Source organism: Maylandia zebra, unplaced genomic scaffold (genome assembly GCF_041146795.1).
Source record: "Maylandia zebra isolate NMK-2024a unplaced genomic scaffold, Mzebra_GT3a scaffold01, whole genome shotgun sequence".
Taxonomy (NCBI): domain Eukaryota; kingdom Metazoa; phylum Chordata; class Actinopteri; order Cichliformes; family Cichlidae; genus Maylandia; species Maylandia zebra.
The window spans coordinates 2,087,843-2,232,021 of record NW_027490031.1 but is presented as its reverse complement, the minus strand read 5'-3'; the positions used below and the strand labels follow the sequence as shown (position 1 = coordinate 2,232,021).

Sequence of the window (144,179 nt, the reverse complement as noted above, 5' to 3'; positions counted from 1 at the left end):
CCTCACAGTGCTCCCAACAATGTCCAGATAAGAATAAGCCTGGTCCAGCAGGTAGATGATGGCATCCTCCACACCGATAGGAGGTTGATAATCAAACTGCAGGGGGTCCAGCCAGGGCTCCACGAGCAGACGCACATGTTTCAGGATGAGTCTCTCTAGCGTCTTCATGACATGTGAGGTCAGAGCCACTGGCCTGTAGTCACCGAGGGTCGACGGGTTGATCTTTTTAGGGACAGGAACCAGGCAGGACTTCTTCCAGAGTGATGGGACTCTCTGCATTTCCAGACTCATGTTGAAGATGCGTTGTAGAACTCCAGACAGCTAGGAAGCACAGCACCTGAGGGCCCTGTCAATATTGTCCTGATGAGAATCACAAAGAACATCCCAGTCCGTTGACTCAAAGCGTCCCTGCAGAGTCTCTTCCGACTCCCTTGTCCATGTTGTAATGGTTTTTATGGCTGCAGGTTGTCTCTGAATGGCAGGTCTTTAAAGGGGCTGGAGGTAGACTGGGTTGTGATCAGCCCTGCCCAGAGGAGGGAGAGGGCTGGAGGTGTATGCCTCAGTAGCATTGGCATTAAACAAGTCCAGTGTTTTATTGTCTCTTGTTTTGCAGTTCACATACTGCTTGAATGTAGGTAGAACAGTGGAGAGTGTGGTTAAAATCACCCGTTATAGCCATAAACGCAGAGGGACTACGATTTAGTAGGTCCGCTGTCACAGAGCTGATGACATCATATGCCTGCGCCGCATTGGCGTCAGGGGCGATGTAAACAATGACGATAATGAGGGAAAATTCCCCCGGTAAATAATATGGTCGAAGACCGACTGCTAACAGTTTGACGTGTTTGTTACACACAGCCAACCTCACGATAACGTGACTGGGGGAACACCAGCGGTTGTTAACATAAAGAGTGAATCCTCCTCCCCTATTCTTCTCGCTGCTGCCTGGGTCCCTGACTGCTCTCACACAAGTAAATCCGTTTATATCCACCACCTGGTCTGGGATGTTTTTGTGCAGCCATGTCTCCGTGAAACATATAACACTGCATTCTCAGAAAACTTTCTCTGTCCTTGTTAGCGTCTCTTCCATCTTATTAATCAGCAATCTGACTTTGCAGGTCACTACTGATGGGAGAGCAGGACGGAATCTTTTCCTCCTCAGTCTTTGTGTTTTCCCGGCTCTGCAGCCGCGGTTGTTCCTCTTGATCAACGCGGAGTTCTCATGCTGAACACCGGCATGGCTATGCTGTCTTAGTCCCAGCAGCAGGTCCCGGCTATAGACAAAGGGGCAGCGTGGCGTCGTGGTCATCTCAGTAGTTTTACAAAGAGTTTCTAGTCCAAACATGGATAAAAATTTCTCGACAACACAAGAAGTATAAACTAAATAAACTAACTAAGTAGACAAAAAGAAATAAATAAGAGAAAAAGAAAGAAAGGGGAAAGTAATTTTCAACTGTAGGGAGCATGCTAGACAGTCAGGTGTTCTGCATCGAAGAATGTGGGAACAGCATTTAAACTGGAATCTGCCTTTGACGGATTTGTTTGGAGCAAATGTGACACTCAGCAGTATAACTGACAGATAAAACAAAACAATAACTACTCAACACACTAACTATAGCCTCCAAACACGCTAAACGTCACTAATGTCTCACATATGAAAACTCTCTCTCTCTCTCTTTCTTTCGCTCGCCCGCTTTCCGTCGTGAGTGTTGCTCCTAAAACCTTCCCCTTCTCCCTAAACAACCAAATATCACATGTTGCTTTATCATTTTTGTGAATGGCTAACATGGTAAACTCTAACACCAATAGGGAAGGGGTGTTTTTTCTTTTTTCACTCACAAGCGGAGAGTGTTTGCTAGCGCTCTCTGTAGAAAACACCGTTTTTACCATTCTTCCCGCTGTATTGTTCAGAAAAAAAATATCATGTGCATTTCTTATCATAACTCTTGTTTTACGTGGCCCATCGACACAATTCTAAAAGTGGTATGTAGTTTGAAGTCCCCACTTTTAACCCAAGTTGAAATGGAGACAATGACTCAATGCATTTTGTAGCTGTGTCGTCTTAAATCGGTCATGTGATTTTGACGCGCCGGCGCGTCCGGCGACCCCAGAGGGTTAATTCGTGCAATTACTTAAGCGCCCCAGAAAATAAGTGATTTTGTTAAGAAAATGCTTTAGTTCCTCACATTTTTATCTTTTTGTTCAACCCACTGAACACAAGCTGAAAGTCTGAACTTCAACTACATCTCAGTTTTTTTTATTTAAAATTCCCTGTGGTAACCAAAATTTAAAAATGTTGTCTCTGTCCAAATATTTATGGACCTAACTGTAGTTTTAATTTTAATTAAATTCTCAACATGATTTATCAGTTATCATTAATGTTCCTGCAAACACACTCCTTGGAGATAAATATCCATGTACTATCCAGCTAGACTAGTGTGTCTGTCTTGCATGTGTGACTGTTCATGTCTCACCTGCTGGAAACAAACAGGAAGTGAGTGAAGGATACAGGAAATGTTTCCAGTTCTTCCTCCTCTATCAGAAATTCTCTCCATACCTGAGAGTGTCCAGTCTCCAGCCTGGATCCTTCAATCTAGCCGACAGCAGCTTTATTCCTGAAACTTCTGGATGATTGTAGCTCAGGTCCAGCTCTCTCAGATGGGAGGGGTTGGAGCTCAGAGCTGAGGCCAGAGAAGTACAATCTTCCTTTGTGATCATACAGCCTGACAGACTGCAGACACACAAAACAACAATCCATATGTGAACAGCGACTTTCTGTTGGTCATATACAATAACCAATACCATTTCCAGCCATTCAATTTAATTTAACTTGTTTATAAGTGAAAATTGCCAACACACAACAACAGTCATCTCAAATTGTTTAACAGTGTAAGTTAACACTCCACAATATTAGAGAGAGAGCCAACCATCAGACCAGCACTTGCTGATGGTGGAAAGGAAGAACTCCCCCCTGAAATGGCAAAGGCTCTGAAAGAACTGAAAGAACTGAACAAGGAAAGAGTGGCTGCATACCTAGCAGGAAATCAGTGCGACTGCAGGCTGGATCTGAGCCACCAGAGAAACATTTGGCCCTATTGGCTGCTTCATCAGAGTCTGATTGTGAACAGGAGGAAGACTCTGCTGAGAACAGTGTAGTGTATACAGAGCAGAGCCCACCATCAGTACAGAGGCCTGTCCATTAGAGTGCTGCTCCAAACATGTGACACTGCAGTGAAATGGAGCCCTGCTGATGCAGACAGTCTTCTGGTCTCACACTTACCACCTGGTGAAGGCAAGGTGCTATTTTGGCTAACACTAGCATCACTGCATCAAGGCCCACTCTTCCCACAACAAAAAACAACTCTCATGGCTAGACTTTTCATTGATTGTCTCATGTTAACTTGCGAAAATATCAAGTCCCAGCAGTACTAGCTGTTTACTATTCTGTTTAAGCTAAATGTGCTTTTAACCCTTTAACGCCGGTCGGAGTGCTGATCCGATCAGCTGTTTGTAACACTTCCTACGTCCATCAGCGTGAACTATCGCATTTCTGCCATGACCTGCCCGAAACCGGAAGTGACGTCATTTTGCGGAAATGTAGTTTTTCATCATCGGGGCCTTATGAGCCTATACTTGTCTGACAGTGACACTAGTAGAAAACAAGATATTATTTCTTTCAAACTGACCATTAAACCTTAACAACTTGTGTAATACCACAAGACACATCATAACAATTCTGTTTTTGCACATGTCAACTTCTTCATCTTAATAGTTCACCAGCAAGTAGCTGCCTACTCCTCCTTGATTCCTAAAGTACTCAGATCACTGATGTTCTTTATTTTTCCCTCTTTCACTCTGTTTCTCCATCTTTCCTTTTCCTTTATGAGAAACTCTTTCTTCAACTAAGGCTGGCTGTTATTTTTTTCTCCTTTTTTGATACTCCCGGTTCCTTCTCTTTTGTTCGTCTACTGACAGGTTCCCCTTTGCCATTCTAGCCTGAAATGTACCATCTTGTAATTACTATAATTATTCTGAACCATATGCATTTATACAGATTAAGGATGAATATTCACAACACAATTATGTATTAAGCAATAGAAATGCTATCCGGTCTTTAAGTCTGATGTCATTAATCGTTTCCAGGTCCAAACTCCGCTGCAGATCCCACGGTCAAAGGAACTCTGCAGCATCACTGAGAGTTACAAACTGTCTAAATTCTTTCATTTTTAATAAAGTGATCAGTGTAGCTGAGTTAGAAGTTAGCTCGCTGATTTCCACCTACATTCCAACATAAATGAAGACAGAAAACTAAACAGCAGTGACTTTTGTAGGGATACTGAAGTTGGATTAGCTGGTATATAATGATGTGCTAGGTGATCGCTAGCGACACAGCTATGTTAGCATAACATAAACACAGTGAAGCTGGATGATGAACGCTAACTTTTTTCCACTTGATAAAAGTTAATGCAAGGGTTTCTGATGGTTAGGCCAACAGTGATCACTGACTGGGGCTTGTTCATTTTAAACAGAACAAGATAAAAAAAACCATTAAAACATTTTAACAGCACAACAGGCTTAATAAACACAGAGTAGTTTGGGCCCGGAAGCAGGATTCAAAGGAAGGTTGGGCGTTCAAATCCAACGAACAGCGGCTATCCTGGATTTGTAGCTGCCCATTAATAATGTATACATAAACAATGAGATTCAAGATGGGGCAAATTCTATAATATTCGACACACCTGTAAAGCAGAAATATCAGTAAAATACGCAGGAAGTAATATGACTGGAATATTAATAAAAATAACTTAATATACTTGATGAATAGCGAACTTTTTTGGCATTTGTCAACACCATTAGAAAAAGGGTCAACACCGTCAGACAAAAATCCTGATGGTGTTGACATCTGATGGTGCTGACAAAATACCCTACTTTCTCTCATAACACATGTTTTTCTGACAGAAGCCATCTTGTTTTTCATCAGATGCCTATGGCCTCTACAGTCTACCTAAATGAACCTCCTTTTAGCTTACACTCTGGGGACCCTTTTACCAGTTCCTATTTGATACACATGCCATGAGGTCACTGCTGTCATATTTTTTTTGTTTTTATTTCATCTATGGTATACCTTTCTGATAAAACTCTGTGTCACAACCATAGTGCATCAACACCAAAGTTGATGTAAGATTTAATTATTTTTTTGTAAAAGGAGCTTCAAAAAAATAATTTTAATTTTTTTATTTATTTTTTTTTGCCTGTCCCGTTTGGCTCTTTTGCCATCAGAATTATTGTCTAAAAGGCAAAGAAAGATGCCCAACGGATTTACTTTACCAAATTGACCATCCCAGCCTTCCCATAATGGTCCATTTGATTCACCTTTTATTGTTTATTTTATTTTCACTTGCTGAATACGGGACAGACTTGACTGGAGGAAAGAAGGGGAGAAAGAAAGAGGGAAAGAGAAACAGTTGAGAAGAGGGACGGGGGAGAAGGGCAAAAAACAAAAACCAACAGAACGGGCAGAGAAAAAAAAGAAAAAGAAAATGCATCTATCGATCACCTGGATCACCTGTTGAGAAAGAAAGAAGAAAACAAGCAGAAGAAAACAAGAGTAATAGAATAAACAACATCACAATGATATATGGGAATATGACAGTAAATAGTAAATATTAAACATTATTGTGCAGCACATAAGATCAACAGAACACAGTGTGCTTTGAGGTAGGAGCCAAAAAGGGTGTAGTTTGTGTGTGTGAGCACCCGTGTGTACACCTGTGAGCATGGACGCGCTTGTTTTTTTAAAAGGTTCCTTCATGTAATGATCTGCTAGAGGGTGTGGGGGGGCCACAGCCCCATCCCCCAGGGCATGAAGCAGGTATGGAGGAGATCAAAACTCCAGAGACCAAGGAAGACCAACAGAGGGGCAGCTGCGCCACTGTTCTAGTAAGAGCTGAGGAGAGTCCCAGATGAGGGCTCATTCAGCAGCCGCGGAGCAGAAGCCAGGGGGAGTTGCAGTGATGCGCCCGTGGGCTCCGCCGGCAGCCAGCTGTGCCTGAGTGACCGAGCCCCAGGCCGAGAGGCCGGGGGCACCTCACCTCCGAAATGGCCCGAGCGAGCCCCAATAAGCGGCCGCCAAGGAGTGAGCCGGTGTGTACCCGGACGCCCACCCCCAGATACAAAGAACCACCAACGCACCGACACCTGAGGGAGTCCGCCACCGGCAGGAGAAGTGGTGGTGGGTGGAGATAGGCCTCCAAACCTTGGAAGGCCCGAGATGTCCCCAGAGAGGTGGCGTCTGATACCCAACCTGACATATAAATACAAACATACAGGCACACACAGACACAAACATCCATTCCCACCCTCATGCTCTCATATGCACTTACTCCACACTCAACCGACGTGGAGACAGACATAAAGAGACGCTGTACACACGATCACACTCCCCAAGCGTACTCTACAAACCGGGTCTAGGTACCCCTGCCCCTGGAGGGGGGAACTGCACCCAGACCCAGGTGGTGTTACCCTTTTCCCTGCGGTGGGGGGAGGCAGACCGCCCCGACTCCGCAGCAGCAGGGAGGCCCCACACCCCAGACCGCAGCCGGACGGCCAACTCCTCCTAGCCCCCCCGCTCCAGCAGGCCGCAGAGAACGGGGGTGAGAGAAGACTCCAAACCTCCCTCCACCCGCTCATAGTAGTGTTGACGCATGTGTGTTCTAAGGTGCAATTAAAACCCAGGAGGGCATGGAGCTACCTGCCAGAGAGCAGCAGGTAAGCGCATAGTCCCTCCTGCTAGCCCTCAATGTCTACATGTATTTAAAATTGAGAGGTGGGCAACGATGCCAGGGGTGAGGTGTACACCCTGATGGTAACTTGGACTCCGTGTATCGTGCCCACCCCCAAGATCCTATATGTATGTGTAATGAGGGTGTGAGTAATGTGAATGTCTAAGTTGTGGGATAAAATTGAGGCAGAGGCAGCCAGAAGGGGACAGAGGGGGGGGGGGGGGGGGGGTAGCCTCCTCTGCATCCTGGTGACATACCCCTACTCCAAGGCCCTGCATGTGTGGGTGGTTGTGGTGGAGCGGGAGGAGGGAGGCAGCTGGAGATGGGGAGGGAAGGAAGGGAGGGGCAGTGACCCCTCCCTGGGGCCAGCTCCCCCGCTGACCCCAGTAGGCACTCCCACACTCCGCGACCCGCCAGGGAAAAGGGGGCCCAGGCCCATCCAGACCGGGGCCCAGCACAGCAGCGCCTCCCGGCCCCACAGAGCCCGGGACCCCACCACAGAGAAAACTGCACCCACCCCACCATCCACTCATCATCCAGACTACATGAGACAATAGACGCCCAGGCTGAGATCTTCCTCCACCTCTCCTGTATCTCCCCCTCCTGCAGAGAGTTCCTGAGGGGAGGAAAGCTCCTGCAAGGTGTAACAATCTCCCCCACCGGTTGAAGAGCCCCACAGGTGACTCGACACACCGGCGGCACCCTGCGCCAGGGATGGGCTCCCATGCACCCACCCGCCCACAACCCCGGCAACACACAAACCAGGACCCAAGGCCCCGAGGCCCAGCCAGGGCCCCGGCCCAGAGATGGAGCGCCCCCAGACCCTCACGCCCATCCCGGACCCACCCAGGGGCAGACAGGCTACCAGGTCAGTAACCCACGTCCATCATCACAGACCCTCCCCTAGCCCCGCTGCACGCAGCCACGAGGAAATGGTCAGAAAAGAGCCCCCAACCGGACATGACCGCTACCCCGGGTTGAGCCCCCCAAGGAAGATGCCTCCGGGGAACCCCCTGACGCCCTAAGTCTGTCCCTGCCCCCACACCAATCACAACATTGAAGGCGGGACCAAACTATGAGCCCCCACCCCCACTAGGTGATGGAGCCGATCAAAGGAGCCCAGAGCAATTGATCTGATGTGGTGGCCGAGGCTGTATCAAAACAAATGTAATCTAATAGATAATTTCTATATTGGTTAGAATTAAGATTGTTTTTATTTTTCCAGTTCATGAGGACAGTTTTCTTGGCTATGCATAGGGCAGTGAAAACCATATGGGCTATATTCTTTTCTGAAGTGACATTATCTAAGCTGCCCAACAAACACACTAAGGGGGAAGTTGGGATGTTACATTTCAGACACTTTGATAAGTCTTCACATATCTCGCGCCAAAACTTCTGCACTGGTGGACAGAACCAAAGAGCGTGAATGTAATTGTCTGGTGTATTGCCTTGACAGTGTGAGCAGTTGTTGGAAGATGTAAAGCCCATCTTGAACATCCGATGACCTGTATAGTGCACTCTATGTAGTGTTTTGTATTGTATTAATTGCAGACTGGGATTTTTAATCAATTTAAAAGTTTTTAAGCATATCTGAGACCAGAAGTTTTGGTCTAAACTGACTGATAAATCTGCTTCCCACTTTGCAATAGGAAGGGATATTGATTCATCTAATTTAGAAAGTGTTCTGTATATTTTAGATAATAATTTGGGGGATTTAAGAGTAAGAAAATGTGCCGCACTTGGTGGTGTTTGTAATTCAACTTGACTGAGGTTAAATTTCTTTTTTATAATGGATTTAATTTGTTTAGATTCTAAAAAAATTTTCTTGTTGATCCCATATTGTGCAACTAGTCTGTCAAATGGGATCAATTCTGTTCCCTCCAATATATGTTCTAAGTATTTAATTCCTTAACAACTCCATTCTGGGAAGTTAATCATATTATTGTTTTGTAATATGTCAGGGTTATTCCAGATAGGAGTACGTTTGCATGGGATTAGTGAAGACTCCGATATTTTTAGAAACTCCCACCATGCTGTCAGAGAGGAGCTGATGTTGATACTTTAAAAGCATTCATGTCTTTTGATGTTTGAGCTAATAAATGGTAGGTCTGAAATCTCTAGATCCTTGCATAGTGCCTGTTCAACATCTAGCCAGGGCTCATCTAGGAAGGTATGTTTTGACCATTCTGAGATGAACTGAAGCCTGTTGGCTAAGAAGTATTGGTGAAAATTAGGCAGATCTGTCAGCTGGCTCCTTTCGATGTGGAGCAGCAGCTGCTCTACTCTGAGCCCCTCCCGGATGGCCAAACTTCTCACCCTATCTCTAAGGGAGAGGCCAGCCACCATTCGGAGGAAGCTCATTTCTGCCGCTTGTATCCGTGATCTCGTTCTTTCGGTCACTACCCACAGCTCGTGGCCATAGGTGAGGGTAGGGACGTAGATCGACCGGTAAATTGAGAGCTTCGCTTTTACACTCAGCTCCCTCTTCACCACGACGGACCGGTGCAGCGTCCGCATTACTGCAGCTGCAGCCCCAATCCGTCTGTCGATCTCCGGCTCCCTTCTCCCATCACTCGCGAACAAGACCCTGAGATACTTGAACTCGTCCACTTGGGACAGGAACTCATCCCCGACCCGGAGTGGGCACTCCACCCTTTTAAATGCAGTGGTATTGAGTGTAATAGAGTCAGTTAACAGTCTGTGTGGGTATGTGTGGTGAGGGGGAGTGGGAGAGCAGGTAATGAGTTCAAGAGTCTGATGGCTTGTTGGAAAAGCTATCTGCAGTCTGAAGGATTGGGCCCCGATGCTGTGATACCGTCTGCCACATGGAACGAGAGAAAAAAGTCCATGTGAGGAGTCAAGCACGATGCAGGAGGCCTTGCTGATGCAGCACTTGTGGAAGATGTCCTAGAGCAGAGGGTGAGATGTTCCGATGATTTATGCAGCTACTTTAATCCGTTATAACTGGCTGAGATGGCCAACATTGCAGTTTCTGAACCACACACATATATGCAGCTGGTCAGAACGCTCTCTGTGGTGCCCCTGTAGAACGTGATGAGGGCGGCAGGACGGAGGCAACCCTTAACTTGTTGAGTTTGTGTAACAGTGGGAATGTGATTTTGATTTAACAGAGTCCCTTTCCACGACGTGACATCCCCCCACACTGAAAGATTAGCAGTCCCTGCTAAGGCCCAGCTTCCAGTCATGCAGCCTTCTTGGAGTGCGGTTCCTTTTTCTACCCCCAAGCGAAAATATAGCAAAGTGCGCCATACAGTCAAATGCTACAACGAGCAATCCCTTTCACGTACCCATGGACGACCGTGGCTCAAAAGTTGGGAGTTCGCCTTGTAGTCGGAAGGTTGCCGGTTCAAGCCCCGGCTGGGACAGTCTCGGTCGTTGTGTCGTTAAGCAAGTCACTTCACCCACCGCCTACTGGTGTTGGCCAGAAGGGCCAATGGTGCGATATGGCAGCCTCGCTTCTGTCAGTCTGCCCCAGGGCAGCTGTGGCTACAACTGTAGCTGCCTCCACCAGTGAATGTGTGTGTGAATGGGTGGATGACTGGGTGTGTAAAGCGCTTTGGAGTCCCTAGGCGGGACTAGTAAAAAGCGCTATACAAATACAGGCAATTTACCATTTACCATAGCATAGCTACCCAGAAGCCATAAGGTCCTAAGGTGCACCTAGCTGCTACTGTAGGGATACTTCCAGGCCTAACCTGGCTTTGTGCTTAATCCCAAGCACTGCTGCCTAGCAGCAAATCATTACCCCGCAACCCTGCAGCTGACCTCCCACGACAACCTAGGCGGGACATTCCTCATTTCCTCTTCTTGTGGCCAAACACTCATGTCTGCGCACACTGTCAGGGGGCCCTTGGCTAAAGCTACAAACAGTTAATCCTCCATCTTCTTATTTGGCCTATCCCTTTAAACCACAGCAATACTGGGACACTGGAATACACATACATCATCATATTTGCTATTCCCCCAGCTACCACCAACTGCTCTTAACTTCGTATCCTGTCGCACAACGCCAGTTATGTAACGGTGGGAATGTGATTTTGATTTAACACAGGTGTTATTGAAGGAGGGAAACCCTCCTCAAAAACGGACGGAGCAGTGGAGCAGTCAAGGGAATGCACCGAATTAAAATGTGTGACTGAAAATAAAATTTATTATACTTAAACAGTTAAAAATATAAAATGAATTAAAACAACCCTGGCCAGGGGGAAACACCATAAAAATCAATAAAACACAACATTAAACATCCAGTGGCTCCGCCACGGAATAAAAGTCACTAAAAAGTAGAAATCCAGGCAAACAGTGTAGAAGGGGGAAACCCGGCGGCGCCCTCGCCTTCCTGTCCGTGTTCTCCGCTCTGACGCGCTGGAAAAAAAGGGGCAGCGACAGTCACTACTCTTTTAGTGGCTACCGTTCATTAGAGTGGGATCAGTCAGGAGACTTACCCCGGATGGGCAGAGCTCTTAACTCTGCCCGCCGCGTTCCTGTAGCACGCCAATCAGCACCGGCCCGTCTCGCCGTGGCAGTTAGGGCGCTGTCCCTCTGGCCACTGATTTCCCACCGTGATCTGGCCTCCAGTTATCCCAGCAGCAAAACAGCATCGTATGCTCTACAATGTCCTGCACGGCAACCTTCACCAGCCGCCCTGCGTCTCTGAGCACTCTCACCAATGCCAACTCCAGCACTTGCAGCCGTCACCTGCCACTCCTAGTTAACCATCCCTGCTGCCTGTCTCTCAAGCCTGTGGTCTGTGGTCTGCCAGGCCCTCTTATTGGCCTCTGGGACCTCCCAGGTGTGTCAGGGTCATAATCAGGGAGGGGCGGAGTCTTTCCAGGACAAGTCACCAATAAATACTACAAAAACATGCAATAAAACTCATAAAAATACAACACTGTACAATATTAAAATATTAAAAAAAGGTAAAACACAGCAAAACATGCATAATAAAAAACCCTAGGTAACTTGTCCCTTTCCACCCCGTGACATTTGTCAAGCAGCTTTGGGGGGGATAATGGTGTTTAATGCTGAGCTGAAGTCTATGCTTTGATGTGACCTTAAACAGGCTATTCATGCTGAAAAACCCTCTGATGTGTTTGAATTAAAGCAGTTTTTCAAAGAAGAGTGGACCCCATAAAACATACTCTGAAGATGTGGAAAACAAGCATCTGTAGTCATTTATCTGTTTCAAAGGCCGTACCAGTGAGAGGCAATCTAGAATTCCAGCCTTCTGTGTGGGACAGTAGCTTTAAGACATGGGCCAATCCAGGCCTTCATACTATATATCAAGTATTTAATGGAACAAAGCTCGAGTCAGTTAACCAGCTTCAGAAACAGTTCCAACTCCCCTCTAAAGACTTAGATGGATATGTATGCAAAAAGCTTATAAATAAATGCTGCTAAAATAGGGATGTATTAAGGAGAAATGGGAACTAAACTTAAATGTTAAAATTACTGATGATGTATGTGTGGGAAGAGCTCTGTAAAAGCTGTCGCAAAGGAATAAACAGTCAACTGTGGAGAGAATTTGACTGGAAATTTTAATTCAGATTTTAATACAGCTCTTGTTATCTCCTCACATTATAAAGAACCTGATATAGAACTATGTTGGTGAAAATGTGGGAAAACAGGAGATTATTCACATACATTTTGGGATTGTCCATTAATCCAAGGATTCTGGACAAGAATCAAAAAAGAAACAGACAAAATCCTCCAACTTATTTCTCCACTAATTAACTAACTTATTTCTCTCTATACCTAGATAGACCTATAGTCCCGACAGAAACTATTCTAACAATACTCCTATTGATAGCTAAAAAAACAATAGGAGGAGAGTGACAGCAAGTTTGCAACTGAAACTGGACATCTTCCCACAGAGGTGGAGCTTTGTGACTAGATACCTCAGTGACTGAAACAGAATCCTGGAACGCTGTACTATAAGGTTATAAACTCCCCTTATGAAATCTCTCTCTCGTTGGTCTTGGTCTGTTTGGTTTCCATGGTCCTATGTCAGAGAATGTTAACATCCTGGTTGCCTGCTTGTACTTGTTTTTGTTTTGCTAGTGCTTTTTTGTCATGAAAATGACAAAATACAAGGTTATAAAAAAGCAGAAGAAGAAGAAGAAGAGTGGGCCAAAGTTCCTCATTGCTAGTTAACAAAAGAGCTTGATTGCAGTTCTTGTTACCAATCACTTTTTCACATTTGGCTGGTAGGTTTGAAAAACTTTCCCCCAAGAATTCAATGATCATTTAAAAAGTGAATTCCATATTTATTTTGGGTGATCGTTGTCTAATATTAACATTTGTTTGATGATCTGAAACATGTTAAAAACTGTACAAAAATAAGAAAAGAGGAAAGATGTGAATCCTTTGTCACAGCACTATGAACTGCAGTTCTTTCCATTTATTGTGACATATAAAGTGTGTGATGTACGTTTGCTGTAGAGGGGCCACGTGTTTAGTCTACTGGTTCTTGTATGTCATGTTTATTCTTGCTTGTACTTTAAACAGTTATTTGGCTTAAAAAAAAAACACAAACAGATTATCGTTTTTGATGCCGTGTGTACAGGCGGGTGTTACGCTGTACAGGACATGTCGACGTTCCTTTTCTTGGATCTTCATCATCAAAGCACAACATCAACTATTTTTAGTCAGATGTTGAATAGTGGAAACTGTGCATTAACCCAGGGAAGACTGTTATCACCTATAAAGTAACTACTGTACTGAAACACATCGCCACAGAGCTGTCTACTGCAGGGATAGTTCTCTCTTCATTTGACCTTGAACTTTTCTTATTCATCTGTGTGACCAGCCAACAGCTCTGGACAGAGGCTCCAAGCTGATGCAGACTGGTATCTGTAAGAAACCACAGCAGACAGGTAAACAGAACACCTGGATCATCCTCCTGACTGAGGTCACCTGCATGTTATGATCAGCATGTAGAAAGTGACCTGAAACAGAAACTGATCACCTGAGCCAAGACACCAACCGCTCACAGAGGACGAGCTGAAGCACGTTAGTATCTGAGGAAATAAGTCAGCATATGTCAGAAACATACACTGCTCAAAAAAGATAAAGGGAACACAAAAATAAGACATCCCAGATCTGAATGAATGAAATAATCTTAATACTTTGTTCGTACATAGTTGAATGTGCTGACAAAAAAACAACACAAGAATTATCGACAGAAATCAAATGTAGCAACACATGAAGATATGGATTTGAAGACACACTCAAAATTAAAGTTAAAAAAAAACACAGGCTGATCCAACTTTGATGTAATGTCCAATGTCAAGTCAAAATTAGGCTCAGTGTGTGTGGCCTCCATGTGCCTGTATGACCTCCCCACAAAGCATGGGCATGCTCCTGATGAGGTGGCCGATAGTCTCCTGAGTGATGTCCTCCCAGACCTGGACTAAAGCATTCACCAACCCCTCAGCAGTCTGTGGTGCAACGTGTTGTAGGTGGATGGAACAAGACAAGATATCCCAGATGTGCTCAATTGGATTCAGGTCTGGGGAATGGGCGGGCCAGTCCACAGCGGTAATGCCTTGGTCTTTCAGGGCCAACTGTACCAACACACGGTCTCACTGAGGATCTCATCTTGGTACCTAATGGGAATCAGGCTACCTCTGGCAAGCACATGGAGGGCTGTGCGCCCCCCCCCCCCAAAGAAATGCCACCCCACACCATTACTGACCCACTGCCTAACTGGCCATGCTGGAGGATGTTGCAGGCAACAGAACGTTCTCCATGGCATCTCCAGACTGTCACGTCTGTCACATCTACTCAACGTGAACCTACTTTCATCTGTGAAGAGCACAAGGCACCAGTGGCGAAATTGCTAATCTTGTGTCCTGCACATTGTTGGGCTGTAAGCACAGCCCCACCTGTGGATGTCAGGCTCTCATGCCAACCTCATGGAGTCTGTTTCTGACTGTTTGAGAAGACACCTGCTCATTTGTGGCCTGCTGGAGGTCATTGTGCAGGGCTCTGGAAGTGCTCCTCCTGCACAAAGGTGGAGGTGGCGGTCTAGCTGCTGGGTTGTTCCTCGCCTACGGCCCCCTCCATGTCTCCTGATGTCATGAATTGCTATGCGGCAGGCAGGAGTTGGACCCAAAATGCAGGACTCACAGACTCGGGGGGATGAACTCAAAGCACAGCTTTATTTGCTGGTAGAACAAACATACAAACTAAACTAAACTGGGAAACCACAAACTAAGAACTCTCAGAGAGACACAGGGAGATCCACACAGCATGAGGGAGAACGCGACACAGAACTGAGGGAGACGCAGACATAAATACACCGAGGGTAAACGAGGGAAGTGGGAACACAGCTGACATAGATAACCATAACGAGACAGGGCGGGGTGAACATAACATGACGTATACAGGCGCGAGAGGCACAAAGTAAAACAGGAAGTGCATGGGGGTTCAGACCGGAGGAGAGAGAGAGCACAGGGAGAACATAGACATATAACGGGCAGGGGAAACAGGGAATAAACACAAAGAGAGACGAGGGCTCATGAATACACAGAGGGGCACACAGGGGGTAAGAGTCACGAAGGGAAAACACTTAGGGAACAACACAACAGGGCAACTCAGGAAACATGGCCTAAATAAGGAATGAAATACAGAAATACAAGAAACTAAGAATACTGGGCCAACATGGCCCGGGACCATGACACCTGATGTACTGGTCTGTCTCCTGGTAGTGCATCCATGCTCTGGACACTATACAGACAGACACAGCAAACCTTCTTGACACAGCTCACATTGATGTGCCATCCTGGATGAGCTGCACTACCTGAGCCACTTGCCACAGGGCAGGGATAGCTCAGTAGGTAGAGTGGTTGCCCCATGATCGGAAGGTCGGGGGTTCGATTCCCCTTAACAGCTACCCTGAGGTACCCCTGAGCAAGGTACCGTCCCTACACACTGCTCCCCGGGCGCCCAATGGCTGCCCACTGCTTCACTGAGTGAATGGGTTAAATGCAGAGAGCAATTTCCCCACGGGGCTCAATAAAGTACAATAATGTACAATAATAATGTAGACTCCGTCTCATGCCACCACTAGAGTGAAATCACTGATCAAATGTGACCAACACATCAGCCAGAAAGTAAAGGTACTGAGAAGTGATCTGTGGTCACCACCTGCAGAACTTCTCCTTTATTGGGGATGTCTTGCTAATTGCCTATAATTTCCACCTGTTGTCTATTCCATTACACAACATCAGTGTTGCTTCCTAAGTGGACAGTTTGATTTCACAGAGGTGTGTTTGTGTTGGAGTTACATTGTGTTGTTCAAGTGTTCCTCTCTTTGTTTGTAGTGTATGTTTATTTTAATATCAAGAAGAAACCAGCAGGAGCAGGATGACTGACCAGAACATAAGAAGATGTCTGATTCTAATGGCAGGAGTGTTGACTGAGGTCACACAGGGACATGGAGTTGCTTGTGGTTCTGGAAAAGTGATGAATAAAGTAGATCATAACAAACAGCAAGAAACAACAACTTAGCCTCAGCTTATGAAGCAAAGCGTGACTGCCAGCACCAGACATGCTAACACCTGCAGAAACCTGCAGACCTGAGCTTACAAGTACAACCATCACTCACTAACACAGCAAATCCATGACAAATAAGGAAAAGCAGGAACTACGTGTTTCATCTGCACACAGATCCAGTCCTAATGAAAAGGAATAAAGGATCCAGAAACAGTGATTTGTCTCATCATGGCCCTTCCTCTGCTTCAGGCATGTGAAGACTACAGGTGTGATGCACTCTGATCACTAATTGGTCTTCTGCAAAGTGAGGAAGAGCGAGAGAGCTCTGGGGCTTTTCTACAAAGGTTAAACACAACATCTGAGTGTAGTTTTGAGTTAGTGTTTATCTGAGTGTCCAGCCAACAGCTGTGGACAAAAGCTCCAAGCTGATACAGTCTGGTATCTGTAAGAAACCACAGCAGACAGGTAAACACAACACCTGGATCATCCTTCTGACTGAGGTCACCTGCATGTTATGATCAGCATGTAGAAAGTGACCTGAAACAGAAACTGATCACCTGAGCCAAGACACCAACCGCTCACAGAGGACGAGCGTCAGCATGTTAGGATATGAGGAAATATTTCAGAAATATATGTTTATCATAAAATCAAGAGGAATCCAGCAGGAGCAGATACATGTGCAGGCAGAATGAAGAGCTGCTGCTGCGTTCACAGCCCCTCTGTAACACTTTGTCCAGCTTCTCCTGCTTACAGTGCAAGCTGCTGCAGGTGGAGGTTGGATGGAGTTGCTTAGGAGAGCTCCACAGTGACAGATGTGACAGGAAGTGTCTGCAGCCAAAATCAGGGCCAGTGCAATCTCCCAACATGAAGGAAAGGAGCTTCAGTGCTCCCTTTAATGTCTCCTTTAGCTGAGGAGAAACTGGAGCGTTCTTTACACTGTAGCTTGCTATCACCAGTGTGACCAGTATGTGTGAATGGGTGGAAGATTGTGTATAGTGTAAAGCGATTTGGGGTACTTTGGACCAAGTAAAGTGCTATACAAATACAGACCATTTACCATTTATGAAAGGACAGATATTTGAACCAGCAGGGGGAGCTAATCAGTGGAATGTCTGGCCGTGACGCAGGTTAATGAATGAATCCAAGAGAAGAACAACAACAGCAGCTTTTAGTCGTTGAGAGCTGATCTGTCAACTTATCAAAAGTTCAGTCCTGTAGGTTATTTAAGTCATTAAATGTCTAACATAATCAGTAAAGAAATATTCTAACTTAGTACAAACCTAGCCTTTATTTTTCTTCTGTTGATTTGCGCCTGTCAAATTATCATTTGTTGCACCGATGACAGTGGTCTCCTTGACTCCGCGCTCAAACCAGCGTTCGGAACGCTGGTTTACGTTTACGTGAAAAGGGAAAGACCATCTCTGAGTCGAGGAGGGGGCCTAAGGGTTGTTGATCAATGGTCATGAGAATTTGTATAATTAAGATTAAGGAACTGACCTCCCAGCCCATTGTTCCATCAGTGGGCTGGGAGGTCATCATGCAAATGTACTGTTTATAAGATTGTGGAAACCTGCAGTCAGCTGAGACTGAAGACGTCACTTGGATGAGTGACGAAATTTTCTCCCACAAAACGCTACGTCCAGATGAACAGAATCAACTGTTGGAGGTTTGTGCTTTCAGATTTGTTTCTATATGAATGAGTGCAGCCTGAGAAAACCTCTGATTCTATCACACCATTCACAGAGCACACGTCCTGTTTGTCACTCATATAGATTTCAAAGGATTTCCCTTCATAATAAAACACTGAATCACAATAAATTGGAAAAATCTCTTCAGACTTCTGAGAAAACTCCATAAACAATCTTCAAATGTATTTTTAGCTACAGCTCCGGTCTCAGCTGTTCCCAGCTTCCCCTCCGCTCCTCTCCTGTCTCACTAAAAAAGGAAACCGTCATCAGGCCAAACGCCATCAGCTGTGTTCTCACCTGCCTCCCCAGCACCCTCCCGTTGAGCTCGCTGCACCACTCCTCCCCTGCAGCCGAGCCCGGGACCACACCTCCGCCACAGAAGGTTTATTTGGCTACATTAACAAACATGATCAGATTATAGAGCTCATATGGAGTCATGACACAAACATGGTTTTACCTGCTTTTAGTGACAGGCTTTGTAATTCAAGCTGAGGATACAATGGTGCGATACAAAGATTTACAGCACATGAAGCAGAAACATTAAAACCTTCACCTTATCTGAACTAAATACAACAAACATCCTGCTACAGTTTAATAATGAACCAATCCAGCAACAATGAAGGAAGAAACCAAGATGCTCCTGACTCTGGTAAAGGAGAGGACATGAAACACAGACTGCTCTCTGCAAATGTCTAAGCTGCAGGTAACAATCTGTTGGTCATTGTCAAACCCAGAGACTGTAAACACTGAGCACAAACACAGAGTTCACCCCAGAAAATCTACATGTGCAGCTAAGAAGTGACTTTAGGTTTAAACTTTAGTGTTTTATACAAATAAAATTAAATGTCTCATTTCTCCTCTGACTGACCCACTCGTGCTGCCCTCCTGTGGTCATGGCTGCAGACATGCCACAGGCTTCAGTCCTTCCCCCTGAAGCCCACCTCTCATAGCACACTACATAATCAGTGACCCAAAGCCACAAACGTGCAGCACAGCCGTACTGCAGTCCCAGCCACACGAAAGGAGTCGAGGCGTTTTTGGCTCTTTCCTGGACCCATCGCTGCTCCTCAGGGTTGCTGATTGAAACCAGGTCATGATGTGTCTGTCTGCAGTAATTCAAGGCTTCCTCCCAGGTTTTGTTTTCCCTGATTAGAATCAGTTTATCTGCCATAAAATCAGAGAAAACATGAAATCAGTAAAATCTGGACTTGAAGTCTCTGGATGTTTGGTCCAGTTTCACTGGAAGAACAAAAGAAAACATTTCAGTGATTCTTCAGATGAATCAGTCGCTCTACAGAGAAATCTCTGTTCCAACCATCAGCTAAACATCTTCACCTGCAGAAATAAGTGGCTGAAGAAACACACTGACCTAAATCCTCTCAGAGACTCCAGCAGTTCATCTGTTGGACAAACAGCTGAGATAAATCTGTGTAAACTCACCATCATAGCAGAAGAAAGGCTTTCTTTGGTCACATCCAGCAGAGCTCCATCTTCCTGATCTCCCCAACAAAGTCGTAGCACATTTCCTGTTGTTTAGTCCATCATTAAATAAGTCCCAGTATCTGAAAGAGAAGTTACTTCCATCTGACCACCTCCAGCTGTCTCTGAACAGGCCGATCCACGAGGCTGTAGACTTCTGCAGCTTCTTAAACTCTTCACTGTATATCTGATCGAGTCCACTGGCCAGGTCAGTGTGATGCTGTCTGCAGTAGCTCTGAGCCTGAGTCCAGGTCTTCTTCGCCATAATCGCCATAATAATCAAATGAAAGGTTTTGTTGTCTTTCATTGTTGCTGTCAACAGAAAAACAAAAAACCATCATCTTTTTCAACTAATTTGTCTTTTTCTTTCCCAGCAAAAACAAACATTTTCTCGTCTCTATATCTATTCAAACTTTCATATCTTTTAACAGTTTTTAGTCATTATTAGGAAAAGCATAAAAACATAACAACACAGACAAACAAGAAATGAAAAAAACACCCAAAGGAAATTACATACATTAAAGTGATTACATACCTTTACAAATGAAAATAGGGGGGGGGGGGGGGGGGGGGTGAAGAAAAGAAAATTTAAAAAAAAGAAGAGAAAAATAAAAAATATATTTTTCATCCATTTACCCACAGATTTAGAAAAAAGAGTGAACTGTTGTCCTTTACGCTCACTTCCTATTTACCTATTTTCCTATTGAGGACATCTTAAAAGCAAGAGGAGAAGAAAATAGGAGGGGTCCCCTTGGATCTGATTCTTAAAAATATTAGTTAATTCTTGAGATGTGGATCTCGAAAATCTTTTGATGAGTTTGCATTCCCAGAAATAATGAAAAAAAGTTTCTTTCTGACATTGACTACAGAAGGGGGAAATATGAGGTGTGATCTTATGCAAAACATTAGGAGCTATGTATAGGCAGAATAGGATTTTGTATTGGGTTTCTCGCAAGCAGTTGCAAGTAAAAGTGGATCTAACTATGTTAATGGATCCTTTCCACTCCTCTTTGGTATCTTGAATATTAAGATCTCTCTCCCATTTATGAATAGCGCTCAGTGTGCTGCTACTGAGAGTCTATAGAAGAGAATAAAAAGCGGAAATGAAATGGGTTCTGTCTTTTCGCTTAATGAGAAATGTCTCCTTATCATCATATAAAATGAAAATGGTCTCTAGGAATATTAAAATCTGACTGTAATTGCTCAAAGTTCATCAGTGTGTTGTTTTGAAACAAGTCGCCAGTTACCCTTCATCCGTTTTTATGCCACATATGCAAATTCCCTGCTGACTCAGCCTCAGGATGTCCAAAGGCAAGAATAAAGCGCACCCAAAGGGAAGCACATCAGTGGTCATGTGCGCATCACGCAGAGGCAGAGTGAGAGGCAAAAGGCAGCAGAGCATGGCAGGGCGGTCGTGGCTCAAGAGTTGGCAGTTTGTCTTGTAGTCGGAAGGTTGCCGGTTCGAGCCCCAGCTCGGACCGTCTCGGTCGTTGTGTCCTTGGTCAAAACACTTCACCTACTGCCTACTGGTGATGGCCAGAGGGGCCGATGGCGCGATATGGCAGCCTTGCTTCTGTCAGTCTGCCCCGGGGCAGCTGTGGCTACAACTGTAGCCTTCACCAGTGTGTGAGAGTGAGTGAATAGTGGAATTATACAGCGCTTTGAGGGTCTCAAAAAGTGCTATATAAATGCAATCCATTATCATTATTAGTTGTAACGCGTGATTACGTGAGCGTTAATGAACCTGTAAGTGTTATTATGTTTGACAAGTTAACTGGTATGATAATAGCTATAGTTGTTTGTGCCACAGATTGTGCCCGTTAAAGCTATTTAGCCAACTTATGGTTTTACACTGACCCCTTGTGGACATTGTAAAATATTGCTGTGTCGTAGTAGATGATGTGTTATGATTGTTTCTTAGTTATCTTTGGCCCTACTAATTATAGTATTACCTGTTTCTCATATATATACTGCATCTGCTACAACTATAAGTTCACATCTGGCTGCATCACATTTGGTTTAAACATGTTAAGCTCTGATGTAACTTCCTCTATGGAGCTTAATTAAAGTCCTGCACTGCTGCAGTCTTTCAGACCGAAGACTTAGGCCAGACTTGTATACCCAGCACTTCCAGTATATATATTCTACACCATGCATCGAACATACTGCAAGACATTCCTGGAACAAAGTCTTTGTTTCTCAATAAAGGAGTCACGAATGAAGTGCAGTCTTCTCTACCCAACCTTTTACGCATTTCCATCCAAACCCTTATTGTATCATAAATAATTGGGAATACTCTTAATCTCAGTTTGTAATTTGTTTTGTCACAGACAGCTAAGCTCCAAAGGGAAGAAGGTGAAGTAGACCAAGAGTCTAGGTGGGAATGCGAATTTAGATAAGCATGTAGCCACTCCCATAAAACACAGCCATGACATGCCCAATTATAAAAACTTTAATTTGGTAACCCTAAGCCTCCCCTATCAGTAGGCAGTTGTAAAATTCAAATTCTTAATCTAGGTTTCTTGCCATCCCAGATACATTTTAAAAAGACTTCTATATCACAAGAAACCTTCTGGGTTATCCATAGAGGTAACCTTTGTAGGGGATATAATAAACGTGGGACAATATTCATTTTTATTAGGCTCAAACGCCCCATAAGAGAAAGAGGCCATTTTTGCCATCTATCTAAATCTTAATAAATTTTAATTTTTTAAAACTGGTGATAAGTTCAGTTTCCATAAGTCTTTAAGAACTGGTGTAATGTTTAGCCCAAGGTATGTGAAGCCACTGGGGGAACATTGAAAGGGATTAGAAATATCTGGCAAAGAGTTAATCTGATCACCCAGCGGCAAGACTTCTGATTTCCCAAAATTAATTCTGTAACCAGAGAATGAGCTGAACTCATATATAATGGGCATAATGGCTGGTATTGGTAGTTCTGGTTTTGAAAAGAACAACAGAATAACATCAGCAATGCTATCTTATGATTTGTTTCACCCACTGTTGTACTGTGCACATCTTGGTGCTGCCGAATGGCCTCAGCTAGAGGTTCAAGTGCTAATGCAAAGAGGAGATGGGACAGAGGACAACCCTGCCTCGTAGCTCTTTGCAGTGGAAACACTGATGATTGTACATCCTTAGTTATAACACAAGCTTCTGGAAGTTTGTGGATAGCTAATTTGCCTCATTCTTCAAACTGTCTCTTTCAGGAACATATGATACAACACAGATTATAAACTAAATTATAACATTATTAAATATTTTATTATATCACTGTCCACATATCCTCACCGTCATAGCAGATGAACTGAGATGTGTGAGTACATGGGTAATCAGCCCATTTGTCTTCTATTATCACACAGTTCTCAGGGGTGCCACCATAATCATTTGGCTCTCCAGCTGCCCAACAGGTCTTATTTTCAGTGTATTCCTCCCCCGGCAGAGACCAGTGCCACCTCCTGTTGTCTCTTCCTGGCTCGCTGTACAGTCCAATCCAGGCTTGTGTTTGATTCTGTGCAGAGTCTTGAAGTCTTCTCATGTCTGTCAGGTCAAACACTTTGGCCAGGTCTGTGTACTTCTCTCTGCAGTATGCCCGTGCTTCATCCCAGCTCATCTCTTCTTTAATAAAGTGGTACTCATACAGCTGACATGTGATGAAGACACACTGACCTGAAACAGAAGAAATACTGTTGAATATCTGCTGATACAAGCAGGAAACGCATGTTCCCATCAAACTGTCCAGTTTACAGGTCAATCCTTGATTTTCTCAGTAAGAGTTCATTTGTTTAATGAGTCCTGATCAAACTAAAGGATTTCAGGTGGAAACAATCAGGAGCCCTGGTAAAATGATCACTCACCCATCAGAAGAAGCAGAAACAGACTCCACTGCATCGTCGCTCTGTCACATGAAAATGACTTTTCTGTCATTTGGAGGAAACAATGAATCCAGCAGCTCTTCAGTGTTTGATGGACATGCAGCACTTTATATTAAACTCAGATATCTAGTTTGTCACACACTGCTGTAAGAAATATATGATTGTTCTTAATAAATGATCATCTGTTTAAAATTGTCCATGAAGAAAAAAGCAACAGTTCAAATGTGGTCCACACAGCACCTCTGTACACAGACATGAAATGAGCCTGCAGGTTTGAAACTTACATCTGGTTCTTCTCTGGTGTTCATGCAGACAGCTGTGCAGTAAATAACCATCTGTACTAACACACTCTCTCTTTGTACTGAGTATTTCAATATGAACATACAGTTTTTACCCCTGACTCAAAGACACACTGTTAATATGAGTTATATACAGACTCATTTACATATTGCTACGGAAAGGAGAAAGAAGAAACATTGGACTGTCCAACAATCAGAACGAGGAAGTTTCATTCTAATATCTAAATATGACTTCCTTGTTTGTTTGGTGGTGCAGGTGCAGGGGAGGGCTGTGACAGCAGAGGTACACCTGAAAAGGTCACCACTCTGTGACAGAAACATGAATATGAGTCTGTTGATTTTTGAGAATATAAACATAACGCTGCCTGTACTGATCAATATTGCTGGATCGCTCTGACGCTGACATGATCTTATAAACCTATCAAAGACTTTTTGCATGTACTGACGCAGCAGTCAATCCTGTTCAAGCTCGCCCTCCAAATTCACCCATCATCAGGTTGTCGTCCATCGATGAGTTTGTAGAGCTCAATAAATGTCTGTCAGTGCTGATTATTCAAACTGTGTTTAAAACGTGACTCATTCATTGTCAAAAATATTTCCTCTGGATATGCAATTGTTTTTAATACAGTGGCTTGCAAAAGTATTCGGCCCTCTTGAACTTTTCCACATTATTATTATTATTATTATTATTATTATTATTATTATCACAGTATTTCAATATTAAGATACAGACTTCCCCCCCATGACACAAAGACACAGTGTAGATATGGGGTTATGAAAGGACTTGTTTATATACATAGTGAGTGAGAAAGGTGACTGGAAAGGAAAAACTCAATGCATCATGGGAATCCCCCGGCAGCCTACGTCTATTGCAGCATAACTAAGGGAGGATTCAGGGTCACCTGGTCCAGCCCTAACTATAAGCTTTAGCAAAAAGGAAAGTTTTAAGCCTAATCTTAAAAGTAGAGATAGTGTCTGTCTCCCGAATCCAAACTGGAAGCTGGTTCCACAGAAGAGGGGCCTGAAAACTGAAGGCTCTGCCTCCCATTCTACTTTTAAATACTCTAGGAACAACAAGTAGGCTTGCAGAGTGAGAGCGAAGTGCTCTAATAGGGTGATATGGTACTACAAGGTCATTAAGATAAGATGGGGCCTGATTATTTAAGACCTTGTATGTGAGGAGCAGGATTTTGAATTCAATTCTGGACTTAACAGGAAGCCAATGAAGGGAAGCCAAAACAGGAGAAATATGCTCTCTCTTTCTAGTCCCTGTCAGGACTCTTGCTGCAGCATTTTGGATTAGCTGAAGGCTTTTCAGGGAGTTTTTTGGACATCCTGATAATAAAGAATTACAGTAGTCCAGCCTGGAAGTAATAAATGCATGAACTAGTTTTTCAGCGTCACTCTGAGACAGGATATCTCTAATTTTAGAGATGTTGCGCAAATGGAAGAAAGCAGTCTTACATATTTGTTTAATATGTGCGTTGAAGGACATGTCCTGGTCAAAAATGACTCCAAGGTTCCTCACAGCGTTACTGGAGGCCAAGGTAATGCCATCCAGAGTAAGAATCTGTTTAGATACCATATTTCTAAGATTTTCAGGGCCGAGTACAATAACCTCAGTTTTATCTGAATTAAGAAGCAGAAAGTTAGCGGCCATCCAGGTCTTTATGTCTTTAAGACATTCCTGCAGTTTAACTAATTGGTGTGTGTTATCTGGCTTCATGGACAGATAGAGCTGGGTGTCATCTGCATAGCAGTGAAAATGTATGCTATGTCTTCTAATGATACTGCCTAAGGGAAGCATGTATAATGTAAACCGAATTGGTCCTAGCACTGAACCCTGTGGAACTCCATAATTAACCTCAGTGTGTGAAGAGGACTCTCCATTTACATGCACAAACTGGAGTCTATTAGATAGATATGATACAAACCACTGCAGCGCAGTACCTGTAATACAGCATGTTCTAACGCTCTAATAGGATATTATGGTCGACAGTATCGAATGCTGCGCTAAGGTCTAGCAGGACAAGCACAGAGATGAGTCCACTGTCAGAGGCCATAAGAAGATCATTTGTAACCTTCACTAAAGCTGTTTCTGTGCTGTGCTGAGCTCTGAAACCTGACTGAAACTCTTCAAATAAACCATTCCTCTGCAGATGATCTGTTAGCTGTTTGACAACTACTCTTTCAAGGATATGATATGAAAGGAAGGTTGGAGATTGGCCTATAATTAGCTAAGACTGCTGGGTCTAGAGATGCTTTTTGAGTAAAGGTTTAACTACAGCCAGCTTGAAGCCCTGTGGTACATAGCCGATCATTAGAGATAGGTTGATCATATTTAAGATCGAAGAATTAATTAAAGGCAGGACTTCTTTGAGCAGTTTTGTAGGAATGTGGTCTAAAAGACACGTTGATGGTTTGGAGGAAGTAATTATTGAAGTTCACTCAGAAAGATCAATTGGAGAAAAAGAGTCTAACTTAACATCAATGGTACTAAGAGTAGCTGTAGATAATATTACATCTGTGGGATGATTACTGGTAATTTTTTCTCTAATGATAAAAATTTTATTTGTGAAGAAGTTCATGAAGTCATTACTAGTTAACGTTAAAGGGATGGTTGGCTCAAAAGAGCTCTGACTGTTTGTCAGCCTGGCTACAGAGCTGAAGAGAAACCTGGGGTTGTTCTTATTTTCTTCAATCAGTGATGAATAGTAAGATGTTCTGGCTTTGCGGAGGGCTTTCTTATAAAGCAGCAAACTATTTCTCCAGGCTAAATGATGATCCTCTAGATTTGTGACACGCCATTTCCTCTCCAGATTACGAGTCATCTGCTTTAGGGTACGTGTTTGAGAATTATACCACGGAGTCAGGTACTTCTGATTAGAGACCTTAGTTTTCACAGGAGCTACAGTATCCAGAGTCGTACGCAGTGAGGAGGTGAAATTATTAACAAGATAATCGACCTCTGTTGGGGTAGCGTTCAGATAGCTGCTCTGCTCTGTGTTGGTACAGGGCATTGAAGATGATAACAGTGGGTGGATTATATTCTTAAACTTAGTTACAGCACTTTCAGAAAGACATCTACTGTGATAAAGTCTGCTCTCCACCGCTGTGTAATCAATTATTGTAAATGTAAATGTTATCAGGAAATGATCAGACAGGAGAGGGTTTTCAGGAAACACTGTTAAATGTTCAGGTTCTATGCCATATGTTAAAACAAGATCTAGAGTGTGATTAAAGTGGTGGGTGGGTTCTTTTACATTTTGAGAGAAACCAATTGAGTCTAATAACAGACTAAATGCCATGTTGAGGCTGTCATTTTTAGCATCTACATGGATGTTAAAATCACCCACAATAATTATTTTATCTGAGCTCAGAACTAAATTAGATATAAAGTCTGAGAAATCAGACAGAAACTCTGTGTAAGGCCCAGGTGGACGATATATGATAACAAGTAAGACTGGTTTCTGAGTTTCACAGCTGGGGTGGACAATGTTAAGCATCAGGCTTTCAAATGAATTAAAAGTCTGGCTTGGTCTTTCATTAATTAATAGGCTGGTGTGAAAACTTGCTGCCACACCGCCCCCTCGGCCTGTGCTTCGAGATTTCTGGTAGTTAGAATGACTCGGAGGTGTTGATTCATTTAAACTAACATAATCATCCTGCTGCAACCAGGTTTCTGTAAGGCAGAGTAAATCAATTTGTTGATCAATTATTAAGTCATGTACTAACAGAGACTTGGAGGAGAGAGACCTAATATTTAATAATCCACATTTCACTGTTTTACTCTTTGGTTCAGATGTGGATACTGTATTGTTCTTTCTTTGTGATTTTTTATGTTTAAGTTGTTTGTTGCTGGTTTTTAGTTTGTTTTTTGTCTTTTTGGAAGCTGACACAGTCTCTATGGAGATGGGTTTTTGGGGGGGTAGCAGGAGGAGAGAAGCTGCAGAGAGGCGTGTAAGACTGCAACTCTGCTTCCTGGTCCCAACTCTGGATAGTCATATTTTGGGGGGTTTAATAAATTTGTCCATATTTCTAGAAATGAGAGCTGTTCCATCCAAAGTGGGATGGATGCCGTCTCTCCTAACAAGACCAGGTTTCCTCCAGAAGGTTTGCCAATTATCTATGAAGCCCACATCGTTTCTGGGACACCACTCAGACAGCCAGCAATTTAAGGAGAACATGCGGCTAAACATGTCACTCCTGGTCTGATTGGGGAGGGGACCAGAGAAAACTACAGAGTCCGACAAGTTGCACACTGATTCAATATTGATTTTAGTGACCTCCGATTGGCGTAACCGGGTGTCATTACTGCCGACGTGAATTATGATTTTACTGAATTTACGTTTACCCTTAGCCAGCAGTTTTAAATTTCCTTCAATGTCGCCTGCTCTGGCCCCTGGAAGACAATTGACTATGGTTGCCGGTGTCTCTAGCTTCACATGTCTGAGAACAGAATCGCCACTTACCAGAGTTTGACCCTCGGCGGGTGTGTCGCCGAGTGGGGAAAAACGGTTAGACACATGAACGGGTTGGTGGTGTACCTGGGGCTTCTGTTTAGGACTATGCTTCCTCCTCACCGTGACCCAGCCGCCCTCTTTCCCCAGCTGCTTGGGGTCTGCCGGGGAACAGCTAGCGGGGCCTACGCTATCTTCGGCTGCACCAGCTACAGGGGCCTGCCTAGCTACGGGTGAATGAAGGGTGCGAAGCCGAGTCTCCAATTCAGTAATCCTGGCCTCCAGAGCTGCAAATATGTTTTTTTAAATTTGTTACAGGTATCATTACTGCCAAAGGAGGCCGAGGAGTAACTAAACATCTGACACAATGAGCAAGAAAGTGCAGGAGGGACAGGTTAAGTAGCCATGGTGCTAACGAGTCGGCTACGAGCTAAGCTAAGCTAGCGAAACAGTACAGAGACAGTGAGTGAATACTTTGGCTATAAATTAGGTAGTGAGTACACAGAAAGTGTGCTTCGGATGAAGCACGTGAAGATTATACCATGAAAGAAGAATGTATTTAAAAGTTGTTAATTAAATTGCTAAGCAAATAAGCTACTCAGAAACACCACTGTGTTTCAGCAGGAACAGGAAGTGATACTCTACCACAGAGCGACCGAACACCAAGTGACAGCGCCACCAAGTGAGATGTGACAGCAGCCTATGACTCGATTTTACATCTCAGGTTTTAAATACCAGTCCCTACATTTGAAAATTAAGCATGTATGAAAGTACATGTCAATATCACATTTGGTTTTCAGTAAATTCTGAAGAAATAATTAAATTATCAACCTTTCCTTCTAACTTTATATTACATCATTGAAAGAGTCTCCAGTCTTACACCTGTAGGTGTAACTAGACTGCAGAGTCCTGGCACTTAACACTGCATTACTCTGTCTGTGTCTGATGACCCCCTATCCTTGGGGTGGACCAGTTTTTGGCACAGCATGCTTTCGGTTTAAAACCCACTCATACAAATTTAAAGAAGCTTGGAAAGGACCTCTTTGAGTTTCTTGAAGATGTTTCACCTCTCATCAGATGACGTTTCTCCGGACCCTGCAACCTTCCGGGTAAATTTATTTCTGATGGTTCACAGTAAAGCCTTGCAGAAACACAGGTTTTGATTGTCAGGTCCCAGGACCCTGAGACTGGACGTCTGTTATTTACACTAAAATGGATTAATACTCTGGTTTTTACCTTTACTGTTTCTCAAAGGGTTAAAAGTGATGATGATTTAGACTTTAGCTGCAGGATATTTTATTCAAGCCATTTAGGACGAGCAAAGCAAAAGAAAAAGCAAATAAATAAAAGTCACAGTTTAATAAATCACCTGAATTACACTAATCAACTTAATCTACTTTGAGCTGATGTTGATTTTGTTCATTTATGGAGGAGGAAGGCTGAAGAAGATAAAGCACAACAGGATCCAAGGATGTTCTTATCTCTGTGTCGATGATATTTGACTAGTTGATGATAGTCACCCAACAGGAAAGCAAGTGTGATGTAACCCCAAATCCTCCTTAATTAATCGTCTAGGTTTCTTCCTGGTGGACGGACGAGGAGGTAAGTGACGGACGGAAGTGAGGTAAGTGACGGAAGTGATGTTGTAGGTGACGTCAGACGCCGGAGATTTTGGTGGAGAAAAAGCAAATGGTAGCATAGAGTTTAACAAAGGTTTTCCAAGCTTCAGTATTACCAAATATACTAATCAATTGTCATATAACTAACAACATCTGTTTTATCATCTCTAACACCCTGGAGGACAACGGGGAGAGTTTAGACGCTCTCCAAGATTACATCGACCGCTGTTTTCAAGATTTAGTAATGCATAAGGCCCAGAGTGCATCTTCCCCGGCCAAAATCGAGACGCCGTCATCGAAGAGAAGTCGCCAGGCAGACTCCCCCGGTACAACATCGCCTGCCGGCAAAGACATCGCAGAAATCCTGGAGTCAATCGACAAGCGATTGTCCAGTTTCGATGCGAGGCTGTCCCTGGTGGAGATCTTACACCGGGAATTTAAATCTCTGAGAGAATCCCTGGAATTCAGCCAGCGGCAGGTGGAAACGCTTGCCGCTGAAAATGCCACGCTACGGGAGTCGGTTAAATCTCTCACCGATAACGTGACCCAGCTAAACATTGAAAATAAAAAAATAAAAGAGTCCGTTATCGATCTACAAGCCCGTAGCATGAGAGATAATCTTGTGTTTTCTGGTATTCCAGAAACTGCCGGAGAGGACGCAGAGGCAACGGTGAAAAGCTTCATTAAAATCCACCTGAAGCTGCCGGAGGACACCGTAAAGAACATCGACTTCGATAGAGTACATCGCTTGGGGGGCGCGCGGTCGCGGACCGGGAGACCACGGCCTATTGTGGCCAAATTCAGTCAATTCAAACAGAAGGAACAGGTGAAGAGTCACGGCAGAGAGCTGAAAGGAACGGACTTCAGCGTGAACGACCAGTTCCCCAAAGAGATCCTGGAACGACGCAAGGTCCTGTTCCCAGTTCGACGTAGCTTTATCCAGAAAGGCTCCCGTGCTGTCATCGCTGTGGACCGGCTCTACGTGGACGGACAGCTGTACCGCGACCCCGGCACCACACCGTGGTTATACTGACTGCACTCCAGATAAGAACCCGCTACACTCTTTTCTTATTCATTCACACTTTCTCCTTTAAAATGTGTTTAACCTAGTAATATCAGTAGGATGTCATAGCAGATATAACACCGTCACCCTCCGTCATTGCTTTAATTGGAATGTTTCCGTTTCGTTTCCTTTTTTTTTGTTGTCGCTCACAGTTCATGTGGTTTCTTTCTTTCTCTTGTCTTTCACTGCTGTGGTCACCTACTTCCCCACTCACCTACAAACAACACCCTCTATTTCTCCATATTTTCACAACACGATCACGCAAACACATCAGCTCAACGGCAGCACATTCACAACAGCCTCACAGCACGCACAGACTTGCAGGACACATAAGCAAGCCACGCTTGTTCATATTAGTGAATATTCACACACATAGTCAGACTTATGGAGTCTCTCACCACACTTCTTTTTCTCTTTCTATTTACAAACAAGGGATGTTTCCATATTCTCTCCACCTGTCTAAACGAAACACCCAGCATACATCATTAAACATACACGCACAATTAAGGGCATGCTGAGGTTTGTCACATGGAATGTAAATGGAGCTGGCACCAGAGGAAAGAGGTTAAAAATATTTAACCAGCTTAAAAAACTACAGGCAGATGTTGTTTTATTACAAGAAACTCACAAACCTGTCACAGGTTTAAATGAACTTAAAACACCTGAGTTTCCTAACGTGTTTGCAGCCGGTTATAATTCTAGACAACGGGGAGTAGCAATTTTAATACATAAAAATGTTAATTTTACAGTACTCGATACAGTTATAGATCCAGAGGGTAGATTTCTAATTATTAAACTATCAATATTGAACAAAAAACTATGTATTGTTAGTATATATGGTCCAAATGTTGATGAACCCTCATTCTTCCACGGTTTTTTTAGTGCACTCTCTGAACACCTTGATTGCACACTCATTCTTGGCGGTGACCTCAACCTTGGACTAAATGAAGAAATGGATAGGCTCAACACAACAGGAACTCAGCGTAATTGGCAGTCCACAAATATAATCAAACAGTATATGAACGACTTTGGTCTTTGCGATGCATGGCGCTCTCTTCACCCCACCAGTAAGGAATATACTTTTTTCTCGCATGTTCATCACTCTTACTCTCGTCTGGATTATTTTTTGGTCAGCAGCTCACTGCTGTGTGACATTTCAGACACTGAGATTCACCCTATAGCTGTCAGCGATCATGCTCCTGTATCTTTAACACTAATGCACAAGAATAATACTACGCCAAGTAAAAACTGGAGATTTAATATATCACTACTTAAAGATGAAGACTTTATTAAATACTTTAAAAAGGAATGGACTTCATATTTAGACTTTAATGACACTCCCGGAATATCTGCTTCTGTTCTATGGGAAGCAGGGAAAGCTGTGATGAGAGGTAAAATAATTTCTTTCTCATCACACAAAAAGAAAGAAGAAAACAAAAATATTCAGGAATTAGAAAAAAACATCAAATCACTAGAAGAAGCCTACGCGTCCCACCAAGATCAGGAAACATTGAACAAAATATGCAAAACAAAACTAGAATTAAATGAAACTATTAATAAAAAAACACAATTCCTTATACAAAGACTTCGCTTGCAGAATTTTGAACACAGTAACAAATCAGGTCGATTTCTAGCTAACCAGCTAAAAATAAATAAAGAAAAAACAACTATATGTGCTGCTAAAGATTTATCGGGGAACACAATATATGATCCTGGAAGAATAAACAACATTTTTAGGGATTTCTATGAAACTTTATACTCACCACAAATAAACCCATCTAAAAATGAAATTGATCTGTTTCTTGACAACGTAACTCTTCCAAAATTACTAGACAGTCAAGCAATGGAATTGGATTCGCCACTGACGCCAAGTGAACTCCAGGAAGCCCTGATAAGTATGCCCAATAATAAGGCTCCAGGTCCAGACGGCTTCCCTGCAGAATTCTACAAAGAATTCTGGACAATTTTGGCACCAGTATTCCACAGCATGTTGCAGGAAATCGAGGAAAAGGGCAGACTACCACCAAATATGAATTCTGCCAACATTAGTCTCCTGCTAAAACCAGGCAAAGACCCTTTATTTCCCTCAAGCTATCGTCCAATTTCTCTTTTAAATGTAGACCTTAAAATAATCTGCAAAGCTCTCTCAAAGAGATTAGAGAAAATAGCCCCCCTCTTAATTCATCCTGACCAAACTGGTTTCATAAAAGGTCGGCACTCCTCAACAAACACTCGTAGATTACTTAATTTAATAGACTACTCATACGATAAAAACATCGAAGCCATAATATTATCTCTAGATGCAGAAAAAGCATTTGACAGAGTTAATTGGAAATTTTTATTCGCAACTTTACACAAATTTGGTTTTGGAAACTCTTTCATAAACTGGATAAGAATATTATACAATTCCCCAACGGCTCGTATCAGAACAAATGACCAGACATCCTCCAGCTTCTGTCTCCTGAGGGGCACCAGACAGGGATGCCCACTCTCCCCTTCACTTTTTGCAATTTTTATCGAACCTCTAGCAGCAGCATTTAGACAGCCTACAACAATTAAGGGCATAAAATGTAAGAACATAGAACATAAAATCAGTCTCTATGCAGATGATGTGTTGCTTTTTCTGCAAAACACACAAACCAACCTCTCTGAGGTAATTACTTTAATAAACTGGTTTTCAAGAGTTTCAGATTATTCAATTAACTGGCCAAAATCTACAGTTCTCCCCATTAACTGCTCCTTCCATAATTCTTCCTCTGCCCCACTGCAATCCGGAAATATTAAATATTTAGGTATTAATAACTAAACTAAACCACATCCCACTTCTAAAGAAAGTAGAAGGCGATCTGACTAGATGGAAATCTTTACCCATATCACTCATGGGAAGGGTCGCCACTATAAAAATGATGATCTTGCCAAAAATAAATTACTTATTTTTGATGATCCCTAACAAACCATCACAAGATTGGTTCAGATCTCTGGATTCATATATTTCCAAATTCCTTTGGAAAGATAAACCCCCACGTATTAGCTTAAAAACGCTACAAAGAACCAAGGATAGAGGAGGATTAGATCTGCCTAATTTTCACCAATACTTCTTAGCCAACAGGCTTCAGTTCATCTCAGAATGGTTAAAACATACCTTCTTAGTTGAGCCCTGGCTAGATGTTGAACAGGCACTATGCAAGGATCTAGAGATTTCAGACCTACCATTTATTAGCTCAAACATCAAAAGACATGAATGCTTTAAAAGTATCAACATCAGCTTTTCTCTAACAGCATGGTGGGAGTTTCTAAAAATAACGGAGTCTTCATTAATCCCATGCAAACGTACACCTATCTGGAATAACCCTGACATATTACAAAACAATAATATGATTAATTTCCCAGAATGGAGTTGTAAAGGAATTAAATACTTAGAACATATATTAGAGGGAACAGAATTTATTCCATTTGACAGACTAGTTGAACAATATGGGATCAACAAGACAAGATTTTTAGAATATCAACAAATTAAATCCATAGTAAAAAAGAAATTTAAACCGGGTCAAGTTGAATTACAAACACCACTAAGTGCGGCACATTTTCTTACTCTTAAATCCCCCAAATTATTATCTAAAATATACAGAACACTTTCTAAATTAGATGAATCAATATCCCTTCCTACTGCAAAGTGGGAAGCAGATTTATCAGTCAACCTAGACCAAAACTTCTGGTCTCAGATTTGCTTAAAAACTTTTAAATTAATTAAAAATCCCAGTCTGCAATTAATACAATACAAAATACTTCATAGAGTGCACTATACAGGTCATCGGATGTTCAAGATGGGCTTTACATCTTCCAACAACTGCTCACACTGTCAAGGCAATACACCAGACAATTACATCCACGCTCTTTGGTTCTGTCCACCAGTGCAAAAGTTTTGGCGCGAGATATGTGAAGACTTATCAAAATGTCTGAAATGTAACATTCCAACTTCCCCCTTAGTGTGTTTGTTGGGCAGCTTAGATAATGTCACTTCAGAAAAGAATATAGCCCATATGATCTTCACTGCCCTATGCATAGCCAAGAAAACAGTCCTCATGAACTGGAAAAATAAAAATAATCTTAATTCTAACCAATATAGAAATTATCTATTAGATTACATTAGTCTTGACACAGCCTCTGCCACCACATTAGATCAATTGCTCTGGGCCCCTTTTATCAGCTCCATCACCTAGTGGGGGTGGGGGGTCATAGTTTGGTCCCGCCTTCACTGTTGTGATTGGTGAGGGGGTAGGGACAGGCTTAGGGCGTCGGGGGGTTCCCCGGAGGCATCTTCCTTGGGGGGCTCAACCCGGGGTAGCGGTCACGTCCGGTTGAGGGCTCTGTTGGCTCTCAGGTGACTGTTTCCTCGCGGCTGCGTGCAGCGGGGCTAGGGGAGGGTCTGTGCTGACGGACGCGGGTTACTGACCTGGCAACCTGGCTGCCCCTGGGTGGGTCCGGGATGGGCGTGAGGTTCTGGGGGCGCTCCGTCTCTGGGCTGGGGCCCGGGCCGGGCCTCGGGGGCTCGGGTCCTGGTTGGTGTGTTGCCGGGGTTGTGGGCGGGTGGGTGCATGGGGGCCCGGCCCTGGAGCAGGGTGCCGCCGGTGCATCGAGCCGCCTGGGGGGCTCTTCAACTGGTGGGGGGGATGGTCACATCTTGCAGGAGCTTTCTTCTCTCAGGAACTCTCTGCAGGAGGGGGAGATACAGGAGAGGTGGAGGAAGATCTCAGCCTGGGCGTTTACCGTCTTATGTAGTCTGGAAGATGTGTGGTTGGTGGGGTGGGTGCAGTTTTCTCTGTGGTGGGGTTGGGTGGACTGTCCAGGGCTCTGTGGAGCCGGGGGGCGCTACTGCACTGGGCCCCGGTCTGATGGGCCTGGGCCCCCCTTCCCTGGCGGGTCGCGGAGGGTGGGAGTGCCTACTGGGGTCAGCGGGGGAGCTGGCCCCAGGGAGGGGTTACCTGCCCCTCCCTTCCTTCCCTCCCCATCTCCAGCTGCCTCCCTCTTCCCGCTCCTCCACAACCACCCACACATGCAGGGCCTTGGAGTAGGGGTATGTCACCAGGGTGCAGAGGAGGCTACCCCCCCCCCCCCCCCCGTCCCCTTCTGGCTGCCTCTGCCTCAATTTTATCCCACAACTTAGACATTCACATTATTCACACTCTCATTACACATACATATAGGATCTTGGGGGTGGGCACAATCACGGAGTCCAAATCACCATCAGGGTGTATACCTCACCCCTGACGTCGTTGCCCACCTCTCAATTTTAAATACACTTAGTCATTGAGGGTTAGCAGGAGGGACTATGCGCTTACCTGCTGCTCCTTGGCAGGTAGCTCCATGCCCTCCTGGGTTTTAATTGCACCTTAGAACACATATGCATCAACACTACAATGAGCGGGTGGAGGGAGGTTTGGAGTCTTCTCCCACCCCCATTCTCTGCGGCCTGCTGGAGCGGGAGGGCTAGTAGGAGGAGTTGGCCGTCCGACTGCGGTCTGGGGTGTGGGGCCTCCCTGCTGCTGCGGAGTCGGGGTGGTCTGCCTCTCCCCACCGCAGGGAAAAGGGTAACACCACCTGGGTCTGGGTGCAATTCCCCCCTCCAGGGGCAAGGGTACCTAGACCCGGTTTGTAGAGTACGCTTGGGGAGTGTGATTGTGTGTACAGCGTCTCTTTATGTCTGTCTCCACGTTGGTTGAGTGTGGAGTGAGTGCATATGAGAGCATGAGGGTGGGAATGGATGTTTGTGTCTGTGTGTGCCTGTATGTCTGTGTCTATATGTCAGGTTGGGTATCAGACGCCACCTCTCTGGGGACACCTCAGGCCCTCCAAGGTTTGGAGGCCTATCTCCACCCACCACCACTTCCCCTGCCGGTGGCGGACTCCCTCAGGTGTCGGTGTGTTGGTGGTTCTTTGTGTCTGGGGGTGGGCGTCCGGGTACACACCGGCTCACTCCTTGGCGGCCGCTTGTCGGGGCCTGGGGCCTGGGGCTCGCTCGGGCCCCTTTGGAGGTGGGGTGCCCCCGGCCTCTCGGCCTAGGGCTCGGTCACTCAGGCGCAGCTGGGGGCCGGCGGAGCTCATGGGCGCGTCACTGCAACTCCCCCTGACTTCTGCTCCGCGGCTGCTGGGCGAGCCCTCATCTGGGACTCTCCTCAGCTCTTACTGGGACAGTGGCGCGGCTGCCCCTCTGTTGGTCTTCCATGGTCTCTTGTGTTCTGGGGGCCTCTGGATGTCTGGAGTTTTGATCTCCTCCATACCCGCTTCACACCCTGGAGGACGGGGCTGTGGCCCCCCCACACTCCCTAGCAGATCATTACATGGAGAAACCTTTGGAATGCAAGCATGCTGATCCACACAGGTATGCACACATGGGTATTCACAGACGCGGACTAAAGCTTTCTTGGCTGCTGCCTCAAAGCACACTGTGCGCTGTCTATCTTGCGTGCTGCACAATATCGTTTATTACTTAGTAAATACTGATATCTATGACTAGCTAGTTTATTGTGATGGTGCTTTGTTTTCTCTATTATTATGTTGCTCTTTGTTGTTTGCTGTCTCCTCTGTTTGTTTTTGTTTGTTTGTTTGTTTGTTTGTTTTTTTTCTCCATACAGGTGACCCAGGAGTTTTTTTTTTTTTTTTGTCTCTCTTCCCCCCCCTTCTCACCGTCTCTTCTCCCCTTTGGTTTTCTTTCTTTCTCTCCCCCTCTCTCTCTCATTCATTCCCCCTGTCCTATTTATTAAAAAAAAAAAAAAAAAAAAAAAAAATGACAAAGGATGAACTGAAGCTCTGCCATCACGTAATGTCGCATACTGCTGTTTCTGATGTCATTTAGAAAAAAAAAAAAAAAAAAGGACGAGCAAAGCAAAAGAAAAAGCAAATAAATAAAAGTCACAGTTTAATAAATCACCTGAATTACACTAATCAACTTAATCTACTTTGAGCTGATGTTGATTTTGTTCATTTATGGAGGAGGAAGGCTGAAGAAGATAAAGCACAACAGGATCAAAGGATGTTCTTATCTCTGTGTCGATGATATTTGACTAGTTGATGATAGTCACCCAACAGGAAAGCAAGTGTGATGTAACCCCAAATCCTCCTTAATTAATCGTCTAGTATGGCAACAATGAACAGAGAAAAAGCCAAAAATACTAAATCAATTTGCAGGTTCACAGTTTGGGCTGCGGTTGATTGCTCTGCCATCATCTTACATTTAGTTTTAGTTAACTAAAAGAAAGATTATGATCACGGTAGAGTAAACACAGGAGAAGATTAGACACCGAGGTAGGGACAAACTACGATCACTCAGAACTGAAGGGTATTAAACTTCATGAAAGAACTAAGAACCTCAGAGCTGGAAACTAAACGATCCCATAAGAAGTCCTATGTACACTAAAATCAGACATAAACCTCTCAAAGAATCTAACCAAACTGAGAATATCATTAACAGACAGTCCAAAACATAAACCTGGCTAACTGACCCAGGGCCGTAACAGCAGGTCTTTGTGATTTGTTTTCCACCTTTTCAGAGCTACAGACTGAAGTTTCTGGCCATTCTTCTTTACATAACCTCTCCAGTTCAGTCAGTTCGGATGGAGAGTTTTGGTCTTCCCACAGTTTTTCAGCAGTATTATAATCTGGACTTTGACTGGGCTGTTCTAACACATGAATATACTCTGATCTGAAAGCACTCCATTGGAGTTCTAGTTCTATTAGGGTCATTTTCCTGTTGGAAGGTGAACCTCTACCACAGTCTGCAGTCTTTTTCAGCCTCTACAGGTTTGTTCTCAGTATATTTATCTCCATCCTTCCTCCCATCAGCTCTGAGCACCAGCCCTGTCCCTGCTGAAGAAATGCTGCCACCACCATGCTCCACTGTGGGGATAGTGAGGTCAGGTTCCTGTGGAGTGTTAGGTTTCCACCACTCGTAGTGTTTTGCATATAGGCCATGAAGTTCAGTTATGGTTTGACCAGACCATCTTCTGCAGAGTAAAGGAGGGTGACTGCAAATGCATGCCAAACATTTCAGACTTTTATTTGTAAAACCCTTTGAACACCATGGATAATTTTCCTTCCACTTCACAATCCTGAGATAATTTATGATGGTCTATCACACATTTAAACACAATTAAGGTTGTGGTGGTAACATAATCAATATGTACAAGTTTAAAGGCTATAAACACCTTTTCACTGAACACGTTGAGCTATATAGCATGTCCAGAACATTTAAAATACTATTTAATGTAACCATATAAGGAGATAATTAAAAAAAAAAAAAGTCAGTGTGGCATGAATGAGGCATGGCCGGTCCACATGCAGGTAACGAGCTACCAGCCACACATACTTCACACCACAACAACTCCCCACAACCCTAATTCCCCTTATTTAAGTCGGCGGGCGTAATTGCATATGTCGCGCAGGTGCATCAGCCTTCTCTGTGAGAGAGGGAGTCGGCCCGGACCGTCAGCACCGCCGACCACCAGTTCAGCTCGCAAACAGCATTTTTTCTGTATTAAATGTTTCTGTATTAAAGGTGATGTTTCAAACATCGCTCACATAAGTTATCATTTTAAGATCATTTAATTTAGTTTGTGAGCAATGCTCAGTTCAGGTTTCCCCTCCAGCCAAAATCCGTCAAAAAAGAAGAAGAAAAACTGTGAATACATTCTACACATCACCCTGCTGTTCCCACAAACCTAAAATAAAACTTTATTCAGACCACTTTACTGTCTCACCGTATGAATCAGTGACGCTGCTCACACTCAGTGTCTGAGCCAGTCAAAGTGTTCCTGTTTACACTGTAAAAAGTTTCCATTTTATGTGAACAAAGCTCATGTAACACTAATAAAGACTTGACCTTTGCAAGTATGAAATGAATGGAAGGTGAGCGTGAGAAGTCAGTGAGTCATGCAGATTTCAGTGTTTCTGCTTTCAGCACCTTGATAATTTGTTTGTTGATGCAAAATAGATTGAATCAATCGCATATCTGTGCTGTTTTGAGGAAACAAACATTAGATATGACCAACAGCAGAGACAACCACGCACGAGAGCCGGCTCATTTTAATGACTACATCCGAGCACCAACGTGTCACAGCAGCCATTTCAACAGGAAAAACTTTCCTTATTTCTCATTTCTGCTCTATTAAAATGCAGATGCTTAATTTATGAAATTATTAACACATAGCTGGTATTTCATAGGTTACACATCCTTAAGTGTGCTTCCTAACATGGATATGACTGGAAGGGGGGCCCACTCCACAGGTGCTGATGTAATTGTTGTTTCTGAAACTTGGCTGTCCAAATCTAGTCCAAATAGTGTTTCTTCAGTTAAAAACCAATTTAATGTTTCATATGGTGAGCTCATTAGTGGTGTGTGTGTGTTTGAGTGATTGCGAGAGAGAGACAATGGTTGTGTCACATGTGAATAGCCACATGCAGATATGCAGAGGCTGACCGAGGGGATAAAAAAGATAGCGTTTTAGTTGCTGACTGCAAAGATACAGACATGCAACATAAAAAGGATGGAAAACCTCAAACTTGAACCATACGAGGAATAAAAGACCCTGGTGGATTGTTTGCTCACACTCTAACACAAAGCATGAGGAGACCACAACTACATACACAGAGAAGGGCAATTAGGGGAAGTGGAGACAGCTGGAGGGGAGAATGAGACACAGGTGGGCAAAATGATGGCAGACAAGACAAAAGAAGGAAAATATGAATGGACTACAAACGGAGGACTTGACATGAGAGGACCGATCACTAAGGAATGAATTAACTGTAACACAACTGAGAACAGGAAGCAAAACTAAACACCCCAAAGAATACATAACATAAAACATTAAACAAACCTTGCGTCACAAATATGAATGAAATAAAGAGAAAAACAAAATCCAGAACTCAGACTGGACCTAGAACCATGTGGCATATGTTGTTGTTGTTTTCCTGTAAAGCACTTTGAGCTGCAATGTGTTATATAAATAAAGTTCTGTTTGAGTGGTTTTTGCATACAGTATATTTTTGCTGTATTTGAATATTGAAATGGTGAGCTTTCAGGCATCTGCGGCAGAATCACTGGATTCTGTCACAGGAGCTAGCTTTGTTCCCACCACAGGTTTACTCAGAGACAGACACCTGCTGAAACACTGTGTTACATCCCCCAGGAGGATGTTGGTTTTCTTAAACCTTGGTTGGTTATGGTTATAGGTTGTATATTTTGTTTTCTTAGTGTTAGGTAAGTTCCTTTTATTTTCATATCAGGGATGTTTGGTTTGTTATGTTGGCCTTGGCTCTCCCTAAAGTTAATCCTTAGTCTGAACTAGAACTCAACCAGAATTTCTAGCAAGAAATAAACCTTTTAACTTACCATCTCGGTTCCTCCTTCAGTATTTATCTTTATGGTAGTTCCTTGTAACCCCTAGACTAGCCTGGGGACGTAACACACTGACAAACGTCAGGAACAGAGGTCATACAGAGGTCATAGGGCATGAGAGCTGCACCTGCAAGGGAATAACTCTGAGATAAACAGAGAAGAATCCATTTATTCTGAGATTAAACTAACTGAGACTTATACGGAGATTAAAAGAGGGATGCGGGAGGGTATTTTATAAAGTGATATTTTTAATGCGGTGCTTTTATTATTTTAAAAAACAGCTACAGGACCAGGGCAGTCTGTCTCCACCCCAGGGAAACGGGAACATCTCCTAGGTCTGGGTACCATCACCCTTCTGGGGGTGGTTGTGCCTGGACCTGAGGTATAGAGTTTGTTTGGGGAGTGTGATTGTGTGTACAGTGTCCATTTATGTTTGTCTCCACATTGGGCGAGTGCTGAGTATTTGTATAAGTGTTAATGAGGGTGCGGATGTATGTTTGTGTCTGTGTCCATATGTCATGTTGAGTCTTAGACTCCACGTCTGGGAGCATCTCAGCCCACCACACTCACTGCCAGTGGCTGATGCTCTTGGACCTTGGTGCATTGGTGGTTCTCACTGTCCAGGGCTGGGCGCTCAGGTATGTACTCCCTGAGGCTGCTTGACGAGGCCTGGCACCCATGGCTCATTTGGGCCCCATCCGGGGGGTATAGAGCCCTCGGGCCCCTGGTCCTGGGGATCGGTCCACTGTGGCTGGCTGCTGGCAGAGCCTGTGCCACTACAGCCCCCTGTGGCTTCTGCACCACAGTTTCTGGGTGATCCCATGTCTGGGGCTGTCCTCAGCCCCTCCCAGGAGGGTGTCATGGTTGCCCCTCCGATGGTCCTCCTTGGACTCTTGAACTCTGGGGCCTGGATCTCCTCCATGCCTGCTTCATGACCTGGGGGACGGGGCTATGGCTCCCCCACACCCTCTATCAGATAGTTGCATGGAGAAACCTTTGAAAACAAGCGCGCTGATCCACACAGGTGTGCACACGGGTGTTCACTGTTCATAGACCCAAACTACACCTTTCTTGGCTGCTACCTCAAAGCACATTGTGCGCTGTCAGTCCTGCGTGCTGCACAGCGTCATTCAATTTTAGTATTTACTGCTACTAAGGTTTATTTAGGTTGTGCGATGATGTTATGTGTATCGTGTTGCTTTCTTATTTCTTCTTTTCCTTTTTTGTTCTCTCTCAACAGGTGATCCAGCAGATTTTTTTAGTCTTCTCTCACGGTCCCTCTTCCTCTCTTTTTCTTTCCCTCCCTTTCTTCCTATCTCCCAGTCATGTATGTCCCATGTTAAATTATATATATATAGATATATATATAAAAGGCCCCTGCATGGTATGTACCACCGGCAGATAGAGGAGGTGGCTGATATCCAGAAATCCTACCAGTGGCTGGACAAAGCTGGACTGAAAGACAGCACAGAGGCACTAATCATGGCAGCACAAGAACAAGCTCTGAGTACAAGATCCATAGAGGCTGGGGTCTATCACACCAGGCAAGACCCCAGGTGCAGGCTGTGTAAAGATGCCCCAGAGACAATCCAGCACATAACAGCAGGGTGCAAGATGCTAGCAGGCAAGGCATACATGGAACGCCATAACCAAGTGGCCGGCATAGTGTACAGGAACATCTGTGCCGAGTATAACCTGGAAGTCCCGAGGTCAAAATGGGAGATGCCCCCAAGGGTGGTGGAGAATGACCGAGCTAAGATCCTGTGGGACTTCCAGATACAGCCGGACAAAATGGTGGTGGCTAACCAACCGGACATAGTGGTGGTAGACAAACAGAAGAAGACGGCCGTAGTGATCGATGTAGCGGTTCCGAATGACAGCAATATCAGGAAGGAGGAACACGAGAAGCTGGAGAAATACCAAGGGCTCAGAGAAGAGCTCGAGAGGATGTGTAGGATACTATAAACCAGGGGTCGGCAACATGCGGCTCTGGAGTTTTGAAGATTAACAATGGCTAACACTGAGCAGTGCTGATTTTCTAACACTGGAAAATAACTCAAAATGTTAGAAATATTCCAGTGTTCGAAAATCAGCACTGCTCAGTGTTAGTCTTTGTTAATCTTCAAAACTGACCAGGTTACTTTTAAACATATAACACTGTCAAAGTGTTAATTTAACACTCAACGGTGTTGTATTTAACACTCAGAGGTGTGGACCCATATAGACACTCTCTAGTGTTAATTTAACACTGGAGATTTTGCTGTGTAGTTCTTAACTGAAGGATTATTGTGATATTGAAATATAAAAAAAGAATTATATTGTATTGTTTTTCGCCACTCAAAATAAGCGTCACACTCGAGGAAGCTAATGTACCCGCAGAAACGCCGTGCATTTATTGAGACTTTCACCCGCAGGTAGGCTGATTATGGATCTTCGGATCCACATTATGTCAGCAGCTGTTCTCCACCGTGAACTGTGTTCAAACAAACACGCTCACGCCTCACAGACGACAGCTTACAGTCCTGCGTAAAGATGAAAGTGACTTCGCACAGCCCCGATTTGCAGACGCTGTGCGCAGAGGTTCAGGAACAGAAGTTCCATTGTAAACATATCACGGCAGACCCAACAATGTTTTCATGAGCATGCTTTTAGGCATCTCTTTATTGACCACTTTTCACACATGCATACAGCTGGCTGTAGCTTTTCAGCTCACAGCCCAACAACAACGGCAAAGAGAGCACAGACTTTAAGCTGGTGAGACGTGATTACAGATGCCGCTCAGGTGTGTCCGCCTCCCATGCAGCAGCACTGCAGACCACGCCCCACCACACACATTAACCAGTTAAAATAAATATTTATGCAGAATTTTGCAAATATTTATTTTTCATTTTTTTAATAGCATAGTGCTTTTTCCAATTATTTTTTTTTAATTCAGGTCAAGGCTCCGCTACGCTCCAAAAGCCCAAAGGCGATATAAGAGTGGCGGCTCCCAACAGTTTTTCTTTGCGACATTACATTTCATTACATAAATAAAATGTCCACTTCATGGATTTCATAAGCAACACACTTTAGTTGTTCACAGAAAGCATAAAGGTAAAAAAACAATATATACAGTGTATATTTTAGATGTCAAAAACTTTTTTGACTATTTGGCTCCCAGTGTTTTCTTTTGCGTAGAAACTGGGTCCAAATGTACGGTGGCCCCTAGAGACAAAGCACGTACAAACTCCAAAACACTTGCAAAATCCAAAACACATGCAAACCCCAAAACACATGCAAATTCCAACGCACAACGGAAGTGCTCCAGGACGCTAGGGACAGTGTTGAGCTCGATTTGCAAAATAAACGGCAAGTTTGTCTGTATGGGACGGTCTAGTCTCCGTTGCGCTTCCCAGGTTGCCTAGCAACCATGATACTAACTGCTGGAAACGTGTCATACAACTTTGTTTGACAGAAATGAAGGAGAACATATTTAGTTCATTTGTTTCTACATGAGCTCTGTGTGATTAGTTGAGTATCTGAGGCTGAGACCACAGGACAGTAAAACATGATTGTTGGGCTTCATTTCTGTGCTGAACAGTCATTTAAGATTAGCTAGTAAATAACAATTAGCTGATGTTGTTCATGAGACTAAAGTCATCTCACTTTGGTAATGTAAATATAATATGGCCAATATTATAGTTATTATATTAATCATTATTAGCTATTACAGCAGTGAACATGAACTCTGTGTCAAATACTGAGCCTCAGTACAGATTCAAGTTGCAGTTATTTATATGTCTTATCACCTTAAATCTTCACTCAAAGACAAGTATCTTTGACAGTGCATATATAGGTGTATCATATATAAGAGACAAATGTTGTTCCTTCAGTATGTTGGCATTACTAAATTTGGCTCAATGCTTACATATATGTGTAAAAAGCAAATGTACGAGCTGTGATAACTGTGTCTGATAGAATGAAGAGTAGACTGATATAGTAAATATTCCTTTATTGGGTGAGAAAATCAGACCATGTCATAACTGCTTTAAGTCACACAGAATAGATATCAGAGCCTTAAACAGGCTGACTTCTGCTAAATGGGTCAAACTGGGCAGAAAGTCTACAAACACATAACATCCTTATAGAATATGATGTAACACTATAGATCAACTTAGCTCAGAATATATAAAGCATATAAACAATTACAGCAATATGATGCAACAAACACAGCAGCTACTGATCCAAAATACTCAAAGCTTCATAGAACTGAAACCAACATTTATTTTTAGCTCCATTCTGCTGCTGATACAGACTTTAGGTTTCTGAACATTAAACTTGTTGCTGCCTTTCATAGTGTGTAACTTGAAGGCCCTGAGTACTCTGAGTACTTTCTCCCACACTGGAAACACTGGGATGATCACATTATTTGAACATTACCTAATAAGACTGATTCAGCACAGACAGTTATGTTAAACTTTCCTAGCAGTCCTTCACAAACAGGGAACAGTCTGTCTATTCTCTCCATCTGTCAGCTGCTGCTGGCTCTTCCTCCTCCTCTTCCTCACACACTGCTGAGTTTGTCCTGGTGGATCATCAGGGATGCAAAGCCTCACAGATGATGTGCAGCAGTGGCTCCCTCAGTCTGTCCTCACTCTGGACACTTGCAGTCGTCACACATGGAAATCAAATGTGTGATAAGCTGCAGGATTCAAACACAAGTGTAACTTATAAACACATGTTCATACTTTTATTCCACAATCAGAGAGAAAGAAACAGAGAGAGAGTGCAGGACAGACAGACAGGTGGCAGTCTCAGGTGTACACACTGCTACACAACAGCACCAGAGAAGCAGGATTTAGTGTTTGTGTTATTACGAGTGTAAACAAGAAGAGTTCCAGATGGTGCAGTGGACACATGTGTGACTGCTGTGATTAAAGCATCTTTCTTTCAGCTTAACGAGTGAACCGTCAGCTCGTTCAAACACACGTTAAAGTCCGTTTGGCTCGACACCACCGAGCAGAGGCAGCAATATAACACAGCTAACATTAACTGTAGAAATATATATATATATATATATATATATATATATATATATATATATGTGTATGAAGTGCTGGGTATACAAGTCTGGCCTAAGTCGTCGGTCAGAAAGACTGCTCTGGGGGGCCTCTGGATGTCTGGAGTTTTGATCTCCTCCATACCTGCTTGATACCATAGAGGACAGGGCTGTGGCTCCCCACACTCTCTAGCAGATCATTACATGGAGAAACCTTTGGAATGCAAGCATGCTGATCCACACAGGTATGCACACAGGTGTACACATGGGTATTCACAGATGCGGACTACAGCTTTCTTGGCTGCTGTCTCAAAGCACACTGTGCGCTGTCTATCTTGCGTGCTGAACAATATCGTTTACTATTTAGTAACTATTGATATCTATGACTAGCTAGTTTATTGTTTTTCTTTCTCTCCATACAGGTGACCCAGGAGTTTTTTTTTTTGTTTTTTTTTTTCTCTCTTCCCCCCCTTCTCACCGTCTCTTCTCCCCTTTGGTTTTCTTTCTTCCTCTCCCCCTCTTTCTTTCATTCTTTCCCCCTGTCCTATTAAAAAAAAAAAAAAAAAAAAAAAAAAAAAAAAGGATGACAAAGGATGAACTGAAGCTCCGCCATCACGTGATGTCACATGCTGCTGTTTCTGATGTCACTTCCAAGAAAAGAAAAAAAAAAAGAAGAAAAAAAAAAAAGAAAGACTGCAGCAGTCCAGGAGTTTAGTTCACCATCTTTAATGAAGCTTCACAGGGCTTGCCAGGATAAATCCAACTATGATACAGCCAGATATGCACTTCTAATTGTGGCAGATGCAGTATAGGTGACTATAAGCATGGTTGTCTAGAAACAGAAACAGGTAATACTATAATTAGCAGGGTCAAAGATAACTAAGCAACAATCAGAAGACATCATCTACTCAGACACAGCAATATTTTACAATGTCCACAAGGGGTCGCCGTAAGACCAGAATTTGGCTAAATAGCGCATATCTTCCCAGTTGCTAGTACTAAGGCAAGCATGTGGCAAGCTAACAACAGCTAAACTAAACAATAAATAACAGAAAAATCCTTTAACCGCGGGATATAGTCATTGGGGGAGATTCTGGCCACTGGTATTAACTTAGTGCTAGTTAATTAAATAATGAAATAAACCTACTAACGTGATAGCAGTGTACTGAGGCATAACTTTAGCTTAAACATACACAAACAACTATAACTATTATCCTACCAGTTAACCTGTCAAAGGTAATAACACTTACAGTCTCATTAACGCACACGGAATCACACAAACTGCGATACCACTGCCGTGCTCTGCTGCTGCTTTTCGTCTCTCACTCTCTGTCATGGTCCTGCGACCATGACTCAGTGACTTTATGTTTATGTACTTATTGTTATTACTTTCATTATTATTCATGGCTGTTTTGGGATGGTTTGTGTTTGGGATTTTAGACACTGGGTTCTGGGTTTGTGCTCCCTCTGTTGGTCCCTGGTGTTAGTGTTCCCCTGTCTCGTCAGGTTAATCAGGTCCAGCTGTTTCCCCCATCTGTGTGTGATTTCCCAGTGTCTCTTTGTGTATTTATAGCGTGTGATTTCCTCTGCTCCTCGTCGCGTCGTCTGTGTTCCTACCTGTGTTCATCCTCTGTGTTACCCTGCGTACTCTGCATCTACCCTGTGAAATCCTCTGCGTGCTCTCCCTGCTGTTCTCCCTTCGTGTTCAGGTTTGCCACTCCTTTGTGTAGTTTCACCCAGTTTAGTTCATCCGTAGTTCTGTTTTGCCATCTCCTCTTTATGTTTGTTATTATCAATAAATCACCCTCACACCTGAATAAGTGCTGCGCTTTGAGTCCTCCTTCCACTCTCCACACGGCCGCTGCCCCGGACCGTGACACTCTCCCTCTGCCTGATGCGCACATGATCACTGATGCGCTCATTTGGGTGCGCTTGATTCTTGCCTCTACACATCCTGAGGCCGAGTCAGCAGGGAATTTGCACATTAACAGTGCAGTGAATCCTGCTTGTGCCGTGATATTCAGGACTGCAAACCGAGCAGCATCACTGACTTTCAGCTTGTTGTGTTTGTGGATATATGACTGACTTTAATTATCCATAAAATCATCACATTCTCTGTAAGATTAAAGTCAACTATTGAACGGTGTATATTTTGAAGTGAAGGCTTTAAAACCAAGTTAGTACAAACATCGCTAATGTCACATAACTTTCCCGACATGTGGCCAACAGTGATGTTTTAATGTTCTTCGTTATAAAAACATTTTGCGCATAAATAAATGACATAATATTCAGTACTTACTTCTGAAAGTTTACTCTTCGTCCGCTCTGCTTCCGCCGTTTTTTTTTTTTTCAGCAAAATTATCCACACCACAGCCGCACTATGAAGTCTGGGATATGTTGGGCCATGAAGGCTACACCGACCCATCCTTAAAATTCAGGGAAATTAAGGACGCATTTGAGGGCTGCATTTGGAGCAGCCTTTGAATTGGGACAGCCGTTGTCGTGTCGCTGTGACGTAATCGGCCTTAAAATGTGGCCTTTAAGGCTGCAGACCTGATTTTCCTCTCATAAGTCTATAAATACCAAAATAAGATCTCTCTTTCAGGATGCAATGGTCTCTGTTCCATCAGCCATATTTTATTGGGCCAATTTTTTAACAGATGTTGAATGGAAAAAAGTTTGGACTTTACCACAAAGGTTTTTCTTGACAAACAAAATTAAAGAGATTTCCTTTAAGTTGATTCATAGGTTTTACCCTACCAAACAATATTTGTCCAAATTTATGGCTGAAATAAATGTAAATTGTACCTTCTGTCAAGAGCAACCTGAAACAGTTTCTCATCTGTTTTGGTCGTGTAAATTTACATGTAAATTCTGGAAGGATTTCCACAAGTTTATTACTGACTTTGTTCTCCCTAATCTTCAACTATACTATAAGGATGTTATCTTTGGCTATTATAATTTTAAAGACAAGGACAATGATGCTTTCTTCTTTATAAATTTGGTTTTATTTTTGGCAAAATTTCATATACACAAAAGCAAAGTCCTCGGCAGAAAGCCTGAACTTCTTGTATTAAAAATGGAACTTGCACAATATATAAGGACAATCTCCTCATCAAAAAACACTAAGGCTCTCAAGACTGTTAACATCTGTAACCGATTGAAACTGCTAACTTGATTTTGGCTCTTGCAAACTTTTGTTTATTTATGTTCCCCTTAATTTATTTTATTTTTTGTCTCACTGTCCTTGTCACTCTTTCTGTTCCTCATACTACCACAATGTCATCTTTTATGTGATCCCTGTTTTACTTGACTGTATGTCTAAAATGTGATAAATAAAGTTAAAAAAAAAAGGCTGCGGACCCTGAATTTGGAGACAGCCTGTGTTAAGCTTTCAAAAAAAAAAAAGGCTGCAGACCCCAAATCCGGTCATTGGTACTTCCTGGCTTGTGTAGTTACTAGGTAACAAAAGCTCAACACTGCCCCTAGCGTCCTGGAGCACTTCCGTTGTGTTATGGAATTTGCATGCATTTTGGGGTTGCAAGTGCTTTGGAGTTTGTACGTGCTTTGTCTCTAGGGGCCACCGTACAAATGGCTCTTTGGATGTTGAAGGTTGCTGACCCCTGCTATAAATGAACCAAACTTCAGTCAGGAGAACAACTGAGATAATCCATCCACAAAAGGAGGTTAGTCATTAATATACTGCAACAACATGGGAAGAGAGCAGCTGCGAGAGAGTTCGGTATTAATGAACCCATGGAACAGAAGTGAAGGAAGCAAGAAGAATGAGTTGAATAAAGTTATTATCTGTTTTGTTTCGCTTAATGCGCCTTATCATCAGGTGTGCCTTATGGTTCGAAAAATACGGTAGTTAAAAAACTAAAGAAAAAAAATGAATCAACATATTAACATTTCCTGATGCTGCTGAAGTGTATGCTGCTCGCTATGATGTAGGAGTCAGGGATCAGACCTGTGGTGTTCATACCTGTGTTTTCACCACTGGAGGGCACTGCTGATGGTTGATCTATGGGAACAGTGACCACTCAGTGCTGTTTTAATAGTTCTTTGGTCATGTGACCATTTGTTCTTCAGACCCACATCAGCAGGTTCTCACTGAAAGCAAGTTGAGGTCTGCAAAACCACAAAGTTAACAATTAAAAAAAAACAAAAGAAGTGCAAATCACAATTAAAAAACGTGCCATTTTAGAGTTAACACTCTAAAAACACCAGCACCACAAACAACATCACTAAAAATAGATGTGTTTCTTCATGCAGAGTAAATGTAGGCCTTAATAAGTTCCACCATAAAAACTTGTGTCCACCAAAAATGCTAAATAATATGGTAAATGGCCTGTATTTATATAGCGCTTTACTAGTCCCTAAGGACTCCAAAGCGCTTTACATATCCAGTCATCCACCCATTCACGCACACATTCACACACTGAAAAATAATATGAAAAATAAAAACAAAATGTGTCACAGAAATCAAACCCACATCAGAGTGAGATAATTTTCTTTTCTTTTTCATTTTACTTGGAATGATTGGACTTTCTATCAGCCTGGCTGCAGTGCTGAAGAGGAACCTAGGAAGCCAACTGAGTCTAATAACAAATTATTCTATGTTGAAGATGTCATTCTTAGCATCTGCATGGATGTTAAAATCATCCACAATAATTATTTTATCTGAGCTGAGCACTAAACATGTAGTCCTGCATTTGTCCTTTATCACTAGATTTACTGACCCTGCGCAAATTTGCGTGAATCCCCTGGACCTAAAACCTCCTAGAATTGCTGACTTTTTTATTTTCTGACACAAGTCCCAAGGTGTTATTCACCCCTGCTGAGATTTTCACAGGTCGTCAGCTTGACTCTCCTCCTGCTTTTGTTGTGCAAACCACCCATTATCTTTGAGGCCTGGCACGTTTGCATTTGTTCACTCAGAGTAGCTCAGATCCAAGGCGGAGAAAAATCTGTTACAACCCTCAAAAATGCCTGCCGTATATCCCACACATTGACTGACCTGCAAATAGATAGACACACATTCACAATATATGGAAATGCAAATCTGTTTAATTTAAAAACAAAAATCTGTGAAAACAGATTGAATAGTTGCTAATACAATGACATGAGTGACGTGTGATCTCTCCAGCTTTGCATGTTCCCTCCTCTGCCTGTTCATGTAAAAATAGCAAAAATTAAAAAACAAAAAATAAATTCTCTCCCTCAGTTCTGTTCTTTTGCCACACTGTATGGTGGCACTGTGTGGGTGGAGGAGGATATTGGAATACTCAGTGCAGTAGCAAATCGCTCGTGCTTCACTGCGCAAGCTGGACCCACTGAGTCTGCTAATGTTTTTAATTGCCATAGTACATATGATATTTATATAAACCTATTTAGAGTGAGTTTTATGTTAATTTACCATTCTCTATTTATTTATTCACTCCCCATCAGGGAGTGTACGGTCCATCAAGCCCGCAGACCAGAGCAGGACTGGAATTTGTCAATTCATGAACTGATGACATTCATTTCAATCCTGTTTGTAAGAGCAATCATGTGTCCTGTTGGTGCCAGTGTGGATTGCTGGTCAGAAGGATTTCTGGTGCCAGTAATCAAAGAGACAATGTCCCGAGATAGATTGATTTCAATTATGCAACACCTTCGATTTGATGTCAAGGACATGCGGGCAGAACAGGTGAAAACAGACAAATTTGTGGCGATCTCCGACATCTGGACACGCTTCAACTAGAACTGTGCTAAGAGTTTCACTCCAGGAGAACACATGACCATAGATGAACAGCTGTTCCCTACCAAGGATCGTTGTCCATTCACACAGTATATCGCAACCAAGCCAGACAAATTTGGGATCAAGTTCTGGATGTGTCACGGTCTGGCTGGCAGACCGTGGGGATGTGGGGAAAGGAGGACCCAAAACGCAGACTCTGCGGTGCAAACAGTGCTCTTTATTTACAATGAAAAGGCTGTAAACACAATAACTCCCCATTGCTCCCTCGAACCCCGTGTGCGTGCTTCCCTCCGATATCTGTGCTCGTGCTCCCCGCTGTTGTGTTTCCGCACCCCCGTGCGTGCTGCCTCTCCGGACCACTCCTCCTCCTGTAGGGAAACCAGAGACGCAGCCGTCAACACTAACCCTCGGCGGGCATATACGCACAGCACAGACATAAGCTGACACACACTGACTTGGTAAGATAACTCAATGATCCCGCGCCGGTGGGAGCTCCAACTCTCTCCTAAGTAGCTCCCCCGACGAGCCCTGATCACCAACAGGTGTGGCATGAACTTCAGGTGTGGCCAGTCCTTCCGCAGGGCCACACCCCTCAGGCCTGCAGGTGGCTGAGCTCCAGCCACACCCGCAGACATACACACCCATACCCTGCCTATACATATGAGTGGGACACAGACTAACACAGCACAGTGCAGAAAAACACACACATCACCAAAATAATAATAATAACAACAATAACATCAACAGTCAAAACTGCTCACGGACCCCGAGTCCTCCAGAGCTGGGTCCGTGACAGGATGGCCACGGACTTGGACACCAAATATGTCTCCAATGCATCTTACTTGGGAAAGGGCCCCTTGGGCAAGAGCACCTGGCTGCAGCCACTGTGGAGCTCCACAGTAACCGGAAACACGTAACTTCAGTTAAATCGACTTTGACAGCGAAAACTAAATTGCGTTTTTGTTACTATTGATGCTGCTGAGAAATAAAAATGGTTTTAAGTGGGGGTTTTTTTTAACACGCTGGGTTTGTTCAAAAAAAATTCACCATCCCCTAAATTGTTCGTGGCCAAAAGTCACACTTGCTGTTTCGCTGATTTATTTATTTTTTTACAGTACATCGTGTTGTGCGTTCTGATTGCTGTAGACAATTGTCAATCAATCTAGTCCAGTGTCTCCTGTACAGGAGCGGTCCCTAATAGGCCCACGGACCGGTCCCGGTCCGTGAGTCCTTTGGTACCGTTCCGCGAGAGTTGATCTTCCGGTGTGAAATGTATGGTTGTAGTTGTGTGTCTTATTTTGAAAGAACTATTTACGCGTTACCATAGCGACCAGAGAGCATTAAGAAGCAGAGAGGAGGATGTCACTGTCATTGTTGTTGGCACACAGCTCAAGTCACGTTTATTATTATATTTACAAAATACCACACTTTCTTTTTTTAATTCTTTTGTTGTATTTATCAGCGACACCTTAAAGGTCGTTCCCTGAAAATATTGTCTGACATTAAAGTGGTCTGTGGTGCAAAAAGGTTCGGGACTCCTGCTGTACAGTACAGAATGCGTTTAGCTTGTCGAATTTACATAAATCTTTGATCGCTAGCAGTGTAACTCTGAAGTGCTGTACTGTATGTTTGTAAGTTTTCTCCCAAACAAACACAACAATGCCGACGAAACGTTTTGCACCCTCAAATGCACCTTTAGGTTTCATTCCATAATCCTGGAGTCATGTTTCTACGAAGGTTTGAACTCTAAGAGTGTTTAAACAAAAGAGAAAAGTGTGAAAATGTTCATGTCTGTCTGAGAAAAGTGTATAAAGCATGTAGTGAGGGGTTTTACAGTCTTAACATCTATAATAATTGTAAAAAATAAAGTTGGCTACTTCATGGATTTCACCTACCGCGGGTTATTTTTTGAACGTAACACCAGCGATAAACGAGGGGCTGCTGTATTATTAATAGTAGAGTCTGGGACATCTAATTGATTAACATCAACATTGATTATTATGCACTATTATTTTTGTTCAAGGAGAGCCAAAAATATAAAACTCTCTCTCTCTCAGCTTGTTTGTTGCCAAAAATGGCCACTTTTTGTGTATGTTCACAAAATGCTATAAAATGTATATTTCTTAAAACATTTATCTACTTTTGCCGACGTGACTCTTTAAAATAGCACCAGTCCTTTTCATCAAAATCAAAATTGTATCTGAGCATCGGGGAAAAGGCTGTCTTGCAATTGTTGAGGTCACTAGTGTGTGCCCCATTTCTTCCAGGATCACTCTCTTTATAGGTTTTAGTGGACTCCTAGTACTGCGAAGTGGTTTCATGGTACAAAGGGATTGTATTCCAAGATCTGGGAGACTGTAGAAATGAGCAGTGATGCCCTTCCTACCATCTTTCCAGAAAAATAATTGATCTGGAAGCTGTTAGGCTGACTTACAGCAGCAGCACTTTCTGCACCTGCAGAAACTCCAGGACACATTTACTAACAGTGTTTGTTGCTGTATGTGCAGCTTTGAATTTTTTAATAATATATATTTTGTTAATATTTTGGCTATGGTGTCTTGTTTTGAAATGTACAAGAGTAAAAGTGTTGTTAGCATGTGCTTCAAAGCTAAGTTTGACTGGGAAACTCAAAGCTCAATAGTCTGTATCAACAGAAATTCACTGCAGCCTATGTAATATTTCATGCGTCATAATTTATTCTACTCTATCTTGCAAATACATATTTGTGTGGCAATGTCATGCACAACACACACAACTATTAGATCCTTAAGATCAAACCCGTGTCATTCTTTTGGTCCACTGCAGTGCAGTAGTCAAAAAAAAAAGAATAAGTGAAGTGTCCACAAATGGCCAGGATAGAGCCCAGAGTGTTAATGTTTAAAATGTATAAAAATATTATTGATTACAATTCTTTACTGTTAATATCAACAATAAGCTTTTTATTTTGAAAATACAAGTTTAAAAAAAATGCTGTTACATTTACATTTAATGCTGTTTCACTGTAATCCTTTATTATAAGTATGGACACAGAATCAAGTGAACAACATTTTGAAATAAGTTTAATTGGAATTTTGTACTACGCAAAAAACAAAACAAAACAACAACAACAACAACATATTAAACAAACAAACAAACAAACACAGCCAGTCCCTTCATTTGTCCATTACATGTCATAGCACTGACCCTTAGCCCCTGCTCATCAGCACATGCTTTCAAAAAGAGCTCCATGTCCTTTGCAAACTGAAAAACAAAGAGGAACAAGTCCCTTGCTCCAGTGTCTTCTTCCTCTGACATGTCTATTAAGACCCTCTGCTCTTGATTTAAGGACACATATTTGGGCATTGTTACATGTCCACAGAAAAGTGCCTTATTTTGGACAACCCACTGCACAGCAGGACGCAGATCTTCAACAACTGCTGGCTCCTGTGTCAGGCAAATGGGGATGAAAACATAGTTATTTCTCTGTTGTAGAACAGTTTTTTAACAGTTATTCAAATTTCACTAACCATGTAATTACACCACTGTTTAAAGTGAATACTGACTTGACTGACTTCCTGGAACTTGCGCTTTTTCAGTCTGAAAATGGGCACGTGTTGTCCTTCAAGCACAGCTTTGGCTTCCTCTCTCCAGTGTGCAAATAGCTTGCCAGAGCTATGAAGAGTAAGGCCACAGTGAGGGCATGTCATTTTCATGGACTTTCCATCAGCTGCAGTTTTATTGAACACAGAGGGTAGAGCATATGAATGTTCTAACAAAGACTCAGAAAATGGTTCAGATACCGAAGACAAAACCTTGGGGGGAGACGGGGCTCCTCGAAGAGTACTGCCAGAGGAATACGGGTCTCCTCGGAGAGTTCAGCGGGGAGCAGTCCTGATAATGGTGGCTGACTTGGCATTGAAGAATGCTGACAAGACAATAAATGCCTTGCCATATCCCCACGCCGTATGATTGTAATCTTACAGACAGGGCAGTGAAAGTGTCCTGTTGTCCTACAAGGCAGCCTGCACCGGCATATCATTTTATCTGTAAGAGAAAAAAACAAACAAACAAACAGATGTAATTTAAATGTAGTTGTATAGAATGCAATCAATTTGTCTAACAATCAGATTGTACATGTTAACAAAAACATCCAAGCCAACCTCAATAATGAAAGCAAAATGGTATGGATCACAAAACTTATGTCAAGAAAAGTGGTGAAAAGTAAATAAAAATATATTTTATAAAAACACTATTTTTGTTGCAGATGAATGCACTGAACTGTACAATATCAACAGCAACTTTTAAGTCAACAAAGATACTGCAGAAGTGCCTAAAAAAGTGCATATTTATAACTATAAAGTATATTTAATACAAACATACCTTTGAAAGGCAAAGCATTTTTTATATGCACACTTAGATGCTCCTCAATCTTTGCCCTGACAGTAGGGCTGAAAGTGGGGCACAGAGGGCAGTGAAAGAGTCCTCTGCAACACGTGTTGCATTCCTGCAATTCTGGCTTTAAGCCCGAATTCCAGATTGATAAGTGCATCTAAAACAGAGAGAGAAACAGATAAACACCATATATACATTTAAGTTAAGGATTTAGCAGAAATAACAATTTACAGTTGGCATGTAATAGATTTGGGAAGAAAATTCTTGAAAAAAAACCCACAAATATTTTACAAGACACTTTAATTTGTGAGACATGTTTCTATTGACATATAACAGTCAATTGAACAGGGGCTAACTAAAATCTGGGCAATAAAAAAGCTGTACAGAAAAGAATAATGAATAGAAGTATTGATAAATATATAAATCTGTTTGTGACGAAATTTACTGTGTTGACGCTAACCAAAGGTGTCACAAGTGCACACGTTCCTTACTACAGTTTAGATACCTCTGTTTAGAAAGCACTGACTCGACTTTTTAGTCAAGTCAAAGCAAGAAGTACAGGGTCTAAAATATCATTTCTGTACAAAATTTTGAAGTAATCTTGCATCCAAAGCACGCGTGTGGGGGGCTGATTTACAAATGTACGGATTACAAAGTACAGATACGCGTGCTAAAATGTGAGAAGTAGAAGTATAAAGAAGTATACAGTAGGCACAAAAAAGTACAGCAGTAAAGATACCAGAAAATTCTACTTAAGTACAGTATTGAAGTATTCATTATTTTGCATCTCTGACACCAACAATAAATCATACTCTAATGCAAAATGTGGTTTTTGCTTCTTCTCGCCCACAGAAGCCGTTAATCCAGCTCTCTTACTTAAACCAGGCCCAGGAAAAAGCATATTTGTGTGTTTCTCTGCCATGGAGCACGATGAAAAAACATTAAAATAAGGAGGAATGTTGTTGTAACGCTAAATAAGTGGCAACGTGATCATTGTAAGAAAACTAGATGATTCCTAGAATTATAAAATCACTAACGGCAAATTTATTTAAGAAAGACTTAACCAACCTATGTGATCAACTTGCAAGACTTCCACGGTATCCATGCGTGTTTACGGCTACTGTGGAGGTCACGTGTTTCCGGTTAGTGTGGAGGTCACGTGTATCCGGTTACTGTGGAGCTCCACAGTGGCTGCAGCCAGACCCTTCTCCCCTTGGGGTGAGAGGCTGGTAGAGAACGTGGTCATGAAACCAATGGAGCTGTTTTTGACTTTCTGAATCTCTCCTGGTTGGGGGAGGGTGTGTTTGCACCACAAAAGCAGGAGAACGATGGAGCTGAAGGCCTCTCAGCGGGGTGCTAGGAGGTGTTAGGTTCAGGGGAAATTTGCGCAGACTTAGTAAATCTAGTAGTAGCGACTTGCACCAGGAAAAAAAAGGCTCAGTAATTCTAGTTTTATATGTCGTATGTAGCATCAGGGTCTTGTTTCACTCTGTTCTGTACTACTGAGATCATCTTCTCCTGAAATTCTGGAAGCTGACCACTCCTTACCCACCCACCACTTCTTTTTCACTCCTACTCTTCCAGTCCCAGAGAGCAGGTCGCTGACTGCCAGGTGACACTGGTCACATATTATTATGAAAGTCTGAGCTCTCTGTAGCTCACTCACTCTTTAAAAACAAGACATAATAGTTTGGTACATGTGTTTGTTGTTGCTGTGTTGGTGCATTCCTAGTTAGTTCTATTTTCTCCCAGATAAAAATAGGATTATAGCACTGTAACACTATATACTCTCTGCCTGGGATCCCCCGGTCACCCCATGACTGAACAGTGAACCTGAAAGTAAACTGGTGTTTGTGCTTCAGTCTCTCGGAGTGTTTGCAGTGTGCTGCTTTATGTGTCCGCAGTCTGACTGAGGATTAGATTTAACGGGACTTTGACTGCAGGATGAAGATTCTGCTGCTCCTCTTACTTGGTAAGAAAGACACTCAGATCCTCTGCATGCATGCATGCATACACACACACACACACACACACGCACACGCACACGCACACGCACACACACAGATGTCTGTAACTTGAGATCATAATGTAAAACCACTGCACTGATGAGTGCTGTGTGTATTATTGTGAATGAAGGCCCTCCCTATGCAGCTCAATCCAATCATTTTTCCAATAATCACCCTCTATGATGCTCAATATGTGCTGCTTCATTTGTGCAGATGTAAACTTGATGATCACCCTTGGGTGCAGTTATATTGGTCTTTGCAGACCAACTGCACGGAGAGTCTTTGGAAGAGGTACTTTTTGTCCAGTTCCAAATAAAAACCAGTGTATTTGTTTATGGAGAAAGTACCTGAGGAAAAACAAACAACTGCCAAGTGTACGCTCCAAGTCTGAGCTAAACAGCTTCTGTATACTTTGTGCACAAATGTGCAGAGTACACAAACTATAACAACCATAGATTTATTTATTTTTTACCAATTGTGAGTAAGTCCTCCATGAGATCCATGAGTCTTACTTTTGTCGCCCCTGTCATAGGGACGTGTGACCAGTAATGCTGGGCTCACACTGTGCGATTTTTGGCCCATTTTGAGACGATTTTTGAGTCGTGCGACCGATTTGGCGATCGGCCCGATTTTGGCCTTCATCGTGCGTCGTGCATCGTGTAGTATACATGGGTTAACGAGACGCGATTAACACCTCACGACCAGCTCCCAATCATCAATCGCTTGGTCGGGAGGATTTCAAACCTGTTTGAAATCCTCGCAACCGTCGTGAGGGTGTCTCCGCAGTTTGTCACACTGCGCACGCGCAAACACAAATGTCAGCAAAAAAGACGTAGCAGCGTGTGATCTGGACACAAGCGATGGAGGCACAACTTGTAGGACTATGGCTCATCTGAGCCTTTTCGATGTGGCATCACAAAATGATCACGACCACAACAACCGTGAAAATAGTTGGATCGACACTGCTGCTCAATCACAGCTGATCAATGTTTTTCATTAGCAATTTAGCAAAGTTGATGGTGGTGGTGTGTCTGTGTGAGTGAAAGACAGGGAGAGCGAGCGACAGTTTTTCTGTTATAACCTTCATGTTATGGAGGCACAGTGTGAGCACTCAGGTCGCATCAGAGCATCGGGTCGTATAGTGTGAGACCTGCATCGTGACCTATGAACTTCTAACCCCTGCGAGTCAATCGTGCAGTTTGAGCAGGAGCTGAATCGCGCGACTGAAAAAATCGCAGTGTCTGCCCAGCTTAAGAGGACTGAATCTTCTCATGTGATTTTTACTGAGAGATTCTGGTTCACTGGGAGTTTCCTCTGTGTGAAAAGGAGCCAAGCCACAAAAAAGACAAAATTTATAAACTCATCAACAGATTCAGATTCAGATTCAGACCAAAGTAAACATATTGTAAGTGTGTAAATACAAACAATCTTTGCATCTGTAGCTAGACTTGAGACTTTAACCTTTCATCTCTTGTGCATGTTGGTCCTCATACTGTCTCACCTGATGTTACAAAATCACTGCATTCATCGGCTTCATATTTTCTCTCCTCAGTTTCCCAGCATGCCACAGCAGTGGAGGTGTACGAGGGGGCAGAGTCTGTTCTGCTGCCCTGTCAGTTACTAGCTGCTCCCAGTGAGTTCACAGCAGCAGTGTGGGACCGCAAGGACCTCAACATCCCAACAGTCCATGTTCGTGTGAAGAGTGGTGATGATTTGGATGACCAAAACCAGCGTTACACCAACCGAACATCAATGAGTGCTGATGCTCTGCAAACTGGAGACCTCAGCCTCACTCTGAGAAACCCGACAGTCTCTGACAGTGGAACCTACACCTGCATCCTCCGCATTATTGGACGAGATGTGAGCTGGATTTACTTACAACTGAAGGTCACAGGTCAGCGATGTAGACAGAGGTTAGAGGAGAAGTGAACTCTAAATTTATCAAAATCTGCTGGATGATGTTCAGGTTTTTGTGCTTGTGCTAATTACAGAACCTCCTCCTCCACCTCCTCCAGTCTGGCCCAAAGTTCTCTCAGCTGTCTTGGTTCCTGTGGTTGTCCTGGCTATTTGCTGTGGTATCGGCATGTTTTGTGGATATAAAAGGCTGAAAAATAAAGAAGGTATGTAGTGTTACGTTCTTTGTCTAGACATGTATTGAACGCAACAAGAAGTTGGCCCACTCACACACCACCCAAGCAAGAACACAAACAACAATATCTTTTGAAGTGCTAAGCAGCCATTTATTTGCTTCAGCAGTGAGCAGTGCCAAAAATAACAAACAAAACTCCCTGATGGTCCCTACGCTTTCCTACACAAAATGAAAACCAAACAAAAGACAATTCTCTTACCTAACTTTCTACATGAAAAACAGGAGAAAACTTAATCAACAAAAATGGCTTCTCACGCCTACTAGGCTGCTGCAGTGAACAATATGTACAAGGTGACCAAAATACTCAATCTAAAATGCTACTTTACAAATCTATTTACAAAATGAATATACCAACACCAGACACATACCCACACACGATTCCTTTCCTGTCTGCGTGTCGAGGTTGCGTCTCTGTAGTTTGTTCTTCAAGTCTCTTCTGTCTCTTGGTCCCTCTACCCTTGCTCAGGGTTGGGGTCAGCTCTGGGACAGATGGCCTCACTTTTGACTCTAGAATACTTCGGTGTAGAGGGGACCGGATAGTGCCTAAACATCATCTCTTCACCATCATGCTTACATTTGGTTTTCTACAAACCTGGAGCTCTTCATTAAGGACAAACATGTCCACTTTGTTCTCATCTATACAAAGCATGTTTATTCCCAAAAGTTCAGGTTGTGGTTCATATCCAGCTATATAAATAAACTTTATATAGTTTTGTCCACTGTGAATAATGTTTCTCACTGCATCATCCCATTGTCTGTCTACATTTTAACCCCATATTGTCTGATGTTGTTCAATTAATTGACTACAGTTGATCAGCAAGAGCTAGGTTTTATGTTAAATAAATCATAACACTGTTGTAAAATGTTGCATTTAGCTGTTCATCTGAGGATGTGTTTATCTAAATGTAATACATTTTTTAAGGACCAAATAATTTTAGTTCATCTGCAAAAGATGTAGGCAGCTGGGGGTTTCCATGATGCACTGAGTGTTTCTCCTTCACTCACTATGTTTTACTGTAAATATTTCACTTCAATCTGCCAAAGGAAGTGTGCTGCTGATGCTGTGCAGCTCATGTTGTGCTTTGTTGTTCCTTTAGTTCAAGAAGTGGAGGTGGATACAGGTGTGAGGTCTGCCAAGCTGCCCTTCAAAGCCACAGTTCACCTGTCTCAAATAAATAAGGTTGTGTGGAAGAACAGAAATAACAGGAACGTCCATGTGTACGAGAACGGCTCTGACCATCCAGAAAAACAGGATCGACATTACAGACACCGAACAGAAATTAATAAAAAACCACTGAAGACTGGAGACCTCAGTCTGACACTGAAATACCCCACACACACAGCCAGAGACACCTACACCTGCACCACCTACAGCAAGGAGGGAAAAGTCCTGATGGAGAAAAAAGTGGAGCTGAAAGTCAAAGGTCAGTGCTGCAGTGGATCCTTATTCACAGATTCTCTGTGACAAGTTGATGGTTTGGAGGAAGTAATGACTGAAGTTCTTTGTGGGAGATCTCAATAAATATCAGCAGTTAATGAAAGATAATGTTCAAAGATAGGTTTGTGGGAAAGTAAGACGAGTGTAAGGGAATTCAGTATAAGGCTTCAGAGCTCTCGGTCTTTGTGAGCCTGGCTAGTCTAGAAAAGAAACCTGTGGTTGTTCCCCATTTCTTCAGTGCGATGAAAAACTTTCCAACACAAGCAGTGAATCTGCAGAGGAGTGTAAGCCTGGAAATCTGCTTCCTAGCCTCCTAGGTTCTCTAAATGAGACCTGCTTCATTCAAAGTTGGATTGATGTTGTCTCTCCTCATCAGACCAGTTTTCCCAAGAATCTAAAAGGCCCACCTAATTTCTAAAAGCCACTTAGAAATCCAGTGATTAAAGCATAACATTGAGCTATGTACGTACTAGTCAGATGGAGAAGGGAGAACTACAGAGTCTGACATTGTTGTGAACTCTGATTGCAGCAACTGTGAGTGAGCACAACCTCGCCAAGCCTATGCTTGTGATTAGCCAGCAAAGTTGAGTTTGACACATGCACTGCCCTGTCTCCTCCCATATGGAAAATATATATATAAATCTTATAAAGTTTGTATCTGTCTTGTGTGAAACTTGTATGAAAAGCATACAAGAGTGAAAACAGATATAAGATCTCTTGAAAAATTATATAATGAAACTTGTATGTTTTGGATACTTACTAAAACAATGTATGAAAGTCATGAGAAAGTGGCCACTTTCATGAGTAAATCATATGAGCTTTATATGAAGTAGGCCACATCTTATGCAAGTTTTTTTCTATTTCTTTTCCATATGGGCTCGAATACTCTGATATACTATGCATATATGGTGTGATTTATGTTAGTGGGCATGTGAGTGATGTGTCATCAATAACGAGTAATTCGTTTACATGCACGGTTGTCACTATACAGCTCATGATGTGTTTATTGTGCTCTCAGAGTGTAAGGTGGAGGTGGAGGAAGGGGCGGAGTCTGTTTGTCTGCCCTTTCAAACCACAGAAAACCAGCCTGAAGACACTGAAGTCGTGTGGGAACGCCATGAACCCGAATACATGAAGGTCCACGTGTATGAGAACGGCAGTGACCAGCCTGACAAACAGGACGAACATTACAGAGGTCGCACTAAGATGAAGAAAGACCTGCTGACCACTGGAGACCTCAGTCTGACCCTGAAAGACCCCAAAGTGGGAGACAGTGGGAAATACGGCTGTCAGGTCAACAGCAAGGAGGCCTGGAGATATAAGAGGTTGTGGCTCACAGTCACAGGTTAGTTAGTGAGTTAGTTCATGTTTGTTAGTTAATGTCATGGTTCTCGGTCTTTGAACCAGTGTTTTTTTTTTATCTTTGAGTCTTGTCCACTTATCAATGTTGTGATGTTACTAAGTGATTAATGTTTCTAGTCCCTATTGGTACAATTTAGTTACCTTGTGCTTATGAATTTTCTGTCTTTTTTGTGTGTGTGATGCCTGTAGATGGTTTAATTTCCTTAAGTGATCTCCTTTTGTCCCTCAGTCCTCTCTTTGTTTTAGCATCTCGCCTCTTTGTCTCTGTGTTCTGACTTCAGCATCACCTCAGCCTCTCAGCCCATCATGTCTCTTCATGTATCAATCGCTCTCTCTCTGTATCTCTCGGCCATGTAATGCCATGTGTTTGTTCTCTTCCCACATCAGGTTTATGTGTGTTGGATCTTGGTTTCCCCATTTGCCATGTTTCCTGGTTTATTTTGATAGTCCTTGTCTCATGTGCATTGTGTCCAGTTTTGCTTTCCCTGTTCCACGTGCCTGCTTTGGGTCCTCTTTGTTTAAGATTATCTGCATCCTGCAGATTTGAAATGTTATTTCTTTGTTTGTGTGACTCTATTCTATTTCCTTTGCAGGGAATAATCAGGCCAAGAAACACACAGAAGACACCAGGATCAGCTCCACTGATCATTTAGTTTGATATGTTTGTTCGATTATTGATCTGACCTGTACAATTTATACATTAGTCTATATAAAATGTTCATTGAACTAATGTACACAAGAATTCATGAAATAAATCCATTTTTCTCTGCTTACCCAATTCAGATTCAGGAGGGTGTCGTGTCAGATTTTTTTTTTTTATGTATTGATTAATATCACTTTCTCACTTAGTTCGCCTTAGCCTTATGGTATATCATATATATATATATGGTATATATTAATGGCGATCAGAGTTTAAGGCCAGACCGGCTACACCACGATTCAGCAAGGTTAAACAATGTTTTCCACAACTGAAATAACTCAAAATATACTAAATTAACTGCCAAAGTTTTGAGATAATTACAGATTGGAAAAAATGTAATTTCCACATTCTGTTCATCTGGACGTAGCGTTTTCAGTCACTCATCCAAGTGACTTCTTCAGTCTCAGCTGACTGCAGGTTTCCCCAACCTTATAAACAGTACATTGCATAATGACTGAAACTAGCCCACTGAAGGAACAATGGGCTGGCTTCAGTTCCCTACTGTTTATAATAAATAAATTGATAAAGCAATAAATTGAAGACAATCAAATATTTGTGTAATGGTTAACGATAACTGCATGGGGGAAAGCACTTATAAAGTTCCCCATTTACTATTCAGCAAATCTGGAAAACAGAAAGGGCTCCTCTTCTGGGGTACTTTGGTTTTATAGTAATTTATTTTATGACTGACTGCCCACTGACTCAATTTCAAACGTCCCAATGTAGTGAGGGCCAAACGAAGCTTTCTAAACCATTGAAGCTTGTGTTAAATGACGCTGACATCTGGTGGCCAGATGTCAGCAGAGAGGACTTATGTTTAATTATCGTAATTGTCGGGCTATAAGGCGCTACTTTTTGCACAAGCTTTGAACCCTGCGGCTTTTAGTCAGGTGCGGCTTTTCTATGGATGGTTCCTTATTTTTGTCATATCGTAAGATGATTTGTTTTGTTTGTTCCACTGTTGTACGGCACTACGTTGCCTGGCGGAAGGATTGGGGTTCAAGAGTGGTATGTTGGTCACGTGTCCATCCGCCAGGCAACATAGTGCCGTACAAGTAGCGCGAAAAACAAACTTCAAAGTAGCGCTACACGTTCAGCGGGAGTCATGGATGATGGGCGGTGATAAACTTGCGAAAAGCAAGTTATGCTCAACTCCACCGGTGGAATCTGACAGTGTGGAAAAGTGCGAAAACATCCATGATCACCAACGGATTTCGAAGGGCTGGACTGCTGCATGATGGAGAGGAGGACACCGCCACGGCCCTTCTGAGGGTGTTCGACTCTGATACTGACAACGAGGATTTCTTTGGTTTTGAAAGTGACAACGAAGGAAAGAAGCTGAGAGTGGATGACGAAGCCACCCTGAGCCTGTTCGTTTCCGACACTGGAGAAGAGGACTTTGGTGGTTTTAGTGGCAGGAAGAAGAGAAAGATGGTGAATGACTGACTTTTCTTCTTGTTAAAGCCGTGTCGCTGCACCTGAGCCTAAAAGGTAGGCCGGATCTATTTTTCTGGTGTGCTGTAGGTTATTGTTATGTACTACATTTGTTACTCATTTATGAAGCACAGTACATGTTTCGTACTTGTAATTACCACTACTTGTACATATACCTAAAGAGTTATGCAAATATGTACCCATAACTTGTTTTTCAAAATATTAATAAAAGGGGTGTGTCTCCAAACAGCCATCTCTTTCCTGACAATTCCCTTTGTGCATATTCTCTTACATATGATAAGTCAACATTGAAACACCTGTGGCTTTAGTAATGTATGTACAAAACAGGATTTTCCCCTGATTTTAGCTTGTGCGGCTAATATTCAGGTGCGCTTTGTAGTCCAGGAAATACGGTAATATTTTTTATGCATAAACTTTCCTTGTTTAAACATGCACCATGGTGTGGTCTTTCTTTGCTTGCAACTTTTTGATGTTGGTAAATACTATAAATAAAAAATAGATTAATATGCAAATAATAATGTACAAAACATTAGTATTATGATGGGGTGGCTGTAGCTCAGGTGGCAGAGCAGATCAGCCACTAATCAGAAGGTCGGTGGTTCGATCCCAGGCTGCCTCCTGCATGCCAAATATCCTTGGGCAAGACACTAACCCCATGTTTGCCTGCTGGTGGTGGTCAGAGGGCCCGGTGGCGCCAGTGTCCGGCATCCTCGTCTCTGTCAGTGCGCCCCAGGGCAGCTGTAGCTTGTAGCAATGTAGCTTGCCACATCACCAATGTGTGTGTGAATGACTGAATGTAGTGTGAAGTGCTTTGGGGTCCTTAGGGACTAGAAAAGCGCTATACAAATGCAGGCCATTTACCATATCACCCTATTAGAGCGCTTCGCTCTCGCTCTGCAGCCCTACTTGTTGTTCCTAGAGTATTTAAAAGTAGAATGGGAGGCAGAGCCTTCAGGTTTCAGGCCCCTCTTCTGTGGAACCAGCTTCCAGTTTGGATTCAGGAGACAGACACTTGCACCTGTCCTCTGCTGTGGTGTTGTTACTAAAAATGAGCTCATCTATCAGACAAACTACTTACCCTCCACAAATCGCTACTTTATCATGATGGAGGGGTTTGTGTGTCCCAGGGATCCCAGGGGATATGTTGTCTGGGGATTATGCCCCCTGGTAGGGTCTCCCATGGCAAAATAGTCCTGGGTGAGGGACCAGACAAAGTGTGATTCAGAAGACCCCTATGAGATGACGGCGGGCTGGAGTAGGTATCTAATATCCCCTCAGCTTGGGGTTCACCGGGGTTTTCTTCCAGTGGACAAGAGGGTTTGTTCCCAGCACCTTCAGGGTGAGGGAAGGGTCCTAACTGTTGTCTGCGCTTATGAACTGAGTGGCAGTTCAAAGTACTCAGCCTTTTTCTGTGAACAAAATGTGGAGGTTACGTGTTTCCGGTTACTGTGGAGATCACAATATGGCGCTCCCCACTGGCTGCAGCCAGACCCTTCTCAAAATTAGGCGCACTCAGTGCAGGCTACAGTGGCCTACAGCTCTGTGGAGAGAAGGCACCATAGACATTCTATGGGCTTAACAACATTGCTAACCTAACCCAAAAACAGTAGTCTAGTCTAAGTATCACATTACAATTAAAAGAAACATAAAGAACACAAGAATTATGACTGAACAGAAGTGTTACTTAGGCTATTGATAATAATAATTTCTTATAGGTTACTCTACAATAGGCTGCAAATAGCCTGAATGATTAGAAAAACGACAATGTCATTATAATTGTATATCTTTATATAGCATAAAAATAGAGAAGTAACCTCTCAGGTTCACAATTTTCTGTGAAAACATTTTTAATAGCCCTATACCTGAATTTGCATAATTTCATGAATCATGTTAAAAGTAGGTCCTTTACAGGCCTACAGTATAAACCTGTAAAGTGACTTACATATAATTCGTGTATTTTTAAAAACAACTGACTAAAACTATAGTTTTTACAATATTTGCATGTCAAATTAACATAATTGTTTTGTTATGAGTATTAAAGTATTTCACTGTTTTTGTTCCCAATATTTGTAGTTTTAACAAATAAATTTGATTATAATCACACATTGATGTTGTAAATATAACAAAAACATTCTGTTTAATAGTTTACAAAAGTTCACTGTGATTGAAACAGAAAAACATGTGTTTTGGGGTTTACTATACATTTCTGTAGGGATTTTACATGGTTTTTATGTCAATTTCACTGCCATTTTTTACAGTGTAGTTCTGTTTTCTCCCAGATAAAAATAGGACTATAGCACTGCAACACTATATACTCTCTGCCCGGGATCCCCTCCCCCATGACTGAACAGTGAACCTGAAAGTAAACTGGTGTTTGTGCTTCAGTCTCTGGGAGTGTTTGCAGTGTGCTGCTTTATGTGTCCGCAGTCTGACTGAGGATTAGACTTAATGGGATTTTGACTGCAGGATGAAGATTCTGCTGCTCCTCTTACTCAGTAAGAAAGACACTCTGATCCTCTGCATGCATGCATACACACACACACACACACACACACGCACACACACACACACACACGTCTGTAACTTGAGGTCATATTGTAACAACGACACTGATGACTGCTGTGTGTATTCTCCTGAATGAAGACCCTCTCTCTGCAGCTTTCACTGAGGGGGGACCAAATCAATCAGGACTTAAATTAATTACTTTCTCATATTTGATAGTTGTTTGGAGCACCACACACACAAAAGCACCTATGCCTAAATGGTGACTTTGTGTATTTAATTATATGTAAACTTTTATGTAATTGTGTTAAGTTCAATGAAAAACGTTTTTCATTGTTTTTCTGATTCCTCTGTCACTATGAATGAATTAAATTATTTAGCTAGATTTTCTTAAAGTGTTTATTTAATATATTGATCTATAAACCATCCATCCATCTCCTTCTGCTTATCCGGGGCTGTGTCGTAAGGGGAGCAGCCTACACAGAGAAGTCCAGACCTCCCCTTCCCCGGCCACCTCCTCCAGCTTGTCCGGGGGAAAACCATGGCATTCCTAGGCCAGCCGAGAGATATAACACAGAAAAGGTTAATTCCAAGCCCAAACCACTAAATTATAGGGTTAGGGTTAGGGGTTAATGACTAACCCTTCTAATAGTCAATAGGAAATGGACCAGACTCAGGGTGGTCAGGGTAGTTGTAAATGAGAAAGAAATAAAGTAAATACATGAATCTTACCAACTAGCACTGTTCTGCAGTACAATTATGCTTAAAGAAAAAAAATTAACTGTTTATCAGATCTGTCCGAACAGTTAAATTATAACCATTATAAACATTGACTAACATCATTGTTTTCTCTCATTCAGATATGTCCTTTCTCCTCAGATATGAAACCACATGAACTAATCGTCATGTGTCAACAGACCAAAAGGCCATTAGGCTGATTGTTCAGTGCAGTAGCTGTCAGATCACTGAAGCATCTTCATTTTAAGTCTTTGGATCTTTGAGACAGTTCTTTGGCATTTAGGCTCAGCAGCACTTAGGTCACCTATCAGTTCCACACTCTTTATCAGTACCCCGACATCACATCATCTGGCTTTTCTCTTCATCAGCAGTGTTTGTCAAGTTACATGAAAAAAGTAATCAGTACCATTACTGATTACTTCCCCCAAAAAGTAATCCTCTTACTCTACTGATTACTTATTTTCAAAAGTAATTAGTTACTTAGTTACTTTTTAAAAACATGATTTACAACCTGAATAGTGTTATGGAATAAATATATATTCTTAGTGCTTATTTTCTGTTTATACTGTTTTATAGAGTCCAGTGTAGAAAAATGCCACTTTAAGTTATAAGGAGTGTGAAAGGTCACAGAGTAATGTCTAAGACAGGAAACTGCACGCTTTGTGCAGGCTTGCAGAGTACAGGAAGTGAGACTAGGTAGAGTGCAGCGCAGGAGCTGTTTTGATTGAAACTCTGTGTGACCATGTGTGACGTATAACCGAATTATATTATACCCATTTGGCTTGTAATGCCTTAGACCTGTTGATGCTTGCTAGCATCTGCAGCTCTCCTTTTCTGGAAATGTAGAATAAAGATGATTTTTGAGCTTTGACCACACTGAGTTGTGTTTTTTCTCGGTCAGTAAAAGAATATAAAAGAACCGGATGTGATAATAGATAAATTAGATAAATAGATAATTGATAAAGTGATAGATCTTTCAGCCCAATTCTACTTTTTCTGCATAATCCATCATACAAAATGTAATCAAATTTTTAAAAAGTCTCATTTAAATTTTTTTGTATTAGTTTTAATCTTTTAACTTCATGTTTCAAGCAAAGATTTAATTATATGCAACATTCCCTAACTGGAGGAGATTTCTTTAACATTTGAACCTATTTTCTGCACATTCCAGGACATAAAATAAAATAGGCTTTTGTGTTTACACTCAGTCTTTCAAATAGATGCAAGTAAAACACAGCAGAAAATAAATAAAATCAAAGACTCAGCGGTCCTGTTGCTCTATTTTCACCTGTAAAGCAGGAGTGGGGCAGGCAGGTGTTTACCCTGGTGCAGGTGTGCCGCAGCGGTCAGTGGAAGAATCAGCAAGTTTGTCTGTGAGTTTCCCATTACGTGGTAGCGTACCCGGTGCTTGCTCTGAAGTTTAGGGGGTTTTTTCGCTGTAAAAAGAAGTTTTCTTCCCACGCAGTGAACAGTGGACACTAATGTTTTCGTCACATTTTATGGAATCAAACTCAAAGTAAGGTCAGTACTTCCACGCTTTAAACGCTGCACGCTCATACTCTCTCCCGCACTCGATATGTGATCCATTGTTGATCTGCACACAGCTGTTGCCACAAACGTTGCCCTTGCTTACGTCACTGTCATGAGACATTCTCGCAAAAAAAAATCACGGTTTTAGTAACGCAGTATCGCAGCGTTCCTACGGGAAAGTAACGGTAATCTAATTACCTTGTTTGCAATAGTAATCCCTTACTTTTTACTTGAAAAAAGTAATGGTATTACAGTAACACGTTTCTTGCAACGCGTTACTGCTCAGCTATGTTCATCAGCAGTGTTAGTCAGTAAGTGACTGGCTGCTCCTGTATGGGATTACAACGATGCCACCTTATCCCATAGTCCAGCTAATGATGCGATTCACATTCGTATAAATGCAGCTAATCAACGTGGATGACAGGCTATGACAGCGTCCTTATGTGCCGGTGTTTTAGCGAGCAAAGCTGCTGATGTGGAGTGAAGCCACGTTAATGACAACGTGTACAACCATTGGAGATGTGAGCAGGACAGACGGAACAATTGACGGGAAAAGTGTGGCCTTTATACCAGTTTTTAAATTGTGTTGATCGGCCACGTAAAACCAGAATTATGATAAAAATATCTGCAATGTTTGGTTTTCTTCCTGAATACTATCGTTGTTTATATTTACTGCAGGAAGAAACGGTAAAAACTGCGTTTTATAAAGAAAACGCTCGAAAGCCTGTGAGCAAAAACGACTCCAAAAAAACTCCGCCCTTTCTTATTGGTCGAAAAATGTAATGTATGTAACATTCCAAGTTTTCAAACCTCACAGGAAAATCTTGATAACCAAAAACTCTTTGATGTGATTGTTGTCATCACTGAACTATGCACACAGACTTGTAAGAACACACTTCAAGATACACAAGTCTGTTTTGAATTTTGCTTTCTTCTCTAATGAATAATGTTTTATTAATTCTTTAATCACTTGCAGCTTAAGAGACAGAGAATTAAAGTGGACAGTATATCCGTGGTTTGTCTTTGACATAAACTCATTGCTACAAAACTGATGCTCTTAGACAGGCTTTTAGTTTCACTCTCCTAAAGGTAGTGGGTTGGCTACCAGCCACTGCCTCATGACTCCATCTTCCCTGTGTTCTGTATGTTGGTTTTAGGTTTTGTTTGCTCAGTTTAGTTTTTTTTGTGTCTCAGTTGTTGTTTTGCCTTTTGTTTTGTAGTGTCATCCAGTTTTAATAAACAGCTTGCCTTTTTTATAAAAATAACTTTCTTTTGCAAGTGTCTGCTTTTGGTTTCACTCTCCACTCCTCACGGTCCACCAGCTCAGACCATGACATAGGTGTGAAAATCTCTGATGCTGAATTGATCACTTGTAAACAGAACCCATCTTTGCATCTGTAGTTAAACTTTCACCTCATGTGCATGTTGGTCCTCATACTGTCTCACCTGATGTTACAAAATCACTGCATTCATCTGCTTCATATTTTCTCTCCTCAGTTTCCCAGCATGCCACAGCAGTGGAGGTGTACGAGGGGGCAGAGTCTGTTCTGCTGCCCTGTCAGTTACTAGCTGCTCCCAGTGAGTTCACAGCAGCAGTGTGGGACCGCAAGGACCTCAACATCCCAACAGTCCATGTTCGTGTGAAGAGTGGTGATGATTTGGATGACCAAAACCAGCGTTACACCAACCGAACATCTATGAGTGCTGATGCTCTGCAAACTGGAGACCTCAGCCTCACTCTGAGAAACCCGACAGTCTCTGACAGTGGAACCTACACCTGTATCCTCCGCATCGCTGGACGAGATGTGAGCTGGATTTACTTACAACTGAAGGTCACAGGTCAGTGACGTAGACAGAGGTTAGAGGAGAAGTGAACTCTAAATTTATCAAAATCTGCTGGATGATGTTCAGGTTTTTGTGTTTGTGCTAATTACAGAACCTCCTCCTCCACCTCCTCCAGTCTGGCCCAAAGTTCTCTCAGCTGTCTTGGTTCCTGTGGTTGTCCTGGCTATTTGCTGTGGTATCGGCATGTTTTGTGGATATAAAAGGCTGAAAAATAAAGAAGGTATGTAGGAGTGTATGTCTGCGTGTTACTCAATAATTCTATGAAAAATCTGGATGCTTCTATCCTTCATAATCCTTAGTGTCATTGATCCATTACTTAGTTCTACAGTGTTTCATTCCTTGAGTGTAATATTTTGCAGCACTTCTGAGTTTCATTACCCTGTTTCCGGTTCTGTTGCTCCATTGATGTTAGTTCCCTTTTGTGATCTCTTTGTTATTTGTATCCCTGCTTCAAAATGAAACTTAAAAGCATCAGGTGACATTGCACATTGCTCATAACAGTTAGGTTCAGAAAAGAATCTGTCAAAGGAAGTTTGCTGCTGATGCTGTACAGCTCATGTTGTGCTTGGTTGTTCTTTCAGTTCGTGAGGTGGAGGTGGGTTCAGGTGTGACGTCTGCCAAGCTGCCCTGCAAAGCCACAGTTCACCTGTCTCAGGTAAATAAAGTTGTGTGGAAGGACAGAGATGGCAGGATAGTCCACGTGTATCAGGAAGACTCTGATCAGCCTGAAAAACCGCACAGACGTTACAGGAGCCGAACAGAAATGAATGAAGACCTCAGTCTGACCCTGACATACCCCACAGAAACTGACACAGACACCTACACCTGCACCGCCTACAGCAGGGAGGGAAAAGTCCTGATGGAGAAAAAAGTGGAGCTGAAAGTCAAAGGTCAGTGTTGCAAATGATCCTTATTCACAGATTGTGTGTGACAATTTGATGGTTTGGAAGAACTAATGAAGGTATTTGTGGGAAATTGATGGAAGAGAAACTGTTAAATATTAGCAGTTAATGAGGCGGCCAAGCTCAAAGATAAATTTGAACACAGCAGATACTACGGTTATTCTGTCTAAAATTTTAAATTGTTTCATGATCGGAAACATTTATGGGTGACAAATAAATAAAACCATATTAACCCCGGAGAACCCATGCTCTGCTTCTGCGTAAAGTCCAGTTCACCATTACCTTTTTATAATTATTTGAACAATTCAGGAAACCAATGGGGTCGGCTCTGACCCCATTGGTTCTCCAGGGTTAATATGGTTTTTAACGTTAGATAAGATAACCCCGGTATATACAAAATGCAGTTTTTAAATGCTGATGGATGACAGTGAGCTGAGTTTCTCTTGTTCACAAGGAGCTCACCCAAAACCCTGGCTGATTGTGACACCCGTTTTCATACCTTGGCTCATGTGATTTTGTAGAGGATCATCAGGGGGTCATTTGTCCCTCTTTGGGGTGTTACTCCCACTGGGTTTAAATCTGGGACTCCCCACCATTTGACCTTTAGAACTGAAGAAGCTTCTCGGATCAGAGGTGAAACGTCTTCAAGCAACTTACCAGATGCTTTTTTTCCCAAGCTCCTTAGACTATTCTGTCTAAGATTAAAAACATTTTATGATCTGAAACATTTATGGGTAACAAATATGCAAAAACAAGAAGAAAGAAATCAATTACTTCATGGTACTGCATGTTAGAAAGCATCTGCAAGTGATTTAACAGAAAAAAAAACTGGTGGATTAAAAAGTCAAATGTTTGTCTTTATAGAGCTCATGTTGTGTTTGTTGTCCTCTCAGACTGTCATGTAGAAGTGAAGGACGGGGCGAAGTCTGTCCTGCTGCCCTTTCAAACCACAGAAAACCTGCCTGAAGACACTGAAGTGGTGTGGAAATGCCTTGAACCCAAGTACATGAAGGTCTATGTGTATGAGAACCGCTCTGACCATCCTGACAAACAGGACGAACATTACAAAGATCGAACGGAGATGAAGAAAGACCTGCTGACCGCTGGAGACCTCGGTCTGACCCTGAAAAACCCCACGGAGGGTGACAGTGGGAGATACGGCTGTGAGGTCAACAACAAGGAAACCTGGAGATACAAGAGAGTGTGGCTCACAGTCATAGGTTAGTTAGTGAGTTAGTTCATGATTTTTCATGTTGGTTTATTTATTTGTTTGTGTGACTCTCTTCTGTTTCCTCTGCAGGGAATAACCAGGCCAAGAAACAAACAGATAACATCAGGATCAGGTCCAATGATCAATCAGTTTGATGTGTTCGTTTCATTATTAATCTGATTTCAAAGAGCAAAGGTCCGTGAAGGACATCATGAACAGACAATGGATGAAGGGCGGAAGATGATTTCACCTGATACTGAGCCCTTTGTTTGTTATTAGTCTCAGTGAGGTCAACAGTCTGTCCTCATATTTGTCAGTTCTCAGTATGATTAGACAAGCAACAGTGTCACTTTACTGTTGGCTGTTTCAGTAACATGAAGAAAGTACAGTGCAAGAAATATATCAATATCATCTGCATGTGATGTGAAAGAATGTGAAGCACCATTTATACATTTGTTCAATGAACATTTTATATAGACTAAGGTACACAAGTATTCATTAACCCTTTAAAACTGTTAGGAGCGGTAGACGGATGGATGGATGGATGGATAAAATCAGAGATTCAGAATCAGAATGGGGTTTATTGCCAGATGTTGAGGTTTACAACATTAGGAAATTGCTGCGGTGCTTCAGTGCAAACAATAAGAATTAAAGTGCTATGTAGAAAGAAAGATATGTGCATGAGATATACATGAGATATATACATGAGAATAAGAATTAAAAGTGCTATGTAGAAAGAAAGATATGTGCATGAGATATACATGAGATATATACATGAGAATAAGAATTATGAGTGCTACGTAGAAACATATATACATGAGTGCAGGTGGTGATCAGTGCCAAACATGAAATGATGCAGTGACACAGCGTAGGGTCATGTGTTAGTGGCGGGGACAGTCATGTGGTTATTGTTCATGTGTCCAACAGCAGAGGGGAAGAAACTGTTCTTATGGCGAGAGGTTCTGGTGCGAATGGACCGGAGCCTCCTGCCTGAGGGGAGCAGGTCAAACAGACTGTGTCCAGGGTGAGAAGGGTCAGCTGAGATCCGGGCTGCACGCCGCAGTGTCCTGGAGGTGTACAGGTCCTGCAGAGATGGGAGTCTGCAGCCAATCACCTTCTCAGCAGAGCGCACAACACGCTGCAGTGTTGGAGGAGTTGTACTTACATCTCATGCCATCAGCTTGTCCTAGGTCATGGTTTCCTCCCACATATAGCTTTGCAAAAATTGCATAAAAAGCACTTGCAGCAACAAAAACATAATATTCCAGAAACACGCTTTGCCGATCCGATCAGCTGTTTGTAACACTTCCTATGTTGAAATAGACGTAGACGAACGATGGCATGTCCATGTTACCTGCTTGAAACTGGAAGTAACGTCATTTTCACAAAAATTGTAGGTTGTTTTTTTGTTTTTTTACCTTCGACACCTGTTACGGCCCGTCTAGGGCCAGGCCATAACATGAGTGAGGCATTCGCTTCCCCCCCCCCCCAAGACCCAAGCAGCCACAAGAAACAAATCCGTTAGATATGAGGTGATTTGTTTACAATGTGAAATAAAGGAACCAAAACGGGAGTGTCAACACTTCAGGGTGAGCCAAGGCCAAAACAATAAACAAAACAAATCTACACAAATCCCGCACCCCTGACCTTACCAAAACAAAGTCGAAAATAAAGACAGAGTCTGACCTCCTTAACTAACTCAAAACAGGAGAAAACGGGTGGTCAAAAGAAACGGCAGCTCACCCCTACCCACTCCACTTCCACAACTTTCAAGCGCACTGCAGCCAGTGGCTGCCACAGGAGTACTGCTGGGTCATGAGGAGAAACGCGAGGACCTCTCCCCACTGTAGCACTCCAGCCTCCTTTTAATGGGCGGGTCCTCCAGCTGGGACCAGTCACATCGGGGCGGTGTATCCACGCACCAATCGGAGCAGGGCCCTGGCACAGCTAAATTAACATAAAAAGACACAACACCTGCACAAAACAAACACATGGACATGCGAGTTCGTAACACACCTTTAAAGCCTACACTGGTGTTTTTACACTGTATAGTTTCTGGAATGCTTAGAACTCAAATTGCTTTGAATAATTTATTTTGATGCACATGCTGGGCTTTTTTTTGCAAATTTAGATTACAATATTTATTTTCGTTTTTCCTGCAGTATATAAAAATTGGTGTATCTCAAAAATAAAACTATGACGACACTCAAAATAAATTTCTTGTTGTTGGAAGCTATTTTGTGCAAGTTTTTTGTATTTACTGGTTTGAGGGATAAACATCTGGAATTTCTATAACTACAAATGTAAAAAAAATGAAGAACAATTTAAATTTTTTTTGTTGTTTATTTCACTTTTTTGCAATTTATGTAGTTACTATGGACTTAATGCATACACATATTACAATTTGGTCTATAATAGTTGTATTGATGTATGGCAACTTAAAATGCAGCATGAAAAAATATAAAGATAAGCTGTGGCAGACTTCTATGGTAGGTCGTAAAGGGTTAAATAAACAGCATTTATACATCCGTTTTCCTCTGCTTACCCATTTCAGATTCAGGAGGGCAAAAGTTGGAGCACATCCTGGACACGCTGCCAGTCTAAAGTTCCTCTCATAGCACTCAGTTACTCAGTTCAATTTTATTTATACAGCACCACATCACAACAACAGTCACCTCAAGGCACTTTATATATTAAGGTAGACCGTAAAATGTTACAAATTTTGAGAAAACCCAACAATCATATGAGCAAGCACTTTGGCGACAGTGGGAAGGAAAAATTCCCTTTTATCCATTCTTTATTTGTCAAGGGATTATACAGACTTGTACACATTATATGCTTCTTACATGACATTAGATTTTGCAAACCAATTTGGCTTTTATTGTAAACCAAAAAAAGTATGATAGAGAAAAGAGTATGTATGCATCCAGGTACGCACAGGCTCACTCCTGGTGGCTGCGTGTCGAGGCCTGGAGCCTGGGGCTCGCTCGGGCCCCTTCGGGGGTGGGGTGCCCTCGGCCTCTCGGCCTGGGGCTCGGTCACTCTGGCACAGCTGGCTGCCGGCGGAGCTCATGGGCACGTGACTGCAACCCCCCCTAGCCTATGCTCTGCGGCTGCTGAGTGACCCCTCATCTGGGACTTCATGCCCTGGAGGATGGGGCTGTGGAAAAACTAGTCCATGCATTCATCTTTAGTAGGCTTCACTACTGTAACAGCATCTTTACAGGTCTACGTAAAAAATCAGTCAGACAACTGCAGCTCACTCAGAACTCTGCTGCTCGAGTCCTCACTAAGACCAAAAAAGTGGACCACATCAGTCCAGCTCTGAGGTCTTTACACTTTACACTTTCTGCAAAAGTTTATATATTTTTTTCTTTTGTGATGTATTCTCATGTGTAAGACACTTGCTTGGCAACCCAGCTAACGTTAGTACTGCTCTATTTTAGCAATCTTTTCTATAATTAATTCAGTATTTTTAACCCTATTCTCGTAATTAACTCAATATTAATGACTTTAATCTCGTAACTGACTTTTTTTTTCCTAAATATGGTGTAAAACTGCCTCGTAATATTATTTATTTCTATGGTCAGAAATTATTTTTGTAATCTTCTCACCAAAACAGACCTGAAATAATCCCTACATGTTCCATCTGTCATGGTCCCCGTGCCTGCTCGGTTGGCCCTGTGTGGCTACATGTTATGTTTTTGTCTGTTCTCTCTCTCCTCTCTCTCTGCTCGCTGCCTGGGCGGAGCTCATTGTGAGCTCCCGGCCTCCACCACCTGTAGGCTATCACCTGTGGCTCCTCACCTTGTTTGCTCCCGCTACTTAAGGCAGTGACTGAGAGCACCTCGCCGCTGGACTATTGAGTAACGCTCGTCAGTGCTACTTTAGCCTCAGCCAGTTTTGAGCTCTGTCCGTGAAAGTTCCGTGTTAACTCTTGTTCTCTGTATGCAGATCTCTCGTGCTTGGTTTGGGGACTCTGGACACTTTTCCCGACTCCTCTCTGCACCCCTGGGAACCCTGGCCCCCCTCTCCTTCACCTGTATATAGTGCACCTGGAGTGTGTAAATAAACCTGTTTTTCTGAGACTTCAGTCTGCGCCGAGTCCTCCCTGCTCCGCCGTGACACTATCTTCATTTGCAGGAATGAGAAAGCCAAAAACCAAACCATGCCCTTCCTGTCAGGCTCCAAACACCTGCAACAGGAAGATGTGCAGTGGATGCCTGGGCAGCCTGAAGCCATGAAGTAAGAAACTAACAAGACATGAATATACACATAAAATATTTATTCATAAAAGAGCATAAATAAAAAAGTTATTCACATCAGAATAACATCGTCACACTAAAGACATCAAACTAGAAAAAACTTCAACTATTTTAATTTAAGCTACCTCTGATTTTTAATTTAATTGGCTATTAACTGAGAGACAAAACATTTCAAGATGGATAATTTAGAACAGTTTAGAATAGAATAGAATAGAATTCAACTTTATTGTCATTGCACATGTCACAGGTACAGGGCAACGAAATGCTGTTTGCATCCATCCAGAAGTGCTTTAGCCATGATATAGATATATTACAATATATGTTAGCAATAATATAGATATGTAAGTATATTACAGAAATGGGTCTATTATGGTCAAGGTAACTTTATTTATACTCATAGGCAAGGTAAATTTTCTTTACAGAAAAAAATGACAGCATTTGGCATCCCTTTAAAAACACACATACCTAGTACAGATATACACCTCACTGTGGCACATATATAGTAATTTTAATATTTCGAATCAAAAACAGTTCTTATTTAATTCAGTGACAGCAACGGGGACAAAGCTATTTTTATAACGCTTTGTCCTGCATCTCGGAAATAGAAACCTCCGTCCTGAGGGAAGAAGCTGAAATTCACCCCTTAGAGGATGGGAACCATTTTTAAGGATTGATAAAGCCATCCTCTGTACCTGCTTAGAGTACAGGGAGGCTAAACAAGACTGTGGCTCACCTATCAGACGACTGGACCATCTCACTATCTGATTTAGAGAGTTTTTCTCTGTGACAGAGGTCTGACCGAACCATGCCACCAAACAAAAGGATAAAACAGACTCAATAAAAGAACGAGAAAACAAAGTTAAAAAAATTTTGTCAATGTGGAAATGAACAAGTTTCCTAAGGCAATAAAGGTGCTGGTGACACTTTTTACAAACTGATTTGCAATTTTGATCAAAGTTCAGTTTTTCATTTATTATGGTCCAAAGATATTTATATGATTGCACTTGCTCTATTTTCTGACCTTTAATTAAAGTGACTCCGTGCCCATTTTGTTGTTTCCTAAAATCAACAACCATGTCTTTTGTTTTAGATATGTTCAGCTGGAGATAAGACTCCTCCCACCACTGAACAAAGTCATCAATGACTGGGCCGTGGTTAATTTCACCCTCTTTCAGAAAGCTGACAATAACAGAGTCATCTGCATATTTAATGATGGCCCTGTTTTCATATCTGCTCTGACACATGTTTGTATAGAGAGTGAATAATAAGGGCGATAGGACGCAGCCTTGAGGAGAACCTGTGGAGGAGAACACTGGGTCAGACAGAACCCCATTTATTCTCACTCTTTGTGACCTGTCAGTTAAAAGATCTAAAATCCAGCCCACCAGGTTTTTCCTGATTTCAAACTGTTCTAAAAAGTATTTTAATTAAAATATGGGGCTGTATTGTATTACAAGCCGAAGAAAAATCAATGAAAAGAAGTCTTGCAAAAGTCCCTTTACTCTCTACATGTTTAAGAATCAGATTTAGTAAAGTCAAAAGTGCGTCCTCCACTCCTCTGTTGGGCCTGTATGCAAACTGCATTGGATCCAGCTGACCTTCAGTCTCTTTCATAATCACATTTCTGATGATTTTTTCAAAGACTTTCATGACAACTGAAGTGAGGCAACAGGCCTGAAGTCGTTTAGATTTAGGGACAGGAACCACGACTGCTTCTTTCCAAAGAGTGGGCACATGTTGTGTTTGCAAGGATTTATCAAAAATAACCTGAAATATAGGACTGAGTTCATCAGCACAAGATTTAATTAGGCAGCCACTAATATTATCAGGACCCTGGCTCTTGTTCACATTGACTGTATGAAAGGCCTTTTTGACATCGCTGAGGTCAATGATAAAGTGCTGAGTATCTCTCAGTTTCTGTTTCACTTCCAAAATATCCTCGCTGAAATCAGAAGAACTAAAATGAGCATAAAACATATTTAAAGCGTTTGCAAAATCTCTGTCTGAATTAAAACCATCTAAAATGATCTGACTGCTGCTCTGGGGATTTTGAAACCCTGCTGTGGTTTTCATACAAGTCCAAGCAGACCCAATATTTGTTGCAGCAAATTTGCTTTCAAGAAGGTTTTTGTAGCTCTGTTTTGCTTTCAAGATCTCGATTCTCAGTTCCTTGGAGTGTTTCTCTAACAGGGAGACACTCTTTACACTCAACTCAGCACAGGGACACTGAGGAACCAAACCACAGTCCAAACCCAGGATAAAGAGGTTCAGTGAATGTGGTGTTGAAGGTGTGGAGGTGGATCAGAGTGTCAGAGGAGACTCTGTAGAAGGACAGAGTGCCAGCAGGACAGTCCACATACACTGCCACTCTGTTAGAGACAGAGGAGGAGGTGGAGGAGGAGACAGATTCTGATGTCTGGTTATGATAGACGGAATCAGGACGACCATCATAGCATGAAAGACTCCAGGACTGATCATTCCATCCAAACGCACAGTAATCACTGTCTCCTTTCCATCCAATTCTTCTGTAACTCACTGATATAAAAACTCTTCCTCTCCACTCGACCTCCCAGTAACATCGACCAGTCAGACCAGTTCTACAAAGCAGCTGGTAACAGCCATCAAATCTGTCTGGATGATCAGGATATGACTGAACCTCCTCCACATGTGTCACCTTCCTGTTGTTGTCAGACAGTTGGAGCTTTGTGTGAACTGTGTTTGTGTCGATTGTGAGTTGACAGGAATCTGATGGAGAGAACAAACACAATCCAGCTGCAGTTATTGATCCATCATCTGTTTATTGATTGACACTTTGATGATGACTCCTGACATCAGAGATGTGAATGAGTGATGTGACAGTTTGAAGATGGTTGAATGTGTGCTGCTTTGTTTTCATGAATCCCATTAAAAACACACTTACACTTCCTCAGACCTGGTCTCAACCATCGGACTCCAGCAGGCTCCACCCTGAAAGGAGGAGGGGGGTCAGACCAGCACAGTCAGCATGCATACATGGACATTACATGGCTCTCATACACATACTGTTAGACATTGATAAAGGAACAGTCCAACATTTTCACAAATACACTTCAATCCATATGTGGATCAAACTGCTGATAAGTTGGATTGATCCTGTATCTGTCTGTACACAGCTGTATTGAATGAAATATGAATGATTCAAACTCTGACCTTCATTATCTTAATATTCCTCTTATGTTAAGCTGGGGAGGAAACTGGCCAGCATTTGCTGTCCACCAGAGCTTATCAACAACAAAAAACAGCTTGTGCATCAACATAAACTATTTCCACAGTGAAATTTGAGTTCTAAGCATGCCAGAAACTATACAGAAAAGCCAAAAATGACTTTAAAAACCACCAGTATAGGCTCATAAAGGCCCTAAAGAGAAAAACTAAATTTTAAGTGAATGCAGCATCGGCTTCTGCACTATGAGCATCATGTTAGCAAAGGTAGGAGAGCCAAGCACGAAAGAGGCACCGCAGGAAACAGTTTTTCGGCGAAAGTTATGTTCAAAAAAACTGCCCCTCCGACAGCCAAACCCATCTGTTCTCTGATTGGATTGTTACATTTGTGATTGACATGACATTGACCAATCAGATGAGAGGAAGAAAAATAGGGTCAAGATTCGTACTTGTAACTTGCAGGGTTTTTTTTGGCTAAGTCCACACACAAATCTTTTTTACACACAAATCTTTTTTACACACACAAATCTTTTTTACACACACACACATTCTTTTTACACATACAAAACTGATTTACAAGTACAAAATATTTATGACCACATTTTGAACCCATAGTTTTCATTCAAAGACTTTATGGCTTTAATACCTGGGGGGCCGGTCTGTAGTCAAAATGCCCAATTTTCTGTCCCAGTCCAGCCCTGCAGGTTAATACTGGCAGTGTCACCATGCCAGCTGACTGCATTTCATCATCAGCCAGTGTTGTTCTTTATCAATATTACCAAAGTTTACCATAAGGCAGCATAGAAAGTATTTACTTACTTTCAGGTTTCATTCAAATGTTAGTCTTTTCATTCGTTTCCCCACTTTTTTCCTGTTTCAAAATCAAACACCAGTTTGTGAGAAGATTATCTTCTTTTTTAATAGGCATTGGTTTTGCATTGGCATTGGCTAATTTGCCAATTGTATGTTAAAAATGTTTTTGCCCAAAACATATGTGCACTACATGTCAGTAAAAATACTATGCAAATATTGATGTCCTTATCTGCTGAACACTGACTGATTGTATCTCTTGTACTTTATCAACGCAGTATCTAAAAACTTTGCACCGTAGTGGTTAAAATCTCATTCTAATAAGAGTTAAAAGCGCATTTGGTTATTAGGTTTATAGGGTTATTGAATTATGGTGAACGGTTGGTAGAATTGTTTTTAGCATTATCTGCCAATAACATCTGCCACCTTTCCAAATCTGTGCCCCTACCTGGCCCCCCCCCAACAAAAGTTTTCTAGACACTGTTAACGTTAGCTGTAAGTCACAACTAACCAAACAAGCTGGTTATGAAACTCTTTGGGAAGGTCAATGCCAGGGTTGCTGGTGAGGAGAGTCCATCCGTTAGTTGAACCTCGGATACAGGAGGAACAATGCAGTTGTCATCCTGGTCGTGGAACACTGGATCAGCTCTTCATCATCTCAAGAATACTTTAGGGTACATAGGAGTTTAGAGAACTTGAAGAAGGTATTCGACCATGTCCCTTGGTGGGTCCTGTGGGAGGTGCTCCGGGAATATGGGGTGTCTGGCCCATCACTACGGGCCAGAATCCTTATACACCACTGTAAGATCTTGGTCTGCATAGCCGGCAATAAGTTGGACTTGTTCTTGGTGGGTGGTGGACTTCGCCAGAGCTTCCCTTTGTCATCAATTCTGTTCATAATTTTTATGGACAGAAATTCTAGGCTTCTAGGCTTAGCCAAGTGGGTGAGAAGCTCAGCCATTTGAGAAATGCTAAGAGTAGAGCCGCTGCTGATCTAGAGAAGGATGCCTCATCTAGAGATGATCTAGAGAAGGATGCCTCCTGGGGGCCTGAAGTTAAGGTTATTGGAAGTCAAGTCCCTTTGGATAAGTTAACTGATACCCTCGGTCTGCTTACTTCTCATCTTTCTCACACTATAAGGAATCTCGGAGTGTTTTAGATAGCTATTTTAAATTAGAGAAGCAAGCATCCACAGTAGTGAAAACCAGGTTACGTGAAATTGCCAATCAAAGCCTTATCTTTCTCGAAGAGATCAAGAAACACAAATTCATGCCTTCATCACTTCCAGTCTGGATTACTGAGATTCTCTCTATTTCTCTTCATTGCTCACAGTTAGTCCAAAATGCTGCTGCACGTCTTTATCGGGTGTTAGAATGCACACATCACTTCAGTTCTGGCTCCATGACAAATATCATATTAATTTTAATATTAGTTTACTTACTTTTAAAGTTACAAATAATATGGCACCCAGTTATTTAAGCCAACTCCTCAACATGGATGACAACAAAAAAGCACTGATATTGTCTAACCAGATGTTCTTAGTACAACCAAGGTCTCAATTGAAGCATAGAGGAGATCTGGCATTTACAGTAGTATCACTCAGACACTGGAATAATCTGCCAGAGGATATTTGACTTCAAAGTCTATTCAGTCTTTTAAATCACATCTTAATGCTCACTTTTTCACTTTGGCTTTTAATTCAAGTTCAGAAAGATCATTTCTAACCTTCACTAAAGCGGTTTCTATGAAAGCTGACTAAAACTCATAAGACCTTCCTCTCCAGAGGACTTGTTTGACAGCTACTCTTTCAAGAATTTTTGATATGAAAGGAAGGCTGGAGTTTAGCCTATAATTAGCTAAAACCACTGAGTCAAGAGATGGTAAATACATACAAGAGAATGATGGCCATGACAACCCAATGCCCAGTGAATATTTCATGCAGCAGAAACCCAAGAAAGAGAAGCAAGAGGAGGAACCATCATGTAAGGAGAGGCCCCTGCACGATATGTACCACTGGCAGATAGACACTTCCTTGCACATCCAGAAATCCTATCAGTGGTTGGATAAAACTGGACTGAAAAAGAGCACAGATCCATACCTGAGAGTGTCCAGTCTCCAGCCTAAATCCCTCAGACCAGCTGACAGCAGCTCCATCCCTGAGCCCCCTGGTTGATTGTAGCTCAGGTCCAGCTCTCTCAGATGGGAAGGGTTGGCACTCAGAGCTGATGCCAAACAAGTACAGCCTTCCTCTGTGATCAGACAGCCTGACAGACTACATACAAAAAAAACAGCAACAATTCAATCTATTTGCATCCTTTCAATTGAATTAAGCAGCATATAAGTGATGATTCCCATCAGTCATCTCACGTTTCTTAAGAGTGTAAGGGAGCACCCTACAAATCGAGGTCACGATTCAACTTTCTAGGAGAGACTGCTGTTAAAAAAAGGAAAAAAATATGTAGGTTCCACCTTTGGCTCATACCATCACCAGGCAAATTGAAGATATAGCAGGGGACACTAAGACACAGTTGTTGAAGAGGTACATAATTCAGGTTAATGAGTCTACTGAAATTGACGGCTAATACTAATAATAATAAAAAATAATTTCCCCCAGGGATCAATAAAGTATTCTGATTCTGATTCTGATTAATACTACTTGTATGTGAAAGATATATGTGTGCATGACAACATTTTTTTTTGCGCTGTCACTACCAAGCAAAACCAGTGGTGTAGAACTATTCAAAATTCTGAATGGTTACATATCAGAAAAACTGGATTGGTTTCTCTTGGTCTGCATATACACAGAGAGCTGAGTGGAGTTTGCACTTGACTGCAAGTCTATGCACTGTCATTTACAGGGAAATTGTGATTATCCAAAAAATGTTACTTGAACCTAAAAACACAATAAACAGTGTCATTAAAGTCATTAACTACATCAAAGCGAATGCCCTAAACTCAGGTCTATTCAAGCGGCTTTGTGATGAGATGGATGCAAAGCACAAATGCCTTCTCTTACACACAGAAGTAAGATGGCTAACTAAAGGGAGATCCTTGGTCAGAATTTGAGTAATGAAAGCTTGTGCCGAGACTTATTCCAGGAAAAAAACTGTGATCCAAACCAAATTGTGAAGTATGGTTGACATAAGTGACAAACATTGCATGTCCTTGTCTCCCATTACTCCCAAATGGACTGGCTTCTTAGGTGGGAAACAAACAGCACTGACATACAAGAACAAAGCATACACAAAGGAGAAGGAAGAAAAAAATTGAGCATATGCACTATTGGATTGATGGAGCATGTTTTACAGATGAAATGGTGCCTCAGATCATAAAGACTCATAGATGAGTACAACTGATGCTAATAAGACAAGATAAGTGCTGCAGAAAAAAACATCAATCTGCTGAATTTAAGTTTTTATTTTACCGCTGAATTCATTAACATCAAGAATAGATGGAGTGAAAATCATTATCATATCATCATTACATAATTCTGTGTGGTTTTCTCATTTTAGCTAATTTCAGCTCTAAAATATATACTACCAGCCAGGTTTGGACACACTTCATTTAATGTGTTTTCTTTATTTTTGTTACTTTCTATAATGTAGATAATAGCCATAATCAAACCTAGCGTAATAAGACTATCTATAATGATCAAAACAGCACAACAAAGAACTCAGAACAGAAGTATTGAATCCTCTTCTTTTTATTCTTTTACTGGACAGAGAAAATGCGGAGTGAGAGTATGCAAAGTATTTATAATTATTTTATTCAATCATTACTTTCCGGAAAGGGATGTGCACGAGGCTAAGCCACTTGCAGATCTGAAGCATTAAGCTGGATGTGTATAACATAGTCAGTTATACGTCACACACAGTTTCGATCAAAACAACTTCTGCGCTTCACTCTGCCTACTTCCTCTTTTCTGTCTGCATCCTGTTCCTTTGCAGCTCTGCACAAAGCGTTCTGCACAGTTTCCTGTCTCACTCAGCAATCTATGACCTTTCACATACTGTATGACTGAAAGATGGCCTGCTTTAGTATACTGGCCTACATAAAACAATATAATCAGAAAATAAGCACTAAGAATATATATTTATTTCCTAACAGAAGCCATAATATAAAATACAAAAGACTCAAAACTGCTGGGTCACAAGGACCCAGAACAGTGACACCTAGGGTGTTGCCTAGGGATGGGTATCGAAACCCGGTTCTTGTTGAGAACCGGTTCCCACTGTTTCAATTCCCTGGAATTGTTTGCCGTTTTTGCAAATGATTCCCTTATCGATTCCAGTCGCCCAGTAGTGGTTTTAGATACGGGCGACACAGGCGGTTGCCCGGGGCGGCATCATGGTGGGGGGTGGGATCACAGGCATTGGCATTGGCAAAAAAAAAAAAATGCTCGTACTCATGCTGCCCCAATGTCAGCCAGCGCATATTGGGAATGGCATAGGCACCAATCGGTTTTCTATCGCCCATTTATTCACTGCAAACCGTTTTATTCTCCGCGGGAGTTTGCTTCATTCATCCTGGCCGCTGTTTACATCCCGCCAGACGCGGATGCGCAGGCAGCTCAGTGCGCACTCGCGGAGCAGATACTGCACATGGAGCGGACATACCCGGACTCTCTCATCATTGCTCTTGGGGACTTTAACAAAGCCAATCTGAGCCATGAGCTTCCGAAATATAAGCAGTATATTAAATGCCCGACCAGAGAGGAGAGGACATTAGACCACTGCTACAGCACGATCAGCGGGGCCTATCGCGCGGTGCCACGCGCTTCACTCGGACTTTCTGACCACGTCATGATCCACCTAATCCCCGCGTACAGACAGAGGCTGAAGCTCTCCAAACCTGTCGTGAGGACTAAAAAACTGTGGAGCAACGAGGCTGTGGAGGAGCTTCGCACGTGTTTGGAGTCTACAGACTGGGACACAATGAAGGCTGCTTCTAACAGCTTGGACGAGTTCACGGACACTGTCACCTCCTATATCCACTTCTGTGAGGACAGCATTGTGCCATCACGCACCAGGGTGAGTTATAACAATGACAAACCCTGGTTTACTCCTAAACTCAAAAAGCTGTGGCTGGAAAAGAGAAAGGCGTTCAGAAGCGGAGACAGGGACTGCTACAGAGAGGCCAAGTACAGGTTCACTAAAGAAGTGGACATTGCTAAACATCAGCACTCTGAGAAGATGCAGCAGCAGATCTCAGAGAATGACTCGGCCTCTGTGTGGAAAGGTTTTAGGAATATCACAAACTACAAGCCTAAAACCCCCCACTCCACTGATGACTTGCTCTTAGCCAACACCCTCAACGACTTCTACTGCCGTTTTGATGAGCCATCAGGCAGCCTTCACACCTCCAACGGCCCCAACAATAGAGGCACTTTGGACACTCATTCCCCCACCTCTCCCCCCTCCATAGAGCCATCACCACCTTCAAACTGTTCACCTACAACACCCCCCTCCTCACCCCACACAAAAGAGGATTTCACACCACCTCCTCCCACCACAACTCTTCATATTCATGAAGCAGATGTGAGGAAGCAGTTTAAGAGTCTGAATGCTCGAAAAGCTCCCGGCCCAGACGGTGTGTCTCCTGCCACCCTCAGACACTGTGCAAACGAGCTGGCCCCAGTGTTTTCTGGCATTTTCAACTCCTCACTGCAGGCATGTCATGTGCCTGCCTGCTTCAAGTCCTCTACCATAATCCCTGTCCCCAAGAAACCTAGGATCACTGGACTAAATGACTACAGACCCGTGGCTCTGACATCTGTGGTCATGAAGTCATTTGAGCGCCTGGTTCTCTCCCATCTCAAGACCCTCACGGCCCCCCTCCTGGACCCCCTGCAGTTTGCATACAGAGCCAACAGGTCTGTAGATGACGCCATCAACATGGCCCTACACTTCATCCTGCAGCATCTGGACTCCCCAGGAACCTACGCCAGGATCCTGTTTGTGGACTTCAGCTCTGCCTTCAACACCATCCTTCCAGACCATCTCCGAGGCAAGCTTTCCCAGATGAATGTGCCTGATCCCATCTGCCGGTGGATCACTGACTTCCTGACGGACAGGAAGCAGCATGTGAGGCTGGGAAAGAATGTCTCGGACTCCCGGACCATCAGCACCGGCTCCCCTCAGGGCTGTGTTCTTTCTCCTCTGCTCTTCTCCCTGTACACCAACTGCTGCACCTCCACCCACCAGTCTGTCAAGATAATCAAGTTTGCAGATGACGCCACTGTTATTGGGCTCATCTCTGACGGGGATGAGTCTGCCTACAGGAGGGAGGTTGAACGTCTGGTGTCCTGGTGCAGCCACAACAACCTGGTGCTGAATGCCCAGAAGACAGTGGAGATTATTGTGGACTTCAGGAAGTACACAGCTCCACTCCCCCCCATCATCCTGACTGACACCCCCATCACCTCTGTGGACTCATTCCGCTTCCTGGGTACCACCATCACCCAGGACCTGAAGTGGGAGCCCACCATCACCTCCGTCATCAAGAAAGCCCAGCAGAGGATGTACTTCCTGAGGCAGCTGAAGAAATTAAACCTGCCAACACGGACGATGATGCAATTCTACACTGCAATCATCGAGTCCATCCTCACCTCCTCCATCACCGTGTGGTACGCTGGAGCCACTATCAGGGACAAACAGAGACTGCAGCGTGTTGTGCGCTCTGCTGAGAAGGTGATTGGCTGCAGACTCCCATCTCTGCAGGACCTGTACACCTCCAGGACACTGGGGCGTGCAGCTCGGATCTCAGCTGACCCTTCGCACCCTGGACACAGTCTGTTTGACCTGCTCCCCTCAGGCAGGAGGCTCCGGTCCATTCGCACCAGAACCTCTCGCCATAAGAACAGTTTCTTCCCCTCTGCTGTTGGACACATGAACAATAAACGTACGACTGTTCCCACCACTAACACATGACCCTACGCTGTGTCACTGCATCATTCCATGTTTGGCACTGATCACCACCTGCACTCATGTATATATCTTTCTACGTAGCACTTTTAATTCTTATTCTCATGTATATATCTCATGTATATCTCATGCATATATCTTTCTACGTAGCACTTTTAATTCTTATTCTTACTTTTATTTTTTCATGTCTATTTAAGCGCAATTTATGACAGTATGTTTGCACTGAAGCACCGCAGCAATTTCCTAATGTTGTAAACCTGCTCAACATTTGGCAATAAAACCCTTTCTGATTCTGATTCTGATTCTGATTTGCTGGGAGTAAGGGCGCCCTCCGTTTGCGAGGTGTGCCCAGGGAGGAGAGGGCGGGGCGGCGGGGGATTCTCTGACCGGCTGGAGCAGCATCTAATAACCAACTCGCAAAATAAAACAAAATAAAAAACAAACCAACAAAAACACCAGACATCATGATACAGACTTATAATTTGCACCGATGTTTTTCCAAAATTCTATACACGAAAGGTGAGCACGAGAGCCCTCGGTGCGCCTGCTCGCTGCTGAAGTCAAAGTAAACTTTATTGTCATCTCCGCTACATACAGTCCAGTATATAGAGAGAGGAGACGACGAGGCTCCAGTTAGAGCAGTGCAAGTAAACAAACAATATATATAAGAAGAGTAAGAAAACAAATATACACTTTAGGACTCGGGGGTAAAGGGATCAATAACAATTTAAATTCTAAAGTTTGATGATTTAAAGTCTCACACACAACCCGTCGAAAGGGGAGGGGGCCCTACTGCTTCCAAATAGAGCACATTTCATTCATAATGATGTAAATCCAAGCCCATTATGTATTCATGATTTGAATCCTGGGTTGTGTGAAATCTCAGAAATGCACCCTAGACAAAGTGAATCTGTGAACTAAGGTGTAGGTGTGTTAGATTATGTTGTGGTGATCCTCAGGATGAAGGATTGGTGTTCATACTGGAGTGCAAAATTAAAACCAATGGAAGATGGACAAGAAAAGTTCAAAGCCATCAGGTGCTCGGTTTAGAAAAAAGAGAAAAGAAGAGGAGGAGAAACGAGCAAAAGATACAGATAAGCAGATGTGTCATTGGATAATGGCAGGTCATCCTGAAACAATCAGAATCAGAATACTTTATTAATCCCTAAGGAAATAATGTGGGTTACAGTTGCTCCAAGAAGAAATGGTAAAAATAGCAACAGTAACAGACTAAACTCCAAACAATACATTATGTTAGAGAGGGAGTGTTCGCCCAGGGCACCAAACAGACTAGGACCGCCACTGCAGTCGTCCCGAATGACGTCACCACGTTGCGTTGGCTGAAACGCTCAAAAGTTTGGTTATACTTTACAAGAGCGGATGACAACAGTGCAACTTGCAATACTTGAAAAGTAGATGTTTCATTTAAGGGAGGAAACATTACAAATATGCAAAACCATTTGCTCACAAAACACACGATAACCTTAAATGAATGTCGTGTTTTTAATTCCGCTTCGGACTCGTGAATCTCAACCCAGCAGCAGCGGTAACGTTTGCACGTCCTCTCCCGTTAATGCGGCAGGTAAATAATCAACTAACAGTGCATATTATGTTAGCGCAATCTGCCTTATTACAAGACCTGCCATTACTGTGCATTTAGTGACCATGATGAGAGAGAGTCTGGCTCAGACTTTGGCAATTCTCGCTGCAGTCTACCGGTAGCGTCTCCTTTCAAGCCAGGATAGACGAATGTCACCGAGCAGTTTGTGGTCAAAGCCTTGCACCCGTTTGCCACAGCAGATGCCCCCGATTTTCGGTAAGTGAATGTGTTTAATTGTAGGCAGGGACATTACTGGATATTCTTGTGTAATTGCTATAGAATCATTTATGTTATACTTTGTTATTGCTACAGACGAATATTTATTTTATTATTTTACATTTACAATTTTTTTTCCCGGGGTCCCTGTGACACCCCATTGAAGAGCTGTAGGCTGCGGATCTCTTAAGATCTCACTGCTGGGTTTGTAAGGCCATGTTACTCCTAAATTTCTATCTTGTTCAAAGAGAAGATAAAAAACAAAGTTCTAAGCTAATCAAACTTAGTGTTCTCCTTTTTTAAAAAGAATCGATAAGAGAATCGATAAGAGAATCGATATAGAATCGAATCGTTAAACAGAATCGAAAATGGAATCGGAATCGTGAAAATCTTATCAATACCCATCCCTAGTGTTGCCTGGTGTGGTATACCCCAGCTTCTATGGCTCGTGTGCTCAGAGCTTGTTCCTGTGTGGCGATAACTGGTGCCTCTGTGCTGTGTTTAGTCCAGCCACTGGTAGGATTTCTGGATGTCAGCAATCTCCTTGATCTGCCAATTGTACATACCGTGCAGTGCCTTGTCCTTACAGGATTTTCCTCCTCTTCCTCATCTTTTTTGGTTTCTGTTGCCTGAGGTATTCAATGAGCACGTTGTCAGTTGGGGCCATTCTCCCGATGTACTCATTTTTTTTTTTTGCCTCATCCTGGACTGTGGTGCTGACACTCACCAGTCCCTGGCCTTGTTCCTTCTGCTTAATGTACAGCCTAAGGGTGCTGCATTTGGTGTGAAACCCTCCATGCATGGTCAGGAGCTTTCTTGTCTTGATGTCAGTGGCTTTTATCTCCTCCTTTGGCCATCTTATTATCCCAGCAGGGTATCTGATAACGAGCAGGAAGTAGGTGTTGATAGTCTGGATCTTGTTCTTACCGTTCAGCTGACTATTCAGGACTTGCCAGGACCCTCTGCAGCTACTTGTTGGTTACCGTTTTTCTAGCAGCCTCTTCATGGTTCCCATTTGCCTTGTAACTGTTGTCTATGTCTGCAATGTCGCTTAGTGGTAGTTTGATCCCTTTAGTTCCCACTACTTTCCCCCTCTTTGTTACCACTGACTACACTGATGTCTGACAGGAGCTTCCACGTGGTATTACGGCAGGTTATTGATTGGTAGTTGGATGGGACCAGTCCCTTCTTTGGTCCTTGAGGATCGGGACTGTCTGGCCTTTGGTTAGCCATTCTGGATGTCTCCCATCGACTAGCAGCTATGTAAGTGAAATTGGCACCCCCACCTTCTTCAAATCCAACAAAAGTGGTATCAAACGTTTGTGCTACGTTTGTGCTGGTTTATGCTGCAAAAAATTTCGTTTGTGCTACTATCATTTTAAAGATTTTAATAAAATTTTCTAGAGGTCATCAGAGGTCAACCAGCCCCCCCCCCACATTAATTAAGTCAAACAAAATGGGTGTCAATCAACTGTGCTACGTTTGTGCTGGTTTGTGCTGCTAAAATTGTTGTTGCTTGTTTTAAAGATATTAATGAAAATCCATCCATCTTCATCCGCTTTGTCCGGGGCCGGGTCGCGGGGGCAGCAGCCTAAGCAAAGAGGCCCAGACCTCCCTCTCCCCAGCCACCTCCTCCAGCTTATCCGGGGGAATACCAAGGCGTTCCCAGGCCAGCCGAGAGATATAATCTCTCCAGCGTGTCCTGGATCTGCCCCGGGTCCTCCTCCCGGTGGGACATGCCTGGAACACCTCACCCAGGAGGCGCCCAGGGGGCATCCTTGTCAGATGCCCGAACCACCTCAGCTGGCTCCTTTCGATGTGGAGCAGCAGCTGCTCTACTCTGAGCCCCTCCTGGATGGCCGAACTTCTCACCCTATCTCTAAGGGAGAGGCCAGCCACCCTTCGGAGGAAGCTCATTTCTGCCGCTTGTATCCGCGATCTCGTTCTTTCGGTCACTACCCACAGCTCGTGGCCATAGGTGAGGGTAGGGACGTAGATCGACCGGTAAATTGAGAGCTTCACTTTTACACTCAGCTCCCTCTTCACCACGACGGACCGGTGCAGCGTCCGCATTACTGCAGCTGCAGCCCCAATCCGTCTGTCGATCTCCGGCTCCCTTCTCCCATCACTCGCGAACAAGACCCCGAGATACTTGAACTCCTCCACTTGTGGCAGGAACTCATCCCCGACCCGGAGTGGGCACTCCACCCTTTTCCGGCTGAGAACCATGGCCTCAGATTTGGAGGTGCTGATCCTCATTCCCGCTGCTTCACACTCGGCTGCGAACCGTTCCAGTGCGAGCTGGAGGCCTTCACCCGATGAAGCCAACAGAACCACATCATCTGCAAAAATCAGAGATGAGATTCTGAGGCCACCAAAGCGAAAGCCCTCCGCCACATTTACATTAATGAAAATGTAAAGGTCAAAAGGTCAACCAGCCCCCCTACATTACCCAAATCAAACAAGATTGATGTCAAACGTTTGTGCTACGTTTGTGCTGGTTTGTGCTGCTAAAATTGTTGTTTGTGCTGCTTGTTTTAAAGATATTAATGAAAATGTAAAGGTCAAAAGGTCAACCAGCCCCCCTACATTACCCAAATCAAACAAGATTGATGTCAAACGTTTGTGCTACGTTTGTGCTGGTTTGTGCTGCAAAAAGTTTCGTTTGTGCTGCTGTCATTTTAAAGATATTAATAAAAATTTTTAAAGGTCATCAGAGGTCAACCAGCCCCCCCCCCCACATTAATGGAATCAAACAAAATTGATGTCAATCAGTTGTGCTATGTTTGTGCTGGTTTGTGCTGCAAAACATTTTGTGTGTGCCGCGATCATTTTAAAAATATTAATAAAATAACGTCTGGATGCGTGCTTAATCATCCAGGTACTGTAAGTAAATCCCAAAAGGTTGATTCTTTTCATCTGGACATTTTCGGTTAGAGAAACGTTTCGTCACTCATCCAAGTGACTTCTTCAGTCTCAGCTGACTGCAGGTTTCCCCAACCTTATAAACAGTACATTTGCATAGTGAAGGAAACTAGCGCCACTGAATGAACAATGTGTTGGGGGGTTAGTTCCATGATTGTTAGTATGCAAATTCTTATGACCATTGATCAATGACAACTAATCAAAGCCTACTGATCAATGGCCATGAGTACCATTCACAGAAAGTGGGGATTGGCTACAATCACAGCATTGTAAGATGGCGAAAGATGTACCCTTGGGCCCCCCTTCTCGATTCAGAGATGGTCAGCATCCTGACAGCCCAATGGACGAAGCTGTCTCTCAGTCTGCGTGTTCTGGCCCGGAGGCTCTTCAGTATCCTTCCTGATGGCAGCAAACTGAAGATGCTGTTGAAGGGATGAGTGGAGTCACCTGTAATGGAGAGGACCTTCCAGATGAGGCAGGTGCAGTAGATCTCCTGGGGAGGGAGGCAAGAGAGGTCCCCACAATGCTCTCGGTTGCTCTCACTACCCGTTGTCATTTTTTCCTGCCGAACCCAGTGCAGGAGTCATACCACACAGTGATGCAGCTGGTGACGATACTCTCAACTGTGCCTCTGTAAAAGGTGCTCATAATGGGGGTTGAATCTCTTGTGCTTCTCAGTTTGCAGAGGAAGTAGAGTTGCTGTTGGTCTTCTCCACATTCAGGGACAGGTTGTTGTTGCTGTACCACTCTGCCAGATGGTTAACTTCACCCCTGTAGTAGATCTCATCGTGGGTCAGCAGAGTGAAGAGAAGGGGGCTCAACACACATCCCTGGGGAGCCCCCGTATTTAGTGTTCTTGGGCTGGAGGTGTTGCTGCCAACCCGTACTGTATGCTGTCTTCCTGTCAAGAAACCTAGCAGCCCGTTATACAGCAAGGTGCTGATCCCCAGCAGATCCAGTTTGTGAATGAGTTGCTGTGGAATGATGATGCTGAAGGCTGAACTGAAGTCTATGAACAGCACTCTGACATATGAGTCTCTAGTGTTCAGATGTGTGAGGGCTGAGTGAGGGGCAGTTGAAATTCCATCATCAGTTGAGCGTTTTGACCGATATGGGAACTCAAATGGATCCAGGTTGGGGGAAAGTGGTAATTTGATTTGATGCATGACTAACCGTTCAAAGCACTTAACTTAATAATGATGGAGGTGAGTTTGACAGAACGGTAGTCCTTAAAGCAGGAGGTAGATGACTTCGTGGGTTCAGTAATGATGGTGGAGGCTTTGAGGCATGTGGGAACGACGGCCTGACCCTAGTGATGTGTTAAAGATGTCTGTGAAGACATTTGTGAGTTCCACAGCATAGTCCGTCAGTGCTCGTCCAAGGATGTTATCAGGATCTGGAGCTTTGAGTGTATTGATTTTGGCAAGGGATCTCCACACACTGTCTGGGGATTGTGTCACCACGGTCTGTAGAGTGGGCTTGTAGTCTGTGATGGTTTGTATTCCTTGCCACTGCCTCCAAGTATTTCTGCTGTCGCTGAAGCTTTGCTGTAGTTGATGTCACGTGACAGGTTTGCCATTGCTGTTCTTAGGCTCACCTAATTCCCGGCTCTGAAGGCTTGCATTTTTCAACCTTAGGAGCATTTAAACCTGACCTGTGAGCCATGGTTTCTGATTGGCCCGGACAGTGATAGTCCTGGTCTCTGTGATATCATCAATGCATTTTGGGATGTAGGCAGTAACAGTTTCTGTATATTCCTGAAAGTCTGTGGTGTTGTCGTGTGTGGCGGCCTGTGGTGGAAAAGCAGTCTTGCAGTGCCTCTGAGGACCCTTCTGGCCACACCTGTACCTGCTTACGAACTGGTTTGGTGACTTTGACCAGGGGCCTGTGGGAACCCATGGCACACCTAGGTTTCTGCCTGTACTGACCCTTATGCAAAATAGGTGGAATTAAGACACAATTCCAAAAGCAAACACAACTGATCAGTGCTGAGACTGGTCCTGTTGCTGAGGTTGGGGTGATCCTGTAATCTCTTATGAACTACCTCCAACACTTCTATAACTGGGATTCAAGTGAAGACAGATGTAACATCTCTCTCTCACTGTACATGTACTGTTTATAAAATTAGGGAAACATAACCCGCACAAACAAAATAATTTGCAGGACAAATGTTTGACATCAATTTTGTTCGATTTGAAGAAGGTAGGGGGGGGCCAACTTCACTCACATGTGTTTATAAGGTTGGGGAAACCTGCAGTCAGCTGAGACTGAAGAAGTCACTTGGATGAGTGACGAAACGTTTCTCTAACTGAAAATGTCCAGATGAACAGAATCAACCTTTTGGGATTTACTTACCTGGATGATTAAGCACGCATCAAGACGTTATTTTATTAAAAATTTTAAAATGTTAGCAGCACAAACAAAAATTTTTGCAGCACAGACATCAATTTTGTTTGATTCCATTAATGTAGTTGGCTGGTTGACCTCTGATGACCTCTAGAAATTTTTATTAATATCCAAACGTAGCACAAACGTTTGATACCACTTTTGTTGGATTTGAAGAAGGTGGGGGGCCAACTTCACTCACATCTAGCAGCTGGTTCATTTGTGCTGCGAGATCCTCATGGAGTGCAGTCACCTTCTTCAGCCAGGTGTGAACCATGTCAGGTCTGATGCTGTCCAATTCTTGATACTGGAGACCTGTTCTTGGATGTCTGCCACTGTGATGGTTACTGGACCCTTTTCAGGGAGGTCGTTGTAGCCTTCCCTTAGGTCCACTAGCCACTGAGCATTGCCGTTATGGGTTGCATCCTTCTCCGATATTGTCTTCCAATATTGCTCTGTCTCCAGTGTGTGGTTTTCATATTGTTCCCTTGCCACTGAGAGTACACCTTGGCTGGTTCTCTGGAGAACAGCTGGTTTATCCTTCTGCCTTCTCTCTCCCAAGTGTACCTCTTCAATCGGCTGGCCAAGGCTGTGAGTAGTTGCTTGGCAGTTTTTCAGGCAGGCCTCAGGTATGGACAGCTTGCTATACATCTTGGATACCGTCTTTGTCGCACCTTTTTGCAGCTCCAACAGTTGGCTAACCTCTATCCATGCTACCTTGATACTAGTCTCCAGACTCCTTCCCCATAGGGGGTATTGCTTCTTATGGCTGTTCAACTTGTAGCCAAGCATCTCACTGATCACTCCTGCTGTAGTGTAGATCAGCTTGTTAGTCTCAGTAATCGTGGCTGTAGGTATCGTCCATAGCGCTGCATTTACATCATCTAGCAGATCTGCTGAGGGTACATTTATTCTTGCTAACCAGCTACGGGGACCCAGGTTTCCCAGTTCCTCTTGCACTCAACGATCCTTCTTCCATTGCACTTGAGGCTTGGTACCCAATCTCTGGCTGCAAGAGCAATCTCTTCTTTCGAATGTTGTAACACTGAGCTACTAGTGATATGTCGGTCGCGAACGAAATGGCTCTTAGTAGTAGTAGTAGTATTATTTATTGTCATTGTCAAGAACAATGAAATTGCGTTTGGGGCTTCCATACAACCCAAAAAAAGAAGAAAATAATAAATAAATACCCCTTAAAACCCAAGTGTACATATTTAACCCAGTGTGACTCCAATGCAATAAGACAATCCTTAGCAATAATGTTCGTAGAAATTCAGACAAAGACCTGAGAAACATGACAAAATACAACAATGCAACCCATTCAATATTATTGTACTGTGAGATATGATATCAGATATGATAGTTATCTATTTAAGAAAGAGGGGGGGGGGGGGGGGCAGGAGGGGGAAGAGAATAAAGATATGATGCACCAATGCAGACCAGTTCATTGCTATTAAGAAGTTGGATATGGTTATTGTCCGTGAGAGGGGGGCAGAGAGTTCAGGAGCCTCACAGCCTGTGGATACAGGCTGTTGGCCAGTCTGGATGTTCTGGCCTGTATAGACCTGTACCTTCTCCCTGAGGGCAGCAGATGGAAAAGGTGGCGCGCAGGGTGATGTTGGTCCCGCAGGATACTGTGCACCCTCCTCAGACAGCGAGTGGGGAAGATATTACTGATCCCTGGCAGACTTGTTCCAATAATTCTGCCAGCTTCTTTCACCACCCGCTGGAGTGCTTGCTGATCGGCCTTGGTGCAGCTGGGGAACCACACTAGAAATCCATACGTCAGAACGCTGCTGATGGCACAGTTGTAGAAGTTCAACATCAGAGATCTGGGAATGTGTGCGCTCCGCAGTCTCCTCAGGTAGTAGAGGCGCTGTTGGGCCTTCCGTGCAACTGAGGTGATATGGTTGCCCCAGGACAGGTCCTCGGTCACAGTTACCCCCAAGAATTTAAAACTGCTCACCCTCTCCACCGCCTCACTGCCAATGAAGAGAGGCAGATGGTTGTTATGACCCTTCTTCCGGAAATCTACAATGATCTCCTTGGTCTTTTTGGTGTTTAAGACCAAGTTATTGTCGTGGCACCATGACTCTAGTTGTTGCACCTCTGTCCTATAGTTTGTCTCATCGTTGTTGGATATAAGTCCGAGCACTGTAGTGTCATCTGCAAACTTAACAATGAGATTGGACGCGCAGGAGGAAATACAGTCATGGGTGAAGAGAGTGTATAGCAGAGGGCTCAGAACACACCCCTGAGGGGCACCGGTGTTGACCACAAGGGTGGAAGAGGTGTTCTTACCCACTCTGACACTCTGTCTACGGTTAGTGAGGAAGTCCACAATCCAGTTGCACAGAGAGGAGTTAAGTCCCAGTTGGTGGAGTTTGGGACGGAGTTTGTATGGCCGGATGGTATTAAAAGCCGAGCTGTAGTCTACAAAGAGGAGCCGTGCATAGGTGTTCCTGTGTTCCAAGTGCTTCAGTAATGTGTGCAGCACTGTGGCGATCGCATCCTCGGTTGACCGGTTCTCCCTGTATGCAAACTGGTGCGAGTCCAGGGATGGTGGAAAGGCAGCTCTGATGTGTTTAATAACCAGTCTCTCCAGGCATTTGGCGGGAATGGGGGTGAGTGCCACAGGTCTGAAATCGTTCAGGCATGTGACATTTGACTGTTTTGGGATGGGAACGATGGTTGCTGCTTTGAAACAGGATGGTACCAGTGAACAGGACAACGAGGTGTTATATATAGAGGTGAAGACGTCCGCCAGGTCCGCAGCACAGTCTTTTAGCACCCGGCCCAGCACTCCATCTGGCCCGGCTGCCTTCCTGGTGTTAATGCTCCGGAACACACGCCTCAGCTCATGAGTGCTCAGGACTGGAGCAGGATCGGTTGAGTGGAGAGGGGGCAGGACAGGGTCGGTGTTCTCCCTATCAAAACGGGCATAAAAGAGATTTAGATCCTCAGCCAGAGTAGAACTGTTGGCTGAGGGTGATGGTGTTCTCCTTTTGTAGTCCGTGATAGCCCTGATGCCCTCCCAGACCTGCCTTGGGTTTGTGTTGTTCTCAAACCTGGCCTCGATACGCCTCCTGTGCTGCTGCTTGGCAGTCTTGATGCCTCTTCTCAAGTTGGCCCTGGCAGCACTGTATGCCTCCTGGTCCCCGGATTTGAAAGCGTTGTTCCTCGTTCGAATAAGTTGTTGAACTCCGTGTGTCATCCAGGGTGGATTATTAGGGAACACACGGAATCGTTTCCAAGTTGTTACATTGTCCACACAGAAACAGATGTAGTCCAAGACAGTGGAGGTGTAACTGTCCAATGCGACACGATTGTCAGTGTCCTGCACCTTGAATACATCCCAGTCTGTGCAGTGGAAACAGTCCTGAAGTATCGGAATAGCATCCTGCGGCCATGTTCTCACGGTTTTGGTTGTAATCCCAGTGCTCTTGATCTTTTGTGTGTATATTGGGTGTAGCAGAAGGGAGAGATGGTCTGACAGACCCAGGTGGGGATAAGCCTGGGCTCTGTACGCATTCGCCATGTTGGTGTACACCTGGTCCAACGTTCTATCTCCTCTGGTAGCACACTTCACATTTCGGTGGAAATTGTGAAGTACAGATTTCAGGTCCGCGTGGTTAAAATCCCCAGCCGCAATAAAGACACTGTCCGGGTGTGCTACCAGGCTGTTATTGATGCTGCTGCTCAATTGTGCTAACGCTAGCTTAGCATTAGCATCTGGTGGAATGTAAACAGCGCAGATGTAAACGGCAGAAAATTCCCGAGGGAGATAGAATGGACGGCACTTTAACACCAACAGTTCTATCTCTGTACTGCACAGTCTTTCCGTTACCGTGACGTTCGTGCACCAAAAGTTGTTAATATAGATGCACAGCCCCCCGCCAGTCTTCTTACCTGAGTCCGCAGACCTGTCGGCTCGATAGGCGGTGCGGCCTGCTAGATCAATAGCCGCATCGGGAATGGTGCTGTCCAGCCAGGTTTCAGTGAAAATCATGCACGAACAGTTATTAAAAGTCCGTCGAGTGGCGATCTGCAGTCGTATTTCATCCAGTTTGTAACGGATTGAACGGGCGTTGGAGAGGAATATGATCGGGAGTGGTGGTTTAAACGGACTAGTCTTTAGCCGTGCCCACAGGCCTCCCCGCCTGCCTCTCTTCTGCCTCTGCTCGCAACGTCTCCTCCTGCGGCTTGCTGTTGCGGGTAGCTCCGGGGGTTGCTTAACGATCTCCGGGGGGATGAGATACTCGGATGTTAGTTGAAGATCTCCACGGCTTAGTTGTAGTAGATCATCTCTGTTGTATTGAAGTAACCCCAGACTGTGTGAAATAATACACAGTACCACCAAAAGTGCAAAAGTGTAGGAGCTCCGGGCCGCTGCGTCTGTGCGCGCCGCCATCTTGTTACAAGAGCCGGATCTTTGACGTGAACGACGCGAGCCGGCTCCTTATCGCAAGCCGTGGTTTTTTTCTCTCTCTCACCCTCTCTGTCGCCCTTTTTTTCCTCTTTACTCGGGACACGAGCCTTGTGCTTTATGCTGGGAAGAGGCGGGAGGTGCGGTAGTTACACTCGCAGTAGCACAGGAACAGAGCGGAAGGGAAAGAGAGAAAGAGAGCCAGGGACAACGACGTCACATTAGTGGCTCTCCCTCTGTGGAAGAGGTTTTTTTCTCCTTTTCTTGTGTTGCAGGTCTGCCTCATGAGCCACAGCTGAGGTGTGTTCCAGCTCGTCAGCCACGGCATATAGTCTGCCATCCTAAACTGCCACACCCCTGCCACTTCCCCCATTTTTGCCAGAGCTGTGAGCTATCGTGTTTTGGGCAGCGGGCCTTAGTGTGTATGTGTGTGAGAACTTAAACTCTGTGACACTTTGGTTCTTTCTTTTATTGTAAGAAAAGGTGTGCCCTTATTGTGTTAATTAGTTCATCATTGTGGAAGCAGGTAGGGGTTCTCTGCCATTTTTGTTTCAACTGTTTTCTCCTTTTTTTGGTTAGACAGGGAGCTCAGCCATTGTATTTTGTTTTGGTTAGTGAGTACTTGGTTTGATTTCTAGCTAAAGGGGGTGTTTTGTTTGTTGTTTTGGCCTTGGAGACCCTGAAGAAAAGAGCTTCCCTGTGTTTATTTTTACTGTAGTAGTTTTGGGCAATAAATCACATTTGATAACATCTATTCTCCAGTAGTTCATGTGTTCTCTTTCACTTTGTGTTACCCCTCACTCCAGTCAACACTTCGTTTTTAAGTGGGGCGTAACATCATCCACAACTACAGGGAGTGCAGAATTATTAGGCAAATGAGTATTTTGTCCACATCATCCTCTTCATGGATGTTGTCTTACTCCAAGCTGTATAGGCTCGAAAGCCTACTACCAATTAAGCATATTAGGTGATGTGTATCTCTGTAATGAGAAGGGGTGTGGTCTAATGACATCAACACCCTATATCAGGTGTGCATAATTATTAGGCAACATCCGTTCTTTTGGCAAAATGAGTCAAAAGAAGGACTTGACAGGCTCAGAAAAGTCAAAAATAGTGAGATATCTTGCAGAGGGATGCAGCAGTCTCAAAATTGCAAAGCTTCTGAAGCGTGATCATCGAACAATCAAGCGTTTCATTCAAAATAGTCAACAGGGTCGCAAGAAGCGTGTGGAAAAACCAAGGCGCAAAATAACTGCCCATGAACTGAGAAAAGTCAAGCGTGCAGCTGCCAAGATGCCACCAGTTTGGCCATATTTCAGAGCTGCAACATCACTGGAGTGCCCAAAAGCACAAGGTGTGCAATACTCAGAGACATGGCCAAGGTAAGAAAGGCTGAAAGACGACCACCACTGAACAAGACACACAAGCTGAAACGTCAAGACTGGGCCAAGAAATATCTCAAGACTGGTTTTCCTAAGGTTTTATGGACTGATGAAATGAGAGTGAGTCTTGATGGGCCAGATGGATGGGCCCGTGGCTGGATTGGTAAAGGGCAGAGAGCTCCAGTCCCACTCAGATGCCAGCAAGGTGGAGGTGGAGTACTGGTTTGGGCTGGTATCATCAAAGATGAGCTTGTGGGGCCTTTTCGGGTTGAGGATGGAGTCAAGCTCAACTCCCAGTCCTACTGCCAGTTTCTGGAAGACACCTTCTTCAAGCAGTGGTACAGGAAGAAGTCTGCATCCTTCAAGAAAAACATGATTTCCATGCAGGACAATGCTCCATCACACGCGTCCAAGTACTCCACAGCGTGGCTGGCAAGAGAGGGTATAAAAGAAGAAAAACTAATGACATGGCCTCCTTGTTCACCTGATCTGAACCCCATTGAGAACCTGTGGTCCATCATCAAATGTGAGATTTACAAGGAGGGAAAACAGTACACCTCTCTGAACAGTGTCTGGGAGGCTGTGGTTGCTGCTGCACGCAATGTTGATGGTGAACAGATCAAAACACTGACAGAATCCATGGATGGCAGGCTTTTGAGTGTCCTTGCAAAGAAAGGTGGCTATATTGGTCGCTGATTTGTTTTTGTTTTGTTTTTGAAAGTCAGAAATGTATATTTGTGAATGTGGAGATGTTATATTGGTTTCACTGGTAAAAATAAATAATTGAAATGGGTATATATTTGTTTTTTGTTAAGTTGCCTAATAATTCTGCACAGTAATAGTCACCTGCACACACAGATATCCCCCTAAAATAGCTAAAACTGAAAACAAACTAAAACCACTTTTTTTTACATTAGTAATTCCTTTTGTGCATAATTTTATATTATTGTTAATAATAAATCAATTAAAGCAACAAAACCACCTGAAGAGCCAGTTTTAGTGAGCCGAGCCGAAATAGCCAGTTCTCTAAAAAGAGCCGGAAATCCCATCACTATGAGCTACGCATTTCACCGTCAACTTGGATGATAAGTATAGAAGATTCCATAGGTCCCTCATCCTTTTCATGTAACCCCTTCCGCCAGGGTTACTTGCATAGTAGCATTCCAACAAGGCCCCATTTTCATTTCTTAGGTTAAGTCTGATGCATGAAACAATACATTTTTAGACATACAGTAGGTTGTGATGGCCGCCGTTTTCTTTTTGAGTATTTATTACACGGCGTGCTGCGGGGAAAAGCCTGTTCTAACGTTTGAGTCTAAGGTTTATTTTTTAGCACCTGGCGGCTCTTTTTTGCTTCTCAGCCATAAATACTCTGCATACTTTTTCACATCATTCAGTTTATTTTGAAAAGTCTCAACAGGATCTTGAGCTTTATTGTGAAAGGTTTGTGGAAAATAAACAAGCAGACTTGCAATGTTTTTACCATTGTTGTTGCTAACGACAACGCATAAAAACAGGCACTTGTCCGTCCGTTGTGTGGTTATATTAAATATAAGAGAAAGAGAGAACTTTAAGAAATTAATATAGCCACTACAGTGACCATCAAAACAATATTGCCGTAAACGTTTATTTTGTGACACCACAAAACAAACGATAACGTAAAATGAAACTATAGATGTTTATATACCATCATCCGGTATATATCGTTATATCGAACAGCTCTACCCACCGATGCCTTCTTGTTTCAATAGCCCACTTCTCATCAGGGTGCCCTGGTTCCTCAAAACCTGATGTGGACCTTGTTGAGCGAAATAGAAGAGCCACCTTGGGAGAACAAGATTAAGCTGTTCCTCTAAAGGACAAAACTCACTCTTTCAAGGATGCCATTGTTCACATTTTCCATTATGAAAATAGGGATGCAAAACAGACCTAAATCTTTGAAAAGAACAGTGCATAAATCATGTTTCTATTGTCACACTAAGTGTCACAGTTTTTAAATTTTAGAGTTTAATAATCCACCGAAGAAGCAACTAAAATGGCACCTGCAATTTCTATATACAGTAGGTTAGCAGTTTATGTAAATAACATTTTAATTATCAACAGTATCAATCAGAATCCTGACCTTAGAATTTCCAGTGTGCAATATGAACTCATCACTCCAATGCACAGAAACTTCACTCCTGAGTCCCGTAGGTCATTGTTACTAAGATCCAGCTCTCTCAGACTAAAGTACTGGGAGCAGAGAACTGAGGACAGAACATCACAGCTTCTATCCGTGAGGTTGCACACACTCAATCTGAAGGACACACACAAAGAAAACACTAGCTTTACAGTGTATTGATAGTGGTAGTTTGTAGATTTGACGGTTCTAATCTTATTTTAGAACTGGCTGGAACTCTTATTGTCTTATTATAAATAGACCAGAGGTGTGGTAGTTTTTAGATACAATTAGCACTAATAAAACAACAATAAATGGATGAAGCTGACTTTTATTACTTGTTTTTTGAAAAACAAACAAAAGCTCTTTTGATCTGACCTCAGATTTTCCACTGTATAATGTTGAGTCTTTAGTCCACTGCAAAGAAGCTTCACTCCCGAATCCTGCAGATTATTATTACTTAGGTCCAGCTCTCTCAGACAACAGGATTGGGAGCTAAGAACCGATGAGAGAGCTCCACAGCTCCTCTCTGAGAGTTTACAGTGATTCAATCTAGAAAAAGAATGGCATGTGTTAAAATTAAATCACTTTAGATGAAGAAATCAAACATCAGTGTGGAGCACAAGTCTTTATTAACTTACAAATACATTTTAATCTGGAAAAACATTTAAAGATTTGGAATTGCACCAGTAACAACCTAATCATAACTCTATAATTAAATGTAAACCAGTAAGGACCTGGTTCATTTAGTAACTCTAGTTCAGCACCTGCAGGGCTACAGGCCCTGTTCATATTTCTAATTGTAAAATATACAATTACTGTTGCTAAATGGCAATCAAACCAATACTTTTTATTACATACTTGACCTTGTTTTAGCGTCTGAATTAATCCTTTATACTTGCTCGTTTAGCTTTTTCCTCTTAAGCCCTTCCTAAAATCCTACTTTCTTTTGATTAGCCAATTTAAGGATGCCTGCTAAAGGCACCACTCTGTCCTTTTGAACTACACCATGTCCACTACATGTGCATAGGTTGTGCAAACGGTAAAACCTTTATAGACAATTTCTGGTTTACAATTACCAATAAAATCTTCTCGCATCCATTTGTACATTTCAGAGCCTGATTCTGGAATATGATAGTGGACGTCGACAAATACAAAATCATTGCTTTCTTACTGAGGACTTCTTACTGCATTTAGTCTTTCAAATATGAAATTTATAAAAAAGTGTCCCTGTTTAAAGGGTGTGACAGCTAAATTATTTTGGAGAGAGAACACCAGGTCAGATCTGAGAGAATTAACAATACTCCTTCCAGAACACTGATTATGAATTTTGTTACCCACAGGGACAAACTGAAATCAAATCAATCTACACTGTATAAGTGGACAAAAACTGATTTCTAGGAATCAGTGAATAAGATTAATACGTGCTGACAGCAGGAAACCAAATGCAACATAATGACTAAGATTCAGTTCACCAGCAACTGAAGTACCTGGGTATATAAGTGACTGTGACATTTGAAAAGTGAAGTCATATCTTCAACTAAGCAGGGCACTGATCCTGAGAATTATCCTTTTTCTCAGGGTTGCGGAGTGGTTGGAGCCTGACCTAGTTACAGAAGGGAGAGAGGCAGGCTAAAGCTCTTGGAACTCTTACCCAGGGCTAACATGGAGATACCACCAACCATTTGCACTGACATTCAAACCTATGGGCAATTTAGAATTAACAGTTCACCTAACCCCACCTCTTTGGCCTGTGGGAGGAAGCCGGAGAACCGGGAGAAAACCCACAAAAACAACCAAAAATTAAAAAATGCATTGTAATCTGCATTTTGTAGTTTAAAAAATCATTTTAGAAATTAAGGTATGAATATATATGTACTTACAGAGCTTTGTTGGAGGCTTTGACCACTGGCAGCAGCCTCAGAAGAGCCTCCTCTGAAGCAGAGTATTTCTTCAGGTCAAACACATCCAGATCTTTTTCTGATGACAGTAACATGAAAACCAGAGCTGTCCACTGAGCAGGAGACAGTTTATCTGTGGAGAGACTTCCTGATCTCAGGGACTGTTGGATCTCCTCCACTAGAGAACGATCAGTCAGTTCATTCAGACAGTGGAACAGACTGATGCTTTCCTCTGCAGACAGCTTCTCACTGAGCTTCTCCTTGATGTACTCGACTGTTTCCTGATTGGTCTGTGAGCTACTTCCTGTCTGTGTCAGCAGGCCTCGTAGAAGAGTCTGACTGGTCTGCAGTGAAAGACCCAGGAGGAAGCGGAGGAACAAGTCCAGGTGTCCATTTGGACTCTGTAAAGCCTTGTTCACAGCACTCTGGTAGAAGTGTTTCTCTACAGATTCTCCTTTTTCAGACTTCTGGAAGGTTGTTTTTTGTTGTTCTTCCAGCAGATTGAGTCCAGAGTTGATGAAGGTCAGATGGACATGAAGAGCAGCCAGAAACTCCTGAACACTCAGATGGATGAAGCAGAACACCTTGTCCTGGTACAGTCCTCTCTCCTCTTTAAAGATCTGTGTGAACACTCCTGAGTACACCGAGGCTGCTCTGATATCGATGCCACACTCTGTCAGGTCTGATTCATAGAAGATCAGGTTTCCTTTCTGCAGCTGATCAAAAGCCAGTTTTCCCAGAGACTCAATCATCTTCCTGCTCTCTGGACTCCAGTGTGGATCTGTCTCAGCTCCTCCATCATATTTGATCTTCTTCACTTTGGCCTGAACCACCAGGAAGTGGATGTACATCTCAGTCAGGGTCTTGGGCAGTGGTCCCCCCTCTCTGGTTTTCAGCACATCCTCCAGAACTGTAGCAGTGATCCAGCAGAAGACTGGGATGTGGCACATGATGTGGAGGCTTCGTGATGTCTTGATGTGGGAGATGATCCTGCTGGCCTGCTCCTTATCTCTGAATCTCTTCCTGAAGTACTCCTCCTTCTGTGGGTCAGTGAACCCTCTGACCTCTGTCACCATGTCAACACAGTAAGGAGGGATCTGATTGGCTGCTGCAGGTCGTGTGGTTATCCAGAGGCGAGCAGAGGGAAGCAGTTTCCCCCTGATGAGGTTTATCAGCAGCACATCCACTGAGGTGGACTTTCTAGGGTCAGTTATGATTGTAGTTTTTTGGAAGTTCAGAGGAGGTCGACACTCATCCAGACCATCAAAGATGAACACAACCTGGAAGTCTTCAAAGCTGCAGATTCCTGCTTCTTTGGTTTCAGTAAAGAAGTGATGAACAAGTCCCACCAAGCTGAACTTTTCCTCTTTCAGCACATTCAGCTCTCTGAAAGTGAATGGAAATATGAACTGGATGTGCTGGTTGGCTTTGTCTTCAGCCCAGTCCAGGGTGTATTTCTGTGTTAAGACTGTTTTGCCAATGCCAGCCACTCCCTTTGTCAGCACTGTTCTAATTGGTTCATCTCTTCCAGGTGAGGCTTTAAAGATGTCTTCTTTTGTGATTGTTGTTTCTGGTCTGTCTGGTTTACTGGATGCTGTTTCAATCTGTCTGACCTCATGTTCATCATTGACCTCTGCAGTCCCTCCCTCTGTGATGTAGAGCTCTGTGTAGATCTGATTCAGGAGGGTTGGGTTCCCTGCTTTAGCGATCCCCTCGAAGACATACTGGAAGTTTTTCTTCAAGACAGACTTAAGATTATGTTGACAAACTGCACCATAGAGTTCTAAATGAAAAAAAGAAAATATTTTTAAAAAGTCAATATTACTTTTTAGTTTAGTTTTATGTTCTTGCCAACAAACTGAAGCGAAAAGTTCTGAATTATAATTTTTTTTTTTAAAAATGGTCATGTTTTACAAAGTGCTCATGATAGATTTGACCAAATAAAGAAATAATTACATTAAATTAAGTCTCTCTCTTGAGATATTAGCAAATTCTTATTCACCCAACTGCTTAAATCTTGATAGAAATCCTCTTACTGTTCTGCAGGCGATAAGCCAGCTCCTCCTGTTTCATTCTCCTAAGGAAGTCCAGTGTGATCTTCACAAAGGCCTCTCTGCTGCTCCTCCCCTGCTTATCATCCTCTCTCTGACTCTCTAAGCATTCTGGGTAATCTAGACCAAGAACCTTCTGGATCTTCTTCAGCTCATTCTTCACAAAAGTGATGATGTTGTCCTCCAGCAGCTGGAACAGAATGTGTTATGAATGATCCATTCCATGATCACACTAATACGTTTTAATTTTAAAAAACATCTTTTTCTCTCCGTTTTGGCCTTCTGTCTACACTGAGATGGTGTTTCTGGTCAAGGAAAACTGAGCTTTTTAAAAACACTCTCCAAAGTGGATACATTTGAAAACGCACTTTTTGTGTCGCAGTGTGTGCAAAAACAGAGGCTTTTAAAAACGATGACACATTTTACTCATATGATTCATTCATGTGACCAATTCAACGAGAAGGCATTGCTGTCTATATTTGCGCTCACTTTGCATCTTTGTACTTTTGTGCTACTCACAGCAACAACTTCAACTCATGATCAGTTCATTTAAAAAACTTGTTGATTTTCTTCGACATTTTGCCACAATGTTTCAAAGAGCCAGAAAGTAAATAAACAGCAGACAGAAATGACGCAGGTCGAATGACCTTATTTTTTAACGCATGCGCAGTACAGAACACAAGTGTTTTCAGTCATTTCAGTATGGATAAAAAACTTTTTGTAAAAAATTGAAAATGATAGTGTGGACGTGGAGCATTTTTAATTTATCCAGATTGCTGTAGACGTTACCCCAGTTAGACACTGAAATCATGCAGCCAAACATCAGATCCATGTTGGACACACTGGCAATCCACTGGTCTACAAAGAGCAGCATGGAGATGATTGTGAACACAATAGATGTAAAAGTAGTTGCTGTACATGTACAGACCATAAATATGGAGTCCAGGTCTGTTTGATGCTGCTGGGCAGACTGACCACTGGGAACCTCTGAGCTCTGCTGGTCCACTCTGTGGAGGAATTGTGGGAAGTAGTTCACATTGAGACATTTTTACTCGCCACACACACACACACACACACACCTCGACGTGAATGACAGCATTTGTTGGTTGTTGGAATTTTAGGTGATTTTACCACCTAAAAGATGTAGGCATAGTCACTTTTGCCTGAGTTTTCCTTTCAGATAATAAAATGATGAATAGGAAATCAAATATACAAATTATACTCAAGTGTTCTACCATTCTTAATCATGTTCATATTGCAGCTGGTTGTATATGATCCTAAATGATAACGCAGTGTCTTATCTACAGTCAGTACAAAACTATGTTACACTGAATAATGTGGAGCTGCAGTTGTAGCAGGAGTAGGCCTCAAAACAACTACACCAAACAACAAAAACTAGAATTCCAGCCTTACTCACAAAGCGAAACACAATGAGTACAACTGTATCCTTCAAGTGCTACACAACCTGCAGGCTGCTGAAGCAGAGCTGCACATTCACAGACTCACACCAACAACAGTAAGTATGAGCTACATTGGCTGTTGACTAGCCTCACTAAGAGTTACAAGAGATGACACTAAATCCACAAATTCTTTTATCTAAAGGTCACATACACAAAGCAGCTTTACAGAGGTCATCGTGACTACCACGTGCTGCCTTTGACAGCTGTTTGACACGTCAGCCATCTTACTCTAGAACTTCTCAGGTTGCTGTACACCTTAAAAGTTTGGCTAACTTTGACTTGTTTATCTGCAGTGGACTTCATCATCAGACCAAAGGCCAAACCAGTGTCAGTACACAAAATAACAGAGTGATGCTGGTCTATTTAACTTCTAGAAACTAAAGTCACTCTCCACTTTTCAGAAAATTCATTAAAAAAAAATAAAAGTCTAATCTGTTAAAATGTAGAAAGGAAAGTTTCCTCTCTGACTGACAGTGTTTGAGTCATTTTTGATGCTCTGAGTTTTATGAGGAAAATTTGTGCCACAAAGTTAGTGTTCCCTCTTCTAACTTCCAACAACATAAAGCACAACATGACTGATGGAAGAAAACATTCGCACGCGCATCACTTCCTGTTTGCTGAAGCGGATTTTCAGTTGTTTAGAAACCAAAAGCTTGTTTTTAAGAGACAGTTTAAAGGGGATTGAGGGAATGACGTGTTTGCACTGCAGTTTATATCAAACAACATCAAGCAGTTAAATCAAAGATTTCATGTTACTAACAGCTCACCTCTCTGCAGCAGACACAGGCTGATCTTTAAATTGAATGGGTTCACCCCTAGACCGTTCACTCCAAAAGGTCACACAGCTGGGTCCAGGTTCAGTTTGGATCCTGATAATTAAAGTTCAAATATTCAATCAAGGACTTGTCATTTTAGACATTATAATACTGACTTTAACTTGCATCTTTCTTGGTGACTGTTTTTTTTTTAAATCTATTAATGACATGATTCAACATAGTGTTTACACAGCTGGGTCCAGGTTCAAGTTCAGTAGGTCTCCTGTGGATCCTGTGAGAGAAGAATGTGCTTTTCATTTGCAGCCACAGAAGCTCATGAAGACTTAGAATACCTTCATCATCCCAAAGAGAAACTGCTTTGCAGCTGAGCATGAGCAGGAGGAAACTCCAAACTAAATTAAGAACAGAGCCCAACCCAGAGGTAAACACAGTCATTAAGACTGTGCATGACGACTGATTGACTACTGTGTGAGCAGCAGGAGTTTGAATGTTGGACCTGTTTTATAGAATAAAGGAATTCCTTGCTTAGTGACTTCCTTTGACCAGGAAACAACATCAAGCAGTTCATTTAAGTCAGACATCAAAGACTTTATGTTTATAACAGCTCACCTCTCTGCAGGAGACGCCTGCTTGACTTTAAAATGAATGTAGCGATCATTAGATGAGTCACTCTTACAGGACGCAGAGCTGGGTGGAGGTCCAGGCTGGTTCCTGTGAATAATGATGGAGCAGTGATGTGAGTGCTGAGCTGTGACATGGAGAAGAGTCATGGACAGTTAGAGATGGTCATCTCACCTCTGAGCTTTGGTCTGGCTCTCATGTTCCCCACACAGAGTGCTTTTAGAGGGAGGGACTCCCTCCTCTCTGTCCTCACACTGATCCATGCTGCTCAGCTCACACACACTTTCTACCTGCAGAGGAAACAAATCATTCACGTGCACATCAACTACTAAGATCAGGTGACTTCAAAGTGCAGTAAGTCATTCATTTGATGTGTTTGAAAACTTACCTTGGGATTTAGTGTATTGGGTGTAAAACTCAAAGTTAAAGTGGTGGGTGGGCTCATTTTGACAGAATATATAATATTTCATGAATGAATTAAATGCAGAGTGTAGACTTTCATTTATAGCATCTACACTGATGATAAAATTACCTAGTATGATTATTTTATCTGAACTCAGCACTGAATCAGATTAAAAACTGAGGAACAGCCAGGTGGACAATAGATTAAAAAAAAATTATTTGTTGAGTTACATAGTCAGGGTGAAAAATGCAAAAAAGTCAAGCTTTCAAATGGTGTACCCAAGTATTTGTAGAGTAATCAATATGCTGATCAGTTATTAAATAGTTTAATAACTAAAGAATCAGGCTTTCAAAGTGTTCAACCTCTTTGAATAAAAAGAATAATAAATAAAACATGTCAATTATAATAGCATTAATATAACAAAAATATAAGTAAAACTATTTGATGCCATAAAAGCTAAACAGTCACTGTAGCTATCAACACTTACTACAGCTACAAGCCAATATTATTTAGAAAAATCAATACATTGTGTTTATTATTATAGGGCAATAATAAATATTAAAAAGAAATAAAATGAACTGTTTAATACTTTACATTAACTATTTTAATAATTTAAATGTACAAAAAGTGTTTAATTCATAATAAATGTTTTAAAGCTAAATGTCCTCTTTTCTTCCCTTTTTAAAAAAAAAAAAAAAAGTCTCTCAGCCTAAGTTTCAGTTTTCTATTTTAATGGCCTGTGGAACAAAATGAGTACAAATGGTAAAAATTGTAAATGGTCTGTATTTGTATAGCACTTTACTACTCCCTAAGGACCCCAAAGCACTTGGCTACACCAAATCCTTTATACATGAATACAGTTTAATTAATATCATATTTTATTTATATTACACATGAATGTAACCTGCCAAATAATATAACCAAACACTTGAAATAAATATATCGAGAACACCCCATGCCCCCCGTAGACTAAGCCCTGCTTACTGCAGGTATCACTGCCACATAAAGTACCATGAGGTAGATCTTAAACATGATGCTATGCTGCTGTCTCCAAAAGTTGATTCGGTTCATCTGGACTGGGAGGTCAGTTCTTTAATCATAATTATGCAAATTCTCATGACCATTGATCAACAACCACTGACCAAAACCCATTGATCAAAGACCACTGATCAATCGCCATGAGGACCATTTGATGGGTGAAACTGGGGAGCCCATGGCACACCCATGTGCCAGGAGTCTAGCCGTCCATCTAAACAAAAGGCACTTAGACTAAAACTGACATAGATATGTTTATCCTGCCATAAAACAAAAAAACAGGTACGGCCTCTCCCATGCTCCCTGGATGTGGGTGTGAATGCCAGAGCACTCTGGAATGCACACAAAGTCTTTGCAGCCTATAAGGATCAAACCTCTACCAACATGACGTTGATTATAAAACTCTAAGCATATATGAGTAGATATTTCTACGCATAAATGACAATCAACAATACAGATCTAACAACAACACTACATCCAGATGAACAGAATTACCCATATGGAAAAGATATAGTAAAAACTTATATATGATTTACTCATGAAAGTGGCCACTTTCTCATTACTTTCATATATTGTTTTAGTAAGTATCCAAAACATACAAGTTTCATTATATAATTTTTCAAGGGATCTTATATCTGTTTTCACTCTTATATGCTTTTCATACAAGTTTCACACAAGACAGATACAAACTTTATAAGATTTATATATCTTTTTCATATGGGTAATTTTGGGAGATTTACTTTCCTGGATGATTGAGATGAATGCATGAAGGTGATACTGCTGTGCTCGGTTCATGACAAGTATTTGAGTCCAGACTTGCTGTGTGTTGTATTTAGAAAGAAACAAGCTGCTATCTGGAACGAGTCAGTGCTCTGCTTCTGATGGAAAAAGGGGTGATGAAATAATGGGTGATGCAGAGGAGGGGGATTTTGACAAAGAAAGTATAGTATAGAGATGGACCGATCCAATATTACGTATCGGTATCGGTCCGATACTGACCTAAATTACTGGATCGGATATCGGTGAGAAATAAAAGACGTAATCCAATCCATTAAATATATATATAAAAAATAAATAAATAAATCACAAAACTTGCAACACAGCGTAACTCGGCTCATAACCGTCACACGTCGCAGCAGTGTGGTCACGTGATAGAGCAGCTGCGTGTATTTGGAGCCTCGCTACCAAACCAGTATTTCATCTCCAAGGAAGTGATCCCAGAGAGAAGTAAAGCAAGTGTGTAAGTTCATCTCTGAGTGTTTGTAAAGCGTTCCCATGTTAAGCTTAACAACCGATATATGGAGCGACTGCCCCTCTCTCCGTCTCCTGCTGATACTTCAATTGTGAAACTGATTAATGATCAGCTGATCGGCTTTTCTGTCGTCTCTCTTCTTTGTTTTTGGCCCACTTTGCACCAGAAAGAGGAAACCAGCGGCTGAACAACAGCAGCACGTTTAAGCTTGATAAGCTGTTGTTAGAACTTATTTAATATTACTTTCTACACCAGGATCTTTTTCTACGTAGCTGATGCTGGTAACTGTGCAGGGGCGGATCTAGCAAAGTTTAGCCAGGGGGGCCGATAGGGCACGAACAGGGCAAAGGGGCACAAAGACATACTTTTCTTTCTTATTCTCATTTAAAATGTCTGGCTTTTAACCCTCTGGGGTCCAGGGTATAATTGGTCGTTTTTGACTACGTTTGATTTTACCTCTATATCTCACCTTTAAAATATGTTTATCTTGCCTTGTTTGGTATCATTATTTTCAGCACAACCTCAAATATCTGAATTTTCTTTTTCATTTTAGTATACTATATTAGCACAGTTGATCTAAATTCAGACAAAAAATTCAAAATCAGAGTAGAAAAAAGTTATATTTTTTACTGTAAAACCCACAAAAATGTTTAACGAATCATTTTCATAAATTGAAATGCAAATAGAAATTGTACATTTCTAAAAGAATATGCACAAGTTTTGCAAACAACAAAGTTATATGGTACTATTTACCTAAAAATGCAGCCAAGGCCTCGGGCGTTTTTTTATATAACCATTTAAATCTATTTACAGAACAATCAGCTGGGCTGCATCAAAGAAGGCACACAAATTATTTGTGCCAGTCCAAAAGAAGGTAGTTTGTGTTCAGTATAAGACAGAGGAGAACAGCACAGGCCTAAACCCTGCAGGTCTGACAGCAGGAGGAGCATCAGTCCAGTTTTTCATGTGGGAACAGCGTTTACACTGGAATCTGCCTTTGACGGCGTTTTTAGAGCAAATGTGACATTCAGCAGTATAACTGACACACAACACAAAACAATAACTACACAACAGACTAACTACAGCCTCCAAACACGCCACACGTCACTAATGTGTGACATATGAAAACTCGCTCTCTCTCTTTCTTTCGCTCGTCCGCTTTCCTTCTCAGGTGTCACTCCTAAAAACTTCCCCTTCTCCCTAAACAACTGATAAGGCCTAAACTGCCTTATCAGTTTTTTGATTGGCTGACATGGTAAACTCTAACACCAATAGGGAAGGGGTGTTTTTTCTTTTTTCACTCACAATCGGAGAGTGTTTGCTAGCGCTGTCTGTAGAAAACACCATTTTTACCGTCCTTCCCGCTCTAAATACCGCTGTTTTATTAAAAAAAAAAAAAAAAACATTGCGTGTATGTTTTATCATAACTCTGGTTTTACGTGGCCCATCGACACAATTCAAAAACTAGTATATAGTTTGAAGTCTGCACTTTCGACCCGAGTTGAAATGGAGAATAGCTTTAGTGTTGTTGTTTATTTAAACTTGAATATGAACTTATACAAAATGCAGCAAGATATTAAAAAAATTTTTATTGATTAAATAATAAATAAATATTAAAAAACACTATATCGGATTCATATCGGTCTCAGCAGATATCCAAATTTATGATATCGGTATTGGTATCGGACATAAAAAAGTGGTATCGTGCCATTTCTAGTATAGAATATAAGCATTCCTGACCATATTTACTCCAACTCACTTTTCAGAAACAACAAATACTCCAAACACTTTAAGAAAAAAAGTGTCTCTCGCTAAGGCAGAAAAAAATGTTTCTTTGATGAAACAAAGCAGAGCTCCACTAACAACTTTTCCTTTATCGAAAAGCAGCTTTTTTACTGTCTGTGTACAAACCAATCTTTATTTTAAACATAGCTTCTCAAAGCTCAACCCAAATACAGAAAAACATCATTGTCTCTCTCACACTGTGTGACTCACACCTGAACAATAAGGTTGTGTCACACCTGCCCTGCAGCTAAACTGCTCATGTGAGTTTGACTGTAAATAATAGTGGTCATATGATTTACAAGGAGAACAGGCCATGCCAAGTGTCTTCCTTGTCTGTGCCCGTCAGCATGGGACCAACTTCTCCAACTTCTCCTGTTATCAGATTTGTGAGCAGCAGCAGAAACAGAAACATAAAACCGTTTGATTCCAGTCAATCAACAACCAATAATCAAGTTTGAAGACAAACAGTGATCAAAGTTTGTCCTGGAATTGGAAGTGAACAACTGATCCAAACATCACAGAGCACAAAAAAGAAACAGTCAACCTGCTGAACTAGGAAACAAAGCAAACTTACAGTTTCTTCAAGTACACACACCAAGAACAAGCTCCACTCCACACCTGGACACTAAACACGGACACACAGGTGAGCTGCTTACTGGAAGGAGGCGGGACTTAATGCCTAAAGAGTGTGAGAGGGTCACACCTTCATGTGCAGGTTTACAAATATGTCATCTGACTGCTCAGACTGAACCTGTTTACCTGGTTAAAACCTGTAAAACTGGGTTTTCTGAGCTTCCTGCTTGAAAATGACATGTAGAAAATGAATTTAGTATTTTTTTTTCTTACAATCTGACTAAACTAAATTTAAAAGTAGAATGGGAGGCAGAGCCTTCAGTTTTCAGGCCCCTCTTCTGTGGAACCAGCTTCCAGTTTGGATTCGGGAGACAGACACTATCTCTACTTTCAAGATTAGGCTTAAAACTTTCCTTTTTGCTAAAGCATATAGTTAGGGCTGGACCAGGTGACCCTGAATCCTCCCTTAGTTATGCTGCAATAGACACAGGCTGCCGGGGGATTCCCATGATGCATTGAGTTTTTCCTTTCCAGTCACCTTTCTCACTCACTATGTATTAATAGACCTCTCTGCATTGAATCATATCTGTTATTAACCTCTGTCTCTCTTCCACAGCATGTCTTTATCCTGTCTTCCTTCTCTCACCCCAACCGGTCGCAGCACATGGCCCCGCCCCTCCCTGAGCCTGGTTCTGCTGGAGGTTTCTTCCTGTTAAAAGGGAGTTTTTCCTTCCCACTGTCACCAAAGTGCTTGCTCATAGGGGGTCATATGATTGTTGGGTTTTTCTCTGTATCTATGAAGCGCCTTGAGGCGACTTTTGTTGTGATTTGGCGCTATATAAATAAAATTGAATTGAACTGAATTAAACAATCTTGGCATCAAAATAAAGCTAACACTTGTGAGATTTGATCAGAGGTGTAAATACTACAGCAGATGTGACTGTGTCAGAGTTCCTGAGGCTGCAACATAAAACTATTGTAGATTTTCTTCAACTAAGTTATTTTTTATTTTATTTTATTTAACAAGTAGGGTGACCATATTTAATTTCCAAAGGAAGAATACACTTGGCCCAGTCATAATGAACTTTAATTATACTGTTTGCTTAAAGAAGTTTTTAATATAAAAATGATGCTTTCTCTGTACGGTTAATGAATCGTGAAATTTAAAAAAAAAAAACGTCTTATAGGCTTTTCAAGTCAACAAGTTAAAAAAAGAAGACTTTTGGTCACCAATATATAGCCACTTTGAAAATATGATTCACTTCCCATTTAACCAGGAATCAACATGTGAACATTATCTGTGCAAGTAATGATGCTGCTGAAGTGAAACCATGGAAAATTACAGCACTGTTAATGACTACATAGCCATTTGGCACATTTTGCCAATGTGATGGTGTGATGCATTTTGTAATGGTGATTTATTATGTCAGAATCAGAATACATTATTGATCTCTCGCTCTCTCTTTACTAGTCCCCCCTAGGGACCCCAAAGCGCTTTACACACCCAGTCATCCACCCATTCACACACACATTCACACACTGGTGGAGGCAAGCTACAGTTGTAGCCACAGCTGCCCTGAAGAAGTAACTATATAATTAATTGCCCAGCACTGGTCATTATAGACTGTATTTTGCAGACAGAGTTACAGGACTCTTTCCCAGACCACAGACTCATAATACAAGTCAGAGCTTTATTAAGAAAAAATAAAAAGGAATGAAAGAAAAAAAAGATGCGTTTTCAAAATTGGAATTGGAAACATAAATGTAAATGCTGTAATTTGATTATTTTAATGAACCATGTAACTTGGATGGATTCGATGCTGGCCCGACGACAGTGCACACCTCTGCTGTTGCTCACCCTGGTCCAAGGGATCGCTCAGAGAGTTTGTGTGTTTGCTCAGACACATGAAAAATTAGAGGGAACATTGGTTGGTGCCAACCTGCAATAGAAATGTGAGATTAACTAAATATTTAGAATTGTGTGATTTGAAATGTAAATAGATGCTGTGTTACTGTAGGTGACAATATGTCATGATATTGTATATATTATATGTTTGTTACGTCTCCTCGAGGGCAGGAGGGGATAACACAACAACTCCGGAAACTCGGTACAGGTGTTATGAAAAAGGTTTAATGGCAGCGCTCTCACAAAATAAATAACCTAGATTCAAACAACAAATGTGGGGGAGAAAGGGACAGTTAGGTTGTGCCAAAAAAACACCAAAAAGACAAAACCAAAACTTAGCTGAGCTATTATCCTAGAAAAGCAACAAACAGGAGAGAAAGACCCTAAACCTCAACTTAAAACAAGCTCAAAATTACATGGGTGGCACCAACCTACTTACCTAGTGTTTCTAACAAAAAGACTCTATGTGAGTAAGTGTATGGGGTCCCCAAACTTACCTAGACCACTTTACTCTAGTGATGGGACGTTCTGTATCGAGGCTTCGGAGCGTGTGTCGAGTAATGGAGGGGGCGTTTCCGCGAAGCGCGTATCGAGGCTTGCTTCATTTATGGGAGGAGCTGAAAATGATGACGTCCGAAGCCTCGCTGCCCGGCTGTACCACGTGACTGGTTCATGAAGTGGTTCGAACTTTGCCGCGAGATATGACAGCGATATAAACCCCTCAGACTTCATTCAAAAATGTGGGTGTTTGATGGAGAGTTGCGGTTAGTGAGAGTTTGGAGACAGTTTGGAGGTTTATGAGAGTGAGGAGAGAAAGTCAGGAGAGAATGGAGCCAGCTAAGAAGAGGAGGATGTCCTCCCCTGTGTGGGAACATTTTGATCTTATTCCTCCCAACAAGGTATGTAAATTTCTACAGAAGATGTATTTTCATGATACTGATGGTGCAATACAATTTATGTTGAGCTGTCTTGACTTTTGTACAAGGTGAAGTGTTTGCTATGTGCCAGGGAGCTGGGATATGACAACAACACCTCATCCATGCTTAGGCACTACAGAGCTTTGCATGAGAATAAGGGGGACACCGATTGTGGAGCAAGACCAGGTGAGCCATCAAATGCAATGATAATATAGGATGCAGTAATGTTACTAAATGATATAACAATATTATACAACTGTTATAAGTTACGTGTGTGATATTTATATTTGTGCTTTATCTTTATTGTCTTTCCTCAGGAGAACAATCTCAAATAGATGAAGACCTGGTTAGCATGGTGATTGAGGACTCACAGCCAGTTAGCATTGTGGAGGACAAAGGATTCAAAAGATTTGTTAAATCATTAAATCCTAGCTATGTTCTCCCCACTAAAAAGGTCATAAAAGCAGTGAAAATTTAGTTTTTACAGAATAAAATGTGAACAGGCAGGACTGAGGCTCAGTGTGTAGCTGTCCATACCTCAACGTTACAAAAGCACAACTACTGTCCACACCCCAACCACACCTCACCTCACAGTAAATGATCATTTCCATTTCAAGCATTTCCAAATAATCATTTCCCATACTGCCACTATAAATATACACAGTGTACTGCTATCACTACAATATACATGTTTTACACACTCCTTTTGTTGTTGACATTTACAGGCTGTGTGCAAAATGCCACACTCTTCAAATTCATGCCAGCTATTATTTTTACGTCCAGTAGGTGTCCTGCTAGAGCAAATGAAGCTTCAAGAAGCTTTGCGTTGGGGTGAACCAATTGGATGAAAAGCTTCAGTGCTTCATGGGGCTTCATCTGCCCATCACTACTTTACTCCCACCACAATCATCAAACAAAAGACAGCCTGCAGAGAACCATCACACATGTCCCAAACAATTCAAAGGCAGGAAGAGAGCCACACCCAGCCACAGGTGAGTCTCCTTATCAAGGTGTGCACTCCTTGATTGCCCAATCAGGGCATCCCTCCTCTAATTAGTTGGACGTCCCCAGATTGACATCAGCCTGCAGTCTGTGACCTAAGGGAACGGCAAACAAAAGGAGAGGGAAAGAAAACATGCAGCCTGCAGACATGTAACAATGTTACACACACATAACATAACATAATGTAATGTCTTCATATTTCTGGCAGGTGATTGTGGGAAAACGTGATTAACATATTTTTCTTGTTTGTGGATGAAAAAAGTAACGCTTATCAGGCTAAATAATTACTCGTCCTGTATCGACAGACAGAAGAGGGTCCCAGGGCCCAGGTCCATATCAGTACTGTGTGGCTACTACTGGCATGTCCATCGAACTGGAGGTACTCCTGGAAAGTTGAGAAAGTCTCTATATTGATACAAAAATGTGACACAACAATTTCAGATAGAAAATAGTGTGAGTGGTGAGAGAAAGATTTTTTTGTGTGTGTGTATTGTTGAGAATGTTCAGAAAAAACGGCAATTATAGATTAGAAAAAAATGGACAACAGTCATTCACAGTTATAGTTTAATGACTTTTCAAATGTCGAGTGTTTATATGAAAATAATTGTAATAAAGAGTTGGAAATACATACATACAACAGTCTCAAGTTTATTACATAAAACTGAAAAGCATGATAAATACAACAATCTATAATTCAATTTTATTTAATTTCATTTTATTTTATCTATACAGCGCCAAATCACAACAACAGTCACTTCAAATTGTAAAGTAGGACTTACAATAATACATGTAAAGAAAAACCCAACAATCATTTTACCCCCTATAAGCAAGCACTTTGGTGACAGTGAAAAGGAAAAAAACCTCAAGCAGTATCAGGCCCAGGGGCAGCCTGATAGTTAAACTTAGTTTTTGCACTTGGTAAAGCAGAGATGCTGATCATTTTATTAAACATGAAAGAATTTAGACAGTTTTGAACTCTTAGTGATGCAACAGTGTTTTTTCAACTTTAGAACTGGAAGCAGAGTTTGGACCCGGATGGATCCTCGAGGCTCCTCACTATGATAGCCATAATGATTCATCAAGGTGTGCATCTTCGTAGCTTACCAAAGTCGAACTTTTTTTGAAAGATTTTTTAGCGCCGTGTACCACATAAAATCGGTTGGGGTCAGTAAGCACAACCAGAATTCATGCTCAAGGCACACCAGATTATAAGACGTGCTGTGGATTTCTGAGAAAATGAAAGAATTTTAAGTGGGCCTTATATAGTTTCAAATGAGGACTGAAGCCTTTGCTGTTTATTAGATCAGCCGCATGTATTATGATCTCTCAATACAATCATATTCTGGCTATAACTGCACTTAAAATCTATTGAGCCAATCATTTCGGCTTATATAGCCGAAACATTTTCAAATGATGACCTTCCAACAATGAGTGAAACAGTAAGAGCATGTAGAGAGTGTGGAAACATCCCATTAAGAAAGAGAAATCAACTTTGTTTCAATGAGCTCAGACTTGTTGAAAATGCAGAGGAGCTGGTTGTGAACTGAGCTTCACAGAAACACAGCATATTGATATTCACTTTGAAGCTTTGAGTGGAAAAAGACAGAAAAAACAACATGTGGATCCTGTAATAATGGGAGCTTCCATCTTTAAAGGACTGAAGAGGAAGAAGTTTACAAGGAATCATTTAGAACAGTTTCAAACATCAACTGACTGAATGTATGAATCTGAAAATGTGTTTCTGAGCATAAGAGACAGACATGAACAGACTGAACTATCTGTTCAACAGTCAGAGTGTTTCTCTAACAAGAGACACTCTTTACACTCCACTCAGCACAGAGTCACTGAGGAATCAGAACTATCAGGCCAGAGTGTAAACCCAGGATAAAGAGTTTCAGTGAATGTGGTGTTGAAGGTGTGGAGGTGGATCAGAGTGTCAGAGGAGACTCTGTAGAAGGACAGAGTGCCAGCAGGACAGTCCACATACACTGCTACTCTGTTAGAGACAGAGGAGGAGGAGGAGGAGATGGATGTTCTTTTTCCATTATACCAGACAGAACGAGGACCATCATCAGAGCAGCTCAGACTCCAGGACTGATCATTGCATCCAAACCTACAGTCTTTACTGCCTCCTTTCCTTCTGATTCTTTTGTAACTCACTGATATAAAAATGTGTCCTCTCCACTCGACCTCCCAGTAGCAGAGGCCAGTCAGACCATTTCTACAAAGCAGCTGAGGATAAAAATCAAATCTGTCTGGATGATCAGGATATGACTGAACCTCCTTGTCATATGTCACCTTCCTGTTGTTGTTAGACAGTTTGAGGTTTGTGTTCACTGTGTTTGTGTCGATTGTGAGTTGACAGGAATCTGATGGAGAGAACAAACAATCCAGCTGCAGTTATTGATCCATCATCTGTTCATTGATTGACACTTTGATGATGACAGTCAGGATGAGTGATGTGACAGTTTGAAGATGGTTGAATGTGTGTTGCTTTGTTTTCATCAATCACATTAAAAACACACTTACACTTTCTCAGACCTGGTCTCAACCATTGGCCCCCAGCAGGCTCCACCCTGAAAGGAGAAAGGAAAGAAAGGAGACCAGATCAGACCAGCACAGTCTCTTTCAGCATGCACACATGGACACTGCATCGCTCTCATACACATACTGTTAGACACTAATAAAGGAACACTCCTACATTTTCATTGTCGTCATTATCTTTATATTCCTCTTCTGTTTAGCTAAAAAGAACACCTCCTTGCCTTTGCTGCCAGCTGTTTTCTTCTCTTAGTGTCAGTGTGGTTACTGTAGATGACCTCTGACCTTTGAGTGAGTGCAGCATTTTAATGTGTTTTAATACTACCTGAAACCTGTTCATCTTGTGATTTGTCCACATGCACACAGAGAAATTTCTGCCTCTTTCATGATATTCCAATCAGCACATTAGAAACTATTATCAGCTATCTGTCTACATTTGTGTGACTGGGATAAAGAGAGATTGAAGTGAAGGGGTAAAGTGTCTTAATATATGTCTTAACATTAAAAATGATCAAAGTCCCAAAAAATTGGTTTTCCCTAACCCTAATAAAAAAGCATTTTCATTCTTAATGAAATATAAATAAAATGACAAGTTTGATCATCATGAGAAATGTTTGAGTAGTAAAATGGACCGTTCTAATATCTGAATTTTGTGTTTTCAGACATGATACAGCTTCAGGCTTTTCCACTTGTGTGGAGGAAAGTAGGAAGATAAGAACTATATCCCCAAGTTATCATACTCCAAATGGACCATGTTCAGCATCTCCATTGCCGAAGCTGCTGCACTGAGTTGCGGCCGGAAGGTGTTTGGTTTCTGTCGTGGTGGTAACCCCCCAACCAAATGTTGGACACCAGACGTGAAGAAGGAGTCCTATCAGGCTTGGTTGGCCTGTGGGACTTCGGAGGCAGCTGACAGGTAACGGCAGTCCAAGCTGAACGCGGCATGAGCAGTGGCTCAAGCAAAAACACAGATGTTGGAGGAGCTCGGAGAGGCCAAGGAAAAAGACTTTCGGACTGCCTCACAAAAATTCTGGCAACCCATCAAGTGACTCGGGAGTGGAAAGCGGTGCTCTACCTGCACTGTGTATAGGTGGACCGCTGCTGACTTAGACTGAGAAAATTGTCGGGCGGTGGAAGGAATACTTCGAGGACGTCCTTAATTCCACTGGCACGTCTTCTGTGGAGGAAGAAGAGTCTTGGGATGACCCCCCCCCCAACCTCTGGGGGTGAGGTCACAGAAGGCAGTTAAACAACTCCTTGGTGGCAGTTGTGGCTGAGGTGAGGCTCTGGATGTTGTAGGGCTGTCCTGCCTGACATGCCTCTGCAATGTTGCGTGGAGATCAGGGGCAGAACCCCTTGACTGGCAGACCAGGGCGGTGGTCCCCATTTTTAAGAAGGGAGACCAGAGGATGTGTTCCAACTACAGGTGATCACACTCCTCAGCCTCCCTGGGAAAGTCTATGCCAATGTGTGAGAAAGGAGAGTCTGTCTGTTAGTCAAACCTCAGACACAGGAGGAACAATGCAGTTTTCTTGATACTGCAGGTACTTGAGGGCGCATGGAAGTCTGCCCAACCAGCCTGTTTGTGTTTTGTGGACTTCGACAAGGCATTCAACCGTGTCCCTTGGTGTTTTCTGTGGGAGGTGCAGCTGGGGTGTCTGGCCCATTGCTACGGGCCATTCGATCCCTATACAACTGTTGCCAGAGCTTGGTTTGCATAGCTGGCAATAAGCCAATAAGCAACAATAGAGGCCAGTGTAAAACTATACCAGCACACTGCACATATGGCAACTGCCATATTATAATGTTGCAAGCAATCCCAAACTCCTGTCTTCTGTACTCCAATGTGCAGTAAGAAATCTATTATCCTCAACAGTTCTTTCCAGGAACATCATCTGAACAATTTTCAGTATAAACTGGCTGGTCCTGTCATAACTTTTTCTGGCATCACATGTTGCACAAATCTTTAAGCCACATTTAAACTGTTTGCTTGTCATATACTGTTTGTGTGTTTCTCCAGATATCACAGGATGTCTGATTCTTGATATGGAACTCATTTTCTGCATGAATCAACAAAAAGGCTAAGTTAAGGAGAGAGGAAATGTTTTTTAACAATTTCTCCTTTTTCAGGAGGGTTTTTGCATACCTGAGAGCTTCCAGTCTCTTGTGTAGTTGCTTCTCTTCAGGGAACCGGTGCTTAATTCCTGTAAATGCATCTTAAATCATAATTGGTCCATTAAACATTTGACAATGTTCTAACTAGCAAATCAAATCAATTCATGTTACTTTAGCAGTATGAGGGCTCTGGTCCCCCACAAGCATTGTGTTTTTTGGGCCTGTTGCAGTCTTAACCTAATTCTATCTGTAATTTTTGTTTTGTCAAATGACTATCAATGTGATGGCCATCATCATGACTACATATTACTAACACGAGTTAGTCATCCTGTTTCATTCTAAAAAATTAACCCAGTCAATCAACAACAACAACAAACTTTATTTATATAGCACATTTAAAAACCAGTGGTGTACCAAAGTGCTTAACATGCAAGAGGGTAAGATGAAGTAACAAGGAAGGATGAGGGCTATGGCAAGGTACCAAAATGTGCTAGCAGGTTGAATGGAATTAAAACACACGAAGGCAAAAGAATTGCATATAAAAGCATAAAAGAAGGCTAAGTGTAGAGGATAAAACAGACAATTTTTTTATTTTTTTATTTATTTATTTATTTTTGTCCCGTTTGGATCTATAGCCATCAGAATTGTTGTCTTAAGGCCAAGAAAGATGCCAAGCGGATTTATTTTATCAAGTGGATCATCGTGGCCTTGCCATATTGGTCCATTTGATTGACCTTTATTATAATTATGAGTTTTTTATTTTCAGTTGTTACAAACGGGACAGACATGACTGTGGGATAGGACAGGGGGAAAGAATGAAAGAGAGGGAGAGAAAGAAAACCAAAGGGGAGAAGAGACAGTGAGAAGGGGGGGAAGAGAGAAAAAACAAACAAACAAACAAAAAAAACAAAACTCCTGGGTCACCTGTATGGAGAGAAAAAAAAACAGAAGAGAAAGCAAACAACAAAGAGCAACATAATAAGAAAGAAAAAAAAGCACCATCACAATAAACTAGCTAGCAATAGATATCAATAGTTACTAAATAATAAACGATATTGTGCAGCACGCAAGATAGACAGCGCACAATGTGCTTTGAGGCAGCAGCCAAGAAAGCTGTAGTCCACGTCTGTGAATACCCGTGTGTACACCTGTGTGCATACCTGTGTGGATCAGCATGCTTGCATTCCAAAGGTTTCTCCATGTAATGATCTGCTAGGGAGTGTGGGGGAGCCACAGCCCCGTCCTTTATGGTATCAAGCAGGTATGGAGGAGATCAAAACTCCAGACATCCAGAGGCCCCCAGAGCACAAGAGACCAAGGAAGACCCACAGAGGGGCAGCCGCGCCACTGTTCTAGTAAGAGCTGAGGAGAGTCCCAGATGAGGGCTCATTCAGCAGCCGCGGAGCAGAAGCCAGGGGGAGCTGCAGTGACCTGCCCGTGAGCTCCGCCGGCAGCCAGCTGTGCCTGAGTGACCGAGCCCCAGGCCGAGAGGCCGGGGGCACCCCACCTCCGAAATGGCCCGAGCGAGCCCCAATAAGCGGCCGCCAAGGAGTGAGCCGGTGTGTACCCGGACGCCCACCCCCAGACACAAAGAACCACCAACGCACCGACACCTGAGGGAGTCCGCCACCGGCAGGGGAAGTGGTGGTGGGTGGAGATAGGCCTCCAAACCTTGGAGGGCCTGAGATGTCCCCAGAGAGGTGGCGTCTGATACCCAACCTGACATATAGACACAGACATACAGGCACACACAGACACAAACATCCATTCCCACCCTCATGCTCTCATATGCACTTACACCACACTCAACCGACGTGGAGACAGACATAAAGAGACGCTGTACACACAATCACACTCCCCAAGCGTACTCTACCAACCGGGTCTAGGTACCCCTGCCCCTGGAGGGGGGAACTGCACCCAGACCCAGGTGGTGTTACCCTTTTCCCTGCGGTGGGGAGAGGCAGACCGCCCCGACTCCGCAGCAGCAGGGAGGCCCCACACCCCAGACCCCAGTCGGACGGCCAACTCCTCCTAGCCCCCCCGCTCCAGCAGGCCGCAGAGAACGGGGGTGAGAGAAGACTCCAAACCTCCCTCCACCCGCTCATTGTAGTGTTGATGTATGTGTGTTCTAAGGTGCAATTAAAACCCAGGAGGGCATGGAACTACCTGCCAGAGAGCAGCAGGTAAGCGCATAGTCCCTCCTGCTAGCCCTCAATGTCTACGTGTATTTAAAATTGAGAGGTGGGCAACGATGCCAGGGGTGAGGTGTACACCTTGATGGTAACTTGGACTCCGTGTATCGTGCCCACCCCCAAGATCCTATATGTATGTGTAATGAGGGTGTGAGTAATGTGAATGTCTAAGTTGTGGGATAAAATTGAGGCAGAGGCAGCCAGAAGGGGACAGAGGGGGGGGTAGCCTCCTCTGCACCCTGGTGACATACCCCTACTCCAAGGCCCTGTCAAGTCAAAATTTTTTTAAAATGAATTAAAAGCCAAAGATAAGAATAAGTGTTAAGCTAACTATCAAGCAATCGTTAACTGGTAGAAAAGGTGAGGCTAAATAAGTGGGTTTTTAACCGCGATCTGAAGGAATGGATGGAATCAGACTCGCGTATAGCGATGGGGAGGTTATTCCATAAATCGGGTGCAGCCAAGGCAAACGCGTGGTCACCTCTATTCTTCAGCGAAGATCTCGGCAGTACCAAGAGTGACTGGGAAGATGATCTTAATGCTCTAGTAGGGGTGTATGATCTAAGTAGCTCAATGAGGTAGCTTGGCGCTATATTGTTAATAATTCGGAATGGTAAGCAGCAGGATTTTGAATTGAATGCGGTACTTCACGGGAAGCCAATGCAGATCAGCAAGAACAGGGGTAATAGAGACACGCCGCCCACTACCAGTAAGGAGACGAGCAGCTGCGTTCTGAACAATTTGGAGTCTATGGAGGAGAGTAGAGTTAGACCGAAGTAAAGTGAGTTGCAATAATCCAACCTAGATGTCACAAAGGCGTGGATAAGCTTTCCAAGGTCCCTATGTGGAACATTATGTCTGGCCTTGCTAATAAGATGCAATTGATGGAAACAAGATTTAATAACAGAGGACACTTGTTTATCGAACTTAAAAGAGCTATCCAAAAATACACCCAGGTCACTAACAGTGTCAGTGAGGAAACTGTTAAAGGAACCGAGGGAATTCACGAAGTTGGCTACGGGGGACTCTACTGTCAAAGACGGTAATTTCCGTTTTCCTGTCGTTTAGATTAAGAGAGTTACCTACATCTGTATGTCGTCGACATAACAATGATGTGTGATGTTATACTTCTCAAAGATTGCGCCTAAGGGGAGCATATACAGTGAGAAGAGCAGGGGGCCAAGGACAGATCCTTGAGGCACACCGCAGGAAACAGGTGCAGCAGAGGAGAAATAAGGGCCAAAATTGATCGAGAAGGACCAATTAGAGAGGTATGACTTAAACCAATCTAGGGCGGCACCTCCAATGCCAACTGTGTGTTCAAGCCTCGCTAATACGATGTTATGATCTACCATATCAAAGGCCGAGGATAGATCTAATAGGACCACGATTGAAGAGCGTCCGGAGTCAGCAATCAGAAGGAGATCATTGAGGACTCTGAGCAAGGCCGTTTCAGTACTATAACAGGGTTTGTAAGTGGACTGAAATTTATCATAAATGGCATTCGCATCCAAATATGGCTGGAGTTGTGAAAGAACGATCCTCTCCAGTGTTTTGGACAGGAATGGAAGGTTAGAGATCGGCCTATAGTTCCCAAGATCGTTATGATCAAGGTTCCTTTTTTTAAGAACGGGCTGGACAACAGCGCGTTTGAAGGCTAAAGGAACAGAGCCTGCAAGTAGAGATATATTCATTAGAGATAGGATGCTGGGTCCAATTACACTGAAGCAGTCCTTAACTAAACGAGATGGAAGGATATCATAAGCAGGAGAGGTGTTCTTTGATTGGTCAATAAGTTGCTTGAGAGTATGGAGTGACACCGGCTCAAACTGTTGAAATGATGATGAACAACCAGGGGTGGGAATAAAACTCGACACTGAGGGGAGCGAGAACTTAAGCTGTAAAACTTTACGAATAAAATGAGTTAAAAAAATTTTCACAGAGAGCAGGAGAGCATGCCAGTGGCATTTCAGGACAGGGGTTAACCAATGAATTGAAAACATTCATGGTCTCAACTATGTTTTTGTGTGTGTAGAGCATTTGGGGGGTTAAGCGAGGGGAGATTACCTTTTTGTGAGCAGGAAGTCACACAAATGCACCCATATCCACACACACTCACTCACCTGCACATATATACAGACTTACAGAGACACACATACACACACACACACACACACACTCAGTGCCCCCCCCCATGGACCATGTTGGGGGGGGGGGGGGGGGGGGGGGGTTGCAGTGAGTGTTTGTGTAAACTGTGTCACAGACTAAATGGTTGCAGGGGAAGCTGGTTTTTTGGAGTGGTCTGAGACCGAGGGCAGAGATGCTACTCTGAGATCCTCCCCTTGCTAGCATGTAAAAACCGGTTTTTGACTTGCTTTCTTCACAGAATAAGTCTGAATTTGCGGGCCTGTCGAAGCACAGACCAAACAGTGGTACTTACCTGGAAATAGGTAGAAGTGTTTTGTCAGTGTGTCTCTCTCTTTGGTTGGCATCTGCTTCTGTTCAGAGGGGAAATCTTCAAATTGTTGCATGACCTTTGAGATTAAAATAAAGTTACAGTGATGTCTGACACAGCTGCTCATATTACAGAAAATATATATTGCAGTCATAGAGAGAGAGAGATGGAGACATTATTTCCATCATGTTTAGAGACAGGAGGATCATCTCTTATTTTGCCTTGTTTCAGGTCACAACAAATGAAGGGCATTACAGATTTCTAGCCCCATTGCCAGCTACGAGCATGGGAGATCAACCTGGTATGAAATGGACTAGTAATAGTAGCCAGAAAGAAAATGCAAAAATATTGAGAAAAACTTAAACATGCAGAGAAAGAATTAGGAATAAATTCAGGTTAATGACCAGATAAAATACTGGCAAACTTACTTTTTTGAATAGTTCTTCAATATCATCTTGACAGCACCCCGTGAGGATCACATCACAAATGTAATGGAAAAAATTAGAACCATATTCTGGGTTTCTATATGAATAGGTGTCTACAAAGAAACAGAAACATAATTTGCTGCATTTAATTGTGTTTGTTATTATACACTATTATAATAATAGTTACAAGAAGCAGGATAACTTACGAGGTGTGCTCGAATGAAAACCAACGAAATCCTTTTCTATGTGTACTTTTCCAACTTTGGCAATGTTTTTTGATGGAGGGCCAGTGTTTTCTGTCCCCATGGATTGTCTGCTTGCATCTACTGTAACTACTCCTTCATTCTCTGAAACAAGAAAGATGTGTGCAAACAGCTATTCTTGATCATCTTCAGGTGCTCTGTTGTCATACTAAAAACGAGAAAAACTGCATCATGCGTATTTAACATCATTACATCTAGTAAACCATTAGTTTCATTACATTCTCCAAATTATTTTAAAGATTTCAAAAGTTTTGGATTTTCTTTGCCTGTAATTAATTTTGTTCATGGTTTTCTTGTTTCTTTAAAAAGAGACACTGACCTAAATGAGACAAACTAAACAAAATATTTCATAACATCACTACTACAACTATAACTGGTAATAATAATAATAAACACATGTGTAACAGTAATGTTCAGCATCTTTTTGGTGCATGTCAGGCTAGTTGATAATCACCTCCTCTACAGGCCTGAATGATTATGACCTTTGGTTTGTTCATTAGTGCAGGACAGTTCTTTGTGTTTAAGCGCTCATAAATTTTATCAATTTCAAAGTTCTTCAGGTCAGAGCCACGGATAGTTCCCAAGTCACCATGAGACATGAGAACCACAAACACACTGTCTGTGTTAAAGAGCTTTCGATGCTTGGAGAAACGAATTAGAGCCTCATCAATCTCCTGTAAACAGAAAAGTTGAACATGAATTTGATATTTTACTCAGTTTGAACAGCAGCTAAGTGGAAGTGAAATAATGCTTTCTGTCTGTAGAATTTACCTGTGCAGTCAGGTCTTGGTAATATACCACTGCATAGCCCAGATTATAGAGCAGGTTGAGCACGGCTTGTGCGTCATACTCAGCACCGTGTCGGTTTGATTTCAGATCATAAAAATGTCTAATATTGATCAGCAGTGCGATGCGATTTGATATGGAATATTCAGTCACAGGGTAAATCTGAAAGAATATATAATTTAAAGGAAAGTCTTGAGATCACTGTAACAAACTTTATTTAAATTTTTTGTAATGCAGTCAGTTACAAATAGACAGTAATTAGCTTTAATTTAATATTAACTGCAAAAAGCTAAAGACAAGAGCTCAGTTAACAGATATGAGATGAGAATTATATGGTGACTCACCTTGTTACAATCTATGTCATCTGTGCACATCGCCATGTTTAATCTATAAACACATTGAAAGATATTTGTAGCTGGAGGACTGACTCAGCATCAGTTTATCAAATGATATCCATTTTTTAGATTATTCACTATATATCACATAATTTCTCTTCTTCGGGAACAGACAGGAAAGACAACAAGAAGGTGTACAAAAAGGGTTTTTTGATTACCTAATCACAAAAATAAAGTTAAACTAATACAAGACATGGAAGAAAAAAAAAACTTAACTCAAAAGAGAAAATAAGCCAAAGACTAGAGATAAGAAGCAAACTGAAGATGGAAGTGTGGGTTTCTCTACCTCATGCTGGAAGATAAATTATAAAAATAAAATAAAAAAAGAAATCATGAAAGATACTTTTCCTGCTTTCCCGGGAGGCTGGACATGAAAGCCATGGTTCTGGGTCAGTTGACCCAGCATTTTGACATTCTGTGTTTTGTCGTCTGTTATATATTAAGTTTAACTGCTTAGTTGTAAGTTCATTTTTATTATGTCTCTGAGTTAACTTGTAATCAGTTTAATTTCTTGACCTTTGGGTTCCCTTTGTGTCTCTGTCCTCTGTGTCCCTCTCTGTGTATTTGTGTGCATCCTTGTGTCTTGTTTCCCTCTTCGGTTTCAAAATGTGCCAGTCTTGCATTACATCTTTTCCTGTTTTATTTTGAGTCTTGTGTCACATGTTCAGGGTGTTTCGTTTTGCTTCTTCTGTCTCGCTATGTATAATTTGCCTTAGCTTTGTTTCCCCATGTGTTTTCTGTTCCTTGTCATTCCTTGTGTATTTAAGCACTCTGTTTCCTGTGTCCAGCACCCTGATCTCCCTCATGGCTGTGTTTAGTTTAGGTGAGTTTTGTATTTCTGCCATCTCAGTAATAAAGCTGTGTTTTGAGTTTAAGCCCTGTCTGCAAGTCTGCATCTGGGTCCTATCCTGTCTGATTCACAGCCAGTTGATGGTAATGTCTGCCATCCATCAGGGGGGGGTTTCGGTGGGGGACTTCTGAAAACACCCTCCAAACTTCAGTCCTCACATGTTAGCAAGAAAACAATGATATTAAATGTAAAGTTCGGGGGTAACCTGTTAAATCAGCTCTGAGCTAAGGAGTCTGAGAGATGAAACGTGATAATGAGTCCACCAGAGCCTTTGTTTGTTTTATTTTGGGGGTTTTTTCTACAGCTTGGTAATAGAGTGGTAATAGTAGGGTTCCAATGAAAAACAAGAACATAATTATGTGTTAATGTCTAAGCAATTACCACTCAATTACCTGTAGTAGTTTTATGTGCAATAAGAAGGAAACAGAGCTGAAAAATGCAAATGCAACTGCCTGTTTCTATTTAACAACATATCAAGGACAAAGAAGTGCGCCAAAGGCTAACTATTTGCTTCTTCTTTGGCTTGCCTCATAGATCCATGACTAAAAATCAATGTATTATAACAATACATTTAGAATCAAACCAACATTCCAGCTACTGCAGTAGCACTGCAAGAGAAGTTTTGAATTAATTAATTAAGTAATAGTAATAGTAATAATTAATTAATTTAATAGAACTTTTTAATTCTTAACCCTCCCAGGTAGTGATGGTAAATTTCAGTTGACCAGAGAGTGCAAAAATGTATATTTTCACTCAAACTTAATTTGTTTCTCTTTTCATGTAAATCCTACTGCTAAGATGAATGATTGTAAAAGAAAACAACTATTTTATAGAGCAAAAAAGAGCAAAAAATTCTAAAGAGAACATTTATTTATTTTTATTTTATTAGTATTTTCCTTAAATGTGTCAAATATATATTTTCTCATCTTAATGTCCACTGAGCTGTGAGCCAGGGGGCGGTAATGCGCCTTAAAATTGGTTGCCAACCAAGAAGAGGAAGAAGCTGTGAGCCGGGAGGGAGGGGGTGAGTGAGTCCTGAGTGATTCACTTACGCTACGATTCAGCACAGGAAGGGAGGTGGTGAGTAGCTCAAATGTGCTGTTAGCATGTTAGCAGCGCGATGCTACTATGAACCGAGGAGCTGTTGTCTTGATGTGAGCTTCTACTTCTTCCAGTTCAGAGCAGAAATGTTTTTGTTAAGAATGGCTGTTTATATATTTATATTATTTACTGTAGTTATTGGTGAAAAAAGCTTTGTGTTGTGAAAAACTGAAATCTGGAAATTAGAATTGTTGTGCCTTATTTTGTTGATGTTTTTACATATATTCCTTTTGAAAATACTAAAATTTGTATATTTATTTGTTTTTGTTTGTCTGATAGCATTTATTTAAAAAATAAATTGGACATTTCAAACAGTTACTCACTACTTGAATATTCTTTTCGCCAAGTACTTTTTTACTCTTACTTGAGTAACTTTTTTTGACGACTACTTTTCACTTTTACTTGAGTAATACTATTTTAAAGTAATGCTACTCTTACTTGAGTACAATTTTTGGATACTCGACCCACCTCTGCTGGCGCATCAAAAATAACATGACCAATTTAAAATGACACAGCAACAAGATGTGTTTCAACTTGTGATTAAACGCAGACTTCAAACTAGTAACCAGTTTACATGCTCTCCTCCTTGTGTTTAATTTCTTGTCTCCACTGTCTGTATTGTACTTTCATGTCTCTCTCTCATCTCTCTCTTTCTCTCTCAGCCGTGTTCCCCTTTCCTTGGTCTCCTTGGTCTCAACTCCCATAACTGTTTTCCGTGTCTCCCCAGTCCATCCAGTTTCCTTGAGGCCTCCTTCTTCCTTGCTCCTATATGAAGTTGCGTGATTTTGTCTGTTCATGTTAGCTGTGTCCCTAATTACCCTCATGTGGATTTATTGTGTCAGTTTCTTCTGTTCATTGTCATGTCTCTGTTCAACATTTGCCAAGATTCGGGTTATAATGTTCAAATGGTTCCCATGACTAGGTTTGATGTTCTGTATTCTCTGTGTTTAGTTTTTCCCAGTATTGTTATAGTTTAGTTCCCTCTTGTCTTTTCATTTCTCTGTTCTTTTCAGACCTAAAAAAAGCTGCTCTCTTTTGGTTTAAATTACAATTTTTTCTCATACCTGATTTTTGTCTATGCTTGGTTCCACTCCACGCACCAGCCATCCAGCCTTGACAGTACTGAAGATGATGAGCTCTCAACCACCTCTGTCAAGCTAAGGGAGGACATGATCTACACTGTGGACATACTAGGCTGTGAGTGGTGTATTGGGAGGCAATCACCCACCAGCTGCAGATACTTCTTTCTAGTGGACGGACTACAGTCATTGGTGCAGCTCAGCTGTTGCTGTGGCCAGAAATAGAGAGTGGTGGTGGTGTGGCACTTCAGCCTACTTGTTCGTCACCCATCACCTTTCTGGCAGGCTTATAGTCGGAGGATGAGGACTGGAGAGCCTAGCTAGCACTTCCCTGTGTCAACTGGAGGGTCAGGCGTGCTCCGTTGCCACCGTCGGTCACAGGGTTGGCCTATTTTGCCCATGCTGCCAACCTCCTGGTTGTCCCCCAGAACTGTGTTTTATTGTGGAATCTTGTGCTCTAATTGTTATTCTCTTTCAGATTTGTCTCGATATTTTAAATATGTCTTCCATAACCACTTTCTTTCCTACCCGATTTTTACCATGTAATATTATCTAGATATAAACTATGCTGTGAAAAATGGTCCTCCACGCTCATATGTGATTCTAATGTATTCATATGTAATATTCTTTTAAATGCATCACTAATTAAGTTTGTTTTAAAATGTTATTAACATGGTTATTCATTTGTTGTTGAATAGAAGAACCCAGTTTTAAATTTTGCAGCTCTGTTTCCTGGTTATTACACAAAACTATCATGTATTAAGTGGTTATAACAACATAGTTGCTTTCTTGTTTCACCTAACCTGTTATTTGTTGTTTATTAACGAGCCTTAATAAAAAGTGCAAGAAAAAAAGTGGATGCGGGACTGACTGTATCAGCTCCCCACTATCACATCTCACTGCTTTCAAAAAAATCACTTATTATTCAGGCTTATTTCCTACAGAATCAGACTGAATGGGATCTGGTGGACTCAAAATCATCACAGTAAAAAAAACAAAAGTAAACAGCTAACACTGATAGATGGTCAATAATATACTTATTCATATTCAGGAAGTATATCAAAACAAAACAGAAAATTAAGTCTAAAATATTTGACTTGATCATTAATTGCAGTATTCCCCATTCTAAAATAAAAAAAATGTTAAGCGTGTGAAACTTTGCTGACAGTAACTGCTGTGACCTCTTTGTGCAGAAACTATAAACATTTTTGTAACTGCAACAGTACAGACTTTCCCCACAGATATGAGCATCAATTTCAATTCAATTCAATTTCATTTATATAGCACATGTGTCACAACAACAGTCGCCTCAAGGCGCTTTATATTGTATAGTAGATCGTACAATAATAGATACAGAGAAAAACCCAACAATATGACCCCCTATGAGCAGCATTTTGGCGACAGTGGGAAGGAAAAACTCCCTTTTAACAGGAAGAAACCTCCAGCAGAACCAGGCTCAGGGAGGGGCGGAGCCATCTGCTGTGATTGGTTGGGGTGAGAGAAGGAAGACAGGATAAAGACAAATTTCCTTTTCAGGACAGCATCACTGTCCTGAAAAGGAAAATGACCAAGTCTAATATTTTATCTTTGTTTTTTCATTGTTTTCTTTGTAAAAAAAATTCAGGCCATTTTTGTCCAAGAAATCATAAACATCTAAGGGAGCTCATTACAATTCTCTGACCTTGTTGGTCCAGGCTCATCACTGAAGTCTGGAGGTTGACCTTTGGACTGGTCACTGGTCACACATGGACAGCTGGATCTTGCAGACTCTACTCTGTCCTCCTCTTCCTCCATCATCATCTGCTTGAGGACTTCAGTCAGTCTGAGAGGTAAACCACAAACAGTTCACATTAACAGAAGTAACTGAGTTAGTCGCTGACCTCTGACCTGTCATGTAATCTAGAAACCAGGTCACATGATTCATAGCAGAGATACCTGAGCTAACCTGCTGAAATGTAAGACTTTCCAACAACAAAACACAAAAACAAGAAATGGACAGAATATTAGGCACAGCTCTGAGTGTTATGCACGCAGTTCACTGCCATCTCCGACCTCCGTATGAAACCATATTAAAGCTCTTTTATGGCCACTCAGACACTTTAGGATAACATGATGTTCACACATTATATATGTGACTGTCATAGTTTAACACGTGAACTTCGTGCATGTAACATTCATGTTGAATCAGATCTCAGCTCCACATCAGCTTTGCTGAATAATCTAAAGTTTCTTTGACATCACGAATTAGACGCTGTCATGAACACACCTCTATGTTTCAGTTTTCTCTGATACACTGAACTAAGTCTTAATAATGATGATGAGCTCCTGCAGGCTGTGGCTTTATTCCTGGAGATGCATGAATCACATGTTTAATCCACATTTGGACTGTTTTGTCCCCTCAGTTTGAACTGAAGTCATTTAAATATGAGTGAAACTAAAGCATCAGCTGACAGCTGTAATCAGCACAAATCACCTGTCAGAGCTCACAGTATTTGACTCTGAAAGTCATTCACAGTCTGCAGCTCAAACTCTTCTTTGCTGAATTGGAGAACATTGTTTCTGTAAGTTTACAGAAAAGTTCACCTGCACTGATGTTCACATGAAGTGGATCCACAGTCAAACGTCTCAGCGTAGAAACACTCAGACCTGATCATTCTTTCCATGCTGTTCTTTATCTTAGAAATGCTCCAGTGTGCAGCAGTTTGTGCTTTAGCTGTGAGTGTGGACGCAGTTCACGGCAGGACATATTTGAAGCATTAAATTGTTCAGGTGTGTCCACTTTTACAGGGAGAAATATACTGCATATGAAGTGGAACACAAATTGCTAATTTTACTACTTTGGGAAATGTGACAGCAAGGTCTGAGCAGTTTTAGCTTTCATTTTACACGCATGGAAGCACCTGTCTAAAACTGTCATTCTATCCATCAGGTGGTGACAGCTGTGGTTGTACAAAGACTTCTGGTCCTTTACAAGTTTACAGGAAACACTTTGTTGCTGAGCTGATGGTCTGAGTCACTCATTTTTGTCAAAGTGAATAAAAACTCTCTTTAGAAAATTATGAGTTATGTAAAAAGATGATTAGCTGGGGTATTTTTTGTGTCGTCATTGGCTAATGATTGGTCAATAAATCATTAGCCAATGAGCAAAAGGTTTCGCGGTCACACATCATCACATCTGGTTTCTTCTAACAAAGATTGTAAGAGTCATCACTTATCTCTTGAGTTAACACTTATCTCAAGCCCTGAACCCTGAGGTCTAGATTTGTTCTTATCCAGCTAACTTCAGATTAATCTGGGTTTTCTGTGCTATGAAGGTTTGTCACTTATTCATCCTGGTAAGATGTGGGACCTCTGTGGAGAGAGAAAGTGTGTCTAAAGTCTCTTTGTTAGCTGATGAACATCAATAATAAGCATGTCTACTAGCTCGTCAGTTGGCTTGGACTGATAACAGCACTTTCTTTGTTTTTTAACCCTTTAAGACCTACCACAGAACCAAGTCTGCCAAGCTTATCTTTATAATTTTACATGCTGTAGTGCCATTTTTGGGAGCATTTCAAGTTGCTATAAATTAATACAACCGTTATAGCCCAAATTTTAATCTTATATATATACTACAGGAAAAATGAAAATAAATATTATAGTGCTAATTTGCCAAAAAAAACCAGCATGTGCGTCAAAATTAACTATTTCCAGCAGTGCAATTTGAGTTCTAAGCATTCCACAAATGATACAGAAAAGCATAAAGTCAGACATGATTTTTAAAAACACCAATAAAGGCTTATAAGGCCCTGAAGGTAAAAAAAACAAAAACGAAACAAAAACAAACCTAGGACAGGCTGATGGCATAAAATGTATGGAAAAAAAAACCCGTTGCTCTAGCTCTAGCTTACTTGCTTCCAGTTTGCGGGGCCCCGCAAGGGACATGGGAGGAAAAAAATTAAGTTGAACTTTTGTGAGATCTTGCAAAAAAGACTGCATTCATCACAGGTCGCATTTGAAGGCCGAGTTGCTGTATCCTTTGTGACCCAACCTATCCAGAATTCATAGCACGGCGCAGCCATTTTTTTGCCAACAATGGTGGCAGCCACTTAGTTTTAATATTATTCTTTCTGGGTCACAAAATAAACTTTTATGATATTTTCAGGCGTGAATGTAGCTGTGTAAACTTCAAATACCTGCTCAGTTTATCAAGACATCACATATTTGTCAAAGTGCTCAGACATTTTCGAAGATGTCTGTTACCCACCAGCTCGAAGCTAACGGGAGGTCGAGGCCCACTACAGCCAGGGGGAACACCACACTCCCGGCACATTGTGCCTCAACCTCCCGGTCGGCTTGGAGCTGGTGGCCTCCGAACATTTGTGAGATTTCTGTAGCAGTTGTACAGGGATTTAAAAAACCGAGCGAACCCTGCATTTTAAAGGGCTAAAAGGATGTCCTCTGTTATCAGCAGGGGGAGCAACCATAATGGAAGCTCATTTATTCCCTGCCTGCATTCATGGATTTTAAATGTATTCAGATTTTTCTATAATTATGCTCATATCACAGTGCTGAATGGGTGACGTGTTTAGCACCATCACCTCACTGTGAAAAGGTCCTGGGTTTGAGTCCACTGGCTGGCCGGGTGCCTTTCAGTGGAGTTTGCATGAGGTTAGGTTGACTACAACAAACTTTAACTGCTGGGATAAACTCAGCTCTATGCAGAAACAGCCAGAAATAGACTTGGTTTAAGTAGCTGCCAGAGGGGAGGGGTGAGCTGCTGCAGCAGAGAGCCAGCTGCAGAGCAGGAGCCGTGAGCACTGCAAAGTGCTGAAGTGCAGAGACCACAGTGAAAAGCGACAAAACATTGTGAATTAAAAAAAGCCAAACATGAACATCTATGTGAGGTACTTTGGGTTACAGTGTCATCAAATGTGTGAAAATTAAGCTTCAAAAGTTTCTACTCATCCTACGACATGCAGCACAACATGACTGATGGAAGAAAACATGAGCACAGACATCCAACAACATCCAGCAGTTAAATTAAATTAAATTAGTTGTAATGGGGGAATTCTAGTTAACCCTCAAATTTAGATTTAGATGGATAAAACTTCACTGTATGATTTTTGTATAACCTTTGTATGCTTAGATGACGTATGTGTATATGTCAGGATAATCTGGTGGAAAAAAACTGCTTAGTTTTGCTTAACAATGTTTCACTATGGCATGTGCTAAATGTTGACCAGTGCCTGAAGCTTCCTGAGTACAGATAGTGGGAGTCTCTGCCCAGCAACAGCCTGTGGGACAGAAACCTGTTGCAACTAAAAGATACAGAGAGCTGTGTGTGTGTGTGTGTGGGGGGGTGGGGGGGTGGGGGGTATAAAAGGGGCGCTGTGATGGGTTAGAAAGCTCATTACTATGAGCCTGGGATTTTTTTTGATGTGTGTGTCTGTTCTCCTGCATGCAGTAACAAATACCAATAGAAAATTCCATGACATAGTCCAGGCTGGTTCCTGTGAATAATGATGGAGCAGTGATGTGAGTGCTGAGCTGTGACATGGAGAAGAGTCATGGACAGTTAGAGATGGTCATCTCACCTCTGAGCTTTGGTCTGGCTCTCATGTTCCCCACACAGAGTGCTTTTAGAGGGAGGGACTCCCTCCTCTCTGTCCTCACACTGATCCATGCTGCTCAATTCACACACACTTTCTACCTGCAGAGGAAACACAAATCATTCATGTGCACATCAGCTGAAACCCTGCTTTCCATCATCATCAGTGTCAGCTGGATGCAGTCAGGCAGCAGTGTGAGGCAGAGGAAGCTGCCATCAGCTGCTCTGCTTCTAATATCAGTCCACTAGATGGAGCCGTGAAGCCCACACGATGCATTCACTGACACACGCTGATTTTTTCTATTTCTATTTTCAGTTGATGCCACACTGGTGCTTTCTGACTGTGCAGCTTTACTTTAAACTGCAGGAGAAGTTTAGCAATTACAGCTCCCCCAACTGCCTCCCCTCCAACCAAAAACTGGAGGTTACAGAGTTAAACATGCTAAGATTTTTATTGGGAGTGAACAAGAGGGACTCAGAAATGTGTATCAGAGGGACAGCTAAGTTCAAATACTTTGGACACAGTGAAAAAGAGAGGCTGACATCTACACTTGATGAAAATCATGTCTGTGTACAATTTGTACAGAGACATGATTTTCCATATAATTGTATTATATAGAAATACACTAGTACTTTTTTATATCAACGGTAATATTAAAAAAAGATTTTTAAAACATTAAGTTCATCGATAATTTTATTCATTTGTAACACATTACATCTGTTGACATGCCTGAAACTGATATCTAATTATCTTTACATGTTCTCAGTTATTAACAGAAGGCTGCAAATTTAATATAATGATTTTGGTTTGATTGATTGACTGTGATTAACAAATGCAACAACTACAACTACAACTTTTATTCACTCAGATATGCTGTGACGTTAAAATGTTAAAAAATAATCTGTTGTGCTGAGTTTTATTCTTGGACTACAGGACTAACTTTACCTTTCTGTTCTCTCCTTTAACCCTGTTCATCCTCTGTTTGAAAGTCTTTTGAATTCTCGTCTAAGACCAGCCTCTCTGCTGACTTTCATTCTACAAACAGAATGTGGTGCTGTGGAGATTTAGAGAAATAAATCTACCATGAACAAAAGAAACAAAAAAGAGCAAAGAGACTGGTTTTCTTTTAGAACACAGATATATAGAAATGTTTCAAAAATCTTTAAGGCAGTGAAATAATGATCCCTATATTTATTATATGGAGAAGAAAAGAGGTGGATCCTGAGCTGTTCATTAAAGTCAGCATTAGTTTTTGTCACATTCAGGTTTGTGAAAAATGGAGAGAGGATCCAAATGCAGGACTTGCAGACTGGTTTAAAGTGTACAGGGAGTTATTATGGAAGCTAAAGTGTATTAAACAGGAAGCACACAGAAGGTGTTGACGACGAGACGAGGAACTGGGGCAAAAAAATCAACCATCAGATGTCAGCAGAGCAATGTTTAACTGAACACTTCCTCGTGTTTCAGTGTCACACTATGTGTTTCTTGCATATTAGCCAAGTTATTAACATTATATTCCACTCAGTTCCTCCCATTTCCATTCTTCTCTTTTTCATGAATAAATCTGTGTTCTTGTTAAAAGAGTGCATGGACAGTCAGCATCAGGCTACTTCCTGCTCCGCAGGTCCTCATGTCTGCTGACCATGACAGACTCAGACCAGATATTCTGGACACGACCATCTGATCGGTTCCATAGCCGTTCTGATCTTCACAGCTGAACATTTCCATTTGTCAGACTTATTTTTCTTTTGAACAGTTAATTTGTGTTTAATTTGAAACTGATTAAACGCAAGTATCGGGGCTATGTTCAGCACTTTACACCTCACACATTCGTTATGGAGGCAGAGCTATAAGTGTGTTTGAGGCTGCGACACGTTACTCTGACCTTAACTCCGTGAATCAATAAGTATACTTCATTACAACAAACAGAATTTTACCATTTATCGGTTCAGCCACTTAACACATCTACATGTGTAACTGAGACACTATATAAATGTATTTGACACAAGATTAGAACCACTAACTTAAAAAAAGCATCAAGTGGAAATTCATTCAGACTGAAAACAGTTCAAAAATGAGAAAATTCAAAGTGTTTAATACTCTGGGACTAATAATGATCAAAAGCTTCTAACACTAGATGAAAACTCAGACTCAAATCCAGTAATTAAGAAACAAAAAGCACAATAGGCAAGTGACATCAACACAAACACATGGGAATGCTGAAGAGTCCAAATAATGTCATGCCTCCATATGCAGATATACTTAACAAGCACAGGATTTCAAACAGGCTGAAAATGAGGTTTGTGAAAACCTTTATTTTTTCTAAACAGCTTTTTTTGCAGTAACTCTGAACTGAGCTGGTGCTGCCTCACCTCTTGCTGTTTTTCACATCACTAAAACCTGAATGTCGACTTCCTCAAAACAGGTTTTATTTTCTTTTTTACAGTTTAAAGGGAAGAGCAATGTTCCACCAGTGATGATCAGTATCTGATGGCTCTAAAGGTTTATACAGATTGATTTAAGCCGTTTATCTCGGGAACACGTTTCAGTGCAGAGTTACTAACTGTTAACCAGTGTGGAATCAGTCCATCAATAGGTTCAAGATATATAGTTATACAAGTAAAAACACAGGGAAATGTAACCTGACACGCTCCTCGACTTGTGCAAAAAAGGCGGGGGGGCATTATACTTTAGATGAATGTGCAGTAGTAGCATTGTATGCAGCAAGCAGCTGAATTCTGTAATCATGCGATTTGTCTTCAAACACAACAGTGGTCCAATGTTTGTCTCGAAATATGAGCTGAACATTTGGTCCAAACATCATAGAGCAGAAACGAACAGTACAGTTGTTTTTCCTCTTTTTATTCTTTTTATTTTTAAAGGCACATTGCATCCAACAATGTTGCACTACTGCCATCTCCTGGGTTTTACTGCTACATCACTTCCATTTCCTCAGATCATCTTGATAAGTTTGGTATTCTTCAAAAAATGAAAAATCTTTCCTTTCCCTTTATCATGACTTTACTGATTAATCACCTTTTCATACTGGAATTGACTAGTACTACCCATTTCTACCCTCATCATTCTCGTTTGATCAACATACTTCCTGCAGCTAATAAGCACATGTTTAGTCGTTTCCATAGCATTGCACCTACATAAACCAGTCAGATGTTTCCCCATCCTAAAAAAAAACAGGCCATTCACAAAACAGTGGCTTGTTTTAGTTTTTTGTATTCTATAAAAATATCTCCCTTTTACTTATTATCCCATGCCATTTTCCATAACTTCTTACTTTCTATCCAAACTATACTTTTGCCTTCAGAACAGTAAAGTTCCTAAAGACACACTGTCAAAGGAAGAAACAAAGCAAACTTACGGTTTCTTCAAACACACACATGAACAACAAGCTCCACTCCACCTGGACACTAAACATGGACACACAGGTGAGCTGCTTCCTGAGAGAAGAAAGAACTCCATGTGAAGACGGTGAGAGGGCCACACCTTCATGTGCTGGTTTACAAAAATGTCGTCTAACTGCTCAGACTGGCTCAGAGTGAACAAGCTGATCACAGTGTGTCTCGTCAAACCATAAAAGAGTTTTAGCATACAGGTCAAAAAGTTATTGTCCCACAGATGATTCTGCTTGTTGTGGTTGTGACAGGTGCTATTTAGGAGAGTTTGTTTTTTAGGAGGTGGAGATGTTCTCAGAATGAGTGCATAATCAGACGCATGAAACAGAGCAGAAATGAGCTGAGCTTCTTTTTCTCAGCAGTGTGCACACAGTGAAAATGAGTACAAAGTAAAAAATGAGTGTGAGTGAAATCAGCCCAAAGTAACAGAATGAAGCTCACATGTAAAGAAGCACTAGAAGAAAGCCTCCAGAGCTAACTGGTACTGGTAGGACTTCTCTGGCTGGGCTCCAGAGAGGCTAGCTCCCAGGCCAGGCCAAGCTCCACCACCAGCCAAAGAGGCCAGCTGCCAGGCTGGTCACAATCAGCCAGGGTTTCAGGTGAGTTTAAACAGTAACAGCTTTACTCCAATATAAGCTAACGTTTACACTGTAACTTTAAGCTAGCACCATAAAGACGGTAAAACACGTAATAATATCTACAAATGCATCTTAAAGCTGTTATATTAGCACTCGGTGTATTACTAACATAACCACATTAACATTACTGACACTCGCTGACTTTTAATAGTCATTCTATAAATGCTGTCCGTTTAAATGGTCTTACCTGTACACACTGCATATC

The 144,179-nt window shown here is 42.3% G+C and overlaps 4 protein-coding genes and 1 non-coding gene across 6 annotated transcripts; 2 read left to right on the top strand and 3 right to left on the bottom strand.

Moving 5' to 3' along the window:
* Positions 1 to 18,370: 18,370 nt before the first annotated feature.
* Positions 18,371 to 23,720, bottom strand: LOC101482815 (macrophage mannose receptor 1). The gene is made up of 4 exons (XM_024804397.2): positions 23,323 to 23,720; positions 22,757 to 23,134; positions 19,427 to 19,777; positions 18,371 to 19,150 (listed from the first exon to the last, which is right to left on the bottom strand). The coding sequence occupies exons 1-4, from the start codon at positions 23,390 to 23,392 to the stop codon at positions 18,804 to 18,806; spliced, it is 1,146 nt and encodes a 381-aa protein (XP_024660165.2). The 5' UTR covers positions 23,393 to 23,720; the 3' UTR covers positions 18,371 to 18,803.
* Positions 23,721 to 58,034: 34,314 nt separating this feature from the next.
* Positions 58,035 to 64,060, top strand: LOC106676140 (uncharacterized). The gene is made up of 6 exons (XM_024800032.2): positions 58,035 to 58,295; positions 59,882 to 60,223; positions 60,321 to 60,449; positions 61,576 to 61,902; positions 62,935 to 63,261; positions 63,872 to 64,060. Exons 1-6 carry the CDS (start codon positions 58,268 to 58,270, stop codon positions 63,934 to 63,936), a joined length of 1,218 nt encoding a protein of 405 aa, XP_024655800.1. The 5' UTR covers positions 58,035 to 58,267; the 3' UTR covers positions 63,937 to 64,060.
* Positions 64,061 to 67,794: 3,734 nt separating this feature from the next.
* Positions 67,795 to 76,379, top strand: LOC101467891 (uncharacterized). Its single transcript, XM_076880884.1, has 7 exons — positions 67,795 to 67,928; positions 71,701 to 72,042; positions 72,140 to 72,268; positions 72,630 to 72,938; positions 73,844 to 74,170; positions 74,251 to 74,293; positions 75,088 to 76,379. Exons 1-7 carry the CDS (start codon positions 67,901 to 67,903, stop codon positions 75,152 to 75,154), a joined length of 1,245 nt encoding a protein of 414 aa, XP_076736999.1. The 5' UTR covers positions 67,795 to 67,900; the 3' UTR covers positions 75,155 to 76,379.
* Positions 76,380 to 78,436: 2,057 nt separating this feature from the next.
* LOC106676141 (NACHT, LRR and PYD domains-containing protein 3-like) lies at positions 78,437 to 143,387 on the bottom strand. Of its 2 annotated transcripts, none has more exons than XM_076880861.1 (12): positions 143,303 to 143,387; positions 111,435 to 111,550; positions 111,249 to 111,350; positions 110,631 to 110,732; positions 109,332 to 109,410; positions 108,389 to 108,593; positions 106,335 to 108,135; positions 104,830 to 105,003; positions 104,416 to 104,589; positions 84,535 to 84,708; positions 81,346 to 81,392; positions 78,437 to 81,170 (listed from the first exon to the last, which is right to left on the bottom strand). In XM_076880861.1, the coding sequence occupies exons 1-12, from the start codon at positions 143,357 to 143,359 to the stop codon at positions 80,638 to 80,640; spliced, it is 3,564 nt and encodes a 1,187-aa protein (XP_076736976.1). In that variant the 5' UTR covers positions 143,360 to 143,387; the 3' UTR covers positions 78,437 to 80,637. The 2 variants fall into 2 exon arrangements, with proteins under 2 accessions (XP_076736976.1, XP_076736977.1); XM_076880862.1 differs by lacking the exon at positions 143,303 to 143,387 and adding an exon at positions 116,310 to 116,398.
* Positions 122,459 to 126,786, bottom strand: LOC101468196 (uncharacterized). The gene is made up of 3 exons (XR_013096029.1): positions 124,821 to 126,786; positions 122,663 to 122,709; positions 122,459 to 122,502 (listed from the first exon to the last, which is right to left on the bottom strand). It is a non-coding gene; the product is annotated as an uncharacterized LOC101468196 (transcript).
* Positions 143,388 to 144,179: the final 792 nt, after the last annotated feature.

What these genes read in the sequence shown, in the direction of transcription:
- LOC106676140 (XM_024800032.2), top strand. Translation starts at nt 58,268, where the DNA reads ATGAAGATTCTGCTGCTCCTCTTACTTG. An exon ending in TCTGCTGCTCCTCTTACTTG is followed by an intron (nt 58,296 to 59,881) that starts GTAAGAAAGACA and finishes TTCTCTCCTCAG; the next exon opens with TTTCCCAGCATGCCACAGCA. An exon ending in GTTGTGGCTCACAGTCACAG is followed by an intron (nt 63,262 to 63,871) that starts GTTAGTTAGTGA and finishes TTTCCTTTGCAG; the next exon opens with GGAATAATCAGGCCAAGAAA.
- LOC101482815 (XM_024804397.2), bottom strand. Translation starts at nt 23,392, where the DNA reads ATGACAGAAAAGTCATTTTCATGTGACAGAGCGACGATGCAGTGGAGT. An exon ending in GTTTCTGCTTCTTCTGATGG is followed by an intron (nt 23,135 to 23,322) that starts GTGAGTGATCAT and finishes CTTCTGTTTCAG; the next exon opens with GTCAGTGTGTCTTCATCACA. An exon ending in GCCTTTCTTCTGCTATGATG is followed by an intron (nt 19,151 to 19,426) that starts GTGAGTTTACAC and finishes ATTTTATGGCAG; the next exon opens with ATAAACTGATTCTAATCAGG.
- LOC106676141 (XM_076880861.1), bottom strand. Translation starts at nt 143,359, where the DNA reads ATGTTTAGTGTCCAGGTGGAGTGGAGCTTGTTGTTCATGTGTGTGTTT. An exon ending in CCTGTGTCTGCTGCAGAGAG is followed by an intron (nt 109,411 to 110,630) that starts GTGAGCTGTTAG and finishes ATTCCTCCACAG; the next exon opens with AGTGGACCAGCAGAGCTCAG. An exon ending in TGCACACTGGAAATTCTAAG is followed by an intron (nt 84,709 to 104,415) that starts GTCAGGATTCTG and finishes TTTTGTATGTAG; the next exon opens with TCTGTCAGGCTGTCTGATCA.
- LOC101467891 (XM_076880884.1), top strand. Translation starts at nt 67,901, where the DNA reads ATGAAGATTCTGCTGCTCCTCTTACTCA. An exon ending in AAGGCTGAAAAATAAAGAAG is followed by an intron (nt 72,269 to 72,629) that starts GTATGTAGGAGT and finishes TTGTTCTTTCAG; the next exon opens with TTCGTGAGGTGGAGGTGGGT. An exon ending in AGTGGAGCTGAAAGTCAAAG is followed by an intron (nt 72,939 to 73,843) that starts GTCAGTGTTGCA and finishes TTGTCCTCTCAG; the next exon opens with ACTGTCATGTAGAAGTGAAG.